Source organism: Oryza sativa, chromosome 4 (genome assembly GCF_034140825.1).
Source record: "Oryza sativa Japonica Group chromosome 4, ASM3414082v1".
Classification (NCBI taxonomy): domain Eukaryota; kingdom Viridiplantae; phylum Streptophyta; class Magnoliopsida; order Poales; family Poaceae; genus Oryza; species Oryza sativa.
In genome coordinates, this window is record NC_089038.1 from 18,345,137 (window position 1) to 18,488,383 (window position 143,247).

The 143,247-nt window shown below is 42.0% G+C and overlaps 11 protein-coding genes, 1 long non-coding RNA gene, 1 other non-coding gene and 4 pseudogenes across 16 annotated transcripts in view; 7 read left to right on the plus strand and 10 right to left on the minus strand.

Annotated features, from left to right (window-relative positions):
* Positions 1-5,590: 5,590 nt before the first annotated feature.
* Positions 5,591-9,981, minus strand: LOC9272252 (wall-associated receptor kinase 2). The gene is made up of 3 exons (XM_015779112.3): positions 8,940-9,981; positions 7,155-7,319; positions 5,591-7,045 (listed from the first exon to the last, which is right to left on the minus strand). The coding sequence occupies exons 1-3, from the start codon at positions 9,895-9,897 to the stop codon at positions 5,868-5,870; spliced, it is 2,301 nt and encodes a 766-aa protein (XP_015634598.1). The 5' UTR covers positions 9,898-9,981; the 3' UTR covers positions 5,591-5,867.
* A 6,760-nt stretch (positions 9,982-16,741) lies between these two features.
* LOC9268128 (F-box/LRR-repeat protein 14-like) lies at positions 16,742-19,688 on the plus strand (annotated as a pseudogene).
* A 1,903-nt stretch (positions 19,689-21,591) lies between these two features.
* On the minus strand, positions 21,592-27,631 carry LOC112938795 (uncharacterized). Its single transcript, XM_066310096.1, has 8 exons — positions 24,827-27,631; positions 24,293-24,435; positions 23,824-24,190; positions 23,331-23,744; positions 22,991-23,251; positions 22,588-22,830; positions 22,246-22,501; positions 21,592-22,154 (listed from the first exon to the last, which is right to left on the minus strand). The coding sequence occupies exons 1-8, from the start codon at positions 27,485-27,487 to the stop codon at positions 21,742-21,744; spliced, it is 4,758 nt and encodes a 1,585-aa protein (XP_066166193.1). The 5' UTR covers positions 27,488-27,631; the 3' UTR covers positions 21,592-21,741.
* Positions 27,632-28,155: 524 nt separating this feature from the next.
* On the plus strand, positions 28,156-30,868 carry LOC9270476 (F-box/LRR-repeat protein 14). Its single transcript, XM_015779019.3, has 2 exons — positions 28,156-28,375; positions 29,071-30,868. The coding sequence occupies exon 2, from the start codon at positions 29,127-29,129 to the stop codon at positions 30,573-30,575; it is 1,449 nt and encodes a 482-aa protein (XP_015634505.1). The 5' UTR covers positions 28,156-28,375; positions 29,071-29,126; the 3' UTR covers positions 30,576-30,868.
* Positions 30,869-32,284: 1,416 nt separating this feature from the next.
* On the plus strand, positions 32,285-35,058 carry LOC4335592 (F-box/LRR-repeat protein 14). Its single transcript, XM_015778550.3, has 2 exons — positions 32,285-32,523; positions 33,192-35,058. The coding sequence occupies exon 2, from the start codon at positions 33,248-33,250 to the stop codon at positions 34,685-34,687; it is 1,440 nt and encodes a 479-aa protein (XP_015634036.1). The 5' UTR covers positions 32,285-32,523; positions 33,192-33,247; the 3' UTR covers positions 34,688-35,058.
* An 8,129-nt stretch (positions 35,059-43,187) lies between these two features.
* LOC107280633 (F-box/LRR-repeat protein 14-like) lies at positions 43,188-44,154 on the plus strand (annotated as a pseudogene).
* A 2,603-nt stretch (positions 44,155-46,757) lies between these two features.
* Positions 46,758-54,042, minus strand: LOC4335593 (wall-associated receptor kinase 2). The gene is made up of 3 exons (XM_015781337.3): positions 53,034-54,042; positions 48,336-48,500; positions 46,758-48,180 (listed from the first exon to the last, which is right to left on the minus strand). Exons 1-3 carry the CDS (start codon positions 53,956-53,958, stop codon positions 46,997-46,999), a joined length of 2,274 nt encoding a protein of 757 aa, XP_015636823.1. The 5' UTR covers positions 53,959-54,042; the 3' UTR covers positions 46,758-46,996.
* A 3,353-nt stretch (positions 54,043-57,395) lies between these two features.
* Positions 57,396-62,246, minus strand: LOC4335594 (uncharacterized). Its single transcript, XR_010740799.1, has 4 exons — positions 61,835-62,246; positions 61,423-61,736; positions 58,224-58,390; positions 57,396-58,070 (listed from the first exon to the last, which is right to left on the minus strand). It is a non-coding gene; the product is annotated as an uncharacterized protein (transcript).
* A 3,693-nt stretch (positions 62,247-65,939) lies between these two features.
* On the minus strand, positions 65,940-69,403 carry LOC107277684 (putative wall-associated receptor kinase-like 16; annotated as a pseudogene).
* Positions 69,404-76,000: 6,597 nt separating this feature from the next.
* Positions 76,001-88,643, minus strand: LOC107277004 (wall-associated receptor kinase 4). Its single transcript, XM_015779326.3, has 3 exons — positions 87,758-88,643; positions 77,398-77,538; positions 76,001-77,220 (listed from the first exon to the last, which is right to left on the minus strand). Exons 1-3 carry the CDS (start codon positions 88,641-88,643, stop codon positions 76,001-76,003), a joined length of 2,247 nt encoding a protein of 748 aa, XP_015634812.1.
* Positions 88,644-92,423: 3,780 nt separating this feature from the next.
* LOC112938601 (uncharacterized) lies at positions 92,424-94,082 on the minus strand. 4 transcript variants are annotated; one of them, XM_066309615.1, is made up of 3 exons: positions 93,841-94,082; positions 93,530-93,672; positions 92,424-93,184 (listed from the first exon to the last, which is right to left on the minus strand). In XM_066309615.1, exons 1-3 carry the CDS (start codon positions 93,920-93,922, stop codon positions 92,471-92,473), a joined length of 939 nt encoding a protein of 312 aa, XP_066165712.1. In that variant the 5' UTR covers positions 93,923-94,082; the 3' UTR covers positions 92,424-92,470. The 4 variants fall into 4 exon arrangements, with proteins under 4 accessions (XP_066165712.1, XP_025880370.1, XP_066165714.1 ...); XM_026024585.2 differs by having other exon boundaries at positions 93,530-93,652; positions 93,841-94,021; XM_066309617.1 differs by having other exon boundaries at positions 92,430-93,184; positions 93,530-93,652; positions 93,887-94,027.
* LOC136356206 (uncharacterized) lies at positions 94,060-96,103 on the minus strand. The gene is made up of 4 exons (XM_066309798.1): positions 95,578-96,103; positions 95,203-95,415; positions 94,448-94,590; positions 94,060-94,149 (listed from the first exon to the last, which is right to left on the minus strand). Exons 1-4 carry the CDS (start codon positions 96,101-96,103, stop codon positions 94,060-94,062), a joined length of 972 nt encoding a protein of 323 aa, XP_066165895.1.
* A 222-nt stretch (positions 96,104-96,325) lies between these two features.
* Positions 96,326-98,727, minus strand: LOC107280526 (uncharacterized). Its single transcript, XM_015778494.3, has 2 exons — positions 96,536-98,727; positions 96,326-96,465 (listed from the first exon to the last, which is right to left on the minus strand). The coding sequence occupies exon 1, from the start codon at positions 98,635-98,637 to the stop codon at positions 96,631-96,633; it is 2,007 nt and encodes a 668-aa protein (XP_015633980.1). The 5' UTR covers positions 98,638-98,727; the 3' UTR covers positions 96,326-96,465; positions 96,536-96,630.
* Positions 98,728-100,696: 1,969 nt separating this feature from the next.
* On the plus strand, positions 100,697-103,287 carry LOC4335595 (F-box/LRR-repeat protein 14-like; annotated as a pseudogene).
* A 201-nt stretch (positions 103,288-103,488) lies between these two features.
* On the minus strand, positions 103,489-111,527 carry LOC4335596 (putative wall-associated receptor kinase-like 16). The gene is made up of 3 exons (XM_066309613.1): positions 110,385-111,527; positions 105,065-105,205; positions 103,489-104,882 (listed from the first exon to the last, which is right to left on the minus strand). Exons 1-3 carry the CDS (start codon positions 111,262-111,264, stop codon positions 103,699-103,701), a joined length of 2,205 nt encoding a protein of 734 aa, XP_066165710.1. The 5' UTR covers positions 111,265-111,527; the 3' UTR covers positions 103,489-103,698.
* A 9,437-nt stretch (positions 111,528-120,964) lies between these two features.
* LOC107278547 (wall-associated receptor kinase 2) lies at positions 120,965-130,698 on the plus strand. The gene is given in 3 exon segments (XM_066309799.1): positions 120,965-121,838; positions 121,955-122,119; positions 129,515-130,698. Coding segments are annotated over 3 exon segments (2,223 nt in total).
* A 9,151-nt stretch (positions 130,699-139,849) lies between these two features.
* LOC107280697 (uncharacterized) overlaps positions 139,850-143,247 on the plus strand; it is a 4,781-nt gene continuing 1,383 nt past the window's right edge. The window contains exon 1 of the long non-coding RNA XR_010740972.1: positions 139,850-143,247. This exon is cut by the window's right edge and continues 101 nt beyond it. This is a non-coding gene — a long non-coding RNA (uncharacterized lncRNA).

The window sequence follows — 143,247 nt, forward strand, 5'->3', positions numbered from 1 at the left end:
TATCACCTTTCTCCACAAACATATGAGTTAATATGGGTTTTGATTTCTTTTCTTTTATTACACATCTAGTTCATGGGTAATATACCAAGCAATAATATATATTGCAAAAATTATTTGTGCTAATTTTGTTAACACTATTTCATAATAATGTAAAAAGGATATAGTGTGGTTCCACGTGACATTTTTTTATGTTACATATATATGTTTTTCGGGTGAATAGTAGTCTCTCGTATGTACTTACTTTTTCATGTTTATTTGAGCTAATATTTTTTATCTCATAGGGGTAGGTATGTGAATTTATAGGGTAGGCATCCACATGTTTATATGAGCGCCTACTATTACCTTTTATATAGCTAGTAAAATATTTACTTTCAAAAAAATTGGAAGGATAGCGTACGTGAAGCAGCGCCACGGTGACATGGCTCCTTGGAAAACATTGCCATGAATGGTCACTACATATATGCACTATTTGAGAAAAACCTTAGTACTACAAAGAAAAAAAAAAGAATACCTGTGAGAATTGAATATGCACTCTTTCTTTTACATATGTCAAGTATGTACGTACATAGTAAGGGATTCATTGGTTTCTAGGAGAAGAGGATTACTTGAATAGATCTAATATATGGCTTAAAATAATGGATTTCCCGATTTAAGTGTAAATCAATGGCAAGATCTTTTGCTTTTTACTTATAATTTTGAGATATTAAAGATATATGAGAGCATCACGTGATATTTTAGAAGTGCTTGGAGTATAAAAACACATTTAGTTATACTCACAGTCTGCTAGTAGTCAATTATAGTTTGTTGTGGCTTGGTGGCACCCTCTACTTACCTAATGGTTGCTCACTTAGTATCTTTTTTTTTCTTTGTTGCTTGATGATACACATGCTCGTTGTACGTCACCTAATTAATAGGTGTAGTGTGCATAGATGCGCAGTATGACTTGGTGTTTGGTGGATAGTAGTTTGTATATAGAAATTATATACACAGGGAGTAGTGGGGATATACAATTGATATATTAGGCTATTTCTGATTGATAATGTACATTATATACTAAGTATTAAGAATTTTAGTACATAAGTAATGAATTTAACGCTAAGTTCTAAAGTGGTTTTCAAATCGACTACTCCTTTATTTATCATGAGCGTATTTCCCGAATTGCTAAATGGTTGGTGTGTATTTTTACAAATATTTCTATATAAATGTTTTAGAAAATCAATGAAATCCATTTTTAAAATTGTATAATTTAATAATTAATTAATCTCGCGCTAATGATCTATATAGTTTTGCGGACCCTTGATAAGCCCATCCAATGAGCTAGATTGAACGAAAGCCTAAGTAGCGAACGAAGCCTAAGTAGGAGATAAAGAACATCGACGTCGATGTCTGAAGAATATATTTTATCTTTCTTTTCTAATAATATATAAATAGAGAAGCACATAATACATGAAAAGTATGTTTGTGATAAATTTAGTAATGTCATTTTCACATATCTAATTTAACTACTCACAAACAGGGTTTTTTTTAGTATATTTTTCAGTAGGGAGTAAATAAGTTTGAGAATGCTACTCACAAATAGGTTTTTTTTATTTTTGAAACGTAAGTCTAATTTAACCACTTATTGGTAGTCCGATCATCTCAAATTAACATGCGAGTTTTTTTAAAAGAGATTTCTTATACAAATTCTCCTGTATTTGCAAAAGCGCACAAACTTAAAAACCGACTCAAATACGTATATTTATTTGCAGAAGCGAACAGAGTTAAAATACCGACACATATACGAATGACGTACTAAAGTACTGGTAAAAACATCTTCAATTTTTATAATAGCAGAGATATAATTTATATTTTTCGTGGATGTTTTGATGGCATGCGCCTAGTTACAAAATCAAAATAACATACTCCCTCCGTCCCAAATATAATAACTTTTAACCCTCAAGATTTGTCCTAAAATATAGCAGCTTCTCCATTAGCATTATCTTTCCAACCAATCACACTCCACTACTAATCCAATCACAACCCTCTACCACTCACTTCTGCCTACTTTCATAATAACCGTGTCCAACTCTAAAACTTCTTATATTCTGGGACGAAGGGAGTATTTTTTTTTTACAAATTAAAGCATAGTTTATATAGGTTTTTACAAATTATTACCTTGGTTTTTATCTAAGCGAGAACGGAAGAAAAAGAAATATAGAAAGGCGTGGGGCCCAGCATGTGCACGTACGTACGCACTTTTGTTTTAGATTTAGAAATTCCTACGTACTTAGGTACGCACGTACCAATGATTGGAAATACAGGTGGACTTTTTTAAGATCGATCTAATGGTTAAAAATATTGGGACCACCAGATTAAATGAAAATCGACGGCTAGATGTTTTTTCTTTTTCTTATAATTTCTATGATTTATTGCAGTGCCACGTGGCGGCATAGGAGCGTTTATAGGAACACGACGTGGCAGCCTAGGAGTGTTTGTAGGAAGTTTAATGGACTTTTAGTATATAATAATAGATAGAAGATAGATAGATAGATAGATAGATAGATAGATAGATAGATAGATTGCGTCATTATTTGATAATGTGGTGCTATAGTAAATATTTGTTAACGACAGATTAATTAGGCTTAATAAATTTGTCTCGCAGATTTTGGCAAAATCTATAATTTATTTTGTTATTAGACTATGTTTAATACTTCAAATGTGTATTCATATATCCGATGTGATATGCAGTGGCAAAATTTTTTGCCAACTAAACAGGCCTGAGTCGCAAAGAAATCGGTTGAAACAGAGATCCCGAAACCTGCCAGCACCTCCTCTCTTCCTGTCCTCTGACTAACAGAGTTTGGCGCATGATCAGAGGGTGGATCGGGACGCCATTCCCATTACCGTAGGAAAACGAAAAAGATTTCTCTGACTGGTGGGCTCATCCGCGCCTTGTTTTTCAGATGCGCTACAGGAAAGCGTTCTATTCGCTAGTGGTCATGGTTTGCTGGTTCATCTGGAAGGAACATAACGCGAGGATCTTCGAACAGAGTTCCAAGACATGAGAGCAAATTTATGGTATGATCAGAGAGGAGATCCTCACTTGGAGAGAAGCAGGAATCTTTGAGATAGTAGACTTGCTGGGCAGTTAGCTGCACGGCAATGAGCCAATGTGTTTTCTTTGTTTTATCTTCCCTCTCAACCCAAAGCCCTCGACAGTTTAATGTCGATTTGTAACATCTATCTGTAACTCTCTTTCCCTTAATACACATAGGGCGGTCAACGAATTTGGCCGTCCCGGCAAGAAACGATCCTTACTTGGACACTAGCCACAGAATTATAGAAGAAATGAAAAAGATTAAGGGCTTGTTCATTTTGCTACCATTTTTAACCTTATCAAGTTTTGTCATTGCCAAATTTTGGTAAGTTTGTCAAAATTTTGACAAGGTTGTCAAATTTTGGCAAGATTTCATATGTGCTTACTAAAATTTGGCAACAAACTAAATATAGTCATTTTTTTGGTAACTTTGCCAAAACTTGCTAAGGTTGAAAATGGTAACAAAGTGAACAAGCTCTGAACGTTAACGGCGACTTGACTAACTCAACAAAGTCATTATTTTTTATAACTCTCAACAAAGTCTTCGCATGCATTACTATTTTTCCTACAACTGGCATCTCTGCCAGATGAAAAAAAACGTTATTCATTCCCACCGTTCTAAAATATACTCTCTCTATTTTATATTATAAATCGCTTTGGATTATTTAAACTGCATGAATATTTATAGCACTAAATTAGTTTTATTGAATCTAACATTAAATATATTTTGATATTTTTTTTATTTTTATTGATCAAAGCACTTAGAAAGAAGTTAAATCGACTTATAATATAAAACGGATACATTAGTTATCTAGATGCATATAATTATATTTTTGAAGGAGAGAGTCGTAGTTAGTGGTTCAAGAAGCTTTCCATACGTAAATCATGTTGCTATGATCTGTCTATATAATTTATTAATAATAGTTGGGCACTTCCTAATAGCCTCAAATTAACTAGAAATATATATGACCATACATTAGATGAATCATATATATCATCGTATTAAGAGTACATGTTAAATAAAACATGACATATGGGCAACAAACGATGAATGATTGATTAAGTATTGACTGCTATTATAAACTTAGAAATATATTTATTTGTTTTTAAAGAAACTTGAAGATGAAAAACTTTTGTACGAAACGTTGATGTATCGATCATCCATTGCGTGCATGGACAGTGCTCTGTTTAGCACACCGGCCATTCCCAACAAGATGCTCCAATGACCTGACCAAGTCGCCGTTGCATCTCGACTTCGTCCGAATAAATCACGACTTGGAGCAACTGTTGAAATATTCCATTGTACGACATTTTTATTACATCTTATGTTCTTAAAATTTCTTGTTAAAAGCGCCTTCCATAATTTGGTATGTAAAACGACAATAAAAAAGTACAGAGCTTGTAAGCGTTAACGTAAAATTGCATTGACGATTTGACGTAATACTCAATCAAATGGTATGGTTTTCGTCGGCTGTGGCAACATCAAAGAAAAATCCGGACGAATGATGTAAAACGACGACCCAGTAAGTACAGTCAAATGGACAATTGGACAGACGGTGGTAACTGATGTGAACCGTTCCTTCAAATAACTGCTACCTTCCCCTTGTCCAATAGTTGGATGGATATGTTGAAGGAATCATGTTCCCCAGGATACAATTAATTCATCGCTCATTAATGTTTCTCAGGAAATTATATATCTTTGCAATGGCAGAACTTCAGTAAAAGAGCAATACAAACATAATAGAGTACACAATTGACTATTTGTTAGCTATCACTTATCTATGTAATATAGCCATACCGATGTGTCTTCCTCAGCCGATCCGCCATGCACTGCATAACTAATGGAGCATTACAATCCGGCAATTACTTTCTGGATGAACCTCCGTGCTGAAAAGAACACAGCAAGCTATTTCATTGGTAAATATGTCAGCTTTGCATCGAATGATGGATTGATCGGCGCAAGGATATGAACCCTCAATTCATTTCTGAGGCTGTATGAAATATATGCGTTCAGTTTTGCTTGTGATTGTGAATGAGATATCTGATATTCATGCAGGAATTGTCAATCAAAAACTATGACTAAAATTACGGGACTAAACAGCTTAACCTTATGAGTACAACAGACTTATTTAACAAAAATATGCATGATGCACTTTTATTTTCCTTCAGGGCAGCAGCAATCTTCCTTCGAAATCAAAATTTAATTCTCTACCACTACATTGTTCTATTTGTCTTTGTCTAGATGCAACCTTTTTTATGAACTTTATTTTTCTAGATGGCAATATTCTTCTATACTAATATAAGTTCTAAGCTCGTATATGGTGTTATTTTCCTGCTAGAATTGGGTAGTTACCAAGCATCATTTCTGAAAATATGCACATACAAAAAAGACTTCTTTAATGATGCTAATTGTAAGTTTTCCCAATTGTATTAAGACTAACAAATGAAAAGATATAAATCCCTAATTCTTCTAACGGAGATGTATTGCAGTTTTCTTTTTATGTGCAACAACAATAAAAGAAGTACTGTATAGTTTTGTTAGATTACAATTCTACTAATCATTAGTTATAGAATACACTTAATGCTATAATGTTTTACAGGTTCTTGTACTGTTACTCCACATCCACACAACAAATGTTTCACTATCACACACAACTAAACCAGATCCTCAAGTCAAAAATAAAAAAAAAAACTAAACCAGATCCTCCACCCCCAAAGTGAGGAAGAACACTAAATCCAACACGCACTAGAAAACGACACAAGGGAATCAATATAACAAGTAATACATCGATCATCTCGCAAACTCTATACTCAACACAGCTTTCTTCTCCAAGCTATAAGCCCCACTCGTCCTGCTCTCTCCATACAAAGTGTTCGTTGTACTGCCCATATCCATAAATCTCAGATCCTCGAGCACCAATGGTGGCTGTGGGCTTCGCTTCACTTCATCTGCTTCCGCTAATCGGCGGAGCTCCGCTGCCACTAGTGTCATTGATGGCCTTGTCGTACCCGGAACAACCAAGCATTGACTCACTAGATCTGCAGCCCGCTTGATCACTCTCATGCTCGTTTCATCAACAATGTCACTGTCAAGGAGCTCAATGAGTGTGCCATTGGACCTAGCCTCCTGAAACATCAGTGTTAAGCTTTTTCTTTCTTTTGACAGTGGCCTCCTACCGGTTAGAAGCTCAAGAAGAATGACTCCGAAGCTATACACATCATTTCTGGTTGTGAGTTGGTACTCAACTAGATAGTCCGGGTCAATATACCCTGGTGTGCCTTTGGGTACAGCCTGAGTTCTCTTATCAATCGTCGAACATCCAAAATCAGACACCTTTGCAACCAAGCCATTTGCGAGAAGGATGTTGGCTGTCTTCACATCACCATGGAGTATTGGGTGTGGCAAAGAGTGGAGATGTGAAAGTGCGTCTGCGGATTCAGCAGCAATCCTTAGGCGGGTTCCCAGTGTGACATGGAACCGCCTACTCCTCTGAAGATCTAGCAGCTCTTGCAGTGTTTTGTTCTGTACAAACTCATACACAAGCATCGGTGCCTCAAATTGGAGGCAACAGCCAAGCAACTTGACAATGTTGGGATGGCTAACACGACAAAGTATGACCAGCTCTTGCACAAACTCCATCTTCCTGCTCTCGTCAATCTCCTTGCACTTCTTTATTGCGACGGCAACTCCATCTATAACAGCCTTATAAACTGTTCCCTGCCCTCCTTCCCCAATGACATGTGCCTTGCTGAAATTATTTGTGGCAGTCTCTATCTCCCCTCTCTTGTAGAGGGTGAACCCATCATTTCCATCTGCTTTCATCATTTCTAGCAATATCTGGCCTCCATGTTGTTGAAAAAACTCATCAGTCTGTCTTAATAGAGCCTGTCGTTTAATTTTTTGTTTGTGTCGAATCACTTCCCATCCTAGGAATCCAAAGAGGACAGCCAATACACTGGCAACAACACCTATGGAAACAGAGATACATGATTAGCAAAGTGTTTTGAAACTGATATGTTTAAAACAGAGATCAAGCAGATCAAGATGAGGTAACATAGAGTTGGAATAAATGTGTACCAATTGCCAGTCGTGTTTTCGGTGATAAGAGGTCTTTTCGGCATCCTCCTTGAATTGCCGCATTTCCACTACTACCCGCATGACACACACAATCGAAACTTCCAGGTTTATTGTAGCAATCTCCATAGCAAGGGTAATTCTCTCCATGTTGACATTCATTAATATCTACAATCAAATGAAAAGTTTTTTAGAAAAATATAGCGTTACATGCATCTATAAAAATAGGCTCCTTTTAGTACAAAAGCTAATCAATAATGAGCTGATTAGCTTTTAGTCCTTGTTCATTTTTCTCACGGTCACTCACCATGATCCCCTTGCCCAAGTACCCATATGCAAAAAAAAAAAAAAGCAATTATCTAACAAACTTGAATTTGTATAGGTAATTTTTTTAAAAAAAGACAATAATAAAATTGAATGGATTAATAATGTTGTAAAACAAAAAATGAATCCGGCAATCTTGAGAGGAGGTAGGGGGGGACAGCGGTCCGCGGGAAAAAAAAAGAAATCTAAAATGGAAAAAAAGTGAGAATATGAAACAAAGACTAGAAATATTTTTAAAAAAAAATAGCCTTGCTTTTGATCAGTTAGCTGAAAATTCCGAAACCATCAGTCGACTAATAACAAAGTGTTGTCGACGTCGGACATCGAGTCGTCTAGCTTCTTCCTACTCTCGATCGCTATCATCACCACGCTTCTCTCCCACGCAAAATACAGCCAAATGGTGGCGGTGGTTTCAGACCAGCAATGGTGACAACAAATGTATATACGTCTTCTCCGGCAATGGACCTTAAAAGCGACGGCGACGTTTGGGGTATCTGTTAGTGTTAGGATCAGGGATTGAAATTTTGCTTCGAAATTTCGGAATAGGTATGCAACTATCTCGCCTGAAGTTTTTGAATTTTTAAAGTTTAATGAATTTGGTAAGAATTTATTCAAATTCAGTCAAATTTATTTAAAGTTTGACCGTTTTGTGCTCCACATAAAAAAATAAAACAAACATGGCCATGGTACATATGCCTTGCTAAATTCTCAACATAGAACATATAAAAATGAAATAAAAAGTGAGAAATAGAGTAGCAGAAAGTATAACTAACATTTGGCGCAATGGATCTATCAAACCATTCGACTTCAAAACCTTCTCCCCTATGTTTGTGTTTATAAGAGAGAAAATCGTGCTCAAATGGCATGGCAGCTCGGGCTCGACTTTATATAGGAGAAGCTATTTTCGCTGGCGGACCACTTAAGCCATCGCCATAGAAAATAATAGGAGTGGTGGTGGCTTAAGTGGGCCGCTAGCGAAAATAGGTTCATCTTCGCTGGCGGCCCACATCACCACACCGCCAGTGAAGACTTTCCATCTTTTTTCCATCTTCGCTGGTGGTCCCTTAGGTCCGCCGCCAGTGAAAATAGGAATATCTTCACGGGCGGCCCGCTTTACTCAGCCGCCAGCGAAGATATGTTTTCGCTGGCGGCCCGTACCCACGACCCCTCCTTACATATTTGTGCTGGTGGTCATAGCCCATGGCCGCCAGCGAAAATTATAGGGCAACGTTATAAAAAATCGGTTTTTAAGTAGTGAGAGGGAAACTGTTTAATTATATGCATAACCAAATTAAAGGTCTAATGCCCTCAAATACGAAAAGAAGTTGAACGAAACGTACTTAAGAAAGCTGCGTATGCACAGCTCACTGCATGATACAGGTATTTCATACTAGTTAGGAAATACTCGATCGAGTATAATCACAATTTCAAAATTCTGGCTATATGGAGTAGAGGGAAAATTACCTTGACAACCGTTGGGACCTTTAAGGTAAGGATTGCCTTGGTATCCTTCTTGGCACCTACAGATGTAGCCTGTTGTATCGGAGGAGTTGATACACTTTGCATTGTCGCTTTTGCAAGCATAGGATGTGAGATTTCCCATAGCTTCCTCACAAGTGTTGGCGGTGTTGATAGCCCAATCAAGCACCACCGGTGCCTCGCCGCCATAGGTATTGTTGAACTCGAACGGTGAAGTCAGGTAGGTGGTTGAAAAGGAGAAGTTGGACGCTTCCATGAGCACAGCGTAGCTGCAGGGGGTTCGATTATAGATCCCCGACGTGTTCATGCTTTGCTCAAACCACACCTGGTAGTAATCGAGGCCCTTTGGGATGGCAGTCTGACAACAGCCTTTCCCAGAACAGGTGCCATTGATCAGGCTCGTTAGTTCACCTCGCCGGCAGACGGAGACACAGCCGCTCATGTACTTGCCCACGTCATCCTGATCGGCGATGTATGCCAGTGTTCGGCACCCAATAATAGTGAACTTGTTGGCGGAGTCCGAGAACCTGTACGGCGTGTCCTTCAGGTCCACATACCACAGGTCATCGAAGTTCATCTCTCGGGTTGAGATGTTATAGCAGGAAGAAGATATACGAGTCCTCACGCGGGCCTGACTAAGCTGGACATCGATGCTGAGGAGCTCGACATATCCAAGGAATGGCTTCTGGACGCCATTCCCGGTGTTGTTGCAGTCGACTTCAAAGGAAGGCGACATAGCGCAGCCGCTTGAACTGAGGCCGAACGGGTAGACGATGTCTACACCACCGCACTTGGTGGCGTTCTGGCATTGCGACGACGCTGCCTGCGCACCGTCGAGTGTCTCTGCAGCCAGCGCCGTGCTCAGCAGTAGTACCAATAGCCAAATACTATCATAAAACGCAGCGCAAATAGAAGCCACAGCTGCTCCTCGGTGGGGAGACATGGATAAGCGAATATCTGTGTGCTTTTGGTGGATATATCGAGCACACTACTTTTGCAACCTCAGTTTTCACAAGGAACGGAGGAATCGTATATAAAGACGAGAGGGGTGTAGCACTATCATGTCCTACCTAGCTACTTGGGTGCTAATTAACCACGAAAATTAAAACAAATAAACAATGATATGTAAATTTATGTACACACCCGACGACTTTGACTTGGCAAGTTTTCGCTAAGGACTGTTCGTTCCAACGTCGTTTTACACTGTTCTCTTTAAGAGCTGAACTGTTCCGGAGTACACGTAGTGTTTTGAAATAGACATATATATTTAGAGGAATATATTTTAGAGGAATATATGCATAGCCAGGTCTAAAAATCTTAACTGATATATACTGATATAAATATTAAGACTTGATAGGTAAAAGTGGCATTACCATCATAAAAACATATTATTTTGAATAACCATTATAATTAAATATGTAATTTAGATGACATGCAAAGAGGCCCGGAGACGTAATTTTTTTTTTAAAATGGTCAGGCCATTGCCGACGTTTTATATTAAGAAGGTGTCCAATTTTAAGAAGAAAACGGGATCAAACCTTACGCTGCCTAGTTAATTAGGAAAAACTGAGCGAAAACCATAACTACAAGACCACACCATAGCTAACCTAACATATGCTACCACGACGGAGCCTAACATAAGGCATCGACCAAAATTGCCATAGAGGCGACACAGCAACCTACACATGTTATCGTTGCCGAGCTTGCCACCCAATCAACACAGCAGCTTCGACTTCACTGCGATGCTACCTCAAAGCTAAAATGAACAAACAAAATTGACACTGACGAAGCACATCAGCCCAAACTACCAAGGAGCCACTTCCTACACATAGCTAGCATCAACAACCCTATAAGGAGATTGCAGTGTATCATCGTTGCTGAGCTTCATCGCACCCGTACAGTGAAGCAGCTCCGACTCTACCCAACAGTAACCAAATAAGGATGATGAACACCCGCAGCAGAGCAAGAAACGAGACCAAGGCGGCGAAGGCCTCGTCAAACACCTTAGGCCTATAGAGCTTTGGAAGTGTTGCAGGAGTCCACCAATGGCTAGGTTGCACACGGAAGGTTCTTGCTGCTAGAAGGATCGACGCCAAAACGACGCCTCCAAGAAAGGGAATGACGCCTAAAGGCATAGTCGCCGTCATGCCGGCCCATGGCCTGGCAAGGTTTTCACCAGCGATTCCCAATCAAAGCCCATACAACCGTTGTGCTCAACGACCGTCGCTGGACCACCACGCCATCCCTTCAGCACCCAAGCCTAGTCACTGTGCTGCTGGCCCGAGTGACCAAGCGTGACCCACGCTAACACGCAGACCACCTCCAGCCACAGCCTCACGGCGCCGCCCATGGCCACGCGTCGCTACGGCCAGAACCTCATGACGCGGAGTGGACCACACGCCGCCGCCTCGCATGCTGTCAGGACGGGCCAACGACAATGCGTCCTAGCCCGCGGCCTCGCCCTCCTCCTTCGCGACCATCCAGCGAGCATGCCGCTCCAGCCGCCGCTGGGCCGTGGCACGAGGTGAAGCAAACACCGGCACCGTCGCGGGCACAAGTGGCGCGTGCGCGTTGGCGGCGAGCATTTCCGATAGTTTAGTTTAATTAACTAAGTGATTAGTAGATAATGACGGTAATTAAGATATGATTTTTTTCCGAAAGATTTTTTCTACTAACTGATTAAAAACTTTCAAGTTAGATTTGAAAACTTTTGAAGTCAAATTTTAAAAACTTTCAAAACTCAATTTGAAAATTTTCAACTCAAATTTGAAAACTTTCAACTCGAGATTTGAAAACTTTCAAGTACGGATTTGAAAAAATATGAAAACTTTCGACTCAGATTTAAAAACTTTCAACTTGAGATTTGAAAACTTTCGACTCCGATTCAAAAACTTTCGACTCAGATTCGAAAACTTTCGACTCCAATCCGAAAACTTTCGACTCAGATTTGAAAACTTTCAACTCAGATTCAAAAACTTTCAACTCAGATTCGAAAATTTTCAAATCGAGATTTGAATACTTTCAAATCAGATTTAAAATTTTCAAGTTAAGATTTAAACTTTCAACTCAAAACATTTTGAAAAAAATAAGTGTGCTAAAGATTAAAAAAGGTAATCAGAAAAAACCGAAAAAAATTGCAAAAGAAAAAGAAAAAAGCAAATCGTGAAAAAAAAAAGAAAAAATGGGCTGATGGGCCGGAGGCCCGAGAGCAGCTGGCGCGCGCGCCGGTCCCCTAAGTTTAAGGCTATTTATGACATGACAAGTATCAGTATGGTTTCCGATGAGAAATCAATTTGATCAAGGAAAAAAAAATAAAATAGCACCCAAAGCTGCTGAGCTCTCGGCGCCGTGCCCGTCCAGGGGTTCGCTGTTCATCACCATTCACCAACACGGACTAAGTCATAATCTCTCATGTTTGCATTGATGGAGTCCAGATCGCTGCATGCTTGCGTTCATGGTTGCCTTGGATTATTATTATTTTCTTTTTAAAAAAAAAAACTAGTCCAGATCGTAGTATTCGATCGAATGGAAGACGACTGTAGGATATCTGGTGAATAAACGCATGGTGCTGCGTTTATGTCACACTGACCATGTCCAATAATAAGATATTTGGGCACAAAGTGTGTATAAGGTCCGCGAATTGTACAGTGCTGCGTACGTTCATCACACTCATCATTTTCAACAAGATGGTACGTTGAGCACAGCTCAAAATGGCGCCAAGCATACAAATCGTTTGCTGGTCAAGTCTTGGTTGCATCTGGCCTTTCTTCGTAGCAATGTTCAACATATCGTACAGGAATCATCAATCAATATCCATGGAAATCCAGCTACTTATCTACGATCAGCGTGTGTGTTCCGTCCCTTTCCTTAGTTCCCAGTCCCAGTCAGTCGTGATAACGTGCAGCCTTTCCTCTGCTTTTTAGCCTCTAGGTATCCACATCAGGAATTTCGACGCCCCCTGTACTGTAGTCGTCGCAAATCAGGAGAGGCGAATCGACAGCCTAACCGATGCTGTAAATATAGTTGCTATATGGTGGTGATGATGCATGACTGTTGGCATTCGATATTACTTCCTTCGTTTCACAATGTGAATCGACAGCCTAACCGATGCTGTAAATATAGTTGCTATATGGTGGTGATGATGCATGACTGTTGGCATTCGATATTACTTCCTTCGTTTCACAATGTGAATCGACAGCCTAACCGATGCTGTAAATATAGTGCTATATGGTGGTGATGATGCATGACTGTTGGCATTCGATATTACTTCCTTCGTTTCACATTGTAACTCATTCTAGCATTTCCCACATTTATATCTAGATAGATATCTATCTCTATCTAGATTCATTAACATAAATATAAATGTGGGAAATGCTATAATGACTTATATTGTGAAACGGAGGAAGTATAAATCTTCCTGCTGCTGATTGCATTCTTAGTGAAAGTGTCAATTAGGCCTAGAGGGGGGCTGAATAGGCTAATTCAAAAATCAATTAAAAGCGGAAGCAGTAATTTTCAGATATTTCCGAAATTTTCGGATATATCCGAAAATTTTCGGAGTCAGCACAAATAGCAAAGTAAATCCTAGATCTAGTTGCCTACAACAATAATATGCTAGTACAAACAGCAACTAGACCTATAGCGGCTCAAACAAGCAAAGCTAGTGGAGAGGGAGGAAGTAAAGTCACCAAAGATGAAGCTCACGAGGTTGTTCCCGAAGTTCGAATCCTTGAGGGGATTCTACTCTCCGTTGAGGAGCTCACTAAGAGCCGGGTCTTAGCTAACCCTTTCCTCAAGAGGTTGCACTAAGCACTCCTCCTTCCACTAAGGGTATCTCTTCCGTTTCGGAGGTGAGATCCGACCTTCACAAACTTCTCCCGGCCAACCACAAGTAGATCGGTGGCTCGGGAGCGACACCTAGCCGCCTAGGAGTCCTCAACCTCCAAGAATAACAAATGAAGCAAAGAACTCCCGGAGATGATGCAAGTGCTCACAAATCTTCATGAAGTCAATGACAAGCACTCACACAAACTCGAATCCACAACTCTCACACACACACCAAATCCAAATCGAACACGGGTGAGAGGGAAAACAAGAAAGCAAGGCTCAAAAGTGCTAGAGAGAGAGCAAGCCAAGGGCACAAATGATTGGAATGGAACCAGCAGCCCTCACAAGTGAGGGGAGGGGGCTATTTATAGCCACAGCCCAGATTCTGCCCATTATACACAATAATTGAGATTTTCGGATATCCCGAAAGGTTTTCGGACATGTCCGAAAATTCCAGCTCAGCACCAATAGCAAAGTCAACGAAAGATTTTTCAGACATTCCGAAAAAAAATTTCGGATAAGTCCGAAAATTTTCAGCACCAAAACATCATTCTGGATGTTTTCGGAAAAGTCCAAAAATCACTTTCAAACAAGTCCGAAAATACACAAAAGCGACTTTTGCCTTTACTGAAGTTTTTTGGAAACTCCGAAAATCAATTTCGGAAAAGTCCGAAAATGAACAGAACCATATTTGCCTTCACAGTCATTTTCGGAAAGTCCGAAAATGTCTTTCGGATATATCCGAAAATTTCCAGAAGCGAAATCTGGTTCTGTGCATTTTCGGAAAGTCCGAAAATGGCTTTCGAATAACTCCGAAAATTTCCAGAACAACTCAATTTGAGGAGAAACACTTTTTAAAAATTGATTTTGAGCACTTTGATCACTCCTCATATATCAATGCATCATCCCTCTTAATAGTGCGGCATTCCTATTGACTCAAACAAAAAGAAAAGTTACAATATACCATTTGTCCTATGCCGCATCACATCTCATCAACGTATTTGGCGGGATATGCATTATTCTAATTTATTGAGGACATAATAACCTTCACATTTGCTTAAATAAAAATGTCAGTCCTCTTTAATCGTATTGTAATTAATCACCAAAATCATTAGGGGCCTAGATACAATTTTAGTTAGGTTGTTCCAAACCAAGATATAATTTTTTTAAGCCCCTGGGGATCGGGACAAGAGGTACTATCATACTCCCTTCGATGTGTCTAGATGAGGTGGCCGGCACTGGTCACCAATTAATACAGACTTTGCGTGGGCTAGCACTCCTGCCACAGTTAGTCCGCGCTCTTGTCACTTGTGCCACCACCACGTCAGACGTAAACTATGACAGTGTGCCACGTTATGCCACCTAGGACAAAACCGTCATATAAATCATCGATAGATTTCACTTACACTGGTTTTAACAGTTTCGGGATGCTCTATATCCGGTTTTGTGATTCAGGTACGGATGAAACTTGGCTCATAGTTAAGGTACCAAAAGTGAACTTTTCCATAAGTGCGTAAGAAGGTGTTTTGCATGCGGTTCAGTTTTTATGCGGCCCAAGGACTCCCACTCGAGCCTCGTCTAAAAGCATCATGGGCTGATAAGTGAATATAAAAGGAAAAAGTCCAATTTGACTCCCTCAAATATAGGTAGAAATCTAATTCGTATCCCTAAACTGTAAAACCGGGAACAACGTATCCTCCAATGGTTAAAACCGTGCAACATGACTCCCAGGCTGTATTGACGGTGGTATCTACTGATCTGGCATCCGCGTGGCAGCCTAGTCATCACAAAAAATAACAAAATAATGTGGGTCCCACATGTCATCCTCCCCTCCCTCACCTTCCTTCTCTTTTCCATTCTCTCTTCCCTACACAGCAGAGGGGCGGCAACAGGCGGTGCTATGGCTGGAGGTAGAGGAGAGGGCAGCGGCGAGAGGCAGCAGGGCACCGCTCGACAAAGGTGCCCGTCTCGCGCAGATGGAAGTGGGGATCTAGGTGGCAAGGCTGGGTCAAAGCGCGCCGGCGAGAGCATTCTAGCTAGGACATGTTGAGGATGGCCTGGCGCAAGAGCGTGCAGATGGCAGTGGAGAGCTCGCCGTGGAGGTTGATGGCGTGGGGCGTGACGACGGCCACCCTCCTGCAACGACATAGCAAGCAATGCGTGGCCACCCACATGGGTCACCGCGACTCACCGCCGACGCTCACCATGTCGTAGTTCGAGAGACGGTCTACAGTGAGGTGTGGTTCTCTTCGCTGGAGAAGAGCATCAAGTTGCGGAGCTCCACAAGGCCACCGCCACCGTCGTCGTCGCCTGGGGACTCAGCTATTGAGGTGGATGGCTCTAGTGAAGGTGTAGGCGCGGTAGGTCTGGCTCGGCGCGGATGGTGAGGGAGCGCAGAGAAGGTGGAGGCAGTCGAGGAGAGCATGTGGGGAGGAGGCGGGAGTGGCCGAGGAGAGCGCGTGGGAGGAGGCGGTGGTGATTCTTGACCACTCCACTCCCTACCAGCCCTGCCGGCCCCGTGAACAGTGACGATACTCTTGTCGGCGGGGCGGTGCCGCTCTTTTCGGACACAGATCTTGCTCACGCCGCTAGTGCTTGTCGCTCGTCCGGCACGCCCTGTCGCCGCTTCCCATTATCATCCGCACGGGCCATTGCTGTGGAGAAGAAGGGAAGGAAGGGCTGAAGGGGGAAGAGGAAGGGGAGAGAGAGGAGGAAGAAGAGGCGAGGATGACAAGTGGGGCCCACATGCTAAGTCAGCCTATTAGACTAGGTCAACGAGCCATGTCAGCATAGGATCAACATATTTGATATTATTTATTATATATATATTGAGGGATACGGATTCGATTGGACTTATATTTGACGGAGTCAGAGTGAACTTATTAAAAAAAAAAAAAGGGACCACCCGTGGATTGGACCCCAATCTCGCCTCTTACTCGGCCCAATCAAACAAGGTCCCTGGAGCTCGAGACCGGAGCATTTTATCCCCTCCGTACGAAGGAATTCGCCGGCGGCGAGCGCGAGCGCAGTGGTCAGTCGAGTGATCCACCCGACATCGGAATCCACCGGCGCTTCCCCACGCTTGCGCCGCAGCCACCTCGTCCACTCCACACTTGCCTCCGCGCCACCTCTGCCTCTTCTTGGTTCCGCCTCAAGAAACAACCCTAAGCCGCCGGCAAATCGCCGGCCGTTTCCTTTGAGGTATATACGTCGCCTCCACATCCTCTTCTTGGTTGAGATGACCGAGTAAGAAGGCCGCGTATTAGTTAGAGAGATCCTGTTGGGAATAGTCCCACATTGCTAATCTAGGGGGAGTTGAACCAACTTAAAAGTGGGGGGAGCCCCTCACCTCTTAGAGCTAGCTTTTGGGGTGTAACAAGGCTTTCTCCTGGTTTTGGGCCAACAGATCCAAGAAAAATCGCTCAACCATATGATGGGTTTACTAAGGTGCCTGTGCATCCAAATATGTCATTCCAACAGATCCTGTTAAAGTTAGTTCGCTTTGTTTGTACACTTGTTTGCACCGGCAATTTCAGATTTTAATTCATATATAATTGCAGACATTTGTGGAACATTGGTTTATTTAACCAGCATTAGAATTGAGATATGTAGATTGTTACATTACTTCAAATTTTCTGCCTACAGAGTACAGATTCAAAAGTTTGTCTATGCTAACTGATTTGGAGGCAAGTAATTAAATAAGTTACTATGTTCATTAATGTTTTGTAGATGAATAAATAAATAAATAGGTTATTTTCTTGCTTGTTCTTATTTGTTTATCTCATTATCTGCGAAGATAAGTAGGCAAACTGGAAACACATTCAGCAAAAGGTTTAGCATTTCATTACTGTCTGTATGCTTCGCAGACATTTTGCCATGATGTGGTTCATTATAATTTCCTTAATTTTGACCAGGGATCTGGATACCTGCTGAACCTTGAGATTACCTAACTAGCACTGCTGCGTTTCTCAATGGAGCATCTCTCGGAGGAACTAATCATCGAGATTCTCAAGAAGATTACAAGGACAAGCGACCTTAATTCTCTTTCCCTGGTGTCGAAGCAGCTCTACACTATCGATGCAGAGCAAAGGGCTGCTATACGCCTTGGTTGTGGACTTGCAACAGAAGATTTCTTAGCACTTTGTTCCCGGTTTCCTAATTTGCTCAAAGTAGAGATCGATTACTCTGGTTCAACACCTGGTAATGGGAACCATATCGACAACCAAGGTCTCTTTGTTCTTTCATCTTGTTGTACTTTGCTTAATGATATTACCTTAACCTTCTGCTCAAAAATCAATGATGCTGGTATTGTTTGCCTATCTTACTGCAAGAAGTTGATATCTCTAAAGCTTAACTCCCTACCAGAAGTAACTTCAAGTGGGCTTCTCATGCTATTTTTTGGTTGCAAGGCCCTATCTTCTCTCTTCATTAATGATTGCAAGGGAATTGCTGGCAGCACTGAGTGGCTGGAGTACCTTGGCACTGATGGATCATTGGAAGAACTCGTCGTCAACAATTGCCAGGAAATAAGCCAGTATGACTTTTTATAGTTTGGTCGAGGATGGATGAAGCTTAAGAAATTTGAGTTTGAAAATAAGGAAAGCTTGTGGAAACACTTTGGCCCCAGCCATGACTCCTCGCACAATGCTAACTGTGTGTATAGATATGATTTGTGCTGTCAGAATTTGGAGGACTTAAGGCTGGCTCGAGTTATAACAGAGCCAGAAGGCCCAGAAACTGGACTACGTTTTCTGCTGAGGAAGTGCAAGGCGTTAGAGAGACTATGCCTGGAGTATGTTAACGGTGTTATTGACAAGGACATGATTGTGCTATCCCAGAGCTGCAAGAACCTTAAAAGCATCTCACTTTGGATGATACCTGGACTCTACCATGAACCTGATGGCATAGTTTTCAGAACGGATCTTACAGATGAAAGCCTTGAGGCTCTAACCAACAACTGTCCTTTGCTTCAGGATGTTGAGCTCGCGTTTACAGGTGTTGATCACTGGGAGCCTCCAGAAATAGGCTTCATACAGGAGGGACTTGTGAAGCTCATGCATTATTGTCCAATCCGTACTCTCACACTAAACGGTGCCCTCTTCTTCAATGACAAGGGGATGAAGGGACTCTCATCTGCACCATTCATGGAGACACTCAGCCTCGTCGATTGCAAGGAGATTACTGATTCTGGAATGTGCTTCCTTGTGCAGTACCCATGCCTGACTGATCTCAAGCTCCAGCATTGTCCTGGTTTGACAGATGTTGGAATAGCTGAGCTTGTACATGCGCAGAAATTACAGTCTCTGGTTGTTGATGGCTGCTGTAATATATCTGAAAATGCTGTGCAGTGTGCAGCTAGATCAGTCCAGTACTTTGTCAACTCTGCCGGATCATGTGCTGCCCATTTTAAAAGACTGCATTGATTGAAGCTGTTAATTCGTTGCTGACCGCACACCATCGGTGGATATCTCAGATGGAGCTGTTGCTTTTGCTGTTAAACCATATCGTCTCTGTGATCTGATTTTTCAGTTTTCACTGTCATTTTTGAACTTGATTTTACTTTGCCCCTTTTGTTCCTGTTATTCTCTCTAAGCATAAGAGCAACTGAGCAAACCATATGATGATGTACTCTGCAGGCATCTCATCACTCTGTGTCCACAGCTAATGTTCAGAAGAGTAGTCTCCAGCGATCGGAATTTTTCACTTTGGCGTCAAACTTGTTGGTATCCTTTGCATTTATCGTGGTTTTCAACTTGTTATAGTTTTAGTTGCAAATATATCTTTCATCAAATTTGGGAATGCCTGATCAGTTCTTACACATAAACAACATTTGGCTGGTACTACGTGTAATGTGTAATCTTATCCTGAGTTGACCCACACTCCTAAGTGAGCAAACACTTTTTTACAGCGTAACATGTGAGCAAACGTGCTGCTGTAACAGTTGTGCTTCAGGTTCCTTCTTTTTTCGACTTCTTTTTTCTATTAAGGCCCTGTTTAGTTCTTAAAACAAAAATTTTCACGCTGTCACATCATATGTTTGGACACATACATGGAATACTAAATGTAGGAAAAAAAATCAATTACACAATTGCGTGTAAATTGCGAGACAAATCTTTTAAGCTTAATTGCGCCATGATTTGATAATGTGGTGCTACAGTAAACATTTGCTAATGATGGATTAATTAGGCTTAATAAATTCGTCTCGCAGTTTAATGACAGAATCTGTAATTTGTTTTGTTATTAGACTATGCTTAATACTTCAAATGTGTGTCCGTATATCTAATATGACAACCAAACCTAAAATTTTTCCCCAACCAAACAAGGCCTAAATGGTAGATGCGTACACCCCTACACACACATTATCGCTAATATGCCACCTAACACATGCTAAAAAAACAAAAACCAGCAGCGCATTCCTGATTTGACTAAATTCATGTGAAAAGTCCACTTACATGTGTGTAATATTCATGAATTCAAGGACTTTAAACTCTAATGCGTCGAGTCATGAAGCTACGACTTCACCACATCTCTGTGCTTTACCAGGTTCCCGTATTGCAGGTATTTTGTTCTTTTCTTTCAATCTTATATGTTAGGGGGACCTATAACCCCACGGGTAGTTATAGGTCATGCCCATGTACTCTCTGCATTCCAGAATAAGTTGATCTAATACGGAATATGTCGGATCAAGATCTGGTGCAGTTGTTACTATGACTGCAACTTTAGCAGTTGCAGTGCAGCCGATGGATCAAAAATCAACGGCTCAGATGGAAGGAAAATACTGTTCAGAAAACACTGTAGCAAATCTGTACTATAGCGATTACTGTAGCATCGATGGTGCAACAGGATGACAGAGCGAATCCGGGCGTTGGCTCATCGATCCAACGGCTATAACATGCTCCGACTGCTAAAGTTGCAGTCGTTACTGCTACAACACCATATCTCAATTCGAATATGTCATATTATACTCTAATCTATAGTACTTGGATTATGACCTATGGGACAATTTTTTATGGGAAAAAAGTCCGTGTTACACCTAGAAATATTTTATTAGATCACTTAACCCTAAACTATTTTGGCTGATTTTACCTCTTAAATTGCTAAACATGATTTATTTTACAGCTTAGTGGCATGCCCCCATATAGAAGTCATATTTTAAGATGAATTTTTAAGTCATAGGTGACAACACTACCAAAGTTCCAAAATTCTAAAAATATTGAGATGTAAACTATAATGCATCTATCAATCCTATCAAATTTCAATGCAAAAATACGATTTACATAGAATAAAAAGGAGAAATTTCTTTACAGGGTACCATGAACTATTTTCAATAGTCCAAGGGTGTAAAATGAGGCAGCAAATAGTCTGTGGGTTAAGTGATCAGTTAAAATAATTTGAGAATGTTAAATGGACTTTTTTTTTTACAAATTTAACTTATGTGAATAACAGGCTTTCACAGATTCTAACCAAAAAAAGAAGTTTTCTTGTTCTTTCGAAAAAAAATTGGCATAAGTAAATTTTCTACATTTCATTAAATTTCAATTTTCTTTCCAAAAAAAAAAACGACCCAAAGGTCCAGGAGGCCGAGGCCCAATTACGCGACACAAACAACGCGAGTTTTTTTTGTTTTTAGATTTTTTTTTTTTTAATATTTACAGAAATATTATAGCGCCGAAAAAATTTGCAAAACTAGACCCTGCCGCCCTTCGCAAGGGCGGCAAGCCGACGTGGCACACGGCGCCGTGTGCGTCTTGACGGCGCGCACGGGCCGCGGGGAGCCGAGGGCTTGCCGCCCTCTGCAAGGGCGGCAGCTTCCTCTCTGCACAACGGCTGGAAAGGACTCCTGTTTTTGGAAAACGTAACAGCGAAGTGTAGGAATGCGAGTCCCGAATATAAACAACAACATATTCAGTTTACAACCATATAGTACAAGAATGTAAAGAAAAATAAAGAGATGTCTGCTCTACTGGCCGTGACTCGCGCCGCGACCCCGCTTGGTCCTCCGGGCCTGTGCTCGCACGTGGTCCTGGGAGTACGTGAAGCGATCCGGTGGGACAGCACGGGTAGCGCGAGGGTCTGGGAGTGGGGTGGAGGGCGACTGCTCCTGCGTGTGCACCGGCGGTGCGCCTCCAAGCTGTGAGGGACCGATAATGTCCGGGAAGTCGAAGTCACTAATGTCGAAGTGCGTGGCGGAAGCCCACCCGTGCTCGGACGAAGTCCCGGTAGGACCCTGCCAAGACGTGCCGGGCGGCTGTGACGAAGTCCCGGCGTCCTGCCAGAACTGCGCAGACAGCGAGGCCGACACACCTGCCTGTGACGATGACCCCGCAGCCTGCCAGGAGTGGGCGCCCGGCGTCGTCCCAGGCTGAGCGAAGCCTACACATCGACGACGCGACACTTGTAAGCTTACACATAAATTGAGTATCAATTGATTGATGATGTACAAATAGACCTTGAATATACGTACCTCCGAAGGGAGGGGGTGTCGGCGTAGGAACGTGCGCAGCTGGACGAGGAGCAGTCGGTCGGGGACGCACCTGTGGTGCTGCGTCTGCCTGAGCAACGTCGGCAGCACGACAGGTCAGCGCACGGAGAACCGAGCGCATCGAGTCCCGTATCCGCGTGTACGTCGACAGGTGCTCGTCTGCCCCCACCTCAATCCCCGCGCCTAACCGTTGGATCGCCGTTGTAGCATCAACGACGACCCTGTTGCACTCAACGGCCTGCACGGTTAATTACAACGTAAATATTCGTAGCCTTTGTCCAACAGAAAGGATGATGAGACGATGGTGCGATGCAAGGTACTCACCGCACGAGCGAAGTCCTGGTCGCGGTGCCTGGCGTAGAGGTCTCTGGCGCTCGCGGCGTGGGCCTGTTGCTCCGTCGGAGCGTAGGTGACTCTAGTACGGGTGCGTGGCTGATACCAACGTAGGTACGCCTCATACCCCTCCTCCGTGTGTGGCTCTCCCGCGTGGTCCACGACCTCCTCGGTAGCAAGCAACCAGTCGTCGAGAAAAGGCCCCAACTTGGCAGGCCAGTGACCAGCTGAGTGCTGACCCTTGCGCGAGTACCTGCAAATTAATGTATTGTATTAGGGCAAACGACAAACAAAGCAAATTATTATGGACAGCCCGATGTTAATGCAACATATTAAATCGTAGTAAAACGGCTTACCGGTGAACGGCAGCCGTGACGCCCGCCGGAAACGGGACTGGAAAGGACTGACGGAAGCCGAACTGCCGCATCACGCGGTAAGGTGCGTGCGGCTCGACACAGATGTCGAACACCATCGGAACCGTAGTCATCCAGTACGCCTGGTCCCTCGTGCAGAGTGTGGACAGGCCTAGCGGCGCCCGACTGTGGGTAAGCAAGGCACTGTAGGGCTCCCACACTACGTCCGTCGGCAGAAGGCGGTCGAACTCCATCACAAACTCCGCGTACGACCGCCTAACCTGCACGTGAGCCCATCGGCGCTGCAATACAATAAGGTCAGTGTGACGTAGGATGAAGTTAACAATAGTAGGACAACATTACCAAATACTAGCGACGTACCTGACGCCGGCACCACAGAGTACCCATCGTTGGGTAGTCGACCGCCGGTCTGTTCTCGTACAGCGACGCGTCGTAAGGGTGGTGCTCCACAAGGGGGCGGCCGATCGCAATCCTCTCAGCCGCCCAAAGAGAAATGAAGAGAGGGCACCCACCGAAGATCGCGCCAGGGTCCGTCCTGGTACAAGCCTCGCAGAGGCCACGGTACTGAGCCGCCAGCAACGCGGAGCCCCAACTCCACTGAGGCACCTCACCGACCGCGGCGTCGGCGATGCTCCTGGCGTAGTGCACGAGACCCCGGTCGACCGAGTGTCCGTGACTACCACAGAACATCACCCACCCAAAAAGCCACAACAAGTACGCCTCCAAACAACGGCTGAAGGAGTACTCGTCGGCCTCCTCCGGTAGCTGGTCAACCTGCAAGCGTTGGATGAAATGTTAGGCACTTTACAAGTTACGTACATAATACACGTCAGTTTAGGTAGAAAGAACTTACAGTGAACTGAAGCAGCCACCTCTTCGTAGGCCCGGTGTTGCGGTGCTGCTGCAACGGCTCGAGCGGTAGACCTGGTAGGCGCTGCACGGGTGCGAAACGTGCCGTCAGCTCGTCCTTCCAGTCGACACCCATGTCAACTGGCCCGACAGCGTCTCCCGCGAGCGGTAGCCCCAACAAGTAAGAGACATCCTGCAGGGTAGGGGCTACCTCACCGCACGGCAGGTGAAAAGTGTGCGTCTCCGGCCTCCACCGGTCGACCAACGCTGCTAGGAGGGACCTGTCCGGGTCCCAACGTCTCGTCACGTCGTCGTCGCCGGTCGCGGCCTCAACTAGCCGAGCCAACGGTAAGAGACCGGCCTCACGCAACCTGCGAAAGCGAAATAATACCAGACGTTAAAATGAACACATTGCTAAGCCCCCTCCACCGTAGTAAGGTAAGCCCGGTGTCGTGAACACAGTAAAACCATACCTCTCGACGAAGGAGTCGTGAACCAAAAGTCGCTCACGTGACGACCGTGGACGGAACGTCCCAAGCTGAGCCCCCTCCACCGCAGTAAGGTACGACCGGTGGCGCTGATCTATCGCCGGATCCAACAACTCAGGATGTGCCATCTCTGCAAGTAACGTGTTACATGTTAGGGTAAATAAGAAGGTAATAATATAATTGTAAAAACAAGTTATCTGAAACGGAAGAATACTTATAGAGACATGCAAGAGTGCAGATTATTGAGAACATAACTTTCGTTACACAAAGGCACGTAACGAGAATGAAATAACATAAAACAAAATTACAAGCCGTAAAACATAAAGACATTACATGCGGAAGTCTAACAAGTGGTTCGCAACACAACACAATGCGAACATATCGATAAGTTCGAACGAAATTACAAGCAAAGCCTTTTGCCAACATACAACACACGAACTACACCACGTAACCGGTCGTTCCACGTGAACGTCTAGGACGGGGTCGCCTTGAAGTAGTGCCTTCACCCGTAGGGCGAGCTCCATCTGCTGCTGATCCTGATAGACCTGCCTCCGCCGCACTTGGTTTTTCCTTGTCTTTAGGACAATACTTGTAGGTGTGGCCACGTTCATCGCATTTGCTGCACCGCTTCACCCTGCCTGCCTCCGACTCATCCATATCGTTGCGGATGCGCCGAGTCTTCCTCCGTCCCGCCTTGTCTCGGAGTTTCGTTGGGTCAGGAATATAGATTATCAGATCGTTAATCTTTGTGAACTCCCCAGCTACACCGAAGCCAAAAATCTCGCCACTCCATGTGTGATATATTGCTTGCTTGGAGAAGTATTGTGACACATATACTGCATCTTGGATGCCACACTCAGATGCCGCGGAAATGACATGGGTGCATGGCCTGTGGAGCAGCGTCGGCTTTCTACAGGAGCAGTGACATGTGCCGTCGTCTTTGAGAACGCACTCCTGCTTTACTCTCTTGCGGTAGATACCCCTGCCTGCCTTGTCTTGGCAGAGTACCTCAAACCTGTGTTGTTGGGTACCTTGCACTAGAGCTCGATGTTTCATGGCCTTTGCACGCCACTCCGCTAGTTTTTTCTCCATGAAAGTTCCAAATAAAATGTTGTTGTTCGGCATAGAGGGAAAAACTGCTTGGAACCGCTCCCTGAAATACTTGCATGTCCCATGTAAAATGAACTCCACTATACCAACTAGTGGGAGTCCACGGACACCGCGCATCACCCAGTTGTAAACTTCCGCCAAATTTGTTGTCATTATACCATATCTAGCACCACCTGTGTCATAAGTCTTAGCCCATTTCTCTTTTGGCTCATTCTCAATCCACTGAGAAAATTTTCGAATTTGCTCCCCAGTTCTTCTAACCAATGTTACACTGTCTGTTGGGAGAGCTCCGAGTGCTTGAGGAGGGTCAGGTACAGCGGCCGCTGGTCTTGTTGCACGCTGGTCACTACATTTGCCTGTCAACTCATCTAATCTCTTCCAAAGCTCATTGAATTTTTTCTCCTGGTTCTGATTGCATAGCCTCTTGAACATGTTCATCAACTCCTTGTTCTTAAATTGCTTGAAGAAATTAGCTCCCATATGACGCATGCACCACCTGCTTTGTACATCTTCCCACTGGCCAGGGTATCCTCTTTCCATAGTCCCAAACTTTAACTCTTCTATCGCTCGAAGCATACCGGCGTGCCTGTCATGTATTAGACACACATTGGGCCTCATACCAACAACTTCTGTCTTAACCAGATGGAGGAACCAGTACCAGCTGTCGGTGTTCTCGCTCTCGACAAAAGCAAATGCCAACGGCAATACCTGATTGTTCCCATCTACCCCAATTGCCGTTAGTATCTGGCCCCGATACTTCCCGGTCAAAAATGTGCCATCAATACAAAGAACTGGACGACAGTGCACGAATGCCATCTTGCATGCATGTAGAGCTAAGAACGCTCTTTGCAGCACAGTCTTGCCAGGATGTTCAATTGAGGGGAATGTCTTGAGTGCACAAGAGGTCCCAGGGTTTCTTTGTTGGATAACAGATAGCAGACGTGGCAAATTGTCATATGAGGCTTCATAAGTTCCAAATCTCATCTCTATTATTTTCTGTTTGGCCCTCCACGCCTTGGCATAGCTAATTGTATACTTGAAAGTCTGTTCGATATGTCGGATTATTGACTTCGGTTCATATGCCAGATTGTCCACGACATGCGCATACATCTCAGATGCAACAAATGCACATGTAATGTTCCTGTGGTATTTTTGAACACCAGGTAGATAACAAGTATGTTTCGTAACGACCGACACTGTCCAGTAGTCCTTCCATTTCCCCTTATAGGCGTGCACTCTCCACGGACACCCATCTTTTTCATTAACACACCTAACTTCATATTGTGTCCGGTTAGACTTGGCAACCCAAAACTCCCTATGAAGTGACACTGCATAATGCTTCACCGCCTCCTTCATGTCTTCTCCATTACCATACCTCGCTCCCTCGATAATCTCGTTTTCCTTGTACTCCCATCTCACATTTTCCCCTTCAGAGATGACCAAACCAGAAAAATCATCACTAGCCCATTCAGCTGGATTAATATTGTTCTCGTCATCATCTGACGAATCATCTTCCTCGACACGCTCGTTGTCACTATCCTCTTTTTCCATTTCGTCCACAATGGCACCCACAGTCTCCCCCTCGTCAGCCACTCCACCAGGTTGCATGCCTACTGGAGCTACTACTGGAGCTACTCCATCTTCCTCTGGTGCGTTGACCTGATCCACTTCAATCTCATTCACTTCTGCACTTGGCCCCTCGCCATCATCCATGTTCATCTGTACACTTGGATCCTTCGGATGAACATACGGAACCATAGCTAGAGGCCACCCACGTTGCAATGCATTCTCCACATACCATCTCCACATCCCAGAGTTTTGAACCGGCATTAGTTCCCAATAAAAACCCTCTGTTGCCCGACTTACTACAACATAGATTGTAATGTCACTAGTCTGTGGATCAACTCCCAAGCCCCGCATCAACCATTTTTTTATAGAAGGTACACTCCTCTCGGCTGGCCTATCAATTCCCCTTGCTGTTACAATAAATTCTGACAGATCTACCCCAGTTGGCCCATAACGGACGTTTCCTTGACCATGGTATAGTTGAAATATAAGTTTACTGGACATATCTGCAAAGTTAATTACTAGGCCGTTATTTTACATAATAAACGACTACAGTGTAATATCTTCTTTGCAACGTACCTAAATTTTTATATATTCTATTGCAATGTTACTCAACAACATTTAAAACTACAAACCTAATAACTACAAATACTACAGATCTACTAAGTTACCTACATGGCTACATCTAACAATATATATTTATATAGTACCACAGGTAAAACTCTATTTCATACAATGCATTTATCATATATTTAGTCACGTATATAATCTACGAATATTACCTGAAATCGAAGTTTGAAACTGGCAGGGCTTCGCCTCTTCTTTTCTTCTCCTCCCCTTCTCCTTTTTTTTTTTTTTTTGATGTGGAGAGGTTAGGAGGGAATGGGCTCCTCAAAGGAGCCGGCTGGGCTTTATAGGCGGCCAGGCCTGCCGCCTTCTGTAAGGGCGGCAAGGGGGTCCTGCCGCCCTTTGCCAGGGCGGCAAGAGGGCAGGAGGGGGCAGGAGGACGGCCGTCCCGCGCCGTCCAGCGCGCCGTGTGCCACGTCGGCTTGCCGCCCTTGCGAAGGGCGGCAGGGTCTAGTTTTGCAAATTTTTTCGGCGCTATAATATTTCTGTAAATATTAAAAAAAAAAATCTAAAAATACAAAAAATTCCAAACAACGCGAGGGTTTATACCCTCTCCGCCGCCGGGGGAAGGGGAAGAGCTCTCCGCCGCCCGCCGGTGCCCGACATTGCGGCATCGGCGAGCGCGAGCGATTCATCCAAGAATCGATCGAGCTCGAGCGGGGGCTTTCCTCCACCGCGATCCGCCGCGGCCACACCTACTCCTCCACGGTCACCTCCTCCCCCGCCTCTTCTTGGTTCTTCTTCAAGGAACAATCCCTCGTCGAGGTATATATATTCATCTCTATGTCTCGCCGTTGCTCCTCTACCTTGCTCTTTCAGTTCTTGGCTGAGAACTCGGGATTACCGAGGAAGAAACCAGTGCGTTCTGTGATACAAAAAAAAAAAAAAGAAATTTTGATCTTTGGCTCAGTTGCATGATGTCTCTACCTGGGCGCTTCGAAACATGTTAATCCAGCAGATTCGTGTTGCAGTTTGTCTTGTGATTTTGTTAAACTTAGGCTGCTTGTTTCATCAATTGCCTCGTAAATTCCAGGTTTTAGTTTGTATAAATGCTGATGTTTTTTTTATTAATTGATTTGTGGAATATTCGTTTGTTCTTTTGGACAAGCAATTCTAAGATTGTAATTCGTTTAGTAGTAGATCACTTGTTTATCAATTGTTCCTGTAAACCAAGATACTACATAGTTTGTTACATTAATTCCCTTCTAGGTTTGCAAAGCTGCTCTGTGTTAACTGATTTCGAGATAAATTAATATGTTTCTGCATTTATTAATAATTTTATAGATGAATAAATAGGTTACATACTTGATCTATTTGTGAAGATAAGCAAACGAACCGTGAAGCCCAAACATGTACATGAAAAAGCGAAAAGTTTTTTGTTTCGTCAGTATAAATATGCGACATGAATTTTCCATCATATATTCATGCGGTTCATTATGATTTCATTAATTTTAATCTAGGGCTCTGGACAACTGCTACACCTTGAAAGACCTAACTAGCTCTGCTGTATTTCTCAATGGAGCGTCTCTCCGAGGAACTGATCATAGAGATTCTCAAGAGGATTACAAGGACAAGCGATCTGAATTCTCTTTCTCTTGTGTCGAAGCAGCTCTACGCCATTGATGCGGAGCAAAGGGCTACTATTTGCATTGATTGTGGACTTTCAACAGAAGATTTCTCAGCACTCTGTTCTCGGTTTCCCAATTTGCTAAAAGTAGAGATCGGTAACTCTGGTTCGACACCTGGCAATGGGAACCATATTGACAACCAAGGTCTCTTTGTTCTTTCATCTTCTTGTAATTCGCTTAATGATCTCACCTTAAGCTTCTGCTCAAAGATCAATGATGCTGGTATTGCTAGCCTAACTTACTGCAAGAAGTTGATGTCTCTGAAGCTGAACTCCATACCAGATGTAACTTCAAGTGGGCTTCTCTTGGTAGCTTTCGGTTGCAAGGCTCTATCTTCTCTCTACCTTAATGATTGCAAGGGAATTGCAGCCAGCACTGAGTGGCTGGAGTACCTTGGCAGTGATGGATCATTGGAAGAACTCGTCGTCAATAATTGCCCGGGAATAAGCCAGTATGACTTTTTAAAGTTTGGTCGAGGATGGATGAAGCTTAAGAAATTTGTGTTTGTAAACAAGGAAACCATGGTGAACCACTTCATCACTCGCCATGACCCCTCATACAATGCTAACTGTGTGTATAAATATGATCTGTGCTGTGAGAATTTGGAGGATTTAAGGCTGGCTCGACTTCGAACAGAGCCAGAAGGTCCAGAAATAGGACTACGTTTTCTGCTAAGGAAGTGCAAGGCGTTAGAGAAACTATGCCTCGAGTATGTTGGCGGTCTTATTGACAAGGACATGATTGTGCTATCCCAGAGCTGCAAGAACCTTAAAAGCATCTCACTTTGGATGATGCCTCGACGCTTCCATGAACATGAGGTTCTTAGGATGGGTTTCACCGATGAAAGCCTTGAGATGCTAGCCCACAACTGTCCATTACTTCAGGATCTCGAGCTCACATTTGCAGGTGTTGAGGACTTGGAATATCCGGAAATAGGCTTCACACAGGAGGGACTTGTGAAGCTCATGCATTCTTGTCCAATCCGTTCTCTCACACTAAACGGCACCCTCTTCTTCAATGACAAGGGGATGAAGGGACTCTCATCTGCACCGTTCCTGAAGACACTCCGCCTCGTCGATTGCAAGAAGATAACTGATTACGGAATGTGCTTCCTTGTGCACTACCCATGCCTGGCTGATCTCAAGCTTCAGTATTGTTCTGGTTTGACAGATGTTGGAATAGCTGAGCTTGTACATGCACAGAAATTACAGTCTCTGGTTGTTGAAGGCTGCTCTAATATATCTGAACATGCTGTGCAGGGCTCAGCTAGATCAGTCCAGTACTTTCCCAACTCGGCCAGATCAGGTGCTACCCATCTTAAAAGACTCGTTGATTGAGGCTGTTAATTGGTTGCTTTTGCTGTTAACCCTATTGTCTCTGTGATCGGACTTTTCAGTTTTCACCGCCATTTTTGAACTTGATTTTACTTTTCCCTTTTGTTCCTGTTATTCGCTCTAAACATAAGACCAACTGAGCAAAGTATATGTACTAGTAGTACTCTGCAAGTCTGCAGGCATCTCATCATTGTGTCCCCAGCTAGTGTACTGAATTTTCGTGTCAAACTTGGTGTTGGTGGTTTTCAGCTTGTCATAATTTTAGTTGCAAATATATATTTCATTAAACTTGGGAATGCTTGATCAGTTCTTACACATAAACAACATTTGGCTGGTCCTAAGTGTAAATGTGTAATTTTGTCTTGAGTTGACCCACACTCCTGAGTGAGCAAACATTTTTTTACAGCGTAATGTGTACAAACTTGCTGCACTTGTGCTACAGGCTCCTTTTTTTTTCTTCGATTACACGGCTGATGCATATGGATTTACACCACTACACACGCACATCCACGAATTCGCTCCTTAAAACACGCTTAAAGAGACGAAAACCTGTAGTACATCCTAATCTCGCTAAATTTCTATTGAAAGCTCACTTGCATGTGTAATATTTGTGGACACTAGAGCTTTGACATGATGGGTTGGTGATCTTGTTCCAAGGGGTTAGCCATGTCCATGTACAATACAATGTAGTGGTATGTATATCCACTCTGATGTGTTTTTAGACCTAAGCTCTATAAATACCAGTTGTTAGAGTGTGTAACTTGGTCCACCACCTATGGGCCACAAAGAGTCATGCATGTTGGGTTTGCTATCCCATAGGTTCAATCAACTCGACCTACAATTTCACATCATAAGCTTACATAACCTAAAAGATTAGTTTGACGGAGAAAGACTCTACACCTTTTAAGATGTGCTACTTCATCATTAATTAGAAAATTTGGTCCGAATTCAGTTTACTCTTAAATCAAGAAACATTTAGAACTGAAGTATTACGATGAGCGGTGACAGCAAAGATCTGATTAGTAGCATTATGAACCTATGGGCGACGTTACTCTTAAAAATAATGAGTTCGGAGATGAGGGGAAATAAAATGCTAAATTTGACTACGACAGTATTTGGATGTATTTGAAAAGATTAAAAATGAAATAAGGGACGTTTTTTTTTAAAAAAAGAAAGTCTATGTTACTCTCCCAAAATATTTTGTTGGATGACTTAACCCCTAAACTATTTTTTTCTCATTTTACCATTAAACTATTAAAAATTATTTATTTTACTGCCGAGTAGCATTTCTCTTTGTGCAACTTATATAGATAGAAAAAAAACAGAAATTTTGTTACGAGTAACATGAGTCATTTTAAATAGTTTGAGGGTGTAGGTTATGTGATCGGCTAAATAATTCAAGGAGTAAGATAAACAATTTTTCAACAATGTTTAGTTTACATGAAAAATAGGGTTTCACACAATATAAGAGGAAAAAAAAGAGTTCTCCATTTTTTTTAAAAAAAAAGTTGCGATAAGGTGAATTTTCTACATATACTATTAAAGTTTAATTTCCTTTCGAAAAAAAAACATATGCTGGTATTTTTATTCTAACAAATAAAGAAAATGAAAAAAAGGGAGAAAAAAAAACAAACGACCCAATGGGCCAGGAGGCCCAGGAACGCGACACGAGCGACGCGAGGGTTTTATCGCTCTCCGCCGCCGACCGGAGTAAGGGGAAGAGCTCGCCGCCGGTGCCCCGACACTGCGGCGGAGCGGGACTGCGGGAGCGAGGTGGCCGCGCGCGAGCGAGGCTTTCCTCTACCTCCGCCGCATCCACCCCTCCTCCTCTTCCTCCTCCACGATCACCTCCTCCCCACCCTGCCCAGTTCGGCTGGTCCTCTCCCGCCCGCCTTCTTCTTGGTTCCTCTTCAAGAAACAATCCCGGCCATCGATCGCCGATTCCTTCGAGGTATGTATCTACCTTGCGCTTTCAGTTCTTGGCTGAGGACTCGAGATTACCGAAGAGGAGACAAGTGCGTTCTGAGATTGAATATAAAAAGGAAATTTAATCTTCGGCTCAGTTGCATGATGGCTCTTCTACCTGGACGCTTCTAAATATGTCGATCCAGCAGATTCGTGTTGCAATTTCTTGTGATTTTTTTTTAAACCTAGCCCTGCTTGTTTCATCAATTGCCTCGTAAGTTCCAGTTTTTAGTTTGTATAAATGCTGATGTTTTTTATTAAATTGATTTGTGGAATATAATTCGCTCGTTCCTTTGAACAAGCAATTCTAAGATTTTACTTCGTTTAGTTGTAGATCCCTTATTTATCAATTGTTCCTGTAAACCAATATATACATAGTTGCTACATTTATTCCCTTCTAGGTTTGCAAAGCTACTCTGTGTTAACTGATTTCGAGATAAATTAATAGGATTCTGCCTTTATTAATCGTTTTGTAGATGAATAAATAGGTCACATACTTGATTTATATTTGTGAAGATCAGCAAACGAACCATGAATCGCAAACATGTACAGGAAAAAGCGAAAAGTTTTATGTTTCATCAGTATGAATATGCTACTTGAATTTTCCATCATATATTCATGTGGTTCATTATGATTTCATTAATTTTAATCCAGGGCTCTGGACACCTGCTACACCTTGAAATACCTAAGTTGCTCTGCTGTATTTCTCAATGGAGCATCTTTCCGAGGAACTGATCATAGAGATTCTCAAGAGGATTACAAGGACAAGTGATCTGAATTCTGTCTCTCTTGTGTCGAAGCAGCTCTACGCCATCGATGCGGAGCAAAGGGCTACTATTTGCATTGGTTGTGGACTTTCAACAGAAGATTTCTCAGCACTTTGTTCCCGGTTTCCTAATTTGCTCAAAGTAGAGATCGATTACTCTGGTTCGACACCTGGCAATGGGAACCATATTGACAACCAAGGTCTCTTTGTTCTTACATCTTGTTGTACTTTGCTTAATGATATTACCTTAAGCTTCTGCTCAAAAATCAATGATGCTGGTATTGCTTGCCTAACTTACTGCAAGAAGTTGATGTCTCTGAAGCTGAACTCCATACCAGAAGTAACTTCAAGTGGGCTTCTCATGGTAGCTTTTGGTTGCAAGGCTCTATCTTCTCTCTACCTTAATGATTGCAAGGGAATTGCTGGCAGCACTGAGTGGCTGGAGTACCTTGGTAGTGACGGATCATTGGAAGAACTCATCGTCAGCAATTGCAAGGGAGTAAGCCAGTATAACTTTTTAAAGTTTGGTCCTGGATGGATGAAGCTTAAGACATTTGAGTATGAAAACAAGGAAAACTTTTTTAGTATTCACCCACGTTATGGCTCATCAGTCAAGGCTAACACACATAGATATGAACTGTGCTGTGAGAATTTGAAGGATTTGAAGTTGGTGCGTCTTGTAACAGAGCCAGACGGCCCAGAAATAGGACTTCGTTTTTTGTTGGGGAAGTGCAAGGCGTTAGAGAAACTGTGCCTGGAGTATGTTACTGGTGTTATTGACAATGACATGATTGTGCTATCCCAGGCCTGCAAAAACCTTAAAAGCATCTCACTTTGGCTAAAACCAGAACATTACGTTGTTGGTGGTCATATAGAGTTCAGGACAGGTTTTACTGATGAAAGTCTCAAGGCTCTAGCCCTCAACTGTCCTTTGCTTCAGGATGTTGAACTCACATTTACAGGTTGTGCGCACTGGGATCCCCCTGAAATAGGCTTCACACAGGAAGGACTTGTGAGTTTCGTCGAATCTTGTCCAATTCGTGTTCTTGTGCTAAATGGTGCCCTCTTCTTCAATAACAAGGGGATGAAGGCCCTATCCTCTGCACAATTCCTGGAGACACTCAGCCTTATCGATTGCAACGAAGTAACTGATCATGGGATGCGATTTATTGTGCATTTTCCAAGCTTGATTAACCTCACACTCCGGTTTTGTCATAATGTGACTAATGCTGGTCTGAGCGAGCTGGCTCATGCACAAAAATTACAGTCTCTGGACGTTGGTGGCTGTGGTTACATTTCCCAGAAAGGTGTGCTGGGAGCTGCCAAATCAGTCTACTATGAAGTGAATTGCAAAAGTCTTGGCCATTATAAGAGGATGTGTTGAAGCTGTTAAGTCATTGCTTAGAGTGCATCATTAGCATTAACCAGTTATCTTTTTCTCGTCTTACTATTCACCATCATTTTGTACTTGCCAGTACTTAATTGCTGTGGAAAGCTCTAGCATAAGAACGTGTTATGGTGTAGATTGTGGAATGAACGAAAATCCTCAGTGACTTCCAGCACTAGTGTTCTCAAGATGGTTCTGCTTATTTTGTCTTGAATGAAGTTCAGAATTCATCTTTCACCATCATTTTGTACTTGCTAGTACTATCAGTTAGTCTTTTTATTGCTGTGGTCCGCTGTAGCATAAGAACGGCTTCTTGTGTATTTTGGAAGATGGCTCAATGAATGAAAATCCTCAATGATTTCCAGCAATGATGTTGTGAAGATTATTCTGTTTATTTTACCTTGAAATTCATATAATTCAGCCTCAGGATTTTCGTTTTCTGCAACCTTTGGAGTCAAAACTCGCTATTCCTCATTGCCTTCTGACCTAATTTAATGCGGTTTTCAGTAGGATATATCAATAATCAATAGTTGAAAATGTTGGATATGTATGTACGTTCAATCACTAGGGATGAATTGACTGTGTGGGAATAATGTATTTGTACAAATTTACCATATTTCTTCCGAGCAACACTCTGAGAGTTAACTAATAGAGACTCTTTCAACGGAAAGTTTCATTTCAAAATTTAAAATTCCGACATTAACTAAAATTTTCAAACTTCGAATTCAAACTTCCAAACTCAAAATTTAAGACATTGTACATTTTTTAAAAAAACAAACTCCTGCTAAAATATACTCCATCCATCTACCTTTGATAGTCATATTTCATCTTAACACATGACCAAGGATAAGTAATTTTACTTATCATACATTTGAATATGCTACTAATCATTCCTCGTAAACAAGCGATTCATTAATATTTACATTTTTCGATGCCCATGTAGCCAATCTTGTGTGGAAGAATAAAGAGTCACGTATTAAATCCGAGAAAGTCATTAAGAGGATAGGTTGTTGGATTGAAATATGCCTATCAAAAATAAATTTTTCAGATTTGGAAATATGACTATAAAAAATAGATGGATGGAGTACTAAAGTTATTAACGTGATTAATTTAGAGAAAAAAAGTCGCTAAGCGTGTCATTATGGCGGATGTGAGATAGCGGATGTACTAGCCGCCCTCTTTAAAGTGAGTGGTGATTATTTTGAAAAATGGGCTCGGAGATAAAGGGTGATAAGAAATTAAATTTTAGTAGCATGATATTTTTGATCTATTTGAAAAGCTAAGAAAATGATTTAAGGGACAATTTTTACTTCACGTGAACAATAGGCTTTCACACAGTGTAAGAACTAAAAAAAATAGAAGTTCCTTTTAAAAAAATAATGTTGCAAAATGTACATTTGCAATATATTATCAAAATTTTCATTTGCTTTGGAAAAAAACATATGCTAGTATATATAAAGGAGGGGAAAAACATTGAAAAAGAATAAAGAGACCATAGGGCCAGGAGCCCAGGGCCCAACAAGAGGCCCAGGACGCGAGGGTTTTCTCACTGGAATAAGATCACTTTGACTCCCTCAACTGACCACCGAATCTAAATCGTATCCCTCAATCGCAATACCAGAAATCTTGAACCCCCAACTTACAGAACCGGTACAATTTGACTCCCTTGGTGGTTTTGGAGAGTGGTTTTGCTGATGTGGCGCACACCTGGCAGTGTTGACTTGGTCTTCGTCCCACGTGGAATTGACATGGCGCTTACGTGGCATTAAAATTTAAAAATATAAGCAGGGCCCATTTGTCATTCACACAAAAATAATTGTAGGCCCCACTGACATGTGGGTCCCACATGTCATCCTCTCTTTATCCCTTCTTCCTCCTCCCTCTCCTCCCTTCTCTATCTATCCCTCTTTCTCACATGTGGGCCGCCGGACCAATCAAACCGGAAAGCCATGGCGACCACGCCGACCACCACCACCACCACCCCCTCCGCCGCCTGCCTCCTCATCCCCATCGCCGCCGCATCGCGCGCTTCCTTCTCCACCCTCGCCCTCCCGCGATCTCCCTATCCCTCTCCCGCTCCGCCGCCGCCGGTTGCCGCGGCCACCTCGCCAAGCCATGGCGACCACGCCGACCACCACCACCACCACCCCCTCCGCCGCCGCATCGCGCGCTTCCTTCTCCACCCTCGCCCTCTTGTGATCTCCCTATCCCTGTCCCGCTCCGCCGCCGCCGGCTGCCGCGGCCACCTCGCCGGCGCGGCCTCAAAGTGCAAGGGCGCAGGAGCGGAGGAGAACAAGAAAGGGCAGGAGCAGGAGGAGCAGGAGTAGTAGGAGGCGTCCGCGACGGTGGTGGACGGCGCGGAGGAGGCCGGGAAGGAAGAGGGGGGAGGAGGAGGAGGGGAGAAGAGCCCCGAGGCGGTGGCAGCGGTGCTGAAGGAGGCGAAGGCCGCGGCCGCCGGTGGCGGGTGGTGGGCCGGCGTCGCGTTGGAGATGTTGAAGATCGACTGGTGTCACGCCCTGAAGTTTCCCCCTTTTCTTGCTTTAAAAATTGGTTAAATAAATTGCTCGAAGAAATTGTTTAAATTAACCTAGAGCTAAAACCCTAATTAATAAATGTATTTAATAATCGATTTCGGCGTGGTGGGATTTTTCTTGAGTACCCCATGTCACAATATATTAACAAGATTTTTAGTGGAATTTTCAGAGCCTTGGAAATAATTTTAACCAACTAAAAATGAGCAAGCGCAATATTATAATCCAAGGAAAATCCTTTTTCTCTTTTTTTCTTTTCTTTTCCCTCCTTTTCCTTTGTTGGGCCGTCGGCCCATCCCTCTCCCGCTCGGCCTTCCTCTTGTTGGGCCGGCCCATGCGCCCCTCCCTCCTCTCTCTGGGACGTCGACAGGTGGGCCCCACCTGTCGGTCGTCTCCCACCTCCAGCCGTTGGAGCCGGAGCTCCAACTGCTGCCGCCGAAACCGCGCGCCGCCGCCTCCTCCGCGTCTCCCGCGCCCACGCCGCGCCGCTCCCGCGTCCTCCTCACGTCGCCGCCTCTTCCCCCGCATCTCCCGGCCCGCGCGCGCGCTCGAGAGGGTGGGATTCTCTCTCTCTCTCCTCCCCACGTCGCCGGCCAAATCGGGAGGGTTCCCGGCCACGTCCTCCCCTCCCTCGCCCATAAAAGCACTCTCCCGAGCCCCCTCTTTCATTTTCCCTCATTTGCCACGCTCTCCCGTGCCTCCTATCGCGCTCGCGCCGCTCGCTGCTAGCGCCGCCTCTTGCCGTCGCCTTCGGCCGCGCGCCACCGCCGCTAGAGTCGCCGCCGCGCCAACCCGCCACCGCCGTTAGCTTCGCCGCCGCAAGAGCTTTCCCGGCCACCGCCTCGCGTTGCCGGAATCCCACCGGAGCGCCTCTCCCCTCGCGAGCCGGTGAGTTTTTCCCTCCCCTCCATCTCCGGCCGGCAATTCAAGCCGCCGTGGTCGTCGTCTCCTCTCCTAACGCCTCTCCATCTTCTCCTAGGGTGTCGCCGCCGCCCGTCCGTGCCTCCGCATCGCCGGTCATCGCCGCCATCTTCATCCTTCGCGCCGGCCGCCGTGCTCACGGTGAGGAGCTCCTCTCCTCTCTCCTTCCCTCTGTCCCGCACGCGCTGCCGCTCCCTGCGCTCGCCATCGCCTTCGGCCGCCGCCGCCGCCTCCCGCGCCGTCGCTTGCCGTTGCCGGCGCTCGCGCGCCGCCGCCGCTCGCCATGGCCGACCGGCCGGTTTTGAAGCCGAGCCGAGCCGTGCCTAGCCGCCGCCGTGCCGTCCGATCGGCCTCCCGGCCGATCTGGACCGTCGGTCCCGTGGACCGGCGGTGGACCACCCGCGTGGTCCCGGTCCACGGTGGACCGACCCCCTTTGAGCCACTGACCCGTGGGCCCCGCCTGTCGGCGCCGCCCCCTCCCCTCGCTGACGTCAGCCCTGGGTATTATTGCGCAATAATTGATTAAGGACTTTTTTCTTTATTAGTAAAAACACAGTTTATCTTCTAAAATTTATAACTAATTCATCCGAGCTCAGTTTAAGTCCATTCAAGTCTCAGTAAATCAAGAAAAATGCAAAGAATCCATTAAAAATGGTTTTGTTTCCTGTTTCAGTAGTCTTATAGCATGTTTTGCTTGTGTGCTTTGTTTGTCGCGTAGATTTCGGCCGTTTCGTCGATCCGCGGTTTCGTTGCTGAGGTCTCATCAGTGCGAGAGCAAGGCAAGTCATGCATTATAATTGATCATATTGTACCCAATTTACAAATATCCCGCATTTCTATTAAATGTTGCATTCTTTTACAATGTCATGTGGGATGGGTCCTATTACCCAGCCATATATTGTTTACCTTATGCCATTGATAACTTGGGTATCAAAATGACTAGATGTTGGTTTAGGAAATGCTTAACCATGCTTAGTTCAACTAGCACACACATGGGGATCACATTATTACATTGACTTTGACCATGAGCATAGCTTTGGATTGGTGCCACCGCAATGGTGTTAGTTAATTAAAATACACTGAATGGTGGGCTGTGGGTGCATGGTTTTGCTGGTCGCACCCATGGCAATTAAGGACCGGTTCACGGGAAACCCTGGGAGACTTACCGTGCTTACCACAAGCGGGAGTGGGTAACTGCTTGATCTGAGGTATAGCTCAACCCTTTCCTAGGCACCGGTGGCGAGGGTGGGCGTGATGGAGTTGGGTCGGCCGGGGTATCCGGTTGTCCAGCTGCCGGATTCACCGCGGCGCAAGAAGGGACCGCCCACTGCCTTTTGAGGGGTGGGGGTGAAACCTTAGCGTGGTGTGGATGGTTAGGGGAGGGTTATGCGGAGGGTCTTGTCACGATTTCCCCCTTTGCAGTATCATGGTGATACTTCGGGGCATGGCGACATGTGTGGAATCGTGTCTTGTGGGTACAGTTGTACACCTCTGGCCAGAGTAAAACTATTCGAATAGCCGTGCCCGCGGTTATGGGCGACCAACCAGATTCACCGTGATTAGTCTCACCCCAAGTTTAGTTTAATAAACTGGTGTAGTTCAGGTGGTTGGTTGGGCCTGTTGCAACGTGGTGTAGCGTTGGACTGTTTAATTACTACTACTGTTTTATTGCTTTCAACTACTGTTTTTAAATGCTAGCCTTATGCAAAAGAACCCCTAGCCTCCTTTGGTTATATCCTGCATCATACCTCCTCTTCCGGTATGACTTGCTGAGTACAGTGGGTAGTACTCAGTCTTGCTCTCTTTTCCCACACACCAGAGCTGAAGATCTTACTAGTTGGAGCTGTTTTGTCAAAGTTGGTTTCGTCGCTGCCGTCAAGGATTGCCTGTGGAGTGGAGTCGCCCGCTGCTGAAGTCAAGCTTCCCGGTTTAGCTCGCTTTTATCTTTTCCGCTGCATTTGTAATCTTTTCTATTTTTGTAAGACGTGGATCTGTATGTCAACAATTGTCGTTTGTGTACCCTGACTGGTTCTGGACAGGGATTTAATGCACATTCAGCTTAGAAATTCTGGTTCGAGAATTTCTAGGCGTGACAACTGGCCGGCGCCTGCGAAGGTGGTGGGCACCACAGGCGTCGTGCTCGGCGTCATCGCGGGCTCCACCGCCGCGCTGCTCTCCGTCAACGCGCTCCTCGCCGAGCTCTCCGACCGCACCGCCGCTCGAGCCCTCGCCTGCCGCCGGCTCATGTCAAGGGGAGAGAGAGAGAAATAAGGGAGAGAGGAGGAAGAAGGGTGGTGAGAGAGAGGATGATATGTGGGACCCACATGTCAGTGGGGCCCACAATTATTTTTGTGTGAATGACAAATGGGCCCCGCATATATATTTTAATTTTAATGCCACGTAAGCGTCACGTCAATGCCACGTGGGACGAAGACCAAGTACGTTAACACTGCCACGTGTGCGCCACGTCAACAAAACCACTAAGGGAGTCAAATTGTACCGGTTTTGTAAGTTGAGGGTTTAAGATTTCTGGTATTGTGGTTGAGGGATACGATTTAGATTCGGTGGTCAGTTGAGAGAGTCAAAGTGATCTTATTCCTTTCTCACTCTCCGCCGCCGGAGTCTGGCGAGAGAAGGAAAAGAACTCGCCGTCGCCCACCGCGGGCGAGGTGGCCGGCGACGGCGTCCCCTCGAGCGGCGCTCTCCTCCACCTCCGCGGCACATCCAATCTTTGTCCACGACCGCCTTCGCCGCGCCCTCCTCTCCTCCCCGGCGACGGCGCCCGCCTCTTCTTGGCTCTTCCGCCACCCTCAGCCCCGGCCACTGGTTCCTTGGAGGTATATATACGCATATATGTCTCGTCTCTTCTCCTATACCCTGAACTTTCAGTTCTTGTTTGGGAACTCGAGAATCGAGATGACCGAGGAAGAAGCCAGTGCATTCTGAAATAGACAAAAAAAAAAAAGGGATAAGTCCATTTTAGACCCTCTAATTCTTTAGCTTGTCTAAAACACACCCCACAACTTTAAAACCGGGCATTTGACCCCCTCAAACTTTCAATACCGTGCAAAAGGCCCCCTTGAGTGGTTTTCTACACTGTTTTTGTACACTAGGATGCCACCTATATAGATTAGTTAGTCCCAAATGTCAGTCCGGTCCTTCTTCCTCCTCCCCCACTGTCTCTCTCTCTCTCTCTTTCTCTCTCCTTCGACATGGGCGCATGGCTCATCCATCTGCCCAGCGAGGACCGCCGCACACCCATCGACAAGCTCATTGCTACATCTCGTCCCTGACGGAGCTGCAGATTCGCCGCCTGCAACCAAATCGAGCTCCAGCACCTACGGCGGCAGTGGGGGCGGCGTTCTTCGGCGAAGGGAGCGGTGCAGGGACGAAGCAGCTCCGAGTGGAGAGGCAGAGCTCGCCGAAGATACACGCGTGGGGAGGAGCTCGAGCGCCATGACCACCGCGAGTTTGGCGCACCCATCCGCCTAGCTTGGTGGAAGCAAGCTCGAGATTTACTCAATGAGGAGCGGGCTCGCCTCCATCAGACTGTGGTCGGCGCGACCGGCGTCTACGAGCTAGCTCTGTCATCGCTGGCCGCCTAGCTCCTCCTCTGCAATCGAGCTCCATCTCCGTTGCCGCAGACCAGCGCATTCTCCGGCTCAGTCGAGTACTACTCCTGCTCCTGCTCCTGCTCGTGCTAGTCCGTCGTCTCCTGCAGTCCTGCTTGGAGGCATGGAAGCCGAACAGCTTTAGCCTTGGGATTGACATGCTCATGACTGCAAAGATGAGTAGCTAGCAGCACAACGTACTAGCTTGCCGAGATTAGTAATAGTATATATGAGTAGTTGTGATAAACAGGAGAAGCATCACACACAGGTCACAAGCGACAGGTCGAGGTGACGAGGTCTATATCGCGCTTGTGTCGGAGCTGCTTCTTCCTTGCTCCCTGCTTAGCCATCTCTGCGGTCGTGCGCGGCTTCCGCCGACGACCGTGCGCAGCGGCTTGGAGCTGCTACTTTCCCGCGACAACTCCTCCGCCGACGACCGCAGCTGCTTGTTGGAGATGCGCGCCACTGACCGCTCAACCCTGCCTTCGCAGTGCCGCTACCGCCGCCGCTCGTGAAAAAGCAACGTCAAAACAACCCAGCAATATGGGCTTAGCCCGCATAATCATAAGTGCTGACGTGGCGAAGGGTTGATGTGGCATCCTACATTTCATCCACGTGTGTAAAATCCATGGTAAAACAGCCCAAGGGGGTCAAGTATCCGGTATTAACAGTTAGAGGGTGCATTATACCTGGTTTTGTAGTTCGGGGGTGTATTTTAGACAAGCATAAAAGTTCGAGGGTGTATAATGGACTTTTCCAAAAAAAAAACCCTACTAATCTTTGGTTCAGTTGCATATGGTGGCTTTACTTGGGCGCTTCCAAATATAACGTCCAGTGGATTCTTGTTGCAATTTTTTTCTAGGCTTCTGTTAGTTGCAATTTTTTTCTAGGCTTCTGTTAAACCTAGTCTGCTTTGTTTCTAAAACCTTGGATTCCTCAATTGACTCATCAATTACAGTTTATTTTCCCAAATATATCAGTTCCAGGTTTTAGCTTGTATAAATGTAGATGCATTTTATTAGTTGATTGATGGAATGCTTATTTGTTACTCTGAACAAGAAATTCCAAGGTTTCAATTCGTTTAGCAGTAAATCCTTTCGTTTCAAATTGGTGCTGTAAATCATACATAGTTTGTTAGACTAATTCGGTTCTAGGTTTGAAAAGTTGCTCTATGTTAACTGATTTTGAGAGTTTCTATCTTAATTAATCATTTCGTGGATGAATAAATAGGTTACTTCTTTAAATCGAATCGTGAAGCACAAACATGTACAGCAAAAGGAAAATAAGTTTTAAATTTCGTTAGTATAAATACGTTATGTGAATTTTCCATCATGTATTCATGTGGTTCATTATGATTTCAATAATTTTAATCCAGGGATCTGGACACCTGCTACACCTTGAAATACCTACTAGCTAGCAGTGCTGTATTTCTCAATGGAACATCTCTCCGAGGAACTGATCATAGAGATTCTCGAGGATAACACGGACAAGCGATCTGAATTCTCTTTCCCTGGTGTCGAAGCAGCTCTACACCATCGATGCAGAGCAAAGGGCTACTATTCGCCTTGATTGTGGACTTGCAACAGAGGCTTTCCCAACACTTTGTTCCCGGTTTCCCAATTTGCTCAAAGTAGAGATTGATTACTCTGGTTGGACATCTGGTAACGGGAGTCAGATCGACAACCAATGTCTCCTTTTTCTTTCATCTCGCTGTACCTTGCTCAATGATCTCACCTTAAGCTTCTGCTCAAACATCAGTGATCCTGGTATCGCTTGCTTAACTTACTGCAAGAAGTTGATGTCTCTAAGGCTGAACTCCATACCAGAATTAACTTCAAGTGGGCTTCTCTTGTTAGCTGTTGGTTGCAAGGCTCTATCTTCTGTCTACCTTAACGATTGCAAGGGAATTGCTGGCAGCACTGAGTGGTTGGAGCATCTTGGCGCTAACGGATCATTGGAAGAACTTGCAGTGAAGAATTGCAAAGGAATAGGGCAGTATCACTTTTTAAAGTTCGGCTCAGGATGGATGAAGCTTCGGAAATTTGAGTTTGAAAACGAGCAAGGCTTTTGGAGTTTTTTCCACCGAGATTGGGATCCATCATACAAGGCTGATACTTATAGGTATGATCTGTTGTGCGAGAGTTTGAAGGATTTGAGGTTGGCGCATCTTGTAACAGAGCCAGAAGGCCCAGAAATCGGACTTCGTTTTCTGTTGGGCAAGTGCAAGGCGTTAGAGAGGCTGTGCCTGGAGTATGTCAGTGGTCTTATTGACAGTGACATGATTGCACTATCCCAGACCTGCAAGAATCTTAAAAGCATCTCACTTTGGCTGAATCCCGAACACTACAATGTTGGTGATGATATAGTTTTCAGACATCAATATGAATGTGAGAAATGCTAGAATGACTTACATTGTGAAACGGAGGAAGTAGCACTTAATTCCTGTGGTCAGCTCTAGAGTAAGAGCATCTTATGGTGTACTCCCTCCGTTTCATAATATAAGTCATTCTAACATTTCCCATATTCATATGGATGTTAATAAATCTAGATATATGTATATATGCGTAGATTCACTAACATCCATATGAATGTGGGAAATGCTAAAATGACTTACATTATGAAACAGTGGGAGTATTTTGGAAAGGATCCTTCCCATGAATGAATATCCTAAATTCTGCTAATTTTCATATTTTGCATTGAAGTTCATATCATTCAGCCTCAGGATTTTCATTTTGCACTACTTTTGGAGTCAAAACTCAGCTACTCCCCATCGTCTTCTGATCTAATTTATTGCCGTTTTTAATAGGAATATGATATATCAATAATCAGTCGTTGAAATTGTTCGGTATGTATGCACGTTCAATCACTTGGGATGAAGACTTTGCGCATAATGTATTTGCAGAAATTTACCTGATTCCTGCCGTGCAATAATTTTTGAGATTTAAGCAATAGATACATTTTGAACGGAAATTTTCATCTCAAATTTTAAAATCCGAGTATAAATTCTACTAATAACCTGGAACTTTGAACCCAAAATTTGAAACTATGAATTCGAATTTTAAACTTACAACTCAAAAAGTATCAACTTTGTACTAAATATTCTTTAAAGAAACTCGAGGCAAAATTTATTTTTTTTATAGAAAGTTATTAACATGGTTAATTTAGAGAAAAATGTCGCTTGGTGTATCTGCATCGTGGAAGTGACATAGCGCGTATACTACCGCCTCTTTAAAAGTGAATGGAGATTAGTAACATTATGAACCTCTCTATGGGAGGTGTTTTATTTTTCCAAAAGAAAATGAGTTTGGAGATGCAGGTAATTAAGAGGCTACATTTTATTAGGAACAGTTTGGACCTACTTAAAAGGTTAAAATTGAAACAAAGGGCAGTTTTTAGTTCATGTGAAAATAGGCTTTTCACGGTGTAAGGATTAAAAAAATAGAATATTTATTTTTGAAGAAACTTTACGTGTGGTTCCTTTGCAATATATTATCAAAATTCTCATTTTATTTGGAGAAAAACCTATGCCAGTATTTTATACTTGAAGAAGCAAAGGAGAGGGGAAAAAATGGAAAATGAATAAAGAGACCAGAGAGGGCCACGACCCAACAGAGGGCCCAGGAGGCCCAGTACCCAACAGAAGGCCCAGGAGGCCCAGGACGCGAGGCGATGGTTTTATTAGCACTCTCCTCCGCCGCCGGAGTTGGCCGGAGGATGGTGGCCGGCCTCCGCTCGAGCGATTCATCCAATAATCGAGCAGCACTCTTCACACCCAGAAATTCGCTATCCAAATTTCAAGCAGAATGTGTATTAAAATCTCTTTCCAGAACTAGCTAGAGTACAGAAACGACAAATTGATAAATAGATCCACGTCTTATACAAAAAATATTAAATAATTCTTACAAACACGGTGGAAAATAAGCAAAAACTCTAAACTCTGATCTTCAGGATAAAGCATAGCTTCCTCCGTAAACCACAGGCATCCTTAACGTCCGAAACAACCTTAATCCTCATAGAACTCACCATCTAAATAATTCTCTGCTTCTGGGGAAAAATAAAGCAAGACTGAGTACCAACCACCGTACTCAACAAGTCATACCAATGAGAAGGTATGATGCAAGATATTCACAAAGGATAGGCTATAGGATATTTGCATAAAAGCAACATTTATAAATCATAATTTGAATATAGTTTAAATAATAGATATAATTAAGCAATATTAAAATATCACTACCCAACACTAAACCACGTTGCAATAGGCCCAATGTTGGTATTTCTTAACGACATTACTAGAAATATTCATTCCCAGCAATGACGTAGAAAGTCATGATATATTTATGGTTACAGAAGTAATCTACAAGCTCATGGATATACCATGGTAGCATTTCACCCGGATGTATTCTAAGGTATCATATTTATCTTATCTCAAGGGAAGATTTGAAAGAGAGAACCATGCTAATAGTCATATACAAATATAATATTTGCCTTCATCAAAGTCTAAGTAGAATGACACAAAGCAAAGCTTTTAGATTCATTCTAATAAATAATTCTAACTAAATAGAAGAAGAGATGGAAAGTAATCAATTCTTATACTTCTAATACACGCTCAATCTCTAATTTACATTTGCTAGTATATAATCATGTGGCCAATACCCCCTAACAGTGCGTTCCTGGTGTTTCAAGAGACCATCCCGGGTTGCCGTGTTTATGACGACAGCCTGTCATGGCCGTCCAATCGGGGCTAAATACGGAGGAGTACCCTCCCCAAGAATTTGTCTTAGAAATATATACTAACGTGGAGGAATATCCGTACTGAGCTGTCACCATCAACGGCCCACCTCTACAGTCCCGTAGCATATATGCCCAGATAGTGATATTTAGTAATCTAAGCACCATGCTTACATTAATAAATACTACTCTACATGTTTGCAGATGATATAGAGCAATCGATAAATCAGACACTAAACCCACACCAACATATTCAAGAATCTTTTACAACACATCTAATAAACACTACTTTCACATATATAGATAGCTGTCATTATTAGTTTTATTACAACACTTCTAATAATGTTTGAAGTACCTACTTATAGCATTACATTATTGTCTTGCAGGATCTTTGTCCTTATGACTAATGTTGGAGCTAGATCTTCCACCTCCATAAGTATTGAAGAACACTCAAACCTAACACAAGCGTACAAGCATACAAAGTAAAGCAATCAATATAGCACACACACAATCGATCATCTGGCAAATTCTGTGCTCATCACGGTTTTCTTCTCAAGATCATAAACTCCGGTGCTATTGCCCTCGGTGTACAACAAGGAAGTTGTACACATGCTACCCATCACTGCAAAGTTGAGACCCTCGAGAACCAGAGGCGGCTGTGGGCATTGCTGCACTTCATCTGATAGTGCTAATCGACGAAGCTCCTTTGCGACTTGCTCCATCACCGGCCTTGACATTCCAGGAAGAGCCAAGCATTGAATCGCCAGAACCGCAATCTGATGTAGGACTCCCATGCTTGCTTCATCTATTATTTCGCTATCAAGAAGCTCATGGAATGTTCCATCCATCATAGCCTCCTGAAACATTGACGCCAATGTCTTACTTTCTTTTGACAATGGCCTCTTACTTGTTAGAAGCTCAAGAAGAATGACACCAAAACTGTAGACATCATTCTTGGCTGTGAGCTGATACTCAAGCAGGTACTCTGGGTCAATATACCCAGGTGTGCCTTTAAGCATAGATTGTGTTTTCTCATCAATAGTTGAACACCCAAAGTCAGACACCTTTGCTACCAATCCTTCAGCAAGAAGGATGTTGGCTGGCTTTACATCACCATGGAGTATTGGGTGTGGTAGTGAGTGGAGATGCCCAAGTGCATCAGCTGATTCGGCAGCTATCCTTAGGCGGGTTCCCAGCGTGACATGGAACCTCTTGCTTCTCTGGAGGTCAAGCAGCTCCTGTAATGTTTTATTTTCCACGAATTCATAGACAAGCATAGGCGCCTCAAACTGTAGGCAGCAGCCGAGCAACTTGACAATGTTAGGATGGTTGACACGACAAAGTATGACCAACTCTTGCATGAAGTCCATCTTCCTACTCTCGTCAATCTCCTTGCACTTTTTTATCGCGACAACAGTTCCATCTAAGACTGCCTTGTAGACTGTTCCTTGCCCTCCTTCACCGATGATTTGTGCCTTGTTGAAGTTTTTTGTTGCGGTCTCTATCTCCACTCTCTTGTAGAGTGTGAACCCGATATTGCCTTCTGCTTTCATCATTTCTAGCAATAGTTGGCCTCCATGTTGTTGAAAAAACTCATCAGTCTGTCTTAACAAAGCTTGTTTTCTAATGCTCCTTTTGTGCCGAATCACTTCCCATCCAAGGAAAGCAAACAGGCCAGCCAACACACATGCAGCAATTCCTAGAGAGCGAAGATTTATCATTAGTAAAAAAAGATTTAAGCAAGCATTTTAGCACCAGTACAGTTTTTATATTGATGTTATTGAGAAGTCCAGGACCAGATCAAGCAGATCTTAAGATGCAACAGCAACTAAGTTGGAATAATATGTGCCCTACCAATTGCCAGCTGTGCTTTTAGAGGTAAGAAGTCCTTCCGACATCCTCCAGGAATAGTTGCATTTCCACGGCTACCCGCACGGCAGAAACAATCAAAATCGCCAGGTTTGTTATGGCATTCTCCGTGACAAGGGTAATTATTAGAATCTTGGCATTCATTAATATCTACAATATAATCAAATTCAAAGGCATTTAGAAAGAAAATATATAGTTATACGGTATACTTATAATAAGTAAAGAATGTATGTACAAACTATACAGAACTGTAAAATATTCCCCCCGTCCCAAAAAAACGAGTCTAGAACAGGATGTGACACATTCTAGTACAATGAATTTAATAAAGGTACGTGCATATTCGTAATACTAAAATATATCCCAACCAGTACTACAGTACTAGGTTAGTTTTTTATTGGATGGAGGGAGCAGAGAATAGCAGGAAACAAGGTGGCCCACTCTGCTAACTGTTCTGCCCTCTCTCCTTTCACGTCTTTAGAAAATATATAGAAAAATAAGATAATTTCAAGAAAAAAGTTGAATGCCTAGACAACTAATTGAATCAACTATACGTTTCTGAAAATTATGAAAATTATTTATAGGCTCCTTGCGTGACATAGAAGTTTATGTATATATATTTTATATTTTTTGCGAGATTAATTATTTTGGAAATATAATTTGCCTCTTATATGCTACACAAAAATATTTTCATTGTTTTCGTGTACGTGAATCATCTTTCATAAGCTGCCCAAAAACATTTTGTGCTATTATCATTGGTGCAAACGATTGCTCTTCATATGCTGAACAAAAAATCTAATTAAAAAAACAAACTTAATTAACAAATATACAAGACTTCTATACTGCACAAATTGGCTACATATAATATTTTCTTATTTGTTGGAAATATGTATACTGAGGCATTTTAGTTGTCAATATGTAGTGGAAATCATATATTTGGTGCAAACTCGTAAACTTTTGTCTAGACTTCAAAAAAAAAATCAAAATATTCACACATATAGATAAGATGATATTAGACAACCATATGCATACAAAAATGTACTACCAAATTCAACTTTGTCTGTGAGATATAAATTAAAATTATCAAGCCGCTATGAAATAACATTATTCCTAATGTTTCTCTTTTTCTTCACTATTTACTATTTTTATGTCACAACAGTCAAGTTTGGTCTTGTAGTTTTGTATGATTTTCTAATATCATATTATCTTTATGTGTGAACTTTTTGAGATTTTTTTAGAACTTTTTAGATGTTGTTTGCATGGTTACCACCAGGCTTCAAAGATGTGGTCTCCGCCTTATATTTGCCCCATTTCTATTTACAAAGATATTTGAACATCTGCAAGGACAAATTTTATGGTTCTTCAAAGGTACTGGGGAAGTACCCAGTTTTAAGTTACCAAAATTTATACTACCTCCTCAACAACCATTAAATTTTGTTTTCTAAAAGATCATTCACTTTATTGGCATAGATTAGAAAAATTGACAAACTATCACTACTACATAAACTTTCTGTACGAGGACCTCTTTAGACGGCAGACGGACCGTAATTGGCGGCATAATTCGACCTCCATTTTCGCATACGGTTCCTTAAGAGACCCGCATGCAAAAATCTATTTTCATAGGCGGACCTCTTAAGGGGTCGCATGTAAAAATGAGTCTATTTTCGCATGCAGGCCTTTTAACGATCCGCATGCGAAAATCTATTTTCGGATCTCTTTAGGGTCCGCATGCAAAAATTTTTCCCTCCTCACCACTTCAAAATTTTTCACCTCTTATCCTCTTCTCTCTCAACACTCTTGATATTTTCCCCTCTCTTACTTCCCCTCTATCTCTCTCATTTTCTCCTCTCCCTCTCATTTTCTTCCTCTCCTCCCTCTCTTTCTCTCACCGAGCGGGAGGCGCCGGGAGCGGGCACCGCCTCGCGACGCGGACTCCGGCGCGGCAGTGGGCGAGGGCCACAGCAGGGGCGGGCGTGGGCGGCGGCGGCGGCCCTCCCCCACCCGGATCCGCTGGCGGCGGCCCTCCTGGTGCCTCCTCGCCGTGACGGGAAGAGGACAATGTCGACGGTGGTGGCGGCGGCTTGAGGATGACGGCGACGATTGGAGGATAAGGATGATGGCGACGGTGACTGGAGGACAATGGAGGAATGGCGGCGGGTGTATTAATTTTTCTATGTTTGGAATTTTTATTTTATTTCGCGATTTTTCCTTTTCGAGTGCGGCCGGTGAAAATCGGATTTTTGCATGCGGTTGCGCGGGCCACATGTGAAAATCGTGATTTTTGCAGACCTTTTCTTCCATGCAGCCCGCCCAACTGCATGCGAAAATACGTTTTGTCCGTTTGCAAAAACGATATTTGTAGTAGTGTATGTGACGTGTATTACATATATAGAGATAAATTGGAGTATTTAATATGTCCCAAAATTTTGACAAATTAACCGTTTTACCCAACATATTTGAAAAATATATCGTGCCAAAAACTAAATCCTAAAATAAACCACGAGCTCTGCGCCAAACTCGATGGTGCGGACATATAACGTATTGGTGCCATAGATATTGGCACTGAGCTATGGTATGAGGTAGCGTGGTTTTGTCATGCTTGTTAGCAGGGCTGATCACCTCTTTACAGTATAAAAAGCTCTACAGCCAGTATTTACCAGATTTACTGACCTAGCCAGGTGACTTGTGATTTTTGCTTTCATCCACGCCTAGCCCCCTTTTTCAATGTTTTGTTGTAGCAAGCATATACTTATACTTTACACCGTGACTCTAACCAATTATCTCTCTAAAATAACAAATTCTGTTTATAAATTTACTTTATTTCGAACTTGAGAAACTATGAAAAGGTCATATATTACATGTTCTAGAACTTTATTGAGATATTTTTCATTCATTATAACTTGATAACTACATTATTTTTTGTCAAAATAAATATATTATATTATGATATAAATATGAAAGAGATCACAACTTTCAGCGTAGCGGTAGAAAAAATATGCATGTAAAGAAAAAAATGATACAGTTCGAACTTTTTTAACAACATCAATCTCGTTTGGTGAATGTAGCTGAATTTTTTAACAACCGCAGTGGACCAGAGGTCAGTGCCAATGCTTCTACCACTAACCCCATATGACATGGCAAAACAACCTTTCACCTCATACTATCAGCGTCAACATTTTTGGTGCTAATACGTTATAGATCCACTCCATCGAGTTTGATGCTGAACACGTGGTTTTTTCTTGAAATTAGTTTTTGGCATGGTTTATTCTTGAAATGAGTTGGTTATTTTGTCAAAATTCCGGTATATTTCACCTGTATGTTATTTTTGAAATATTCTGCTCTGTAAAATCCTTTAAATTTATTATACTGCATGAAACATGCATGAATAATGTTATGCTTTTACTCACTGGCTCCTTGCCAACAGGGAAAATGAGAACGGGGAGGTCAGTAGGCTTGGCAAAGGACATGATGTCCTTCCTTGAGCTCGAGCTCCAACTCCTCTGATCCACCACCCCAAGGGCTGAGCTCAACCTTCGTGGCTTCGTCCCTTTCGCACGAAGCCATGAATGTTGAGCTCGGCCCTCTGGGACACACAGGCTCATCCGCCTTAGCTTCACCTGTTTCTCCCGAGATCGAGCGCTCAAGCTCATTATTTGGCAGTGAAGGAACGAACCTCGCCAATGTTGTGAGAAGAGGGGCTCACCGGCATGCACCGAATCGGGCAGAGGGTCCTCTATTTGTGGCTCCAGTAGTCCAAAGCTTAAAGTTTTTTTAAAAAAACTGGTCTAAAGTGTAATCAACTCTTTAAACATCGACCATCAATTTCCTTTATATATTTGATTCAACTTTTGAAAGGTGACATGGTTTATATTTTTTTTTATAATTTATTTTACAACAATTAATCTTAACTCTTACCCTCTCTGTCCCAAATTATAGCGCACTCTCTGTTTAAGAAAAAAATCAAACTTGATAACTTTTAACTAATAATCATATTAACCATGCTAAATATTATGCTATATCACTAGATTCATATTTTTAAGTTACTTTCATGTGATGCAAATTTTATATTTGTTGGGAACATAACATAAAATAAATTAATTGTCAAAGTATATCAATAAAGACCGTGTAAAAAATATAAGCCTATAATTTGAGATGGATGGAGTACTATGAAAATCTAATTTATAGTTTATTTATTTATAATTAATAAAATATTGTGTTGGTACATAAAAAAATAATACACTGGGGCAAAATCTTTTCATCCATCTACTAACGTTATGGACGACTAACAAAATTGCAAATAAATAAAAGACAAAAGTTGACTACAAGAAAGGGGTACACGAGCCAATTATAGGATTGAAAATAATTAACCGAACCAGTCAACTTGGGCAAAGAGAAAAAAAATTCTCAGAGGAAAGAACTGTGCAATTACAATTTATATTAATCTTTCACTAACATGTACTCCCTCCATATTTTAATATATGACGCCGTTGACTTTTTGACAAACGTTTGACCTTTCGTCTTTTATGTAATTATAATTTATTTTATTGTGACTTGATTTATCATCAAATATTCTTCAAGCATGACTAAGACGAGTCATACATTAAAATAAAGAAACGTTGGTTATAAAGTCAACGGCGTCATACATTAAAATACGGAGGGAGTATTTGTTATAGGCATAATATTTACCTTGACAGCCGTTGGAATCTTGAAGGTAGGGATTGCCTTGGTATCCCTTTTTGCAGTTACATATGTATCCTGGTCCGTTGGTGGAGTTGAGGCAGACGCTATAGTCACCTTTGCACGCGTACGACGCAGGATTTTTTTGTGCTTCCACGCAGTTGTTAGCAGTCCGGATAGCCCAATCAAGCACCAGCGGAGCCTGGCCACCATAGGAGGTGTTGAACGCCCGTGAAGTTAGGTAGGTGGTTGAGAAGGTGAAGCTAGACGATTCCATGAGCACCGCGTAGCTACAGGGGGTGCGGTTGTAGATCCCGGATGTGTTCAGGGTGTAGTCGAACATGACCTCGTAATAGCTTAGGCCCGTTGAGATGTTTGTCTGGCAGCAGCCTATCCCGACGCAGCTGCCGTTGATGGCGCTGCTCAAGTCACCTCGCCGGCAGACGGACACGCACCCGCTCATGTACTTGCCCACGTTGTAATCGTCGAAGGTGTAGGCCAGCGTCCGGCACCCGATGACCGTGAACTTGTTGGCCGAGTCGGAGAGCCTGTAGGGCGTGCCCGTGAGGTTCAGATACCACACGTCCGCAGGGTTCATCTGTCGGGACGTGCGGTTGTAGCAGGAAGAAGATACGTGATTCATTACCCGGGCCTGACCATTGCTGAGGGATATGACTTCGACATTTCCAACGAACGGCTTAAAACCGTTCGCCGTATTGTTGCAGTCGACTTCGAAGCTAGGCGCCATAGCGCAGCCGCTTGAGCTGATGCCGAACGGGTATGGGATGCGTACGCCGCCGCAGACGGAGTCCTGGCATGATCGGGCGATTGGCCCGCCCGCCGCGAGCTTTATGCTGATGAGAAATAGCACTATTAGTAGGCAAATATGTCCATCGACTGCGCCGCGGATAGCTGCATTTCTGTGGGGAGGCATGGGTGCATGGATGAACTACTACTTTTTATTTGGCTACCTCTCTCGTCAGTTCAAATGAGTGGTATAAGAAGATGAGAGCAAGGTACAGCACTGATAATTTCTACTTGGATGCTAATTAACCATAATTAACAAAAGGGAAAATACATCCGAAGACTTGGACTAAATCAAGTCTTCGCTTATCTTCCTAATGATCTGTACCCATCGTCTTCCACTCCCTCCCTGGAAAACTTGATGGCGTTGTGATTAATGTCCATGCAGAAATTTTCCACCTCACGACACTTGTACAGATTCAGCCATCCTTGACGAGACATCTGTATATGTCGAGCTAATGTAGCTCGACCCGTTCCCGATAACTCATTTCTAACGGTTCAAAAGGTATCATGTTTAAGATATAATTATCGGGGATAATCCGTCACCGATATAAGTCACATTTGTCATGTCATAATTCTAACACATCACGGATGACCTATAACGGGTCACAACCATGCCCCATCACGGACAATATCTCATCCGTGACGGGTGTAATGAGATGACCCATCAAAGATGAGAGCACTCATCCGTGACGGGTTTTAATTAACACCCTTCACGGATAACGTAATCTATGAAGGGTGACAGTTACGAACTGTCACGGATGAGAAAAAACTTTAAATTTTTGAAATTTTCAAACAACCTTAGACAGAGGCATACCCTATATGAAAGTTGTAGATCTCGAGATCTATAACTTTAAAACTGATAACATTTAAATTTGAGATAGTTTACATGCCCGAATTTTTCCAGTTACGTATATGAAAGTTGCGCACAACATTCCCAGCTCAGGTTGGCCACCTACAATACATTTAGATTCTTGGTTTCTTCTTTGGTGTTAGCTTCCTTGGAGACGTCCTCCTATGGGTTGAGAATTTGGTGTTAGCTCGGGGCCAGCTGGATCCGGCCGTCGCGACAATAGGGGAGGCTGGATCAGCCGACGACACCGACGGGGGAGGCCGGATCCGCCACCGCGACGATGGGGGTGGCTGGATCTGCTGCGCGATGACCTGGGAGGCCGGATCTGCCGCGCCACGACAACGACTTCAAATTTTTGTGATGCTCGAATGTTTGGGTGAATGTAAATTTTTGTGGATTTTTTTAATGCTTGGGTAAATTTTTGTGAAATTTTTGAATGGTGGAGCATTGACAGAGGCGGATGGAGCCGTGTCGCTCCGTCCATCATTTTTTTAAAACTTGGCCAGCATTAACATTAGTGGCTGACACATTGGCTTAAGACGACCGCCAACGAAAATGAATTATCGCTGGCGGTCAATAACCGCTAGCAAAGATCTTGATTTTTCACTTGCCTTTGCTTTGTGGCGGCTTCAAATTCCGCTAGTAAAAACCCAAAATAGCCGCCACGAAAGATGGTTTTCATAGCAGTGATTCTCGGTCTGCTAGGTCTTCTGCACATGTTTCGGGTGGATCCAGCCATCTTGGTAACTCCTTCCTTTCTTTATCTTCAGTCAGTTTACAATTTCAATTGATTTGGCTTTGTGTTTTTTTAAGAACATAGGAGCTTGAATTTAACAGTATGATTCATTAGTTCTCAATTGCATTATATGCACTAAGTCCTGTCAGTTCATTTTTTTAAAACATGTTAGAAATCGATTTTTTTTTCCATTGCATGGAAAATTATTGAGTAAGATCTCTCTCTTTCGTATGTCTATTTTGTCCAGGGAAGTTCACAACCACTTCTGAAATGGTTTGGTGTTTAATGTTTAATTTACTGAATTTTTAAAAAGAATTCAATCTTCTTTAAGAGCAAGCCATCCTTTTACGAGGAGGGTTTTTACTATTTGTTTTGACTGGGTTATCTGATTGATATATCCATCTAATAGGGACACTATCATCCCTATTGCACTACTTGGCCATTTTATCTTATGCTCTTGAGGTAAGCGCTTGCCAGCTGCAATATGTTCCAAAATGAAATTCTGAAATCACGTGTGTATACCAATAGTAAAATTTCTAAATGCACTACCATAGCATTTCCTCATGTCGAAGCAAAGCCTCGGTTTGCTTTACCACTGTAGGCACGATTGCCACTGTTTCCAATGTAGAAACCCAGGTGTGCCATTTTCAATCATTAGGCCGTGAATGTTACACCATTCTTATGATTTTTCATTAGCCTGCGTTTCCTTTGATCAACAGCTATTGATATAAGCGTTTTAACTCAATTTTGTTTGAACGTATTGTTTCATGGAAAACTTAAGTTAATGTTTTCATGACATTTATGGTTACTAGCTAGCATATTAATTGGCTCGATAAAAAAGGATGCCATCACAACGATTGCAATTTTTCATGAGCTGTCAAGTGTCAATACTTTCTTCTTATACTACAGCATGATGTCTTTGTTTTATCACTAAGATTGACAGGATCCATGGATGTGATCTATTGTAATTGTATCTTTATTAGTTTTGAACTAACTGTCCTATCATACAATGTTAGTGTTGATCTCTTAGAAATTCCCCTAGGAATACGTGGAGGTATCAACTAGTTAAGAATGATGTGTATAGTTTTGGAGTAACTTTGGTTGAACATCTGACCGGTAAAAGGCCACTGTCTAAAGAAACGAAGACCTTGACCTCAATTTTTAATATAACTAGATGAATACCCCATCGAGTTGCTGCCGGAAATTAAGTTGTATAGTATGTACAAATAAGCTATATTATATTTTGTAAACCAAAATAAAATGACTTCCTATGTTTTATATAATTAACACATGATTGCAAATATATTGCAAGGTGAACATATTTTATGTAATTGATACTTATGAATTTTGAATAAAAACAATTGAGGTTTGTATGGTTTGAGGAGAGAAGAAAGAAGAGACTATTTTTACCATAGATCTATTATCCAAAGACTAAAAATACTTGGGATGATGTGGCTTCATGAGATAAGAGAGAAATAATATTAACTACATTTAGTAGGGATAAACTATATAAGTATATATATATATATATATAGGATGAGGCTGTAACGGATGGCAACGAGCTCCTTGATAGTTACATAATTAATGAAGACAACGTGAGAGTGATCCATCGTGCTGCAGCGCTAGCGGTCGAGTCAATTCTTGACTATTCTAGGTACGACAAGGCCAGAGATGAGGCATGTGGCAGAGGAGCTTGACCAACTAGCATTAGCTGATGAAGTGCAGCAATGTCCACAGCCACTGCTGGTGCTTCCGGGTCTTAATTAGGTTTATGACAGAGATGGCAAATACACGTTCAACGTCCTCATGGCAAACTGATCGACAGCAAGACTAGCGGGGTTTACAGCCTTGAGAAGAAAGCCGTGATGAGCACAGAACTGGCCTAGAGAGAGATGATAGATATCTAACTCATCTGCTTGATCCATATCGATGTAAGTGAGTGTTTGGCACGCGGCCATGGTTGTGAACTTGATGCTAGTGTTGGAAAATCTGTGTGGCGTTTTATTGGTTAAATCTAGCTAATGACCATCTCCTGTGGTTATTGTGGCAATAATTACCGTACCCTGTGGTGTTGCAGCTGAGATTGAAGCCGGACAAAGCACAGGCAGTGTTCAGGCCACCAGACGGATAATTAAGGAATCTCTATGCCGCTCCAACTTCTCTCGCAGTTGGCTGTAGGCCTCTACTCTCCCTATCCCAATAATAGACAAATCGTAGTTATGTATCTCATGTTCAAATACATAACCAGGATTTATCTTTTTTTTTTTTTACAGACGGTACGTTCTAGTTCATCTTCCATTCTACTGATCCTATCATGGCTTGGACTTGTTCTAAGTCTATATATGCATGTCTTCTAGTAGTAGCACTACTACAATACCCATTATTCCGGGCGGTAGGATAGATTATCCTGTGCGGTCACCCGGCCTGCCTGCAGCTCCTCGTCTGGGAAAATCTCTATCTCCACTCTCTTGTAGAGTGTGAACCCGATATTGCCTTCTGCTTTCATCATTTCTAGCAATAGTTGGCCTCCATGTTGTTGAAAAAAACTCATCAGTCTGTCTTAACAAAGCTTGTTTTCTAATGCTCCTTTTGTGCCGAATCACTTCCCATCCAAGGAAAGCAAACAGGCCAGCCAACACACATGCAGCAATTCCTAGAGAGCGAAGATTTATCATTAGTAAAAAAAAGATTTAAGCAAGCATTTTAGCACCAGTGTTTTTATATTGATGTTATTGAGAAGTCCATGACCAGATCAAGCAGATCATAAGATGCAACAGCAACTGAGTTGGAATAATACGTGCCCTACCAATTGCCAGCTGTGCTTTTAGAGGTAAGAAGTCCTTCCGACATCCTCCAGGAATAGTTGCATTTCCTCGGCTACCCGCACGGCAGAAACAATCAAAATCGCCGGGTTTGTTATGGCATATTCTCCGTGACAAGGGTAATTATTAGAATCTTGGCATTCATTAATATCTACAGTATAATCAAATACAAAGGCATTTAGAAAGAAAAATATTATATTTTTTGCAAGATAATTATTTTGGAAATATAATTTGCCTCTTATATGCTACACAAAATATTTTCATTGTTTTCGTGTACATGAATCATCTTTCATAAGCTGCCCAAAAACATTTTGTGCTATTATCATTTCTGCAAACGATTGCTCTTCATATGCTGAACAAAAAATCTAATGAAAAAAAAACAAACTTAATTAACAAATATACAAGACTTATATACTGCACAAGTTGGCTATATATAATATTTTCTTATTTGTTGGAAATATGTATACTGAGGCATTTTAGTTGTCAATATGTAGTGGAAATCATATATTTGGTGCAAACTCGTAAACTTTTGTATAGAGTTGAAAAAAAAATCAAAATATTCACACATATAGATAAGATGATATTAGACAACCATATGCATACAAAAATGTACTACCAAATTCAACTTTGTCTGTGAGATATAAATTAAAATTACCAAGCCACTATGAAATAACATTAATGTTTTATATCATTCCTACTGTTTCTCTTTTTCTTCACTATTTACTATTTTTATATCACAACAGTCAAGTTTGGTCTTGTAGTTTTGTATGATTTTCTAATATCATATTATCTATATGTGTGAACTTTTTGAGATTTTTTTAGAACTTTCTAGATGTTGTTTGCATGGTTACCACCAGGCTTCAAAGATGTGCTCTCCGCCTTATATTTGCCCCATTTCTATTTACAAATATATTTGAACATCTGCAAGGACAAATTTTATGGTTCTTCAAAGGTACTGGGGAAGTACCCAGTTTTAAGTTACCAAAATTTATACTACCTCCTCAACAACCATTAAATTTTGTTTTCTAAAAGATCATTCACTTTATTGGCATAGATTAGAAAAATTGACAAACTATCACTACTACATAAACTTTCTGTACGAGGACGCCTTTAGATGGCAGACGGACCGTAATTGGTAGCATCTGTAAAATTCGACCTCCATTTTCGCATACGGTTCCTTAAGAGACCCGCATGCAAAAATCTATTTTCGCAGGCGGGCCTCTTAAGGGGCCGCAAGTAAAAATGAGTCTATTTTCGCATGCAGGCCTTTTAACGATCCGCATGCGAAAATCTATTTTCGGATCTCTTTAGGGTCCGCATGCAAAAATTTATCCCTCCTCACCACTTCAAAATTTTTCACCTCATATCCTCTCCTCTCTCAACACTCTGATATTTTCCCCTCTCTTACTTCACCTCTATCTCTCTCATTTTCTCCTCTCCCTCTCTTTTTCTTCCTCTCCTCCCTCTCTTTCTCTCACAGAGCGGGAGGCGCCGGGAGCGGGCACCGCCTCGCGATGCGGACTCCGGCGGCGGCAGTGGGCGAGGGCCACGTCTGGGGCGGGCGTGGGCGACGGCGGCGGCCCTCCCCCTCCCGGATCCGCCGGCTGCTGCTCTCCCCGTCCTGATCTGCCGGCGGTGGCCCTCCCCGCACCAATCCGCCAGCGGCGGCCCTCCTGGTGCCTCCTCGCCGTGACGGGAGGAGGACAATGTCAACGGTGGTGATGGCGGCTTGAGGACGACGGCGATGACTGGAGGATGAGGATGACGGCGACGGCAACGACGACTGGAGGACAATGGCGGAGCGGCGGCGGGTGTATTAATTTTTCTATGTTTGGAATTTTTATTTTATTTCGCGATTTTTCCTTTTCGCGTGCGGCCGGTGAAAATCGGATTTTCACATGCGGTTGTGCGGGCCACATGTGAAAATCGTGATTTTTGCAGACCTTTTCTACCATGCAGCCCGCCCAACTGCATGCGAAAATACCTTCGTGGCTTGGTCCCCTTCGCACGAAGCCATGAATGTTGAGCACGGCCCTTTGGTACACACAGGCTCATCCGCCTTCACCTGTTTCTCCCGAGATCGAGCGCTCAAGCTCATTATTTGGCAGTGAAGGAACGAACCTCGCCAATGTCATGAAAAGAGGGCTCACCGGCATGCACCGAATCGGGCTGAGGGAGGACCCTCTAGGCCACCTATTTGTGGCTCCAGTAGTCCAAAGCGTAATGTTTTTTTTTTCAAAAAAAAAACTGGTCTAAAGTGTAATCAACTCTTTAAACATTGACCATCAATTTCCTTTATATATTTGATTAACCTTTTGAAAAGTGACATGGTTTATATATTTTTTTTATAATTTATTTTACAACAATTAATCTTAATTCTTACTCTCTCTGTCCCAAATTATAGGGCACTCTCTCTTTAAGAAAAAATCAAACTCGATAACTTTTAACTAATAATCGTACTAACCATGCTAAGTATTATGTATGTTGTATCACTAGATTCATATTTTTAATTACTTTTATGTGATGCAAATTTTATATTCATTGGGAACATAACATAAAATAAATTAATTGTCAAAGTATATCAACAAACACCGTGTAAAAAAATAGAAGCCTATAATTTGAGACGGGTGAGTACTATGAAAATCTAATTTATAGTTTATTTATTTATAATTAATAAATAAATTGTGTTGGTACATAAAAAATAATACACTGGGGCAGAATCGTCTTTTCATCCATCTACTAACGTTATGGACGACTAACAAAATGGCAAATAAAAGACAAAAGTTGACAATAAAGGGGTACACGAGCCAATTATAGGATTGAAAATAATTAACCGAACCAGTCAACTTGGGTAAAGAGAAAAAAAATTATCAGAGGAAAGAACTGTGCAATTACAATTTATATTAATCTTTCACTATCATGTATTGTTATAGGCGTAATACTCCCTCCGTTTCGAAATATTTGACACCGTTGACTTTTTAGCACATGTTTGATCGTTCTTCTTATTCAAAAACTTTTGTAAAATATGTAAAATTATATGCCTACATAAAAATATATTTAACAATGAATCAAATGATAGGAAAAAAATTAATAATTACTTAAATTTTTTGAATAAGACGAACGGTCAAACATATTTAAAAAAGTCAACGGCGTCAAACATTTCGAAACGGAGGGAGTATTTACCTTGACAGCCGTTGGAATCTTGAAGGTGAAGCTAGACGATTCCATGAGCACCGCGTAGCTACAGGGGGTGTGGTTGTAGACCCCGGATGTGTAAGGTGTAGTCGAACATGACCTGATAATAGCTTAGACCCGTCGTGATGTTTGTCTGGCAGCAGCCTATCCCGACGCAGCTGCCGTTGATGGCGCTGCTCAAGTCACCTCGCCGGCAGACGGACACGCACCCGCTCATGTACTTGCCCACGTTGTAATCGTCGAAGGTGTAGGCCAGCGTCCGGCACCCGATGACCGTGAACTTGTTGGCCGAGTCGGAGAGCCTGTAGGGCGTGCCCGTGAGGTTCAGATACCACACGTCCGCAGGGTTCATCTGTCGGGACGTGCGGTTGTAGCAGGAAGAAGATACGTGATTCATTACCCGGGCCTGACCATTGCCGAGGGAGACGACCTCGATGTTTCCAACGAACGGCTTGGAGACGCCGTTCCCCGTGTCGTTGCAGTCGACTTCGAAGCTAGGCGCCATGGCGCAGCCGCTTGAGCTGACGCCGAACGGGTATGGGATCTGTACACCGCCGCAGTCGTGGCATGATCGGGCGATTGGCTCAGCCGCCGCGAGGGGCTGATCAGCAGCAAGCTTTGTACTGATGAGAAATAGCATTATTAGTACTAGGCAAATATGTCCATCGACTGCGCTGCGGATAGCTGCACTTCTGTGGAGAGGCATGGGGCATGGATGAACTACTACGACTTTGTTTGTGTGTATGGTCGGTCACTCGAGCTACCTCTCTCGTTAGTTCAAATGAGTGGTATAAGAAGATGAGAGCAAGGTGTACAGCACTGATAAATTCTACTCCCTCCGTATTTTAATGTATGACGCCGTTGACTTTTTAACTAACGTTTGACCACTCGTCTTATTCAAAATTTTTGTGCAAATGTAAAAATACTTATGTCATGCTTAAAGAAAACTTGATGATAAATCAAGTCATAATAAAATATATTATAATTACATAAATTTTTTGAATAAGACGAAAGGTCAAACGTTTGTCAAAAAGTCAACGACGTCATATATTAAAATACGGAGGGAGTACTTGGATGCTAATTAGCCATAATTAACAAAGGGGAAAAATACATCCGAAGACTTGGACTATCAAGTCTTCGCTTATCTTCTTAACGATCTGTATCCATCGCCCTCCCTGCCAAACTTGATGGCGGTGTGGTTAATGTCTGATGCAGAAAAATTTTCCACCTCACGATAAAATCCATTTCAACAGACCACACTGGTAGAGAAACCATCTTTGGTCGGTCGACTCAAATCCACAATAGTCCCGGTTCCATTAATAAGAGGAAGATCTGTAGTCCCGGTTGTTGTTATCAACTGGGACCAAAAATCATCTTTAGTCCCGGTTGGTAACTCCAACCGGGACTAAAGTTCATTTTTAGTCCCGGTTGATTCCATGTCAGGCTGTGTCAATGCCCTATGATCTTTAGTTCCGGCTAGCACCAATCGGGACTAAAAACCTATTTTTAGTCCCGGTTGGTGTTACAAACCAGGAATAAAAATCAAAACACACTATATAATCCTTACTACCGATCCTCTTTTCCCGTCCACAAAACAAACTCCTCCCTCTATCTCTTTTTTCCTCTCTAACTTCTTATCTCTTTCCTTATCTCTAACTCCCCTCCTCTCCTTCCTTTTTTTCCTTCATCCACAGTGCAGAAGCGTGCGGCGGCGGCGGCGGCGGGTGGCCGGCGCGGAGGCGGCGACACGGGGGACGGCGCGGAGGCGGCGGCGGGAGGCCGGCGCGGCGTCGCGGGGGGCCGCGTGGCGGCTGCGGTGGGCGGCCGGCGCGGCGGTGCCGGGGGCGCCGCGGCGGCGCAGGGGGCCGCGGAGGCGGCAGCGCGGGGGGCCGCTCGGCGGCGACCGGCGCTACGGCGCGGGGGGCCACGCGGCGGTGCGGCGCCGGCCGGCCGGCCGGCGCGGAGGGGAGGCGGCAGTGGCCGCCGGCCGGATTTTTTTTTTTGAGATGTGAATCTGTGATGTATTTTTGTGTGAGATGTGAATCTGTGATGAATTTTTTAGAACCTTGTGATGTAATTTTTTTAAGACTTTGTGATGTATTTGGAGATGATTTGTTTGAGGATTTGAGGATTTGGAGATGTTCTGTGATACGTGATGATTTGGATATGGGAGGGGATGGTGTGAAATCAATATTCAATATTAAAAGCAGAAAAAAAGAAAAAATATCAACCGGGACTAAAGATGGAGCACCAACCGGGACTAAAGATTGATATTTAGTCCCGGTTATTTGAACCGGGACTAAAGATAGCGATATTTAGTCCCGGATTCGTAGTCCCGGTTGGAAAACCGGGACTACAGGGGGGTTACGAACCGGGACTTAAAAAGCATTTCTCCACCAGTGCCACCGGCATCATTCTATACTGCTTTACTAGCGACACAAAGTTCCCATCTTGTGCCGCACGACGGCGAGCCTGCTGCTCACCAATCTTGACATCACTATTACATAAACCTAGATAGATGCCGGTTGGAAACCTGACATCCCATCCGGCACCTAGAAGACGGCACTGATGAGAGAAATCAAAGGCACATTTGAGGTCCTAAGAATAAAAAAAAACTGGCTCGATGCATTGGCTCGGTTCGAGATGCATAGAGCTCTCCAATCACCCATGCATGAGATCCCAGTCACCCAAGAATACAATAACACAATCACGAATAAAACAAACATCCACACAAATCATGAGCAAAATCAACGAGGAAGCCGCTGTCGCCGCCTGATGGTGGAGTCGCTGCTGCTGCCGGGGAGAGTGGAGCCGACGCCACCGGGGCTTCTCCTCAGTGTCTACCCTCGCCGGATCAACATTAGCCAACTTCTCCTAGTTTGTGCAGACGTGCAAGTTACCTAAGTGGCACGCATATGCAAGAAAGTATACGGAAACTCTTTTTCACCATCCATTTTTAGGCACGTTTTTTTTACGCGCATCGATTGTCATTCTCAATCTCCATCATGTTTTTTTCTCCTAGGGTTTGGTCGGCTCATTGTTAGTGTTTTAAATGAATTGAAAATTTAAAAATTCAATTCAAGACCCATAAAAAACTGAAACCTTCAAGTAAATTTTTTTAACTTTCAACTCAAATTTGAACTTTGAACTCAAAATTTGAACTTTTAAGTCAAGATTTGAAAATATTCAACTCAGGTTTTAAAATTTTTGAACTCAAACATTGAAAATTTTCAAGCCAAAATATGTCAGTTTTTGAACTCAAAATTTGAAAACTTTCATGTCAAAACATGAAACTTCCAACCAAAATTTGAAAACTTTCAACTCAAGATATAAAAACTTTCAAATCAAATTTAAAACATTGAATTCAAAATTTAAAAATCTTAACTCAATTTTTGAAACTTCCTATTCGAAATTTAAAACTTTGAACTCAAAATTCGAAAACTTTCAACTCATATATTAAAACTTTCAACTCAACATTTTTATTATTATTATTATACATTATAGAAAACTACAAAGCATGTGATTGTCACTGGGCGTGTCGTACTCGGGGCGGTTGTACGGCTTCCCACCATGGCGTATACGTGTGCGTGGTAGAAATCCCCTCGGACCACACGCCATATCAGGAATTTCGCGCTCCGCACAAGCAAATATGTAATTAATGGCTAGGAAATGAGCTGCAATTCAGCAATTTCTGGGCCAAGCAAGACATGCATAGGAGTGGGAACACATTGAGAATTGACTGGTGTGCAATACCGTGTGGTTACGCTTTGGTTATCGCAAAAAGCTTGCACGATACCATGTCAGTTTTTGAAACTTCCTAATTTTTGGGTGTAACTTCTCTTTTTTTTCACATGTGGTTGCCACGGTAACCGTTACACGAAGTAGCAGTAACCCCACTCCAAATGTTTAGGGAAACCCTCAATTGAGACCACACTAAAGGAAACTTCAGACAGATGTAACACTGCGTGAACAGAATGGACAAAGAACAAGAAACAAGCAACAAGTCAAAACAATAAAATATCATACAAACTCCTCAAATATGAAAGACATGGAATTACATAATAAATTGTAGGAACCAAATTGGCGCAACCAGATGTTGTCCGTTATGAAAGCATGAATGATGGAAATATGTGAAGAGAAAACAAAATGAGGTCTCAATGAGAAATTTTATAGGTAAATCTCTGGTGTAGCTGTTCAAAGTAAAAAAAAAATGTCATCTTTTGATAACTTGTTAAGGACCAAAACAAAGCTCATCATTCCAGTTTTTTGTGCAGTTCTCCAAGACGGTGCATCTTTAGTAATGCCGCAGATTGATGGGAAGAGAGATTATTCAGATAAATGAGGAGATAATTAACCTCCCAATCTTAAAATTAAGCACAAGAAGATATCATTAGCCTGAATTAATGATAACTAGCCACAACACCTGATCCATGAAACACAACATTTTCTTTAGCGGGACGTACTACCAACAACATTATTTTCATCTATATATCCAGAACATAGCTACAAATGACAAATACAAAATTGGAATATAACATAAGCGCTCATTCAAACGACAACCATGTAGTACTTGTGAAATCATCTAGCAAATTCTATGCTCATTGCAGCCACGCTCCTAAGGCTGTTGTAGCCATTGGTTTCACCTGTGAAATGCAATGATGTGTCTGCAGATGAACTTGCTAACAATGACATTGAACTAATAGTTGTAAGTACCCCACGGTGTTGTCGTACTCGTTTTTCTATTCGTCGCAATTCCTCTGCAATCCTGCACATTGTTGGTCTGCTCTCACTAGTCATTGCTAAACACTGGCATGCCAGCCTTGCTAGATCACCAATCAATCCCATGTTATCCTCATGTAATATTTCTGTGTCTATGAGCTCAAGAAACAGGCCTTCCTTCATGGCCTCTTGAAATACTGATGCGAGGCTGACCTTCTGCTTAGATAATGGTGTACGGCGTGTTAAAAGCTCAAGAAGAACGACACCAAAGCTGTACACGTCACTCTTGTCAGTGAGCTCGAACTTCAGCAGGTACTCTGGATCTAGATAGCCAATCGTACCTTTCACCACGTCATCGTGTCCATCAGCTGCCCTAATTTTGGAGCACCCAAAATCAGAAATCTTTGCAATAAAATTGTTACTAAGCAGTATGTTCATCGACTTGACATCCCCATGTAAGATAGGGTGGTCCAGTGAGTGTAGATATGAAAATGCTTCAGCAGATTCGGCAGCAACTTTTAGGCGGATCTCCAGTGTTCTGATGGATGGATCATTTTGGCTGTGGATTAGATAGTGCAAAGTCTTATTGGGGACAAATTCGTACACAAGAACTGGAACTTCAAATTGCAGACAACAACCAAGAAGCTTGACGATGTTTTCATGGTTGACTCGAGAAAGTATGAGCAGCTCCTGTGTAAATTCTGTCCTACTATTCTCATCAAATCCCTTGCACTTTTTGATCGCAACAGGGTTGTTCACTTGATCAAGATTATACCCTTTAAAAACAGTACCCTGACCTCCTTCACCAATGATTGATGTCTTGTCAAAGCCTTTGGTGGCCAACTCAATGTCATCTCGGTCATACAGCTTAAATGAAATGTTGTTCTCTATGTTCATCATATCTGTTAACAATTGGCCTCCGTGTAGATGAAAATACTCGCCCCTCTTCCTCATGATGTCTTGCCTTTTGATTCGTTGTTTGTACTTGATCCATTCTATCCCAAGTAAAGTCGTTAGAGCAACCACAAGAGAGGCACAAATTCCTAGCGAGGAGAAGGTAAAAATGCTTAAGCCAAATATATATGTACAGGGAATTGTTCAAATGAATCAATGCAAAACATGAAATTCATAATTTATTCGAATATAGCAATCAGGCAAGGTTGAAAATTTTGTGTATACCGATAGCTAGCCCTTTGTCGCATGGTCCATTGTAGGCATTGCCTCGTGTACCAAACGGACAAGTACAATCATAACCTCCAACTTTATTTCTGCATTTTCCATGGCAGGGGTACTTATATGGTTCCTTGCACTCATCAATATCTGCAACAGAATACCAGCGGTATTAAGAAACGGAATTTAGCGTTGCTTTGTTAGAAAACAGAGCAATTCAAATCATGAGTATATAGTGTGTACATGTGAATGTGTATCCAAATGGACTTCCTAAAAAATGTTTTTTTAAAGATTACAAAATCTATGATTTAGAAATCAAAATATTTTCTAGGAAAATATTCTTATACTGCACCTTATAAGTTAAAGGCACATGGCAGATGCAATGGAAATAATTTAAGGTATGACTCTAAGCAATACAAAAGCAAGACTTTCGCAACATCTAAAAATTATCTCTAAACTTTAGCGCTATACATTATTATTCATCATTCAACTTTCTAATAAACAATTTAATTTACACCACTCGACATGAACGGCAAGGAGGCTCAAGGGACCCTAGCGATGCTTACGCTAGGAGGCAGAGGTGCAGGCACCTACGTTAACAGATGGGCGTGTTAGGACACGGGGGATCTGAGTAAAATCCGGGGAATTAACGCAAAAATTGTAAGTTGCCAGCAGGAGCCCTGGATTGTACTTGCATTAATTGGAAACACTGGTTGGCAGCAATTGCTTAGGGCTTGAGAAGGGTTTAGCAGTTACAGCTGAGAGGAGGGGGAAGGGCAAGAGAGGAAGGAAAAGGAATGAACAATCCAAAATTTTCTTTGCTGATTGTAATACCATATATAAGTGGCACCTAAGTTAAAATCGTCCGAGTTTTGGTTGAGGGATTTACAGGCTCAATCTAAAAGTTGATGGATGATTTTTACACATTCACGAAAGTTGATGTAAAATGAATTTTAATTTACGAACGTCCATCCTAAATTAACTCTAAAATTAGCTAGGTTAGAAAATATTTATAGTTAGCTAGAACTTACAAGCAGGTCCATCCTATGCGTACTACTTTAAGAACGTACGTATTGAATTCACATTAACTAGCCATAACCTTACGTGTTTTTTTATTCCATTTTAACTTGCTCAATAATAATGCCTTAATTAAAGGATGGGATTGTATTTAACTTCACCTTGGCAGCTGTCGGGATCTTCTGGTTTCAGGTAAGGATTTCCATGAAATCCTTGGGAGCAGTTGCATCTATAGCCTGGTCCATTGAGCGAGTCCACACACCCACTATTTTTGCTGATGCACGTGTAATACACGTGCTACATCACAGGTCTCATTTCCGATGGCCCAATCCACAAGCAGCGGCGCTCGCCCACGGTAATGATCATTGAACGATGAAGAAGTAGGGTAGTTCTTAGAGAAGTTGAAGCTGGATGCCTCCATGAGTGCCGCATAGCTGCAACGGCTCATGTTGTTGATCTCCGTCGTGTTGAAGCCCGAGTCAAACATGACCCCATAGTACTGTAGCCCCTTGGGGATGGCTGTCTGGCAGCAACCTATCCCGGAGCAGACACCGTCTGGGAGCCTCAAGAGGTCGTCTGCCTTGCATGTGGCCACACACCCGGTTGTTAACACATCGTCTGCTAAGAGGTAAGCGAGCGTTCGACACCCGATGGCCGTGAACTTGTTGCCGAAGTCGGATAATCTAAATGGTGTGCCCGTTAAGTTTAGCGACCAGCCCGTACCGTTCATCCCGCCAGAAGTACTATTGTAGCAATAGTTAGCTATGTGCATCCTCATTCGTACCTGACCTTCTGTCAGCGAGATGTTAAGCAGCTCCACGTCTTTGTAATACGGCTTGCCATCTCCTTTGATGTTGCAGGTGAGGTTGAAGCCGGGCAGGGCGCAGGCAGGATCCAGGCCGAACGGGTAAGGGATCTCTACCCCGCCGCAGCTTCTCACGCAGGTGGCTGCAGAGGCGGCCGAGCAATATGCCGCGATCCCTCCGCAGAGCCATAGTAGTGAAGCTAGCATGTGGAATGGCATGGATGATTTGTGAATCTTCTATTCTTCCACGCTGTTGTTCTGGGTAAGTTTCTTCGGAACCTATAGCTAGCTAAATATATATGAGTCGGCGATTCTAAATAATTCATAAGTCCAATTAGCTAGAGCTTAGCTCGATCTTTCATAAAGACGCGCGTAGGAAACGAGAGATCAAGCTACGTACAACCGTGTGATGCTTTGACTTGGACCTGTTCTACTTCTAGGCTTCTAGGTAGGTCTATGCATGCCCTCGCGTAATTCTACAGGTCTATGCAGAGAAGTATTTCTTACTAGATAACTGATTACTAATTCAAAGTTTCTAACTTGGCAATTTCCTATTAATTAGCTAGTGGAGTACTCAACAAATAATTTTTCAAAGGCACGTGTCAATAATTTTTATGATAAATATGCATAGTCTATCATTTTGCAAGGATTTCTGATTTCTTCCATAAATAAATACTATGAAATAACATGTCTCACATCAAACAATTATTCATTGTGCATTTTACAAATGTGCTAAAGCAATGTAAAAAAGAGGGGGGGGGGGATTTTATGTTTCTCTATAATTATGACATCGATGGAATAAAGAAAGAGATATCTGTATTGTTCGATCTCGATGGCTCCAGACAAAGAACGGTTGAGATTTATTTGTTGTGGAGAAACTATAAAAATATTCATAAGAAAATTCAAATAAGTCCAAACAATCTAATTTCAAACTTTGATAGAGTGTCCAATCTATCAACAAGACAAATCTAAAACCTCAGAATATTCCCTCTTATGGATGTTAATCGGATCGAGAAAATAAGTAAGGTATACACCGTTTGATATATTGCGATTGGTTCAAAGCTCCATTTGCATATTTAATTAGATTCAAAGTATAATGTCTTGTGGAATCAATCAAACTCCATGTGGAACCGGTAAATCAAAAGGGCCCTCATAAAAAAGGTAAACAAAGAATGCTACATTTTTATTTATTTTTAATTTAAACATGGGAGGAGCCGCTTCCTGTTGGCTGATCTCTGTTAATTAGGCGCCCGGCCGCTGCTCACCGTGGCAAAGTAATATACGTGATCAGGTCTACTCGTTTTCTAAATTCCTCTGTCTCTCTACATACTTGCCTCCGTCCTAAAATAAGTGCAGTCGTCGAAATCCGTGTCCAACGTTTGACCGTCCGTCTTATTTGAAAAATTTATAAATTTTTTTTAAAAAATTAGTCACACATAAAGTACTATTCATGTTTTATCATCTAATAACAATAAAAATAATAATCATAAAAAATTTTCAAATAAGACGAACGGTCAAACGTTGAAAATGAATAGTGTAAAACTGCACTTATTTTCGGACGGAGATAGTATTATATATGATTCTCAGTGACAAGAGACACGATACTATTTCGTTTCTCTGCCAACCAAATATACATCGTCGCCGTAACTCGAAAATGTTAAAGAAGACCCGCGGAGCTTGCTTTGGAGTTTGGATACACCACCCTTAATTTTCATCGATCTGTGCATGCGCATGGTTAATTCCCTGCGAGCTGAGCCTGTATTCATCTAGAGTTTGTTGCTGTTGCTTCAGAATAATTACAAAAATGGCCTTTTGAACTTGTCTCATCATTGCTGCTTCTAAAAGAACTGTCCGTGTTTTTTTGGTTGCTACCGGATCATGAGAAAAACCGGAAGTACAGCCGGCCGAAGCATGTACCAGACCACCCAAGTTAACGCGAAATTAATGGCTGTGTCCCTGTGTCCTCAAACTCGCACTATCTCTCACGTTCCCTCGTCTCGTTCTCACCTGTCAAACGCCGACTCTCTCTCAGCGATTGATGAACCAGAACAAAAATTACTCAAAATCCTCTAATTTTTAATTAATAAGAACTAAAACAACTTAAAAATAGATAAGTTACCAGGTATCCGTAGACACCGGGAAGGTACACATAGGAATGCCACTCCGACAGCTGTTCCGAATGTCCGCCGTGTGACGCTGGTGATGCCCCCTATCGAGCGACGCCATGTCGTCCTGGTATCAAATACCGGCTCCGTTTCATATTATAAATAATCGTTTAACTTTTTTTAGGTAAAATTTCTTAAAGTTTGATCAAATTTATAGAAAAATATAATAGCATTTTTAATACAAAACAAACATATCTCTACTAGTATAAAAATTGAAGCTGTTTCTGCAGTCCGTCATCTGTGTTTGAGTCGGTTAGAAAAATTGAAGATGTTTCTGCGGTTCGTCATTCGTCTTTGAGTTGGTTTTAATTTTATATTTTGGTTTTAATCTATATCTCTTCTTTATTTCTACTATTATAAAAATTGAAGTTATTTTTGCCGGTGTTTTGGTACACCACTGTGTATGAGGCGGTTTTTAAATTCGTTCACTTTTGGAAATATATATCCGTATTTGAGTTGTTTATTAAGTTCGTTTGCTTCTCGAAATACATATCTGGATTTGAGTCGTTTATTAAGTTCGTTTGCTTTTGGAAATATAGAAGAGTCGTACAGGAAATCTCTTTAAAAAAAACTCACATGCTAACTTGACGATCGGACACTAATTACAGCTCATGATTTTAAGCGAACTCCCCGAATAAAATTCACCTTAATTAAACTATATAACAATAATAATACTAAAATAGCCTTCACCCGTCGCAACGCACGGACATTTTTTCTAGTCTCTAATGTTGTAAAAATTGAAGATGTTTTTACCGGTATTTCAGTACATCATCCGTGTATGAGTCAGTTATTACGTCCATTTGCTTTTGGAAATACATATTAGTATTTGAGTCATTTTTTGAATATTTGAGTCATTTTTAAGATCGTTCACTTTTGGTAACACAGAAGAAATCATATAAAAAATCTGTTTAAAAAAACTCACATGCTAACTTGAGACGATCGAACTCCTAACTGCAGCTCATGATTTTTTAAAAATATATATCCAAGCGAACTCTTACAGTAAATTTCATCTTAACTAAACCATATAACAATAATAAGATTAAAATTAACTTCACCCGTTGCAACGCACGTGCATTTTTTCTAGTATTATAAAAACTAAAGATGTTTTTGCCGGTATTTTGGTACGTCATCCGTGTATGAGTTGGTTTTTAAGTTCGATTTCTTTTAGAAATACATATTCATATTTGAGTCGGTTTTTAAGACCATTCACTTTTGGTAATATAGAAGGAATCATATAGGAAATCTGTTTAAAAACACTCGCATGCTAACTTCAGACGATCGGACTCCTAACTGCAGCTCATAATTTTCTAAATTTATATATATCCAAGCGAACTCCCACAGTGAATTTCATTTTAACTTAACCATATAACAATAATAAGATTAAAATAGACTTCACCCATTGCAACGCACGGGCATTTTTTCTAGTTATGAAAATATACTAGGTTAGATTCAGTGGTGGATCTAGGAATACTTTTGAGCCTGGGCAAGTCTAACAACGAAAAACAAGTATACATAAATCAATACAAATATGTATACCTTTTATCATATACGTATGTAAAATTGACGGTCATCGAGTTCTAATTTAGGATAGGAAATCTAGTGTACGAGAATATATCAAAGAGACGATGGATATATAGGTTAGACTATGGAGTTTGTACTATCTTATTGAAAGAAAAAAGACTGATACCAGAAAGTTATATAATTTTGCCTTTAGATCTCAGTTGTGATGGTGTGAAATTGAATTAATTATCTTGAAAGTAATAGGCATTTAGTTAAGCATGGTAATCAACCACTTTATACCTACTATTGTATGCAGATTAGCTGGTGACTAAACAGCGTAACTAAGTGCGGATAAACTGCTGCATAGTGGTAGAGCCCGGGCACTTGCCCGCGCTGGCCGGGCCCTAGCTCCGCCACTGACTTAGATTTAATGACACTAATTTCATATTTTAGATGTTGTTCAATTTTACTATAAACTTGATCAAATTTAACAAGATTCGACTATGAAAAAATTCAAACGTAAGCGTACACACTACCAGAGGTTCCTGCAACCTGATCGAGGTGGTGCATTTTTTTCACCGGCTCTGGCTCGGTTTGGGCTTGCAAATTCCCTTCTTGGAGCTAATCGCTATCCGATGCATCGTCAGGCCCAACAAGGCCATTCAACGTTGAGTGCAAAGTGGGCCTCAATCACGCCTGTTCACCGTCCTAATAAGTCTCAATCTAAGTGGGTAGTGGGGTAACTGACACTTTCAATATGAGAAAAGGCATTGTGAGTGTAAGATGTTAGACAAAACTAACCGTGTAAACAGATGTGTGACATTGCGTGATTAACACTAAGACTACTACAGAACATCACATAGGTGCCGGTTCATAGTTATCGATTCATTTAAAACCGACACTTGTTAAACGTTTCCCACTTTCACGGGACAAATAAAAAGAAACCGGTACCTTTGAGGAAATATAGGTGCTAGAGTATTATATGTGTCAATTCTTTAAAAACTGGCACCTATAAAACAAACTGAGCCGATCGAGCTAAGCCCATCCTTTTGACACACCTTCACCGAGTCACAGTCCACATCCGGCCTTATCCTATCTCGTTGCACTCGCTCACATCGCCATCTCCCACGCCTTCTTCTTCCACATCAACTCCGCCCTCAACTCGGCCGCCCCGAGCACCTGTGCCACCCCAAGCACATCCTCGCCCTTCTCCTCTTCTCCATCCTCTCTATCATCGCCATTGTCGTCTTTGTTGCTGCCCCCATCCCCTCCTGCTTGCCCCAACTACTCCCAGATGGTGGCACGGATGAAACCATAGTGTTTTCACTCCAACTAACTACTCCTAGCTAGCGGTGTTCCACAGTTGCGGCGGTGGCGTCCCCACCCCGGTAGCTATGACGTTCCCACCCGAGCGGCGGTAGCGCGGTGTGGATCAAGGTGCTCGATGGCATCCCCACCCAGGCTGTGGTGGCATGGCACGGATCGAGGCACTTAGCAGCAGCACGGTGCGGATTGAGGCACACGGTGATGGCGCCTGGCAGATGCTTGGTGCGGAGGGACTTCTCTATGACAGTGGGTGCATATTTTACTCTATGGCGTGCAAATGGACTCCATTTTGTTTCTGATATATTTATCTTGTTCTTTCCCTTTGATGCATGCAAATAATATGTGTAATGGATTTTAATTGCAGTGATGCAAAATTCTTCATTTGTACCAAAATTTGCGATATTGAATTTTAATTGGAGTGATGGATGGATGGTGATATGTGGATATGGGATGGGAAGTTACTCGATGCATTCGAAACTCCTAAATGGCGATCGCTCGCTAGGGGCGATCGGGTCGCCCTCCTCTCCTCCACCTAGTTTTCTTTTTAGCACCGCAGTACTTTCCTATTTTAGTAAATTTATACACCTAAAGTTTGTACACCTCAAGTTTACACATCTAAAGTTTAGAGACCCAAAGTTTATAAATCAAAAGTTTATATATCCGATTCAAATTTGAATTTGAATTCAAATATTTTTTATATATAGTATTTCTATACATTTAAAGTTTATACACCTAATGTTTATAGACCCAAAGTTTATAAGTCAAAAGTTTAGATACCCGATTCAAATTTGAATTTGAATTATATTCGATTCAAATTTGAATTTGAATTCAAATATATTTTATATATAGTATTTCTATACACCTATATAAGTCAAAAGTTTACATACCTGATTCAAATTTGAATTTGAATTCAAATATTTATATATATATATATGTAGTATTTCTATACATTTAAAGTTTATACACCTAAAGTTTATAGACCCGAAGTTTATAAGTCAAAAGATTACATACCCGATTCAAATTTGCATTTGAATTCAAATATTAATTTATAGACCCAAAGTTTATAAGTCAAAAGTTTACATAACCATTTCAAATTTAAATTTGAATTTAAATATTTTTTTATATATAGTATTTCTATACATTAATTTTTCTAACTTTATTTTTTATTTTTTTTAAAATTTATGGTGTAGTAGGAAGAGAAGAAAGGGAGGATCGGAGAGAAGTGTATAGGGGGGCATGGGGATCAATCACTCCAAGCGATCGATCGCCCATTAGCCACGCCCCGATGCATTGGCTTGATTTGAGCCAATGGATGCATCGAGCCTAAATCGGTACCTTTGATTCCTCCTCATCAGTATCGCCTGTAGGGTGCTGGCTGGGAAATCCAACACACATGAAGATTTTCCAACCGGCAGCCATCTCTGTTTATGTATAGTAGGAACAAAATGTAAGTTCTACAAAAACGACACCTGTAGGTCGACACACGACACTCAATGGCACAACCGCTCCAAACATGGAAGTTGTCGACTTATTTAGAGGGGGAAAATGGTAACATATTGTCGATGAGAAGTTCCTCTCATGTCTGATGCAATTCTCCAAGGCAGCAGATGGATGCGAATAGAGATTATTTGGATAAACGAGAGGATCAATGCGCCAGTCTTAAAGAAAACAAGATATATTTACGATTACTTCATATTAACTAGGCACACCTTGTGATACAACAAAGTTTTCAGAGGGACATACTACTACGTAACAAACATAATCTATAGCTACTATATAAATGGAGATACAGTAAGACAAATGTTATTGGCATATAAATAGAAGCACTCGCAATGGAACAACAAAACATGTAGTAATTGTGCGGTCATCTAGCAAATTCTATGTTCATTGAGGCCACCCTCTCAAGGTCGTAATAATCTGTGGATCGTTCACCTGTGAAATACTCCGATGTGTTTGCACCGGAACTTGCTATCAGGGCCAATGAAGAACTAATACCTGTAAGTACCCCTTGGTCTTGTTGTACTTGTCCCGCCATTCGCCGGCGCAATTCATCTGCAACCGTGCTCATTGTTGGTCTGCTCTCGCTAGTCATTATTAAGCACTGGCTTGCTAGAGTTGCCAGATCACTTATCAATCCCATGTTATCTTCGTGCAATATTTCTGCGTCTATGAGCTCAAGGAAGTGGCCTTCTCTCATGGCCTCTTGAAATATTAACGCGAGGCTGACCTTATCCACGGATAATGGCATTCGCCGGGTTAAGAGCTCAAGAAGAACTATACCAAAGCTGTAAACATCACTCTTATCGGTGAGCTGGAAGTTCCGAAGATACTCAGGATCTAGATATCCCATTGTCCCCTTCACCACATCATAGTTCTCATCCGCGGTCCTAATTTTAGAGCACCCAAAATCGGAAACCTTTGCGATAAAATTTTTGTTGAGTAGTATGTTGGTGGACTTGACATCCCCATGTAAGATGATAGGGTGGTCGACTGATGAGTGTAGATATGCAAGTGCTTCAGCAGACTCAGCAGCAACTTTTAGGCGGATCTCCAGTGTTCTGATGGATGGATCATTTTGGATGTGGATTAGATTGTACAAAGTCTTATTTTGGACAAATTCGTAGACAAGAATTGGAACATCAAACTGAAGACAGCAACCAAGAAGCTTGACGATGTTTTCATGGTTGACTCGAGAAAGTATGAGCAGCTCATCTGTAAATTCTGCCCAACTATCCTCATCAAATCCCTTGCACTTCTTGATTGCAACAGGGTTGTCTGGATGAAGATTAATACATCCCCTATAAACAGTCCCCTGACCTCCTTGACCGATTACTAACATGTTGTCGAACCCATTTGTCGCCGACTCAATTTGATCTCGGTCATACAACATAAATGGAATGTTGTTATCTCTGCTCATCATATTTCTTAACAATTGGCCTCCACGTAGATGAAAATACTCTTCCCTCTGTCTCATGAGTTCTTCCCTCTGTCTCATGAGGTCTTTTCTTATGATTCGTTGTTTATATCTGAACCATTCTATCCCAAGTAAAATAGTTAGAGTAACCAAAAGGGACGCACAAATTCCTGTCAAGATAGGTAAACATTTTAAACGCAAATAAATCGACGAGGAATTAGGCGATAAGTAGTGACAACAAAAGATAAACATATGGATCCATGTTAGTATAAATGCAAGAACTTCATAATTTATTCAAACATATATATCTAAACAATGCGAGATTAATTGAAAAAGTTTTTGTGTACCGATAGCTAGCCCTCCGTCGCATGGTCCGGTGTGTGCATTGCCTCGTGTACCGAAGGGGCAAGTACAGTCGGAGCCTCCATCTTTATTTCTGCATTTTCCATAGCAAATATACTTATTTGGTTCCTTGCACTCATCAATATCTGCAAAACAAAATACGCGTGATGTTGTGGAATGGAATTCAGTGGTGCTAATTTCTGTCGAAACCCTTGCAATTTATCGTACTACACAGACTAATTTCACACCATGCGTTTAATATTAGTATTCCCTTTGTTATTGACATGGATGTAACCGTCAGATTATAATAGTAGACAAAATTGACTACATGTATCCCACACGCATGCCATATATATACTTTGTGTAAACTTTATGTAGAAATTCCATCTGTAGTTAGAAAGTTTAGTGCGTAAATTTTACTAGAAATAATAAAATGTTGACAGATTTTTTTTAAATGAACAATTTACTAGGAAAATTTCTATGTATACACTTTCTATATAGAGAGAAACTTTATATATGTAAATTTTGTATATCTAAATTTACAAAGAATTATATCTATAATTTGAAAATTTAGTGCATAAATTTTACTAAAGATTAAAAAAAATACTCCAAGATGGATTTGCCGGCTCTGTCTTCGAAGTTGCTCATAGGGGTAGGGTTTGCATGAGTACGTTTATAGGGGTGAGTGTGCATGTGTTGTGTGTCTGTATTATACTGTGTAATTCTTAAAAAAAATACTGATATCACTGAAACTTTTTCAAAAAAATAATAATACAATTAGAACAAATATCTGATCAGAAAAAACAATAAAAATGAAACGTCGATCTTTTCCCATGGCGTGGAAGGAAAAGAAGAAAACAGAAAATGCGTTTTTTTTCTGTGGCGCGCCTTTTCGTCGTTTTCTGTTCGCTTTTCTGTTCGCTGTCCGCGGCCAGCCCATCTTACCACCACCGTGAGTGTTTCCACCTAATATTGACAAATCCAAAACTCTTTTTCTTTAAATTAATGACCAATCTTACATCCTACTCCCTCTACCTCAAATTATAATACCTATAATTTTTTTACACAGTATTCAATAATATACTTTGACTAGTATTTTATTTCTTTCTATGATCCCAATAAATATGAAATTAGCATCGCATAAAAGTATTTTAAATATGAATTTAGAGATATAACATGCATAATATGCATACTTATTATAGATATAGTTAGTACGATTATTAGTTAAAACTATCGAGTTTGATTTTTTTTTAAAAAGGGGTGACTATAATTTGAGACGAATGGAGTATTAATAACAGAACACAGATGGAAATGATCCTAATAACTTCTTTATACGGTAGAGAACAGATGCGGACGCAAAGCTGATAGGAAACGCGGCGCATGAGATCGACTAATTCGCCAGCAACGCACTGGCCGCTCCAGTCAGTACATCCTGATTTATTGGCGACGAATCGGCCCACTCCAATCGACCAGGCTCCGATCGCTCTTCATCTTTAATCAGCGCGGCGATTGAAACCCATCGACGTTACTTTCATTAGCCATCATCGATATCAACTACAGGTCTACAGTTTATTTACCAAGTAGGAAGGTAGCCCGCGTATATGCGCAGACACTTTTACTTAGTGGTGTTTGAAATTTTGTTATGATGTTTATGTATAGGTTCTTTTTGAAAAATACATCTTTTTTTACTTTTAAATATCTGCATTTATCAATAATTTGTTAGGGATTGTTTTGAAAGTTGGTTTCGTTCATTGGACATACGGACGTGCGCTAAGAGGCCAAGAGGGGGGCATGGTTTTAGACATTTGTCTACATGCATGCGTACCTATGCAGGTAAGTTGGACCGACGAGGACGTTGGGACATTTGACGGTTGTCTGTGACATCCTACTTCTCTTAGAATGTGGCCTTTGTTTTTTTTTTAAAAAAATGTGACCTATGTTGCTCATAAACATTGTGTGTGCTTGAGTACAACCAACTTGTAAGTCATTGTCCCTTCAACTATATCATTTTCGGGCTAACTATTTTACACAAAGTGAGAACAAAAGTGTAAGTGGGGTGATATTTGAAAGTGGGCGTACTAGTTGGATGAGCTGGGCTGTGTTGTTATAGAGGATAGGTTGTTACAAATTGTAAACTAAAATTACTTGAATCATGTCGTAATATGTCGCAAGAATGGAGCTGGTTCATATGAAACTATAATTTATATTACATGTGTTTAGATTTTTTTAAAAAAATATCATATTAATTAAAACCATAATATATTTTTTATACTAAAGATGTTTTTTAGATATTAGGATATATTAGTTTAAGAAATTTTTTATTAAAAATGTGGTAATATGATATCTTTATCTAATTTATTAAATTAAGACATACCCACTTACTCTTGTTTGCTTCTCCTACCTCCATCCATAAATCGAAGGATTTAAATTTTATGGTAGATTATCAGGGATTATAAATACTACTCGTACCATCCAACCATCTCTCATTTAATTTTTACCCAATATTACTTTAACCACCTTATAATTCTCCAACTACCCCTATTTAATGAAACTTATTTAATGAGGGCAAAATACCCCCTGTTGGGCTTCTTAGTATTTTTTTCATTCCTCCTTATTTCCTATAAAATTATATGATCCATTTTAGGTAGAAGATAGTAATTAAAAAGAGCTTAATTCGTAGACGGATTTATTTGTACCTTTGTGGATTGATTTAGCTTTACCTATTTGACCTCATATACACGATGAGAGAAATAATTAAGTTGGTAGAAAGTCGTCACATGTTTAGTGGTACATAGTAATGTGTCCACCAATTGTATTTTTTAAAAAAGGTGGTTATTTTGTCAGCGGTAATTTTTAGGATTTTCTTTTATTCAGTGGTTAACTTAATTGCCGTATGGAGAAAAAGAGGCGACAACCTATGGGCTCGTCTCGTCCGTGAGGAGGAAAGTGGATACATGCTCGTCCATGAGGAGGGAAGTGGATACGTGCATTGTACATATGAAATCTGACGGTCTTATCAATCAATAATCTTTTTAAGATATAGATCTAATAGTTTAAAATAAGGTACACAGGTTTGGGTAATACGATTTTTTTTCTCAGAATCTCTTATATTTACTTTAGTTTATTAGAGCATCATGTGGTGGCTTAGGAACATTCATAGAAAGCCATGTGGTATCTTGAGAGAGTTTATAGGACATTTAATGAAATTTTAGTATATAATAATAGATAATTTATGTCATATTAATTAATATATTAATCAATAATTAAATAATTTGTATGTGTAGTGCCAACATAATTTTTTATGGGTTCGCCACTGAACAATTAAGTTGGTACAAATTAATGAGTCCACCAATTTTATTTTTAAAAATAAGGTGGTTATTTTTTCAGCGGTATTTTTTAAGATTTTCTTTTTTCCTATGATTTACTTAATTGCCGTACGGGGCAAAAAAAAAAGAGGCGACAGCTTCTGAGGAGGGAAGTAAATACGTGCGTTGTATATAGAGACTTTGGCAGTCTTATTGATCGATAGGTTTTTTTTATTAAGATATAGATATAATAGTTTAAAATATGGTACATCGGTTTGGGTAAGACAATATTTTTCTCAAAATCTCTTATATTTACTTTATTTTATAAGAGCATCACGTGGTGGCTTAGGAAAGTTTATAGAAAGCCACGTGGCAGCTTGGGAGCATTAGTAGGACGTTTAATGGACTTTCAGTAATAATAATAAATAATTCATGTCATGTTAATTAATATATCAATATATAATTAAATAATTTGTAGGTGTAGTGCCCAAATATATTTTTTATGGGCTCGCCACTCAAAAGGAAGGGTATATATATCCAATTGATGTCCCAATAATTTTTTTCTGAGTTCCCACTGAAGATTAAGGATATATAGATCTAAGTGACGTATTATAATTTTTTATATAGAAGCATATATACTAAGAGAATATTTAGCTATCTAATTAAAATTTTATAGTATGTATTGGTTGTTAGCTAGAAAATAGGAAATAGGAGAGATGGAAAGGGACGGAGGGAGTACGTACATACATGTGCAAACATATTTTTTTTCTTTTTGAAACGTATTAGGTGAACGTGTGAACGGAGAGGAAACATACATATTTTTTTCTTCAATATAAGATTTAGTGGTGAAAATTAATAATTTAATAGGTTAAAATATTGGGTCCACCGGTTTAAATGAAAGTGCCACGTGGCGGTATATGAGCGTTTGTAGGAGTGCTACATGTCAACGTAGGAGCGTTTGTAGGGAGTTTAATGGACTTTTAGTATATAAAGATAGATAGATAGATAGATAGATAGATAGATAGATAGATAGATAGATAGATAGATAGATAGATAGATAGATAGATAGATATGTATATATACGTAACTGAAAAACACCTGCTGCCTCGATCGATTTGTTTGGTCTTTGGCTTCGGCTTCCTGATATAGCTTTTCAAATCCTCTAGCAGGACTATGGAGATGAGGCCCGCTAATTGATTGAAAAAATGAACTTATTTTGCCTATAACTTTGTTAGCACCAGCGATCACCAGTGGGCATTCATGCATACTTTAATTTTCCTCTGATGGAGAAATTATTGGTCCACTTTTTCATTGGATGTATAATATGTTAGTTAGAGATAAGAGTCAAATATAAATTATAGAGATAAGATATATCCTAGAGATAGAATCCTAGAGATAAGATAGAGTCCTAGAGATAGAATCCTAGAGATAAATCTACTCTTACTTGTATTGTACTCTAAGTCTCTATCCCCTATGTACTCCTATATATACCCCATGAGATGGTCGATGTAATAGATCAGAAAACATCAGAATATAACAGTTTAGATTTTTCCACATGGTATCAGAGCTGTAGACAAACGTCGATCGATCCTCGGTTCCAGCTAGGTTCCATCCACGCTGCCCCAGGGAGATGAGATCAATTTCTCACTGGGGCACCGCACCGCATTTGCTAGCTAGCATCTCCAATCATTTACAGATTAGTTTACTGCATATCATTAGATGCGTTTTCCAATAATTAGTTTTAGATCTATTAGCTAGCCACAGAAAACCATATGATCGTCAGGAGCAATGCGGCAGGTGTTACAGGAGCAGACAACGTCAACAAGCATCATACCATCCGGCCTCGTCCATGGATCGATCTGCATCGGCTACTTCACAAGAAGCAAGGGCCTGATGCTGTTCGTCGCCAACATGTGCACACGCCTGTGCTGCACACCTGCATCAAGACACCGGCCGATCATCTGTGACGTCTTCGCGGAGTCCAAGTCAAGCCGCCGAGCTCTCCAGGACGATCGTCTTCGCCGATTCTACATCATCAGTGGTCTTCATCAACTTGCCGCTGCCGACTCGTCCACATAGATGGACACCTCGCGTCCTCTGATAGATTAATCTGCAAGACGCTTCATCGACGACATCGACCGCATCCTCTACGACGGCAACGACCGCGTCACCAACGACGGCATCGATCACGTCATCTACGACGACAACAACTGCATCAACTCGGCATCACTATTATGGTGACCACTACACGGCACAAAAGGAACAACCAAAATGGTGGCCTCATCGCCAACGACGTCCTCTGACATATGCAAGACGTCTCTAATGGCATCATCTGACATCTACAAGGTGCAAGATGCTAACAATTGCAGTTTCGTCTTCACACCATGGTGTAATTTTTTTTTTCGCCTTCGGCTATATGCGGCTACACCGACAACCACGGCTACTACATGATCGGCTATATCGACGAATGTCTACAACAAGAATCATCTACAGAAACTCCAGTCCAAGCGTCCGTGTCATCGCTATCGTCCATGACACTCCCGCTATGACTGCGGGAGGGAATAGAGGAGAGTCAAGGGACGACACAGAAGGGGACGCAGGCACCAGGTGGAGGACCGTCCATCAGAGATGCAATCGATGATAGTGAGTCGAAAAAGATGGAGAAAAAGATGAAGAAATAGAAGATTTTAAATCCAGTCGCAATCGTTCGCTTCGCTCCCGTTACGACTGAGGGGGAATGTTAGAAGTATAATATGTTAGTTAGAGATAAGAGTCAAATACAAATTATAGAGATAAGATATATCCTAGAGATAGAATCCAAGAGATAAGATAGAGTCCTAGAGATAGAATCCTAGAGATAAATCTACTCTTACTTGTATTGTACTCCAAGTCTCTATCCCCTATGTACTCCTATATATACCCCATGAGAGGGTCGATGTAATAGATCAGAAAACATCAGAATACAACAGTTTAGATTTTTCCACAGTACTATGTTAGGTTTATTTAGTTTTGACCTTGATTGTTTCTCCGCATATGTTTTTATGTGAATCATCATCAAAGTCAGATGGTGAGTCGAAAAAATGTTGTGGCGCCGCCTGTCCACATGCATGGAAAAAGAAAAGGAAAACCAGCACAACAAATGAATGAATTTTTGTGTACTGTAATGCAATTCGTGACTGTTTATTTTTCATGATTATACTGTAACGCAACAAATGTGCCCCATAATACATGCTTAAATGGACCAAGAATACCTGTAAATGTCTAACCGCACCGAAATTCTATTATATTAAAGTGCACCGCGAGTGCACAAGCGCTACTACAGAAACGATTTTTCTAGACGAGACACTCGTTGTATTGCAGACGGGACCATAAATGCCCGCGTCTGAAAAAATCGACCTCCATTTCCACATACGACACCTTAAAAGGCCCTCTTGCGAAAATCGACTTTTGCATGCGGACCCTGTTTTTACCCTGTTCCGTCTTCCATCTAACCCTGTTTTTACCCTGTTAGACCCTCTTCCGTCTAACCCTGTTTCCACTACACCATTAAGATTTGGTTTAAAAGAATGAAATAATTATAATTAAATTTCATAATGCCAAAATATCCTTCAGGAAACCATATCCATCCCAAACCCTATCCACATATGTATCTCTCTCTCTCCTGCTGGCGAGTTGCGGCACCGGCGCTTGGTGTCTTAAGGGAGGAAGGGGATGGTGCCGGCAGGAAGCGCGCGGAGGGGATCCGCACCGGTGCCCGCTTGTGGACGCAGGGGTGGCGGCGGCGGGAAGCGTGTGGAGGCGATCCAGGCCGGCGCACGCTAGTGAAGGGAAGGAACGGCGGCGGTGAGAAACGGACGGAGGGTTCCGTGCCTGCGTCAGATCACGAAGGAAGGGAGCAGCAGCGCCGAGCCTCTTCGACGGCGGTGGCAGCGCCGGCGCGTGGTGAAGCTGCGCGCACAGTCGGGTGAGGCGGCGTCGGCGTCGGAGAAGGTAGGGAAGGGAGCCGTGCTGGAGGGAAGAAGCGGCGCCGCCGGCGCACGGAGGACGGAAGGAGGCAGCATCGGCGCCGGCGCAGGCATGTGGAAAGAGGGAAAAGACGGCGGTGGCGATAGGCATGCGGAAGGAGGGAGGAGGCCGCGGCGCCAGCAGGAAGAGGAGGCACCGCCGGCATGCACGAAGGAAGGAAGGCGGCAAGCCCGCCGATGGAGCTGTGACGGCTAGATCCGGGGAGGGAGGGGCGACGACAGGGCGGTTTTCCACAGCTGCTGGCCGGTGCCGGCTCACCCTCTAGACGCTCGCCGCCTTCTCCCTGCGAGTGGAGCTGTGGAGGAGAGGAGAAGAGAGAAAAGAGAAAAGAGGAGAAGACGAGAAGAGAGAATTGATGGGTGGGTCCCACATATAATAGGGTCAAATGATTAAGGGAAGAAGGAACATTTTGTGCTTCAGTTAACGTCATTAGATGCCCTTAACAGAATAGGGCATACCATATCTTCGGATTTGATAAGAAGGGCCAAATAAGCAAAGTTGATAAAAAAGGGTCAAATTGATAGTTAGCTTTCAAAAGAGGGTCAAATGCGCAATTGCCCCTTAAAAAAAGTCCCATGGTAAATTGCTGGTGTTATATTGAAGATAAGGACTGAAGAGTATAGCGAAACCATACAATTCGCGGTTAATTAGGGGGCAAATCAGAATGAGACCACAAAATTTAGAAACTAACACCGTAGTCAGCTTAACACTACTAAACAATAGTTTTTTTTTTCTGATGACCAAAATCAATCTTGGATGACGGCTAGACTAAACCACCTACGACCAAAGGCCAGAGAAAATACACTATCTGCATATGCGGGCTTCATCTGCGATAAAAAATCTATTTTTACTGGCAGCAAGGTTAAGTGGACCGTCAAAAAAAATTGACTTTTGCAGGCGGCAACATTAAGCCAACCACCAACGAAAATGATTTTCTAGGAAAAATAAATAAATTCCCAAAAATAACTCCACCGAATCCACCGCTCGCAACCCGCACTCGACCTCCTGCCACCAGTGGCCTGTTTGACCCCGGCACCCACAACCCACGCTCGAGTTCCCATCGATGGTGGCCCACACAACCCCACCTCCCACAATGTGCACTGGAGATCTGCCGCCGGTGCCCCGCGCAACCCCGCGCATCTGTGGCCCCATGCTCGAGATCCGCTGTCAGTAACCCACTATCGAGATCCGCCACCAGAGGCCTGCGCAACCTGGCCATTTGTGGTTCGTGCTTGAAATCCGCCGCCGGTGGCCCGTGCGACCCCACCACCCGTAGTCGCTGTCCGTTCGCGTGACGCCGTGAGAGAAAAGATATGGTTAAGGTCACTTAGTCCTGCCAGGATCTGCCCGCCCGGCGCTGCCCTGAGTTAGGAAAGGAGGAAAGGAGGGAGGAGGGATCGAGAGGGAGTGAGAGAGGAGAGGGATGAGAGGCTGAGGATAAGACATATACAATTGGGAGGAGGACCATGTCTTTTATGTAGGCTGAAATTTATTTTTTATGTCGGCTCATTGAGAACTGCTTACGAAAATCTATTTTTACTAAGGCAAATTTTACTATAGGACGCCGTGACTTCATGGATTTAGCTGTAGGACACTATCAGGGTTACGAATAAGATATACCCTCTATCCTTGGATGTACGTTGTATACTGATACGGTATACCCGCGCGTGTACGGATAGTTTCCGTATATATTAAGGAAATCTATCACGTGATAGGGATGGTATCTACAGATGAAAGGAGTTCTACTCGGACAAGACTGGGTCACCATATCGTGAGGGGTCCGATATCTTCGAGTCCTACTTGGAGATCAACTGACCCGCGGTATATAAGGGACCCCTGGGCAGGACCGAAGGCATCGAATATTACCGCCAACACACCCACCACAGCCTACGGAGTCGGAGCGTGCAGGAGCCAAGTCGCCGGGAGATCTAGTCGGACCAACTTGACTATGATCTCGTCGATATCATCGAGTTCTGCTATTCTCTTTGTAATCTGTGGTTTCCATCATATAATTCCATACCAATTGGATTATGGCTATTACCTACCAAGGGGCCTGAACCAGTATAATCCTTATCTTCTATTTGCTTGATGTCGTACTACGTCGATCCTCGTACCAACGGATCCCAATACCTTTTTATCCGGTCTACGGGTATCCCCCGTCGACAGACACCCTTATCTTCTGTTTGCTTGATGTCATACTACATCGATCCTCGTACCAACGGATCCCAATACCCTCTTTATCCGGTCTACGGGTATCCCCCGTCGACAGACACCCTTATCTTCTGTTTGCTTGATGTCATACTACGTCGATCCTCGTACCAACGGATCCCAATACCCTCTTTATCCGGTGCACATGTCAGATCCTCGGCCCACATGTCAGATCTCCCCTTCCCAATTTCGAGCTCACGCGACAAGTCCGACCACCGCGGCGATGGATTTCTCCGGCGGCGACGGCGCAACATTGTCGGACTTGTACCAGAGCACGCGGCGGCTGCTACTCCGCCCGCGATGATGTGGCCCGCGTCAAGCGCCTCGCATCGGTGCCCACCTCGTCCTCCTACTTGGCGCTGATGAGGACGTGCAGCGGGTGGTGCCCACCTCGTCAAACTATTCTAAGTTTAACTAAGTTTATAAATAACTACACACCAAATTATTTCATTAAATCAATAATTAAATATATTTTTATAATATATTTGTCTTGTGTTGGGAATGTTATTAATTACTTTTTGTACAAACTAGGTTAAACTTGGAGAAGTTTATCTTTGACCAAAGTCAAAGCGACTTATAATATGAAACGGATGGTGTAGTATATATACATTACTAGCAAGACTAGTGCAGTGGCATTATGGAAAAAGGTTATTGCATATTTATAAAGTACAAGATGGAGAAAGTACTTTAAAGCCCAAACAAATTAATGTATTGTCGATCAATCATCACTTGCATTATAAATCTACTCACTAGTAGCTTTCAAGAAAGACTTAGGGTAATCGTAATTTTAAAATTCTAGCTATGATGAGATTAGAAGGAATTTTACCTTGGCAACCATCCTGTCGATAAGGATTTCCTTGGTACCCGTTTGTGCAATTGCATATATAGCCTGGTCCATTGGAGGAATTGAAGCACTCGCTCTTGTCACTTTTACACGCGTATAACGTGAGATTTTTTTGTGCTTCGTCACAGTTGTTCACAGTTCGGATAGCCCAATCCAGTAGCATTGGCGCCCGGCCGCCGTAGGAGGTGTTAAACTCCGGCGAAGTCAAGTAGCTTGTTGAGAACTTGAAGTCGGACGAATCCATGAGCACAGCGTAACTGCATAGGGTGGCGTTGTAGATCGAGTCCGACGTGTTGAAGGCTTGGTCGAAGAAGACCTGGTAATAAGGGAGGCCCTTGGGGATGGTTGTCTGGCAGCAGCCTACCCCAGAGCAGGTACCGTTGGTGGCGCTCGTCACGTCACCTCGCCGGCAGGCGGACACGCACCCGCTCATGAGCTTGCCCACGTTGTCCTTATCGGCAATATATGCCAGTGTTCGGCACCCGATGACGGTGAACTTGTTGCCGGTGTCGGACAACATGAACGGAGTGTCCAAGTCACTCTGAAATGTATTTGGTTCCATCAACTTAGATGCAGGATTGTAGCAGAAAGAAGATATCTTATTCAGCACCCGGAGCTGACTGAGCTGAAGGGAGATGTTGACGACCTCGAAATCTCCGAGGAACGGCCTGGAGTTCTTGCAGGCTAGCTCAAATCCAGGCATGGCGCAGCGGCCTGGGCCGATGCTGAATGGGTAAGGGATGTCCACGCTGCCGCACTTGGTGTCCGGGCATTCCGCCACTGCACCGCCGGTGATGAGGCCGAGCTCCAAAGAAGCGAACGCTATGGCGAGCCATAGCATTGTTCGCCCTCTATGGCAAGCAGGCATGGTTAATTTCTTTCTGGTGGTGTACTTTTCTTTTTTGCGAGGTGATTGCCTAGTTGTGTGCACCTCATACAGTTCGACGACTGCTCGTATATATATGAAGGCAAGCGTAGCCGCTAGCATCCATGAATCATCTTGGATGTGTCGTTCACCACAAAAGTACAATAAAACAAAAAGATCCAACGATTCGTACCAAGTCTTCGCATGTACTATATATTTCCGCAAAGGTCGCTATAATGGGTTGACCCGAAATCTTTATGAATGCCCCCTTGCTCTCTTTGCCCATGGAAATATTCCAATAATGTTCAGAAATTGGTTAATTATCGGGTTAGACATGGACATATAGAACGACATTTCTGAACAATATGGCCATGTCTAAATGACATGACGTTTTAACAAAGAATCCCACGTTTAGACCAAAGCATCTTATTAGAGAGCAAGAAAAACTACGGGAGGCAACTCAACAAGCATATGGATTAAAATTTAACAAGAGGTTGAGTGTGACGTGAATTTTTTATTTATTTCAACAACTGGCACTACTACATAAACAATTTTCCTAAAAGAGGCCCACGTTAGGTTGCAAATGGATCATAATTGACCGCGTCTGCAGAAATCGACCTCCATTTTCGCATACGGACATGTATTGAAAAAAAAATCAATTTTCGTATATGGGCGTCTTAACAGGCCCGCACGCGAAAGTAATATATTTTCGCAGGCAGGCCACTTAAGAGACCCATGCCTCTTAAAGACCCGCCTGCAAGTCTAATCTTCCTCCTCTTTCCCTCTCAATCTATTCAACAAAAAGAGAAAAATCTCTTCTCCCATCTCTCTCCATTATCTTCTCCTCACTTCCTCCCCTCCACTCATTCTAACCTGCTCTCATCCTCACTTCCCAACGACATTCCCGGTGACAGCGGGGGCAGCGACGGCGTTGGCAACGGTCACGTGCTCGGGGAGCAACGTCCGGGAGCAGCGACTGCGGGCTTTGGAGAGGCCGGGCCTGGCCGGGAAATGTGCGGTGGGCTCAGGAATGGCAGCGCGTGACAGTAATAGGCTCGGGAAGAAGCGGCTGCGAGCGGCCAGATCTGCCGCCTCCAGCCCCGCGACGGCCGTAATCGGCCGCTGCCGGGCCCTCATTGGCCAGATCCACGGGCACTAGCCCCTGCGACGGCCGGCAGGCGGATCCGCCGCCACTGGGCACGTGATGGCCGGATCCGCGGGCGCTGGCCCCGCAATGGCTCGATCCGCCAGGATTCTAAGGTTTTCTTACTTTTAATTTTTTTAGAATTTTATTTTAGTGCGGACGACATAAGCACCCACACGTAGAAATAGGATTTTTACGTGCGGGTGCGCAGCCCGCATGGGAAAATGACATTTTTTCAGACCTTATGTTACAAGCGGATCTCCGTTCACGCAAAAATGTGTTTTCGACCATATGGAAAAACGACTTCTGTAGTAGTATGTTGGAGCGCATTTTATATGATTCCGTTTGATGTAAAAAGAATGAAGAAAATCTTATACAAGTGAATTAATTAGGGCAACGTAAATCTTCGTTAGAACGAGATATTGTTATTTTCATTGCCTTTCTCGAGCGCACTCCTGACTGCAAAATTAAGTTATCCATCGATTTAGCACACAGATAATTTAGACGCCGCTTTTTACTTGCACTCAAAATCAATACGTCATCCACGAATAGATGCACAATTACTTTGATATTAAAGTCACCGGTGACCATTTCCAGGAAGATGATCCAACAAAATTCTTCGACGGTCTAAGTCATCTTTGCATCAATCCCACGATTTTTCACCATGTTTATTTACCACGCAAAAACTTTCCACTCTATCACATCAAATGTTTGTACATATGCATGAAGTATTAAATATAGAAAAATACTAATTACACAGATTTCGTGTAAATTGCGAGACAAATCTTTTAAGCTAAATTGCTCCATGCTTTGACAATGTGGTGCTACAATAAATATTTGCAAATGATGAATTAATTAAGATTAATAAATTCGTCTCGCAGTTTACAGACGGAATCTGTAATTTGTTTTGTTATTAGCCTACGTTTAATGCTTTAAATGTGTGTCTATATATCTGATGTGACATGCTAAAACTTTTCACCCCTAGATCTAAACACAGCTTTAGTGCAAATCATCTCTTTCTGTAAATTTACAATCACTAAATCCTAAAACTTAACATACAAAGATATCACATTGTAATCCACTAACAATATGCCACATCATCATCCACTAATAATTATTAAATTTAAATATCATGTAATCCGGCTATATTATTTATAGGTTTATAATTTATAAAATTTTAGAGCTTCTAAATTGCAACCACGTTAAATCATCATCGCACATAATTCACACAAAGAAAAGTACAAATTATCCCCTAAACTATTATGGTCGATCGAATTATCCCCCAACTATTGAAACCGGACAAATATCCCCCTGCCATAATCCGGAGTGGTTTTGGTTCTACATGGCAATCCAGTCAGTTAATTTTTTATTAAAAAAAATCAATGGGTCCATGTGTCATAGTCTCTCTCCCCTCTAACTTACTTATTCCCCTTACACCTCTCTGTATCTCTCTCGGGTCGGAGGCTGTGAAGGAGCCCCGCGCACTAGCAGAGGCCGAGAATGAGCCGCGCGCCGGCGGCTGCAAGCCTGCGCAGCGGGGGCCGGCCTGTCAAGCTCACTGGTCGTGCCTCGTCCTCCCGTGCTCGTGGAAGCGGCAGCTGGCGCTGGACTGGCGTGAGGAAGATGGAAAGCGGCAGCCCCAATCGGACTTCCACGGGTAGATGGGCGATGGTCGGGGGAGAGAGGCGGGCGGCGCTGGCTTGATCTTCTTCATCTTGAGCAGCTTCTTGCCGATTAGCGTCGACGCGAAGCTAGTGCAGCAGCTGCTCGGATAGTGGCAGGACGAGGGGACACAGCGTGGTGATGTTCATCTTCAGCGCGTTGCCGGCGACTGCTATGAGGTCCTTGGACAGCGAGACTCCCGACGTGCCATCGCCATCCTCCTGCTGTCGTCGCCGCCCTTGTGAGTTCTCACCGTGTGCACCAGCTCGTACTTGGATCTCTTCTTCTTCGATCGCTTGTTGGACAGCAGGATCGCCACGCTGCCCATCCGGAAGAGACAGTTGGCGACTTCGATGGAGAGCAGGCCGGCGCTGCAGCCTGCAGCCCATCCTGTCCTGGTTGTAGCTGGTGATGTTGCCCTGGATCGAACTTGTAGTGGTTCACAGCTATGGCGAACAGGGACGACGTCGGGTTGAACACAGGCTGCAGTTGACGACGAGTACGCCAATGTCCTTGGCGCTCACGCCTGTCTGGTGCAGAAGACGGCGCCGAACATGATGGCCTCGGCCTCGATCGAGCCACACCTCTGCCATGCAAGGGTTCGATGGCTCGATGAGCACGGCGATGAAGCTATGCTGAGGAGGGCGCGTCTCAACACTGCAACAACAAGTGAAGGTGGACCACGGGCGGCAGCACTGCAGTCCGAGGTGGCAACGAAATGGCAACCCGAAGCTTGATGGTGTAGCGCATGCTCGATGACGATCGGTTACAGAAGTCATTGTAGCCGAGAACTTGAACGGATGATCAAGCCAAAGTTGCGTGGGGCTAGACGACAAAGAGGAAACCGGAGTCGATGCTGAAGTCGGAGACACACAGATGTCAACGAGGCGGTGGGAGACGCAAACCCAATCTTTGATCGGGAAAAAAAAAAGGTGATACATGCAGAAGCAGCCGCAAACAGTATGGCAGTGCCTAACTTTTTTTTTTTTTTGAGAACTCATGCACTTTATTAAAAGAAAGCGTTTTAGAAACACAAAGCATGAGTTACATTAACTGCTCCATTAGGAGTGAAGGAAAGAGCTCTTTTAGTAGGACAAACATCTCTGGAACAAATGTGAGAAATATTAGAGCAATCAAAAGCTAAGCAGCTGTTAGTCTGAGCTTGTCTTGCTGACTTTGCAAGGCCATCTGCAACTTTGTTGAGCTCTCTAGAGATCCAAATGATTCGAACTTGTTGATCCTGCAGAAAATTTTTAATTCTTGAAAGAATTGGTCTCAGAGACCAATGTCCGGGGTTTTGTATGTAGTCCTCGTTCTGCACAGCATTCACTATCTCACTGTTATCTGAGAGAAAAATAGGGTCTTGCAGCTGAAGATGACGAGCAATTTGCATAGCTAAAAATAATCCTTCAGCTTCTGCTAGCAAAGGAGTTCCTGCATTGAGACTTTGAGCTTTGATGACAATAGCATTGTGATTGCTAGGGTTGTGGATGAAGATCCCTACTCCTGTTTTCTCTTCCGTCCAAGAGGCATCCACATAAACTCTTGTCCCTGCAGGAATTTTAACAACAGAATTTCTTATATTATTCTCTTCAGCCCGATTGAAGTCTTGGCAACTGTCTTCTTCCATTTGATGAACACTTTCATATGTCTTTGCCATTGCCTGCGCAGCATTGCACACTTGTTGTGGCTCCCAAATCTTTGTTTTGAAGTTGATATCATTCCTTGCTTTCCAAATCTGCCAAAGCATAATTAAAAGATTGTATATATTGATGCCATTAGCTGAAAGATAGGCAATAATATCTTGAACAGAGCCTAGAGAAGAAAGATTATCAGCTTTGAGATTAAAGTCAGAGATGAACCAACATAAACGACTGAAATTACAGAGAAAGAAGAGATGCAAGTCATCCTCCCTTTGACCACAGGTCCGACAATTGGGACTAACGGTTTTGATCCTGTGGTGCATTCTTTGAGCAGTTGGGAGAGCATTACTCAGCAGCCTCCATCCAAAAGTTTTGACTCTGGGAGGCATGTACCTGTGTTTTCAGATTAATTTCAAAAGATTTTTTGTTAAATTACTGACCTGATTTTGATTGGGGTACATTTCATTGTAAATTGTCTTGTAAGCACTCTTAGCTGAACAAACTCCTGAGGGTGTGTACTTCCAGCAAAGCCTATCTTCCTCCTCTCCCTGCATAATCTGAACCTGCATAATTGAATGTTGAGCTGCACTATAAAAAATTTGAGTTATTTTCTGAGCATCCCAATTCTTATTCTCATCCCAAAGATCAGAAACCTTATCAGGCATGTGAAAAGGAAGATTATCAAGATTAAGATGATCATGAATGTTTTTTCAAATAGAGCACCAGGGTTGGCTCCAAATAGAAATATCACCTTTAGAAAGTTGCCACACTGAAGCTTCCTCCAAGACATCCCTTACCTGAAGAATAGAAGACCAGAAAGCAGATTTTGGCATATCTGTTCTAGCCTTCCAAAAGGAAGTGTTTGGAAAATATTTTGATTTTAGGACAGAGGATAGAAGATCATTTGGATTAGTAAGAATTCTCTAGGCAGATTGGACAAGGATACTTTTATTTACAGCCATCAAATCTCTTATGCCCAAGCCTCCCTCAGAAACAGGTTTGCAAATGTCTTTCCAAGACCTAAGAGCCATTCCTTTTTTGCCACCATCTGCTTGAATTCCTGTCCACCAAAATTTCCTTATAATAGCAGTTAGTTTAGCAATCAATTTTTTTGAGAAAAGCATGATGGACATGTAATAAATAGGAATGGAAGCAAAGACAGATTTAATGAGGGCAAGCCTACCTGCATGAGAAAGAGAATTAGCTTTGTAAGTAGTAAGCTTGCTTTTAAACTTGTCGACAATGAAACTGTAGGCAGCATTTCTGTCTTTTGCCCTCACCAGAAGAGGATGCCCTAGATGCTTTGTGCTGGAGTTCATAAGAGAAACAGGAAAAATTGTAAGAATATTTTGTCTTACCTCTTCAGGAGTACTTTTGCTGAACAGGATGGAAGATTTGCCCCAATTTGGAGTCTGGCCTGATCTGAGACAAAAGGAATTGATTATTTCAGAGGTTTTCCTGACTTCCTCTTGTTGGGCCTGCCCCACAATGATTAGATCATCTGCAAACATCAGAGAATGAATGGAAGGATCATTTTGTCCTAACTTTATTCCTGAAATGTGGTTCCTTTGAATTGCATCTGCAAGCTGGTCAGAAAGTTCATTAATCGCAAGGACAAAAAGATAAGGCGATAAAGGACAACCTTGACGAATACCTCGATGAGCTGAAAAGTACCCGTACGATTGACCATTTATAACAACAGAAAAATTAGCGGAGTTGATGCAGGAAAGAACAAGACGAACGAAATTAGCATGAAACCCTTTACGACAAAGAGCGTCCGCTATGAATCTCCATTCAATCCTGTCAAAAGCTTTAGACAAGTCTATTTTTAAAAGAAAAGCTTTTTGATTAAAAGAGGTGAGATTAAAAGAGTGAGCAATTTGCTGAGCAAGCACAATATTATTAGAGATGCGTCTCCCCTTGACAAAAGCCTGCTGAGTGTCACAAATAAGGTTAGGAAGTTTATTCTGAATGTAATTAGCCAAGGACTTAGCAATGATTTTATAAGAAACATTACAAAGGCTAATGGGTCTAAAATCAGCAGGGGACTTAGGATTAGAATTTTTAGGAACAAGAACAATATTAGTAGCATTCATACCTGATTGAAGCTTACCTGTTTCATAGAAGGAGCCTACCATGGCAGTAACATCGTCTTTTATCCAATTCCAGGCAGCTCTATAAAATGCAACATTGAGACCATCTGGCCCTGGGGAGGCATCTCTTCGCATTTGCTTTAGAATTTCCAGGATGTCATTTTCAGAAGGGATTTCAGGGGGAGGAAAAATTACATCATTGTCATTTTGATCCATAGAAGGAGTGGCATCATCTGTATTGGAGCTTTGAAAGAGATTTTCAAAGTAAGAAGTGAAGACAGTTGCTATCTCCTCAGGATCATTAATTATTGAATTATTATGGATAACACTAGAGATTCTGTTCTCTCTCCTTCTCTTCTGGGTTGCTTTTTGAAAGAAAGAAGTGTTTCTGTTACCTTTCTGGACCCAATGCTTCTTACTTCTCTGTTTGTGATAATCGGCCAGCTTCTGCATGGTAATATCATGTTGTTGCACAATCCTTTTCTCCTCAAAGTACAAATGTTCTCTGTCGGGGGAACTCTGAATTTTCAACAGATCTTCTTCCAACTGATCCAATTGCTGCTGAAGAGGTTTCTTCTTTTTGCTCCAAGAGGTTAAGGATCTTGCTAACAAGGTTGTTCTTCTCTGAAAATGACAGTTTACAGACTGCAGCCAGGCTGAATGAGCATGCTGATTAAAATCTGGTTCAAGCAGCCACCAATTTTCAAACATGAAAGATCTTTTAGGCCTCCTGTTCTTCGGATTGAGAATGGCAATGATGGGAGCATGATCACTATACAACATGGGCAAGTGATAAACAGTGGTATTTGGATAATCAAAACACCATTCCACATTTGCAAGACATCTGTCCAACCTTTCCAAAACCAGATCCTTACCCTGTTGCTTATTGGACCAAGTGTAAGCTGGACCATTATAACCCATATCCATAAGCCCCAGATTATTGACATGATGCTTAAAAATATTAATACGATTCTGATTAGGAGGGGCCAAACCATACTTTTCATTAGCATGCATGATCTCATTAAGGTCTCCCATACAAAAGGTAGGTATGTGACTACTATGTACAACAAAAGAGGAGATTTCACTCCACATGGCACTAGTGGCCCTGTGACTAGGATCACCATAAATACAAAGAAGATTGAAAATAGGACCAGAGTTCTTATAGACTCCATAAGCTAAGATATAATTAACACTAGACTGAACTATAGTAAGATCCATGTCTTCATCCCACATCAGCCACAGACCACCAGAAGCTTGATCAGCAGGAACCACATGACTATTAGCTACATGAAAATGATGGATCAGATCAGAAGCAGTGACTTTAGAGCTTTTTGTTTCTGAAATAAAGATTACCTTAGCATTAGTAGAGTATATTAGGCGTTGGAGGTGTTGCATTTTCCTACTGCCGAGGTGACCCCCCATACCTCGGCAGTTCCAGCTTAAAAGACTCATGGCGCCCTTGACGCCTTATGGGCTGGCGCCATTGCCCATCCATCATTCTTTCCACTTCCATCTCCACCGTTTCCAGCACTGGGATCAACAAGCTGAATCTCTGAAACATTGCATTCCCTAGGATCTGTAGCCAGTATCAGCCTGGAGCTAGCTCCAGCATCACTTGCACCACCCCCTTGAGTATCTCCGGCAGCTTGATCAACAAAGATATCATGATGCACCTCCAAAGCACTCCAAGTATGCTTCCTGCTATGAAAATTGTTAATGCTTTGAGGGGATCTTGGAGCATCTCTTTGAATGACATCAGAATGAGCAGCAGCAAGAGGTCTCCAAGAAGTGGAGGTCACCATTCCACCACCATAACCTCCTCTCTGATCCCATCTTGTAGCTCTCTGCCCACCTCTTCTACTTGGAACCCTGATTGGTGCTGAATGATGGTTAGTTGGAGAAGCACTTCTTGATTCAATCCCTCCATGTTCTTCACCTCCCACAATCGAGAAGGAAGAGGCAGCTGAAGTAGTTGGGGAGCAATGGCGTTTGGTAGATTCATGGGCTGCTTCATGAAACCCTCTCTTCTTACTTAAATGTTGTGAGGCTGTCTCATAAATCTTGGTAGCTCTTGTGCTTCTTCTGTGTTGCACTTCGTTGGTGCCAATAGCAGGGTTAACTAAACTGTTCTGATGGGCACTTGCACTGGGTGAAACTCGGTGAACCAATGGAACAGACTGGACTGGTTCCATCTGATGCACCTTACCAGCAGTATTGACATTCTTTGAGTTGCAGCTGACATGATCCTCTATAGTACTTGAAACCAGCTTCTTTTTCTCTGTACTTCCATGTACCAACATCTCTTCGGTACCAACTTCTGGTATACTTTGTATATCAGGTTCTTTGTCTTTTTTCTCACATTGTTTGCCTGCTGTGGTAGTGTGAACAGCTTGACTTGGGGGCCCTTGAACAGTGCTGCAGCCAGCTAAAGTCAAAGCTTTCTCACTCGCTTTTTTCCAATCTAGCTTGGGCATTAATGACTGGCTGGTCCCACTTCCTCTCTCTTGCTGCTTCTGCTGTTCTTGAATGTTCTTGAATTGAGGAGAAGAAAAATGTTGCCTGAATTTTTCCACAATTGAATTTTTGTTGGATTCCTCCATATCCAAAAATGCCTCTGATGGCATATAATCGATCTGAGTGATCCACTTTCCCAGTTTATCCTTAAGATCTTCCTCGAATGCATCTGGAAATTGAATGATAATTCTTTGTCTTTGAGGACAGACCTGAACATTATGGAAGAGGAGACCACAAAAAGTACATATTCTGGGAGTTCTTTCATAATGCAGAAAAGCTTTAAGTTCAGATTTATCAGGAAGCTCCAAGATAACATGATCAGGAACTGGTTTTTCCACATCAATCCTGATTCTAACACAAACAAATTTCTGATTCCTCAGCAAACTATCTGGATCTATTGGTTCAGCTTTTGAGATTTGACCTATGTTTTCAGCAGCCAACTTGACATTCTTAACATTTCTAAGACTTGGGGGAATGCCATAGATACGCACATTAACCATAAGATGCTTGAAAGTGTAAGCTGACATAGGTTTAATTTTCTCATCCAAAGAAACCCATTCAAGCAGAAAAACATCACTGCCAAAAGACCACGGTTGCTTTTGCCAAACCCAGGACAGATCTTCATAATTACGAAAATGAGCCATAAAGAGATTGCTTTCTACCTGAGAGATGTCAAGATAAACTCTTTGCCAAGCTTTTGCCATTGATTTCTTCAAAGCCTCCAAAGGGATCTGCCTCTGCTGGCCTCCAGAATGTCCAACCTTCATGAGGAGGTTGTGAGTGGTTTGAACTGTTGCCGTTTCAGGAGACTGTTGCAACCTCACTCTGATCTCCTTTGTTGGTGTGATTGTCATCGCTTCCAGAGAGGTGGCAATCTCTGGAAGTTGAGAGTGGACTACTTCATGCTCATCCTCCAGGGGTGGATCCCCATCCAGATCCATGACCCCCTACGAACGCCAAAGCAGAACAAAACAGGAAGGGGAAGAAGAAGGTAAGGAAGAGGGATTGAACGAGGGAATGTGGAATAGAATGTGGATGAGGAGGACTAGGTTAGCATTGAAGAGGAAAGAGGGAAATTGAAGAAGATGGGAATAGGGCAGCAAAGGGCTGACTACAGTATACACTGACTTAGGTGGTGTTTAGATCCAGGGACTTAACTTTAGTCCTTGTCTTTAGACACTAATTTAGAGTATTAAATATAGACTACTTACAAAACTAATTACATAAATAAAAGCTAATTCACGAGACAAATTTTTTAAGCCTAATTAATCTATAATTAGAGAATGTTTACTGTAGCATCACATAGGCTAATCATGGATTAATTAGGCTCATTAGATTCGTCTCGTAAATTAGTCCAAGATTATGGATGGGTTTTATTAATAGTCTACGTTTAATATTTATAATTAATTTTCAAATATCCGATGTGATAGGGACTTAAAAGTTTTAGTCCCATCTAAACAGGGCCTTACGGCATAGAGCCGACCCTCGTTAGCGCAGTGCCTAACTTCAATGGTGCAAAGACCAAGTAGCCGAGCAGGTTTTCAATTTCGAAATTGGTTTTTTTCTGGGGTGGACCAAAATTTCAGAAATTTTTTGGCTGAAATTATTTAAATGTTTTACTGATTTTGAATGAATTTAAATAAAATTTGACCAAATTCATAAAAATTTAAAAAACCCGAAATTTTCGGATGAGATATGAGCTTGCCGGTCATGGACGAAATTACCGAAATTTCGGAAATCTCGAAACAAAATTTCAAAACCCTGGAGCCGAGGCGGTTGGTCCATGGTGGCCATCCCCACGCTGCGGCGGAGTCCAGATGGCGCCTGCCGCTTCCCGAGAGGGGGAATGGAGGAGGTGGTGGCTAGGGCGAAACGACTAGCACGCCCCCACCTATGTCTCGCTGTTCCGGGCCGTCGCGCTCCACGCCCGGAACGGCCATTGCTATTCCCTATCGCTTCCGCGTCTATTGATTGCGTCGCCGACGCGCGGCGGGTCATCCTGTTCGACGAGTTCAGCTTCAGGCCTGGCGGCGTCTCGGCCGTGTCCGTCCACGGGTGTCATGGCGGATGGCCGAGGCCCGAGAGGCCGAAGCTCCAGGCCGCCGACCCTGGCCTAATGGGGTTCATCCTCATCTCAAACTCCCTCTTCTTTCAGATCAACAAACGAGTCCGACTACGCTGAGGCCACCGGCGGCGCCTTCTGCCCGCTCACCATCGACGATCGGCATGGCGCTGCCGGAGGCCAACATTGCGCAGTTCAGCTCATGCTTCGCCGGTGGACTGAAGCAGCTGTGACGAACAGCTTGTTGCATTTCCTGCTTCTTACTGCTACGAATTGTTGCAGAGTTCAGAATTTGTTCAGTTTAGGTGCTTCTGTAATGCTAGCGGTTGGATTGCAATCGTTGATCAATCACATAAGCGATTGCAAATTTGCAATTGTCAATCAATGAAAAAGTCAGATAAGCTGTAAACTTTTCTACATTTTTTTCAGAGATGGGGCAGAATAAGGCCTGCTTCGATCAGCTTCTGTTATAAAAAGAAAACACTGAATATTCGGTTGTATACTGCATTTCTTCTTAGTAAATGCACTTTTCTAAAGAATCTTGCTCGCGCCTCTTGCAGAAGACGGAAGGGGAGAGGAAGAGAAAGAAAGAGAGAAAGGATAGAGGGGGAGAAAAAGAAAGACAGAGAGGATGATATGTAGGCCCCATATTTTTTTTTTGCGAATGATAAATGGGTCCTATATATATGTTTTTAATTCTACTACCACCTAAACGTCACAGACAAGTCAATACTGTCATGTAGATGTCACGTCAGCGAAACCGTCCTCTGGAGGGTTGAGATATCCAGTATTGCGGTTTAAGGATTCGAAATAGATTTGGTCACAAGTTAAGGGAGTCATTGTAAACATATTTCAAAGAATAAAGACACCATAGGTCCCGGGCCCAACAGAGGCCCAGGACGCGAGGGTTTTATCACTCTCCGTTGCCGGAGTCCGGTGAGAAAAGGAAAGAACTCGCCGTCGCCGACCGCGGGCGAGGTGGCCGGCGTCCCCTCGAGCGGCGCTCTCCTCCACCTCCGCGGCACATCCATCTTTTTCCACGACCGCCTCCGCCGCGCCCTCCTATTCTCCCCGGCGATGGCGCCGCCTCTTCTTGGTTCTTCAGCCACCCTCAACCCCGGCCACTGGTTCCTCGGAGGTATATACGCATATATGTCTCGTCTCTGCTCCTCTACCCTGATCTTTCAGTTCTTGTTTAGGAACTCGAGAATCGAGATGACCGAGGAAGAAGCCAGTGCATTCTGAAACAAAAAAAAACCCCTCTAATCTTTGGTTCAGTTGCATATGGTGGCTTTACTTGGGCGCTTCGGTTCCAAATATGTTAGTCCAGTAGATTCTTGTTGCAATTTATTGTATGCTTCTGTTATATCTAGTTTACTTGTTTCTAAAACCTTGGATTACTCAATTCCCTAATCAATTAGTACAGTTTATTTTCCCAAATATACCAGTTTCAGGTTTTAGTTTGTATAAAATGTAGGTGCATTTTATTAATTGATTTGTGGAATACTTACCTGTTCTTTTGAACAAGCAAATCCAAGATTTTAATTCGTTTATAGCTGCAAATCCTTTCGTTTTCAATTGGTACTGTAAATCATACATAGTTTGTTCGACTAATTCGGTTCTAGGTTTGAAAAGTTGCTCTATGTTAACTGATTTTCAGAGTTTCTACCTTAATTAATCATTTCGTGGATGAATAGATAGGTTACTTCTTTAAATCGAATCGTGAAGCACAAACACGTACAGCAAAATGCAAAAAGTTTTAAATTTCATCAGTATAAATATGGCACATTAATTTTCCATCCTGTATTCATGTGATTCATTACGATTTCATCAATTTTAATCCAGGGCTCTGGACACCTGCTACCCTTTGAAATTACATAACTAGCATTGCTGCATTTCTCAATGGATCATCTCTCGGAGGAACTGATCATAAATATTCTCAAGAGGATTGCAAGGACAAACAATCTGAATTCTCTTTCCCTTGTGTCGAAGCAGCTCTACAACATTGATGCGGAGCAAAGGGCCACTAATTTGTGTTGGTAGTGGACTTGCAATTGAAGCTTTACCAGCACTTTTTTCCCAATTCCCCAATTTACACAAAGTAGAGATCAATTACTCTGGTTGGGCACCTGGCAATGGGAGTCAGATCGACAACCAAGGTCTCCGTGTGCTTTCATTCTCACTGCCCTTGCTCAATGATCTCACCTTAAGCTTCTGCTCTGAAATCAATGACTCTGGTCTTGCTTGCCTGACTAATTGCAAGATGTTGATGTCCCTAAAACTGAACTCCACACCAGAAATAACTTCAAGGGGGCTTCTCTCTTTAGCTGTTGGTTGCAAGACTCTATCTTCTCTCCACCTTAACAATTGTAAGGGAATTACTAGCAGCACTGAGTGGTTGGAGCATCTTGGCACTAACGGATCATTGGAAGAACTAGTAGTGAAGAATTGCAAAGGAATAGGGCAGTATCATTTTTTAATGTTTGGCCCAGGATGGATGAAGCTTCAGAAATTTGAGTTTGAAAACGAACAAAGTTTTTGGAGTATTTTCAGAAGAGATCGTGACCCATCATACAAGGCTCACACTTATAGATATGATCTTTTGTGCGAGGGTTTGAAGGACTTGAGGTTGGTGCATATTGTAACAGAGCCGAAAGGCCCAGAAATAGGACTTCGTTTTCTGTTGGGAAAGTGCAGGTCGTTAGAGAAGCTAAGCCTAGAGTATGTTAGTGGTCTTATTGACAATGACATGATTGCACTATCCCAGACCTGCAAGAATCTTAAAAGCATCTCACTTTGGCTGAAACCCGAACACTACAATGTTGGTGATGATATAATTTTCAGGACGGGTTTTACTGATGAAAGTCTCAAGGCACTAGCTCTCAACTGTCCTTTCCTTCAGAAATGTTGAACTGACATTTACAGGTTGTGAGCATTGGCTTCCACCTGAAATAGGCTTCACACAGGGGACTTGTGATGTTCGTTCAATCTTGTCCGATTCGTGTTCTCATCCTGAACGGCGCCCTCTTCTTCGATGGTGACGGGATGGAGGGCCTCTCATCTGCACCGTTCCTGGAAACACTCACCCTTATGGATTGCAAGGACGTAACTGATCATGGGATGCGCTGCATTGCACATTTTCCATGCTTGATTAATCTCACTCTCCGGTATTGTAAGCGTGTGAGTGATGTTGGAATGACCAAGCTGGCTCATGCACAGAAATTACAGTCTCTGGTCGTTGGTGGCTGTCCTAAGATCTCTGAGAAAGGCGTGCAGGGTGCTGCCAAATCAGTCTGCTATGAAGTCAATTGTGAAAACCTTGCCCATTATTTGCGAATCTGGCAAAGCTGTCATGCCGTTGCTTAGAGCACATTGTCATCGTTAACCTGCTAGCCTTTTCTCACCTTACTTTTCACCATCATTTTGTACTTGATAGTACTTAAATTGCTGTGGTTAGCTGTAGCATAAGAGTGTCTTTTGGAAGGCATCCTTCCCATGAATGAAAATTCTCAATGACAACCTTCTTCAATGGCTTCCAGCATTAGTGTTCTTGAAGTTCATATTTCATCCTCAGGATTTTTATTTTGCCCTTTTTGAGTCAAACATGTTATTCCTCTTCGCCATCTGATTTAACCTGATGCGGTTTTCAATAATTGTAGACATCTAGCAAATCAAGGGAAGAGAGATTATTCGGATGAATGAGGAGATAATTAACCTCCCAATCTTAAAATTAAACACAAGAAGATATCTTTAGCCTGAATTATTCATAACTAGTGACAACACCTGATCCAAGATACACAATGTTTTCTTTAGAGGGACATGCTAACAACAACATCATTATCGTCTATATATCTAGAACAGAGTTACAAATGACAAATATAATATTAGCATATAACAGAAGCGCTCACATTCAAACGACAACCATATAGTACTTGTGCAATCATCTAGCAAATTCTATGCTCATTGCAGCCACCCTCCTAAGGCTGTCGTAACCATTGGTTTCACCTGTGAAATGCTCTGATGTGTCTGCAGATGAACTTGCTGACAATGACAATGAACTAATACTTGTAAGTACCCCACGGTGTTGTCGTACTTGTTTTTCTATTCGTCGCAATTCCTCTGCAATCCTGCTCATTGTTGGTCTGCTCTCACTAGTCATTGCTAAGCACTGGCATGCCAGCCTTGCTAGATCACCTATCAATCCCATGTTATCCTCATGTAATATTTCCGTGTCTATGAGCTCAAGAAATAGGCCTTCCTTCATGGCCTCTTGAAATACTGATGCGAGGCTGACCTTCTGCTTAGATAATGGTGTTCGACGAGTTAAAAGCTCAAGAAGGATGACACCAAAGCTATACACATCACTCTTATCAGTGAGCTCAAACTTCAGCAGGTACTCTGGATCTAGATAGCCAATGGTACCTTTCACCACGTCATCGTGTCCATCAGCTGCCCTAATTTTGGAGCACCCAAAATCAGAAATCTTTGCAATAAAATTGTTACTAAGTAGTATGTTCATCGACTTCACATCCCCATGTAAGATAGGGTGGTCCAGTGAGTGTAGATATGAAAATGCTTCCGCAGATTCGGCAGCGACTTTTAGGCGGATCTCTAGTGTTCTGATGGATGGATCATTTTGGCTGTGAATTAGATAGTGCAAAGTCTTATTCGGGACAAATTCATACACAAGCACTGGAACTTCAAACTGCAGACAACAGCCAATTAGCTTCACGATGTTTTCATGGTTGACTCGAGAAAGTATGAGCAACTCTTGCGTGAATTCTGTCCTACTATTCTCATCAAATCCCTTGCACATCTTAATTGCAACAGGGTTGTTCACTTGATCGAGATTATACCCTTTAAAAACAGTACCCTGACCTCCTTCACCGATGATTGACATCTTGTCAAAGCCTTTTGTGGCCAACTCAATTTCATCTCGGTCATACAACTTAAATGAAATGTTGTTCTCTATGTTCATCATATCTGTCAACAATTGGCCTCCGTGTAGATTAAAATACTCACCCCTCTTTCTCATGAGGTCATGCCTTTTAATTCGTTGTTTGTATTTGATCCATTCTATCCCAAGCAAACTCGTTAAAGCAACCAAAAGAGTGGCACAAATTCCTGGCAAGAAGATGTTAAAAACGTTCAGCCCAACTATGTATCATGAGGAATTAGCCCATGACATGTTCAAAAGAATCAATAAGTAACACAAAAAAATGTATTGATCTATGCTGGTACGAACAAGAGATTCAAATTTGTTCGAATGTATCTAAATATTGCAAGATTGAAAGTTTTCTGTGTACCAATTGCTAGCCCTCCGTCGCATGGTCCATTGTAGGCATTGCCTCTTGTACCAAACGGGCAAGTACAATTATAGCCTCCAAGTTTATTCCTGCATTTTCCGTAGCAAGGATACTTATTTGGTTCCTTGCACTCATCGATATCTGCAGCAAAATACCAGTGACATTAAGAAATGGAATTTTGTGGTGCTTAGTTAGAAAACTGTACAATTTAATGGATTGCAAAAATCAATTTCATGTCTCCCGTCTCTGTAATACAGACAGTATTACAGGAAGGCATGGAAGAAAAAAAAATAGAATTATTTGGACGATTTTCTTTGTTTTATTCCATCAGATCCCTTCTTTCCATATAGTTAAAACCCAAAGCTAATTTATGGTTAAGCCACGTCACCTGTTAAATCTTAGCCGTTCCATCTAATCTGGACGCTCGCACACGCGTGAAGCCCAGCGCACTTCGTCAAGCCATTGGTTACACACGAAAAGGCCAAAAAAAGCCCAATACACACCCTAGTAAATACCATCCGGCATTCCTCCTAACCTCTCCTCGTCCGTCCCCACGACAAAGAAGTGGTGCCGCCAGGGAAGCGCAACCGCACGCCGCCTCTCCTCCCCCACCTGTGGTGCTTCCTCTCTGATGCTTGACGCCGGCAAGTAGCACGGCCACCGTGACGATGGCCCAGTGGCGCCTCCCCTGCCCCACCTCACCCCGCGATGGTTCGTCTCCCTTTGCTTCCCCTACCCCCTCCCCAAACCCATAGCAAAGCCAGAAACCGCCTATGCCCTTCATGGTTGTCATCAAGACATTAATTTCATGCGACTGTAATGTCATGGCAAAATCATCGCCGTTTTTCACTTATTGCCGGGGAGACGCAACTTCAATACAAACAAATTCAGGTCCTCGGTCATCCTCTACCTAGTTCATTCCATTCAAGCTTCTACCTGTATGAGGTTCTACATTTGCATTCGTGCTGCATAGGTACCACTTCAAATAATCCCTTGTATCTTTTGATTGATTCTGTACTGTTGCAGTTTTCTGAAAGCTCTTACTCGCCAGCTCTTTCACATGTAAAGAAGGGTGATTGATGATGCAGTATCTACAGCTTTCTTTGCTGAATGTGTTGTTCCGCTCCAATCTTATTTTCAATCTGCAGAAATAAGGCTGGTATGTAACATTTTCCTTGTACATTGAGCCGAATTTTGTTGATATTCTCTATGCCATATGTTCAATTTGATTTATCCTACACTGATTGTTTAGAATACCTAATCACCGATGAATACCTTATAATCCAAACTACACTATAGGACTTTTCTAAGGCATGGAAGCTTCTCTAAATTCTCTGCTTATTTGAATTACATTTTAGACTTTACTGTTTTCTGCGGCTGATTTTGCAGATTTATTGACGTTCATATTGGATTTTCACCTGCCAGACTCCAGTGACCTTTTTACTAGCTTCTTGCTGCAGCGCCAAGTGACCCTCATTTTTGCATAGGTCATGCAGTTGTCCAGGTAAGCCTTCTTCATTTCTCTATCGCCATGACCCCATCAATTGATTTAATTTTGTGGTTTCCTAAAGAATACAGGAACTTGAATTGAAAATTGATTTATTAGTTTTTTATTTATTGTGTGCTCCTATGTCTACCATCCTATTTTTGTTCCATGTAGAGTTGACATTATCTTTGGCGGAAGATGTACATCTATACAAAATTGTGGACATAATCAGGTAAGATAACTCCCTTATACCTGTAAAATGGTCAGCTTAATGTTCAATTTACTTTTTTAAAAAAAATAAAAAAGACCTCAATCTTCTTTAACCCTAAATCATGTTACTCATCCTTTTACGAGCAATTTTTTTACTATCTGACTTTGTTTTACCACATTTACAAATCCTAGCCATCCACGTATGCAACAAAGCCTCCCTATTAAAACACGTAGAATACTGCCTTCATTGCCGGACAAGCACATTGTCTCTTTCAAGAAAGCACATTATTTATTTTCGCCATTCTACTGAGCAATCATTATATTTATCACTTATAATTCCCGCAGTAATACGCATGCATGTTATATTTTGAGCAGTACATGTTTGAATTAAATTCCAGAAGGTATAGGCACAAGCTTGTGCACAAATTGTGCGCGCGCGCATGAACTGACTAGAACTTTTTTTTTCAGGTTTAACAATCTATAGATGAGAATTCAGAAAAATTTGCTTGGGACACATTCCTATACATCTTTTTTTTAAGAGAACACAGCAGGGGAGGCCACCGCTGTTAAGACATATTTATTAAAGGAAAAGGGTGCAAATTACAATAAGTTTATCCAGCTTACGATTACATCGTGATATCTCGCATTGATTCTAAACAATATAAGAAAGAGGTCACTCTTCACGAGTTGCCTCCAAGAAGACAGAGAAGAAATTTTTTGGTCAAAAATGGAACTATTCTTTTGCTTCCAAATATTCCAGGCAGCATATAGAAACTTCTCCATAAAACAGCTCCCTGATAATTCAGCTTAGCCCTTATAAACATACCCTCTAAAGAAAGGGTAGTATCCCAAGTAAATACCCAAACGATTCCAACAGTTTTGGGCAAAAGGGCATGTGAAGAACAGGTGCATTAAATCCTCTATGGTAGCCGATTGACAAAGAACACAAGAAAATTCCTATACATCTTATAAGCTGAAGGCACATGACTGATGTAATATAAATAATTTAAGGTATAATTAACTCTTAGCAATCCAAAGCCGGCTGAGTAACGAAAATGAAATAAAACAACATTTTACACCATAAAATTTTTAAAAAATAATGTAAAAGTCGTCCTAACTTTAGCGATATACATTATTCATCCTTTAACTTTCCAAATAATTTAATTTGCACTCCTCGGCATAAAACCAAACTAGTTTTGACTTACTTACTTCCTCCGTCTCAAAATATAAACATTTTTAGCATAGTGCCAAGTCAACCATTTTTAACTTCGACTATTAATAGCAATAAAATAAAAAAGATCAACCATGTAAAATTGATGTTACTAGATTTATCATTAATCAAACTATTATAATATACAACTCTTTTTACTTAAAACATTTTATTTTTATATATATTGTTTGTTATAGTAGCATCCCGAAGACTTTGACGAGGTCCAAAAGTGCTTATATCTTGGTACGGACAGAGTAGTACTTAAAGCAGGAACAATAGCAGGCTATAAGCCTACTATAAACATATTTTTTAAAGAGATAATAGAGGAGAGGGAAGAGCAGCGGGCTACAAATTTATAATCAGCTATAGCACGAACTCCAAGACGCAGTATGTGTATGATAAGTGGGGCTAAGTATTAATAGTGTAGTATTTAACTATTATATGAATTAGCTATTAAGTTGACTATAGGTGATTTGAAGCTAGTAGTTAGCTATACCATTAAACTCGCTCTTATATGGAACTCCAACTAGGAATGGTGCCATTGAGTAATAAGCAGGACATGGCTATGTCAATGGATGGCAATTAGTCGAGTCAGGTATGGATGGAGTAGAAACACACCTGACCAATGCCCGCAAATATCGACCGGCAGAAACCAGAATTTTTTATTTTCTGAACTTTTTTTTTAATTTTAAAAATAGACCAGCGTGTCTAGCGTGGCAATACAAAACTGCCACGCTGTATTTTGTCTTGCCACGACAATGAGGGTGGCATGGCCAAATAATGTTGTCATGCTGTGACACTGTTATTTTGTCATGCCAGTTACTACTACAGAAATGATTTTCTGGACGAAGCTCTCTTTGGATTGCAGACAGATCACTCGTCGCGTCTGAAAAAAGTACTCAATTTTCGCAAACAACTCCTTAGGAGTAACGCACACAAAAATTAATTTTCATAAACAGGTCTCTTAAAGGTCCGCATGCAAAAATAATTCTATTTTTGCTAGCGTACCTTTTAATGGGCTGCACGCGGAAATATATTTTCGCAGGCGGACCTCTTACAGTTCCACCTAAAGTCCGAGTTACCTCCTCATTTTCCTTACAATCCTTCAAAATTTTTCATCCTTATCCACTCATCTCTCTCACCTTCTCTCATTATTTCCTCTCCACTCTCTCACCTCTTCTCCTCTCCTGGAGATGGATTCTAATCTCTCGGGTGTACGTTCACCCGTTTCTTACATGCCACCTAAATAATTATGAAAAAAATTCAAAAAAAATTATAAGATAGGTTAATATGTAATATATCATTCCACAAACATGCAAGTTCAAATTCGACTTCTAAAAGTTGTAACAAAAATAACAAATTAAACTCTAACTAGTATACGTATATTCACAGTCAAATTTGTTATTTTTGTTATAACTTGTAGAAGTCAAATTTGAACTTGCATATTTGTGAGATGATATATATTACATATTAACCTATCATGTCTTTTTTTTTGAAAATTTTTCGTAATCATTTAGATGACATGCAAGAAACGGGTGGACGTCCACCCGAGTGTTTAAAACAGTTTCCCCTCCTCTCCTCTCTCACTTTTCTCTCACGAGACGGGCAGCGAGCGGCGGGCGGCAGCAGGTGGCTCGGCCCTTGGGTGCTTGGTGGCGGTCAGATCCGCCTCCACCGGGTGGCGCGGCCAACGGTGGGTGGCGGGCGACACAGCCGACAGCAAGCTCCCCCGCTCGTTGAAGAAGGGTGACAACGGGTCCCCTGTACGGAACCGGCAGGCGGCGGCCGTGCCCCGCCAAGATTCGCGTGGATCCGGCGACAACGGCAGGTGACAGGGACAGAGCACGGTGGCAACGGACAGCAACGATGGAGCATGGCGGTGGGGGGTGGACGAGCCCCGCATGGATCCAGAAACCAAATACCCATCCCATATCCCAAGGGCATGAGTAACACAATTAACAAGGTAGCAAAATTATCAGTTCAACTTTCAAGTTTCCAACAATCAACAAAAGATTTAACAACTTTATCAAAGTTCAACTTTTCATCATCTAGCTTCACGCTGCAGTTTTCACAATCAAGCAACACTGATCCAAAAATATTCAGTATATCTTCACATACTACAGTCATCCAAAAGTAATTGTTATATCCTAAATAGTGTGCATCAATTTTGCAGTTTTTCACACAAACATCAAGCAAGCTAGGTTGTGCCCACTAGATTCGCAGGTCGGGTATTGGTTGCTCATGGGCAAAATAAAAAACCTTGCTGCACCCGCTAGGTTTTCGGGTCTTGGGTCAGATGTGTCCATAGGTGAAAAAATTAGTTGCTCAAAAAATAACTTGCCAACCATATTATTTTCACGTCAAATTAACTTGCTCAAAAGTGCATGAAAGGATGGGATTGTATGCAACATCACCTTGGCAGCTGTCGGGATCATCTGACTTCAGGTAAGGATTTCCGTAGAATCCTTTGGAGCAGTTGCATATGTAGCCTGGTCCGTTGAGCGAGTTGAAGCAATCGCTGTATGTGCTGATGCAGCTGTAATTGGCCTGATGCCGTGCTTCCTCACATGTCTTGTTCCCAATGGCCCAATCCACGCGTAGCGGAGCCTGCCCGCCATAATAATCATTGAACGCTGAAGATGTAGAGTAGTTCTTGGAGAATTTGAATCTAGATGACTCCACGAGTGCTGCATAGCTACAAGGACTAAAGTTGTAGATCTCCGTTGTGTTGAAGCGTGGGTCAAACGAAATCTGGTAGTACTGGAGCCCCTTGGGGATATTCATTTGGCAACAACCTATCCCGAAGCAGTCACCGTCGTTGAGGCTTGAATAGTTACCTTGCCAGCATGTGGCCACGCACCCGGTTGTTGTTAAATTGCCAGCTGTATCCAAATTGTCGATGTACGCAAGTGTTCGGCACCCAATGACCGTGAACATGTTGCCAACGTTGGATAATCTGTATGGTGTATCTCTTAAATCTAACCCCCAACCTATATAGTTTTCATCCATGCTGTGTAAAGTGTCGTTGTAGCAGTAATTGGATATGGGCATCCTCATGCGAACCCAACCTTCTAGCAGCGAGATGTTGAGCAGCTCCACGTTGCCGGCATACAGCTTGCCCTCTGTGGTGTTGCATGTGAGGTTGAAGCCGGGCAAGGCGCAGGCAAGCTCAAGGCCAAACGGGTAAGGGATCTCTATGCCGCTGCAATTTCTCTCGCAGCTGGGCGGCGGATCACTTGCCAATACCGCTATGCAGAGCCATGGTAGAACAAAAAGTATGTGAAACGGAGACATGGACGATTTGAGGTTAATGATCAGTGTTGTGTTCTAGGCCTTGGTTTGGTTGTTGCTTACTTGTGAGCAAGTAACTCTGAGGTAAGATATATAGCAGTGGCCACTTCTTCCAATAGATGTAGGAGAAACGATCTTTAACTCCAGCTAAAATGATTTTAATTTTTACAAATCCTGCCTTGACCTGGACTTGTTCAAGTCTTCATCTTCACATAGGGATAGCTTAGCGCCCGGAGTCGATCGATATTCCTATTTGTGATCTAGACAAATCCTGCCTTGACCTAGACTAGCTTGTTATATATAACTGTACACCCAGCATGTTGTTGTCATGTGGTGGTACAATGATTCATGCACATATGGTTGTAATATGTGGACAAAAACTATAAATATTGATAAGAACTGCCTAATCCAACAGCCAAAAAAGTAATTAATGTGATATTTGGAAAGATTAGCTCGATCGTAATTTGATGTATCAAGTAACCTCCAACAAAATGAAATTAAAGTTATTGGTGTGGTTCCGACAATATACATACTACCTCTGTTCAGTTTTAACTGGCGTCCGAGAATTAATCTATGCCGTTCATACATTTGAAATTATAAAAAAAATCATATACGTAAATTGTACCAATAGATTTGTTTTTAGAAATACTTTCATGATATTACAACTTCATTAGCATATCTTGATATAAAATCATGCACACTCAAAGTCAACCTCACGTCTTAAACGCTCTAATAATTTAAAAATGTCTAGAACAAATTAAAAGAACAGAGGTATTAGTACATGAAAAATCATTAAAGTAGAGTAAAGATATCCTGAGGACTTATGGGAGCGTCGCGACGACCTCTTCCACCAATCGACATCTTGACTGAGCCCTGAGTAATTAATCCTGGCGTCAGTCCCCTTTCAAAAGTTTAGTAAAATATAGAACACATTATGGAGAAATGCAAGTTGCATTATAGATTATTTCGACATATAAATACTGGATAGTCAAATTGGCTTCTTAGGCATTCAATTCTATTTGTCACACACCAATTATATATCTCAGATAATTTGATCAAACTATTACAAAATTACAAATATGTAGTATGATAAAACTATATATTTAGCATCAAATTTATCACAAAACTATATATATTTAAGATGAAGAACCATAAAACTATAGATTAGGTATCAAATTTATCATAAAACTATCGATTTATAGCTCCAACATAATAATAGTTCTAGGTATGTAAACTCCAAAATCTATAGTTTTGTGATAACTTAAATATTAATTTGTATGTTGTGATACATAGCCCTAAATTTATAGTTTTATAAAAAAACCTGGCGCTAAATTTGTAGTTTTATGATACCACGCCTTATATCTATAGTTTTGTGATGGTTTGATTAAAGTATATGTGGTTTTATGAAATTTACTCTATATCTTTTTTTTCCCTTGCCAAATTTTCCAAAGGTTAATCATTTTTTTAGAGTTTTAATAGAAATCAAAGGTTGAGGTCACAAATGATTGTGATTAGGTGAGAGATAGTTGTTATGGGTTTTGATAAGAAAGTATGCAGAGAAATATTAAGATTATTGTACAAATTTTGAATCCTAAAAATGTTTATATTTTTGAAATGGAAAGAGTAGGTCATAAAAAATCCACAAAGCAACAGAGAATTTTGTACGATCTTTTTTAAATCATTTACTAGTTTTAAAATTTGAGAGTAGTTTTCTCTGCCTCATGCCACACACCAGTGTTATGTAACTTTTTAAATCTATTTTCTAAACATTTGTAATAAATTTATAATGATACATAATTAAATAAAAACATCTATGTATCTATCTATCTATGTATCTATCTATCTATCTATCTATATTTATATCTATACTAATCGGACACTTTCTACGAGCTCTCACGTTAACTAGAAAAATCTAACCGTTGATTAAATAAACCCCATCATCACAACCGTAGATCTTAAAATCTAACTGATTATGTTTAATGTACGGTGGGCCACCTTTAAATTCCGTGCAATCTACGTTACGTAACTAACGACGTAGCCAATCGTATATCTCATAATATGGTGACTACAAACACACGTGACCTAGCCATGCTCCAGTTGCCCTTTGTCCTGATCAGCGCTGATTTTAAACTCCAATAGATTCCACACCTGAAAGACCTGCCATCGGTAATTTTTTTCTTTCCCGAATTTTTTTTCCCAAAATCGACAGTACACATGGCATGGAGACGTATTTTCTTTTTCTTTTTCTCATAATTCTGATATTTTCTTTTTCTTTCGTAATTTTTCGTCAAATCAATCTGATAATTTTCTGCACGTCAATTAGATATCGCATATTAGCGATGAGAGTAAAATTGAAAAATTACTGCACAGATAGTTTTGTAGATCGAAATTAATTCAAGTACCTGCAGAATTAAACGTGGAACTCAACAATAATCCCGGCTACGAGGCGGGATGGCGGGACTATCTCATGTACACATGCATACGACGTTGGAGACTTCCCCAGCGTTAGGCATGGTGATGCAAAATATGGATCACAGAAGTTTGCATGCAGAGCTGCAGGCAGATGCATCTAAGTACTTGATCCTGGTCACGATATGTTCGTGGCCGCAGGAGCAGGGTGGATGGGTTGATTCTGCAGTGGTGTCGGTAAGATTACTAACAATCAGTGCCGCCGCTTGCCGCCGGTCTGACCGCCGGTATATCACCGGTTAGACTGCCGAAACCCGATGAAACACAAATCGAAGAACTCTTAAAGTAGATGACGACTTTATTAATTCTCTATGTGTTTACAAAGTGCACCAACAGCACTTCTTACAAAATTTCGACTAAACTCGAAACCCTATCTCAAAACTCAACTCAATTGCTCTAAAAAATGATACCAGGAAGCCTCACACTCCCCCTTTATTTATACCCGAGGTAGGCAGCCTAAAGCCACGAACCAAACTCATACTAAGAGTCCTAAACACCTTAGGAAACCCTCTAGTACAGGAAACAAACTTTGCATAACCAATCATGTCAAATTTGGACTCCTTCCAAATTCTATTCCGCATCCCATACGCACACAATACCTCCATCGTATGCCATATGGAATCTCCATCAACTACGTGCATCAACTCTAGCCTAAGTATTTCGCATGATCTCTGACCACCACGGACGTCGTCTTATCCCCAAGCCGACTCCCGGTCCATCACCGCAAATACTCTCCCGAGGCATCGAGTCACCTACACATGAAATAAACAAAGAAACAATATTCCGAGACCAAGCTATCTCCAACTTGACTCATTAGTAGCAAACAACAGTATTACATACGTATAGTATCCATCTAGAAGCCATAATCATGAAATAATCACGGATATCCAAACAAATAACCCAAAAACGAAACCGACACAGAGTCGGCCAGTCAGACCGCGGGCTGGCCGGTCTGACCGCGCGCATACCGCCGGTCTGACCGGCGCACACTGCCCGGTCTGACCGGACCCAAATCCAGCAGTATCCTGTAGATCACCTGTGAAATCCAATCATCTCCAAAACCACTTCGTGAATAAATTCTAAATATCAAAACCAATAATCTCCAATGCCAATTGTTCATCACAGAATAATAATCAAAAACAACTTTGATTTTACAATATCCCCCTTGATGAACACATTGGCAAACCCATCAAAAATGTTTTGGTGTTTGGAAAAATAAAAACAAAAGTGGTAAAAAGCACACTTCGTACAAACGTACACATCGTACTCGAAAATTCAAAAATCCAAAAGAAAACTTCTCCCCCTTTGTGAAAGAAAGAAATTCCCAATTGAAAAAAACATACTCTTCTTAACAACTCCGAAAATTTCACTTTGCTTCTCCCAAAACTCATCTCTTCTCCCCCTTTTGACAATGATTTCATCAAGCATAGGAATTACGTTCATTAGTGTATAAGAGCTTAGCATATATATAGCACATCATGTCATGTGTTGCAATAAAAAGAAGATGAACCCGTCTATAATATAACAAGCATGCATTAAAGTATAACCATGAACCAAAGATTTTACAATTAAGCTTGAATCAATAATCAAAATTCATAATTTCATACGATTTATAATGCAACATCTTAACAAGCACATAGGTTGAAGAATAAACACTAAACACATATACCTATTGCATTTATCACTCTTTCTCAAATAACCTTTAGCACAAAACAACCAAGAGAATTTTTTAACCTTTTCTTTTTCTTGAGACTTTTTGCTCATATTTGTTTTCTTTTATTCCGGGTACGTCCCTATCGTCAAGACTATTTCCAGAGATTCGGCACCCATTATTTTGCTCACATCGAATACGTCCTTGTCGTCAAGACTGTTTCCAAGGATTCGGTATTCATTTTTTTTTATATTTTTTATTCTCTTTTCACAATGAGCAATTAAAGCTATTTAAGGAATAACAAATCAATAAAGCATATATATAGAGCATTTAAAAATCAAACCATATGCTAGGATCAACATTGCATATTTGCTTAATTTAAGTAGAATTTAAGTGTCATGCATCATCTCCCTTAAAAGCAAAATCTAAATCTCATGAAAAGGCTAGAATACATACAAGCTATGCTATAGACAAATAAACCTTCAAAGTATTGCTAGCATGCAGAAGAGAATACCATATGTATAAACAAAGCTCTCTTTTATCATTTTTTCTCATTGTCATATTTTTACTTGATAAAACCATGAGGTACAAACTCCCCCTCAAACCATGCCAAAAGGATGAATTATTCCCAACTCACCACGAAGAAAAGCAAAACGATTAGAATCCAAAGGGTTTAGTGAAAATATCAGCAAGTTGCAACTTTGTGTCCAAAAACTGCAATTCAACATCTCCCTTCTCAACATGATCCGTCAAAAAGTGAAAACGAATATCAATGTGCTTTGTGCGTGAGTGTTGAACAAGATTCTTAGCAATATTGATAGCACTAGTATTATCACAAAAGAGAGGTACTTTCTCAAAAGTAAGACCATAATCTTCCAAAGTAGATAAAAGCCAAAAAATCTGTGAACAACAACTAGCAGCATCAACATATTCAGATTCAGCAGTTGATTGAGCAACACTAGATTGTTTCCTAGATGACCATGCAATCAATGATGTACCAAGAAAATGACATGTTCCACTAGTACTTTTCCTATCAATTCTGCAACCACCAAAATCAACATTGGAATATCCACTTAAGCATATAGAAGATGAAGTAGAATACCAAATTCCAAACTCAAGTGTATGATTCAAATACCTCATTATTCGCTTGACCGCTTGACGATGTGAAGCACGAGGAGAAGCTTGAAAGCGTACACACAAACACACAGCAAATTGTATGTCTGGCCTAGAAGCAGTTAGATACAGCAATGATCCAATCATACTTCTATATTCCTTTTGATCAACAGCTTCACATGGGTAAAACCTTGAGCAACAAGTCTAGCTTTATTTCTCACAATCAAATCATCCTCATTTTGTTTATTTTTGAAAACCCACTTGGTTCCAATAATATTATGCCCAGAAGGTGGTTCAACTAAAGTCCCGCCCGTCGCCGCTGCCCACCCCGCGCCGCTCTCGGTTAGTGAGAGAGAGAGAGAGAGAAAGTGACTGAGAGAGGAGAGGACTGAGGGAATAATATTAATAAGTGAGAGAGTACTGAGAGGTTGGGGTGAAAAATTCGGTGGAGAGGGAAGGCCGATCCTTAAGAGATCCGCATGCAAAAATTGATTTTCGCATGTTGGTCTCTTAATAGGACCGCATGTAAAAATGAGAGAACATTTTTACATACGGACCACTTAAGCATCCGCATGAAAAAATCGAATTTTTTTCGTGCGGCTATTTAAACTTCAAATCGATTTTTAAGGTACTAAATTAACTCGTCTGAAAAAGTTGTCAAAAGCAATGTTGCAAAACTCATTAAGATGTACTTCCTCCGTTTCACAATGTAAGTCATTCTAGCATTTCCCACATTCATATTTATGTTAATGAATCTAGATAGATATATATGTCTAGATTCATTAACATTAATATGAATATGGGAAATACTAGAATGACTTACATTGTGAAACGGAGGGAGTACAATTTTTCTTTTGGTCATTTCTCCATCCGAGTTTCATTGAACTATATAAAATTTGAATTTCAAAATATAATAAATTTAAATAATTTTTCAGGTAGTAAATGATTTCAAATGGAAAAGTCATCAATAAAAAGTTGTATAACTCATCAAGATATACAACTTTTGGTTTGGTCATTCTTATATATGACTTTGTTTGAACAGTTTGAATTTGAATTTTAAAATATGACAACTTCAAACAATATTTTCAAATACTAAATAATTTCAACTGAAAAAGTTATCAACAACAAAGTTGTATAACTCATCAAGATCTATAACTTCTATTTTGGTCATTTCTTCATCCGAAAAAGTGTTTTGTAACATTGTTCACAAAATATACATATCTCTTATTGTTTTATAAACTTTGTCGGATGAAGAAATGACCAAAATAGAAGAAATGAAGAATATGTACATATCTCTTATGTAAATTTTGAGAATATGTTACAATAACTTTGTCGGATGAAGAAATGACCAAAATAAAAGTTATAGATCTTGATGAGTTATATAACTTTGTTGATGTGACTTTTTCAGCTGAAATCAGTTACTACTTCAAAATATTATTCGAAGTTTTGAAATTCAAATTTTTAATTGATAAAAAGAAAGTCACAAGAAAAAATGGCCAAAATAATAGCAGTAAGAATACAATAACATGAAAGAGCATAATTTTAGAAACATTTAGGAAAAAAATCATCTAATTTGAAGTTTATATGAGTAAGATAAACTAATTTCAAATTTTTGAAATTTTATTTTCGCATACGGCTTCTTAAGTGGCCCGTATGAAAAAAATTGATTTTTCCATGCGGCGCTTAAGTGAGCCTTGCATGCGGCCCTCTTAAGAGGCCTGTATGGGAAAATCGATTTTTCCATACGGGCCACTTAAGCAGCCGTATTGGAAAATGACCCTCGATTTTTCAGACGCTATATATGGTCCATTTGCAAAAATTATGGGGTCTCGTACAGAAAAATCACTTTTGAAGTAGTGCTAGTTTGTGTTTCCATGCCACCCTAACAATTGGTTTTCTTAAAGCAAAATTACTCTTATAACTTATGGACAAGATTCAGAAGTGTACGGTTTGCCAAGTTTTGTGATCGTGCAGTGCACAACCGTTTCGATGTTTATATATGTTGATATTTTAGGCAGTATAAGGCTGAGTTCGGCAATGGCTTAAAGAGAGAGGAATCTGTTATTTTTCACACAAACGATCTCAAACTGTTAAGTTCTTTATAAAACTTGTTTTAAAACAATCATATTAGTCTATTTTTTAAGTTGAAAATATTTAACACTTAATTAACCATGTTATAATAGTTCAGCTCATTTTAGACGTACATGCTCTCCAAATTGCTAAATAGTGTGTTTTTTGCAAAAATATTCTATAAAAAACTTTCTTTCAAAAACATACTACTTTCGTCCCATATTACTTGTCGCTTTGAGTTTTTGTTTGTAATATCTTATCATTCGTCTTATTAAAAAAAATAGAATTATTATTTATTTTGTTTGTGACTTGTTTTATTATCAAAAGTACGTACTTTAAATACTAATTTTTTAAATAAAACGAATGGTCAAACATTGCAAATAAAAAGTCAAAGCGACGAGTAATAGGGACGGAGGTAGTATTAAATACTTATCAATCATGCGCTAATAGATCACGTAATTTTTCGTTCTTCTCCTTCTCTTTTCCTCTTATCACAAAGTCAAATATTGTAAAATGGACTTCTTTCTAGTAACAACTCAGTTGATTACAATATTGTCAACGGTACGTGCAAATTCATATAGTATTTCTTAGTAATAACTGAAACAGAAATTTTAAATTAATGCCAGCGTGGTACAATCACTACTTGCGCATCAAATTGAGCCTTATTAATTGTATGTGCGATCGGGTCTTAGCATGTACTTTTTCATTACGTTGGAAAAGAAAATGGCTGCGTAAGAGCATGGATGATATATATCCGTCGCACTGTTGTTTCGTTTTACACAGGTCGTCGTAAGCACAAATTTACATGCCATATGACACCAGCACTGCTATGCTAGGGTTCCTATTCGCGCGCCTCGTAATGTTTGTTTGACGTAACTTGAATGGCTGAATGGCATGTAATTAAAGTGGAAGAGGAGAGGGGATTGGGGGGATGAATGCAGGTCGTCTACAGGGTGGTGGCGCTGATGCAACGCGTTGGAAAAGTACTCCTATGAAGAAAAGATTGCGACGCGCTGGATAAACTCCTGGAGAAACTGATGAAACTGATGGAGCAAAACAGAGTGAAAAAATGTTTCCACTCTCTAATGCATTGACTTGGAACTGTTGCAGTCCAATTACCAAAGGATGATATGATTGCACGATACGACTAGGTCCTCTCGGAAAACTTTATATATAATCCACGGTACTTGTACAGTTTAAGAGAGCTAATTATTAAATCCCACCTCTCCAATTCAAAGGGAGAAAAAAAAGGTGCATCCAGCAGTTGGTTAGGAGGAACACAATCGAAAGCCATGCATAATTTCCAGAGATTGTTGCCATCCTTACTTTGGATTTGTGCTGTAGATCAGTTGGCGGTGCTGCTCGCTGTTGGAGCTTCGTCGCACTGGTGGAGAAAGGGGCTTTACTCCCGGTTCGTAACCCCCTATAGTCCTGGATTTCAAACCGGGACTAAAGATATTGTTCTTTAGTCCCGGGTGAAAAAACCGGGAGTAAAAATCCATCTTTAGTCCCGATTCAAAGATAGAGCTAGCCTAGCTAGATCCGGTTGCTCTATTATTATTTTCTTTTCTTCATTGTGTTTTTAATATATTGATTTCACTCCATCCCCATTCCAAAATCCTAAATAAATTATCTCCAAATCCTCAAATCCCCAAATCGGCCATATTCAAATAGATCACAAAATCTTAAAACAAAATTACATCACAACTTCTACAAAATTCATCACAAATACATCACATATTCACGGACATCACACACAAATCAAATACACAGATCCGAATCACAAATTCTTAAAAAGAAATAACACAGGCTGCCGGCCGCCGCGCCGCCCGCCGGTGCGCCGCCCGCCGCGAGGCCGCCGCCCGAGCCTCCGCCCCGCCGTGCAAGGCCGCCCGGGCCCGCCCGAGCCTCCGCCCGCCGGCCGCCCGATCTAGGATGATGGGGAGGGAAGGAGAGGACTTAGAGGAGAGAAGTTAGAGAGGAGGAAGAGGAAGGGAGGATGGGGGAGGGAAGGAGAGGAGTTAGAGGAGAGGAGGAGGAAGAGGAAGAGTGGGATGAAGAGATAAGGTGAAGAGGTGAAGAGATAAGGCTGCCATCTCCTCCTCCTCCTCGATCTCGCAGATGGCAGATGCCTCGTACTCTCCGCCACGATCTTTTGTTCCGGTTGGTATTACCAACCGGGACTAAAAATAGATCTTACCAACCGGGACTAAAGATAGTAGGCATCTTTTTTCCCGGTTGGTAACATTAGAAATAGATCTTTAGTCGCGGTTGGCAACACCAATCGGGACTAAAGATTAAAAAGCAGCTCTAAACTTTTGAACCGGGACTAAAGATAATCTTTAATCCCGGTTTTTATTGCAACCGGGACTATTGTGGATTTTGACCGACCGAGCAAAGATGATTTCTCCACTAGTGCCGCCACCTCCTCGTAGCAGCTGCTCTACGGCATGTGGCGACGTGAAGATCTCGTATCCTTTCGGGTTCGAGGCCGGCTGCTCGTGGCCTGGCTTCGAGCTCATCTGCCGTGACACCATCAAGGGCAAGAAGCCCTTCCTGCCACCGGTCACGGAGAGCGTTGGATACTTGGAGCTGGAGAGCATCTCTCTGCTCGATGGTAAGGCACGGGTGTGGAACAACATCAGCTCCTATACTGCTACAACAGCGCCACTAAAGGGATGACAAATGAGTCCAGCGACACGGTCTACCTCCCCGGCCGAGGCATACAGGCTCTCCGACACCGAGAATAAGTTCATAATCGTTGGGTGCTACACGGTGGCGTACATCACAGTTGGAGACAGGGAGGACATGCGGTACGCCAGCGCGTGCTCGGCGTTTTGCGGGCCGAAAGGCAATAACTTGACGAGCCTAATGGATGGCGCCTGCTCCGGCACAGGCTGCTGCGAGGCCACCATCACCGAGGGACACACCTCCTACAATACGATGTTTGATCCGGACTACAACACGACGCAGATCTACAATGTTAGCAGCTGCAGCTATGCGGTGCTGATGGAGTCATCAAGATTTAGCTTTCGGAGGAGCTACGTGATGAATTCATCGCAGTTCATCGATACCAACGGCGGGCGGGTGCCAATGGTCGTTGACTGGGCTGTGCAGAACGCGAGCAATTGCGTGGAAGCGCAGAAAGATCATGACTCCTACGCGTGCATCAGCAGCAACAGCGTGTGCGTCAACTCGTCCAGCGGACCCGGCTACATCTGCAACTGTACTCATGGATACCAAGGAAACCCTTACCTATTACACGGCTGCCAAGGTGAATATGTTAAATTTCTATAGTTTTCATCCTTAATTACTTATTATAGTCATGGAATATTTCTCGATATTTAATTATTCTTTTATTTTCTAAATAAATTTAATATTCCACTGTAGATATTGATGAATGTGAAGAACATGAGAATTACCATTGCTACGGAACCTGCAAAAATATACTAGGAAGTTTCGAATGTTCATGTCCTGCGGGTACCCGAGGAAATGCCTCCATTGAAGGAGCATGCCAAAAGAACTTCTTAACACCCGGAGTACGAGTGGCATTTGGTACGCAATATAAATTCCAACTCTATGTTTCAGTAACTTGTACGATTATATAAACTTTCCTCGTATAATCTTGTAGCAACTCCATCTTTATTTTTAACTAGGAAGGTAACCCGCGCATTCGCACGGGCATATGTCATATGCTAAGTTCGAGTATTAAACGGAGAACATCTGCTACGATTTCTCCATAAATTGTTTTCATCGGCATTAATTGCTTTTATAAATTTCTAACCTATTAATTTTATATTGTATCATATTTAAGTAATATATATAAGCAATTATTTATAATCTTCTTTATCATTTGAAATTAAGGAAGACTTATTTTTTTTAGAAAACATGTCAACGAAAGTAAAAGTAAGGTGTATTTTTAATTGCATATCTATTGTCATAGTTCATTAAAGAAATAATTAGGCGGAACATGAAGCTCCAATAAATATATGGGTTTGTATAGCCTAATATGATTGATGTAGTTTGAGTGGTGATCCATAAAGGAACATTTCATGTAGGGTGGGTGACAGGCTCCTTGCAGCCTAATATGAATATGATAACAACGAAATATAATTGCATAGTAAAAATTTGGAAATATCATGTACCATGAATACATGCTTTTTATATATATATAAGATAGATCTAACGATTATAACTAATAGATTACCGATTTAAAAGGCATATGAGTATTGCAAAGTTATTGCAAAGTGAGTGCACCTCAATCGTTACGTTTCCTGTGTGGTACTTGCCCACTCGGGTTCAAGTCCTAGATTTGATACGGGTGTTGGCATTTACGGCTAATTATTTTTTTAATGGTAAGTGATGTACCCATCGATGGCGAGGTGACATACCCATCGATAGCGAGACGTCGTGGTAACTTCGTCAATCAAAAAATGTACTGGCTCAGTCTTTTGGAGGTACTAAAGGGGTAGGGTGCATGCGCGCTGTGTTTCTAAACAAAATTCAATATTATTGATTGTTTCTGTTTTAGTTTTATAGCTAAAAAATAAGGAGGGGACGGCAAAATCTATTTGATTTTTTCTTAAAAATGTATGGATTAGTGAACAACAGCTAGTCGATAGAATATTTGTAATGATTTTTTTAATAATATTGTTAACTTGTTCTTTAATTTTAAATTTTATAGTAAATAACCTAATTTATCTCCTACTTAGGCTACATTCGATCTCATTAGTTGAGATTATGTAGGGCACTCAAAACGATGTAGGCCATTAATGAACGATTAATTGATTATTAAATATTATAGACATGAAAAGAGTTTTTTTTTTAAAAAAAAAGTTTATTAGTTTGGAGAACATGCTCAAGACAAATAAGGGATAGCCAATTTTATAAGCACTTTACAACTCAACCTTAAATTTGTTATTTATGTACTCAGAAAAAGTACAAATCAAAAGCGTAGATTGAGTCATTAACGGCTAAAATCCTAACCGTGTTTAGCGAGAAAAACATTCGACATATTTTTATACAATACATTTTTTGTTTTGTGTTTCTGACAATATGTCTTAAGTAATATTTAATTACTCATTATTTCATCCTAAACTATCAATTTAGGCCCATTGATACAAATAAATTCTATCTATACTCAACAATAATATTCTGAAATGATACGTTTATTTGATATTTTATATTATATTATACATCTATTTTTGGCTGTGTATGTTTTGTCAAGTAATATATTTTTCTTATACTATCATCTTCACTAAATATATAACGTTGGTCATCAATATATAAAAAACAATAAAAAAATACATATGAACTATAATAGAAAATCCAGTTTAAAGAGTATTGTTTTCTTTCGGTAGTTTCACTAAATATTTAACGTTGGTCGTCGTAAAAAAATACAGAGGTAGTGAAAATCCAAGTTTAAAAAGCGATGTTTTTTTTTCAATTTCCAGTAGTATGTATGTCACGCCCAGAAATTTAGTCCAAATTTCCAGACTATTTTGTGTAGTAAATCCCTGTCCAGGACCAGCCAGGGTACACAAAACGACAAGTAATAAACAATACCAAATGTAAATAAAGCGTAAAATACTTACAGGAGAGGCACTTAGTCCTCACACCGAGACAAAAGCAGCGGCAGCGGAAAAGACGATCCTAGCGGGGCTTCAGCTCCACTCCACAGGCAAAACTCAACTGGGGTCTGAGCCTTGGTCCTCTAACTTCGTCTTCAGCTCAGAAGCACTACACTTCTGAAAAGGGGGAATAATAGCAAGACTGAGTACAACCACCGTACTCAGCAAGCCACACCAACGATGCAGATGTGCAAGGGGATACAAGGACGGTTTGTGGCTATTTGCATAAAGACAGTTGTAAAACATTTTATTGAGCAAAACAGTAAAACTGTTGAGTAATTAAAGTAACATTAAATCTCCACTGATCAACGCTACACCACGTTGAACAGGCCCAACCAACCCACCTGAACCACAGTGCATTGAGTCGATTTATTAAAGTGGGACTAATCACGGTGAATCTGGTCGACCGCCCATAACCGCGGGCACGGCTATTCGAATAGTTTTACTCTGATCAGAGGTGTACAACTGTACCCACAAGACACAGCCCCACGACACGTTTCCGTGCGCCGACATGCCACCACGACATATCGGAAAGAGGCCGTGACAGGACCCTTCGCATAACCCCCTCTAATCAAGCACACCACACCTCAGGTTTCACCCCCAATCCTCGCAAGGCAGCGGGCAGTCCCCTCTCGTGCCTAGGTGAATCCGGAAGCGACAGAGGCCGTCGCAGGGCCCGCCCCGCTCCATCACGCCCACCCTTGCCTGGATGCGTCGACTAGAGGAAAGCTACACTACAAGCCCAGCCGTTGCCCACGCTGGCTTGTGGTAAGTACGATAAGTTCTTCCAGGGCATCCCGCGAACCGGTCCTTAACTGCCATGGGTGCGACCAGCAAAACCATGCACCCACAGCCCACCATTTAGTCACACTTTAGTTGGATAATTACGACCATGAAGCATGGCCAGATGTCTCGAGCACGCAGCTCATTCTGTTACTAAAAGGTCTAATACTATAATTATCCCATCAACTGAGCTAGTGGTAATTAAGCATGGCTAAGCATATAGTTCTAGCTAGGTCACATAAGTAACATGAGCTAGTCGATTTATTACCCAAGGTTGACAAAGGACAGATATCAAGTAAACATGGCACAAGCGAGCAGATAGGTAATACCCGGATCCCATGTAATTAGCAAAACATGCATATTTATTTGTAAACGGTAAAACATTTGTAAAGTAGGCTCAATATGCTCAAGGGGAATGTGTGACTTGCCTTGCTTCTTCACTTGGATCTTCTGAACTCTTATCCTTGCGAACGCGATCTTCCGAAACGACGGGAACTACACGCTGGCACGCAAAACGAGGAAAAACTCTAATAAAAACCAAGAAAACAGTACATAAAAAGTAAACAAACATGTAGAGCTCAATTTTAGATGAATTTTGCAAGTTGAATGGCCCAATTTGGAGTTCGAATGAATTAGATATGAATTTTAGAAGTTTTGAGCCATTTAAATTAATTTCTAGAATTAAACTCGATTTATTGCGCAATTATTATTTAATTTTTCAAAGGAAAAAGGCTGCCGCTGACGTCATCAAGTGAGGCCGGCGCCGACAGGCGGGCCCCACACGTCAGCGGGTCAAGGGAATCGGTCCACCGTGGACCGGGACCACGGGGTGGTCCACCGCCGGTCCACGGGAACCGACGGCCCAGATCAGCCCGAGCTGATCGGGCGGCCACGAGGCAGGGCGCCCAGAGCACGGGCACGGCTCAGTGCCGGCCCGGCCGAGCGATGGCGCGCGGCAGCGCGGCCATCGGCGACGACGGCCGGCGACGGCGCGGGGAGGAGAGGAGGGATGCTCACCAAGGGCGGCGACGGCGAGACTGCAACGGGGAAGCCGGCGGCGGGCTCCTCGGGGAGGCAACGGTGGTCCGGTGGCGTACCACGGCGCGAGGCGGCGGACGGTGACCGGGACGACCGGGGCGCGGAGAGGGCGATTTCAGTGGTTCCCGGAGGCGAGGAAGCGGTGGCCGGGGTGTGGCTCGGAGTTGCCGATCCGAGGGAGGAAACGGCGCAGTCCGGCGTCGACCGGGGAGGCGGGGCGACACAGATGGAGACGGCAAACACGGCGGCGATCTCGGGTTGGTGGTGAAGTTGGTGCTCGGGCAGCGAGGCGCGACAACCGAGCGGCGGCCGAGCTTGACTTTGAGGCGGCGAAGGTACTGGCAGTGGTGGCGCATTGGGGCGACGGCTAGGGCGGCGGTGGCGCGCGGCTGGAGGCGGTGAAAGGGGCGGCGGCCTCGGGTGTACAGTGGGAGTGGTGTTCGAGGGGTGGAGAGGGGGAAATAAGAGGCGGCCGGACTTCCCCTTGCGGTGGCGAAGCTGGCGGTGGCGGCGGCTCGGCGCGGCGACGGCTGTGGCGGCGGGAAACGGCGACCGGAGTTCGCCGGAGAGCGGCGGTGCGTGGGCTCGGCGCGGGGAGAGCGAGGGAGGGCGCGGCGGCTTGGGAAAAATGGGGGAAAAGGATGAGGGAAGGCCGGGGATTGTTTTTATAGGGGAGGGGAGGCCGGATCGAGCCCGGGAGAGGCGGAGTCGGGGCGGCAACCGCCGGTGGCGTGGGCGGCATCGTGGGGTGTGGGTGGCGGTTTTGGAGGGGAGAGGTGGGGGAAAACGGCGCGGACGTGGGCGGCGAGGTCCCACGGACGAGCGCGCGCGCGCGGGGTGGAGGAGGTGGGCGGAAACGGCGGCGTCGTGGGGTGGCTCGGGCGGCCATGGCGGCAGTTGTGGCCGGCGTGAGGAAGGGGGATGGGCCTGACAAGTGGGTCCCGCGGTCCCACTTGTCGGCCTAAGGGAGAGAGATGGGAGAGGGAGGCAAAATAGACTTGCGAAAGGGAGCGAGCTGGGCCGAGGAGGGGAAAGGAGGGATTGGGCCGAAAGGGGCCCAAAGAGAGGAAGGATTTTAATTTGTTTTCTTTTTTTTTTATTTAATTGATTCAATGAACTTTGTGCCATTAAAATTATTTCTTGAGCTCCGAAAATTCACGGGAAATTTCAGAGAGTATTTTAGGGCACAAAGAATATTGCAAAATATTCCCGGCCAATGATTTTTAAGGGAAAATTTTAATTCTTCCATTATTTCACTTGATTAAATTGCTTTAAATTTTATTTAATTTCTAGAAAATGTATTATTAAATGATTTTTAATCCCGAACGAAAATCGGGGCGTTACAATGTACGTATAACGTCTGTTTTTTGCTGTATATCATTTCTTCTTTTCTCGGTCGTGGTTGTTAATTCGTACATACATATGCCTTCTCAGCTTTTTCTGGTCAATATTTTTTATGAAAAGTTTTACTGGTAAATTAGGAGGGATAGATTACTATTTATATATAATATATTTATAACAAATCTAATCTAATGGTTTAAACTAATGGGTCCACTAACTTAAATGAAAATCGGGGGCTAGATTTTTTTCTTTTTTCCTCAGAATTTCTAAGTTTTTTCTATTTTATTAGAGCTCCATATGACAACTTAAGAGCGTTTTTAGAGCACCATGTGGTAGTATGAGAGCGTTTGTAGGAAGTTTAATAGACTTTAAATTAGTATATATATAATAGACAGGTTAGTCATAAATAATTTCAAGATATATATAAGCATATTTGCACGATTTAGATATATAGTTGCTAAATTTTTTAACATGAAATTTTGCTTTTCTAATCAATAAAGCATGAAAATAGATAAAGAATATAACGAAGGATGATGGTACTGTAGATAATGGCACGTACGTACCTACATTACATATAGGCCTGAGCGGGGCCGGTTTAGGAGATTGATTTTTTAAAGATAAATCTAATGGTTGTAATAATGGGTCCACCAAATTTAATTAAAATCAATAGCTGGATGTTTAGGAATTTCTCTAATTTATTATAGTGCCACATGGCTGCTTCAGAGCGTTTGTAGGATGCCACGTGGCGGTTTAGGAGCATTTGTAGAAAGTTTAATGGACTTTTAGTATATAATAATAATAATAATAATAATAATAATAATAATAGTCCATCTATTATACTTATAATACTTATTTATTATACTTGATTGATTTATACTTGATTGATTTCTATATCTCGAACTATTGTTGACGAAATAAAGAACATGTTAGGAGTGTATATATGGAGCCATGCATAATGGCACGGAAGAGGTGTGCAACTTGATGGCGTATTTGCTTTTTTAGATTGTTCTAATTTAATGGTTTAAAATTATGGGTCTAACGGATTAAGGGAAAATCGATGGTTAGGTGTTTTGTTTTTATATAAAATGGCTTTTATATGTAAATAATTTATTATAGCGTCAATTGGTGGAATGTATATATGTACGTAAAGATAATAACCTGTTGTTCACTGAGGTACATATACACGTATGTTTCACATTATATATAGCTAATCTTGCCAGAGGGTCGTAACTAATCTTGGCTGCCATTTAAAATTTGTTTTGACGGAACTAATTTTGAGATAAATATGGCAAGGCCCAAGATCGTTTTGTCAGACCCATGTCCGACGTCCCCACTTGCGTATTCTAAATAAGGTAACATCGCGTGGGTCCTTGTCTTCTCATGTTGCACCACGCCGCAGCTTAGGAGCGTTTGTAGGATATCCACGTGGCGCGTTGAGAGTGTTTATAGGAAGTTTAAATGAACTTTTAGTATATAATAGATAATAGATAGATAGATTTCTCCATAAGTAATTACATTGTAGGTAGGGAACGACCCGAACTTATGACTCATTTATGGTTTGTTTCTCTTACAAATGATACCATAAATTAAATAACACATCGATGTCTGCAAATATCTATCTACAGAACATCTTAGGGCTTGTTTTGATGGCATTTAATCTTTGGTGCACTATTTAAATTCTTAATTCTGGATACAAATTATCCCCACCATAATCCCCATGACCCAAACATACAAGTTAATAGGTTAGGTTGAGGGGTATTGAAGGGGGTTGGGGATGATGAGAGAAGGGGATTCACCCAATCCACCCCCATGTTGCCAAACAATGTTTTAAGCCTTTTTCAGTTAATCTCTCTGTCAAGTAGATTGAAGTGGATTTAGAGAAAATTAAGGTGTGGACTTGTTCAATTAATCTCCTTGAAAAAAGGATTGGATGAAATTGAGGGGCCCTCAAAATCCCATCCAATTCTCTTTGTGGGGGTGGGAGGTTGCTTAACTGAAAAAGACCGAAGGGAATGATTGTTTGAACACACTAAAACTTACGGTTTGCTTAATTGTGTGTCCTAGACTGTTAAGTACAACATGTACATTGATGCCAAAATATTGAAGTTCAAACATATGATTAAGCCTTTTCAGTAAAGAAAAAACTCCGTCCTTTCAGGGCTTGTTACCTGTGTATTTGTTGGTCTATTTGGTTTCCTTGGATGGGAGGTGATCCGGCACAGACAGAACACAAAAAAACAAGCTCTATTAAGACAGACAGATGAATTTTTTCAACAACATGGAGGTCAGCTACTGCTAGAAATGATGAAGGTAGAGGGCAATGTTGGGTTTACCCTCTATGAGAGAGGGCAGATCGAAACTGCAACAAATAACTTCAACAAGGCACACATTGTCGGGGAGGGAGGACAGGGAACAGTTTACAGGGCAGAGATAGATGGCACTATTGTTGCGATAAAAAGGTGCAAGGAGATTGATGAGAGCAGGAAGATGGACTTTGTACAGGAGCTGGTCATACTTTGTCGTGTCAACCACCCTAACATTGTCAAGCTACTTGGTTGTTGCCTACAATTTGAGGCACCCATGCTTGTCTATGAGTTTGTGCAAAATAGAACACTTCATGAGCTATTGGACTTCCAAAGGAACAGGAGTTGCCATGTCACTTTGGGAACCCGCCTGAGGATTGCCGCCGAGTCTGCCGATGCGCTTGCGCATCTCCATTCGTTACCACACCCGATACTCCATGGTGATGTGAAACCAGCGAACATACTACTCACCGAAGAATTGGTTGCAAAGGTGTCTGACTTTGGCTGCTCAACAATTGATGAGAAAACTCAGGTTGCGCCCAAGGGCACACCTGGATATCTTGACCCAGACTACCTGCTTGAGTATCAGCTCACAGCTAAGAATGATCTGTATAGCTTTGGAGTAATTCTGGTTGAACTTCTAACTGGTAAGAGGCCACTATCAAAAGAAAGGAAGACCTTGACCTCAATGTTTAAGGAGGCTATGACGGATGGCACACTCATTAAACTCCTTGATAGTGACATTGTTAATGAAGACAACCTGAGAGTGATCCATCAGGCTGCAGTGCTAGCGAGTCAGTGCTTGATTATTCCAGGTACGGCAAGGCCAGAGATGAGGTATGTGGCAGAGCAGCTTCAGCAACTTGCATTTGCAGATGAAGTGCAGCAAGATCCACAGCCACCGCTTGTGCTTGCGGGTCTTAGGTTTACGGCAGAGATGGCAAATACACGTACAACATCCTCATGGCAAACTGATAGCAAGACTACCGGGGTTTACAGCCTCGAGAAGAATGTTAGACTTTGCTCTAGGATCACCTAGGTTAGATCTAGTCGGGTGGTTCTATTTGGGATTGATGTTTGAACTATAGAGATTGAAAACGGGAGAGGGTTTAGATAGACCGACCGGTTGAGGAGTTCGTGGAGGAAGAGGCGCCGGACATCGTCGTTGTCGTCGCGGCTTGACGTGGATGCGATGCCGGTGAGGTCGACGGCGATGACGGCTGCGGCAGTACGTCGTAGACGTCCCGGCGATGAGGCGTGGCGCGGCGGTGGCGTTTCCCGTCACTGGCTGCGCCCCCTCTCGATCGGATTAGGGTTTTGTGGGGTGGAGTTGGCGGCGGCGGTGAACTTCGTACCTTGTGCCGTGCCGGCCTCCACCCCTCTTTTATATGGCGCAGTGTGACGGGGGCCCACCAGCCATTGGGCTGGGCGCCCCCGATCAGGGTGCGGTCAAGGCCCCCTTGAGCCGTTGGGCTCAAGGGGAGGGAGATCTATCTAACATTCTCCCCCTTGATCTCACTTTTTCTTTTAGCTTTTTCTATTCCATCACAGATTTGTAAATATAGCATGTTTCATCGTCACGGTCAATCGCCGATGGATTCGACAGCCACTATACACATCTCTATTCAGAAACAGATACTTTACTTTTGGGCCCTGTAGTCCAGGATTCATAAGGCTTCCCTTAAACCCATGCCGGCTACATGTTCCTTGAACACGTTGGGTGGTAGGCCTTTCGTGAGCGGATCCGCGAGCATCCTTTCTGTTTTAATGTGCTCGAGACTGATTGTTTGATCCCGGACTTTGTCCTTCACAACATAGTACTTTATGTCAATGTGTTTGGCAGCACCACTTGACTGATTGTTGTGAGCGTACATTACTGCGGGTTCGTTGTCGCAGTATAACTTTAGTGGTTTCTCAATACTGTCAACCACCTTTAAACCGGGTATGAACTTCTTTAGCCAGTTCACCTGCCCCGTTGCCTCATAGCATGCTATAAACTCGGCATACATAGTAGACCCTGCAGTGATAGTCTGTTTTGAGCTTTTCCATGAAATAGCTCCTCCTGCCAGGGTAAACACGTATCCCGATGTTGACTTTGTATTATCTTTTGCAAAGTCAGAATCTGAGTACCCCACTATCTGGAGTGATTCTGATCTTTTGTAAGACAGCATGAGGCCTTTTGTTCCTTGCAAATAACGCAAGACTTTCTTTACCAATTTCCAGTGCTCTAGGCCTGGATTACTCTGAAATCTGCCAAGTAACCCGGTAACAAATGCCAAGTCAGGTCGTGTGCACACTTGCGCATACTGTAGGCTTCCTACAGCTGACGCATATGGCTTTGTTTTCATTTCATTGAGCTCATACTGATTTCTGGGACATTGCGATGCCCCATACTTTTCGCCTTTCATTATAGGAGCAGGTGTAGCACTGCATCTGTACATGTTGAATTTCTTCAACACCTTTTCTATATATGTCTTTTGAGAAAGTCCCAATGCATACTTTGTTCTATCTCGGTGAATCTCTATGCCCAAAACATATGAAGCCTCACCGAGGTCTTTCATGTCAAAGTTTGAGGACAAGAATTTTTTTGTTTCCTGCAGTAGACTGACATCACTACTAGCCAGTAGAATGTCATCCACATACAGAATTAGGAAAATAAATCTCCCATTCTTAAACTTTGAATAAATACAGTTGTCCTCGACATTCTCTTGAAACCCAAATTTTTTTATTGTCCCATCAAACTTCAAGTACCACTGTCTCGAAGCTTGCTTTAATCCATAAATGGATCTCTTTAGACGACATCCCATATTTTCGTTTCCTTTCATGACAAAACCTTTCGGTTGCGCCATGTATACTTTTTCCTCCAAATCTCCATTTAGAAATGCCGTTTTTACATCCAACTGATGTAATTCCAAATCATAATGTGCCACTAGTGCCATTATAATCCTGAAGGAATCTTTACAAGAGACTGGAGAAAATGTCTCATTGTAATCAATCCCTTCTCGTTGTGTGAAGCCTTTTGCCACAAGTCGCGCTTTAAACTTTTCTATATTCCCTCTGGAGTCATATTTGGTTTTGTAGACCCATTTACAGCCTACTGTTTTGGCTCCTTTAGGAATTTCTTCTAAATCCCAAACATCGTTTAGTTTCATTGATTTCATTTCATCTTTCATGGCTTCCAACCATTCAGATGAGCGAGCGCTTCTCATGGCCTCTTCATATGAGGTGGGATCATCCTCCATATGCGACTCTTCTATATTTTAAACTTTATAGTCATCACGGATAGCCGATCTTCTGACTCTTTCAGACCTTCTAGGGGCCTGCACATTTGGCACATCCTGTACCTGAGGCTCTTGATGAGTCTCCTGTACTGGCACATTATCTATTTGAGGCTGTTGTAGCTCCTCCTCTGGTGTGGCAACCATTTCTGTTGAATCCTGTATAACAGGTTCCTCACTCTCATTCATTGTTGCCACAGGAGGGGTAACAACAGGTGTTGGTACCTCAATGACAGGCATTGCAGGCACAACATCAGCAGGTAGAGAGAAGAAAGGTTCCTGAGTCGACGGAGCGGGTACAGACACCCGCCTCTCCTCAAGATCAATTTCTCGAACTACCGAGCTCCCCCTAATCATTTCGTCTTCCAAGAAGACGGCGTGTCTCGTTTCTACAAACTTTGTATAACTGTTTGGACAGTAGAAACGATAGCCTTTTGATCTTTCAGGATAGCCAATAAAATGGCAGCTGACTGTTTTGGGGTCCAACTTCCCAATATTTGGGTTAAATACTTTGGCCTCTGTAGGACTCCCCCACACACGGAGGTGAGTTAGCGAGGGTACTCTTCCTATCCATAGCTCATACGGTGTTTTGGGCACCGATTTGCTTGGAACTCTGTTGAGAATATGAATGGCGGTTTTTAACGCCTCCATCCATAAACCGAGTGGTAGTGTGGAGTAGCTCATTATGCTGCGCACCATATCCATAAGGGTACGGTTGCGCCTTTCAGCTACCCCATTCTGTTGAGGTTCGCCCGGTGTTGAATACTGGGCTACTATTCCATTCTCTAGCAAGAACCTTGCAAAAGGTCCAGGGACTTGCCCATAAGGCGTATGTCGACCATAGTACTCCCCCCCACGGTTAGATCTTACTACTTTAATCTTTATATCATGCTGATTTTCAACTTCAGCTTTGAATATCTTAAATTTATCCAGTGCTTCTGATCGCTCTTTAATTGGATAAATATAACCATAGCGGGAGTAATCATCTGTGAATGTTATGAACGAGTCATAGCCATCCACACTTTTCACAGGAAATGGACCACAAATATCTGTATGAATGATCTCTAAAATTCCTGCGCTTCGTTTTGCACCCTTTTTGATGCTCTTTACAAATTTTCCTTTAATGCATTCTATGCATTGTTCTGAGAACCCCAATGGAGGAAGAATTTCATTCTTAACTAGTCTCTCAATTCTCCCCCTCGAAATATGGCCCAAACGACAGTGCCATAATTTCGATGAGACATCGGGAGTTCACTTTCTTTTCTTGTTTTCTTTTGTCAACGAGGACACAACATTCACATTCTCAGAAAGAGATAACAAATAAAGCTCGTCTCGCAACACAGCAAGACCAATACATGCATTATTATGCCATAGTTCACATTTGCCACTTCCAAAGCGGCAATCATATCCATCAAAATCCAACTTTGATACACTTATTAAGTTTCTTTGCAAAGAAGGAACATAAAAGACATCTCGAAGTAAAAGTATGAAGCCATTCGCGAGCTCTAGAGGAAGATCTCCAACAGCTTCAACTTTTTCTTCAACTCCATTGGCAACTCTAATGGTGCTTTCTCTTCTTTGCGTAGTCCTCGTCGAACGGAATGCCTTTAAACAATTACAAGCATGAATAGTTGCTCCAGAATCAATCCACCATGTGGATCTAGAGTAACCAACATAATGAGATTCATTTACAAATGTAATAATGTTCTCACCTTTCTTTGCCATGATCATTTTCAAAAAGTCAGGACAATCTCTCTTGTAGTGTCCTGTCTTCTTGCAGTGGAGACATTGATCTTTCTCAACAGCGAACTGTTGTTGCTGAGGCAGATGCTGAGACTGTTTACCTTTTGAGGTGGGAGACTTGTGGTTTTTTTTCTTATCTTTAACATAGTTTATTGAACCACCATTTGATTCGTTGATTCTCTCCTCCTCTTGCACACAATTAGCAATGAGCTTCTCAAAGTTCCATTTCTCTGGACTTATGTTGTAGTTGACAATAAAATTGTCAAACTGCTTTGGCAATGAGGCCATAACCAGATGGACCAGAAAGTCATCTGTTATGCCCAAATCCATTGGCTTCAACTTGGAAGCCATGTTGCTTATTCTAAGTATGTGGTCTCTAACACCACCTCCATGGTACCTTTCTGTCACAAGCTGCTTGATCAGCTGTGTAGCATAAGTCTTTGAAGAGCCAGTAAACTGACTCTTTATTCTTTCAAGGTACTCTGAGACAGCGTCACACTCTGGGATCGAGCCCAATATGGTAGGCTCAATCGTATTCTTTACCACAGCCAAACATTTCTTGTTGGCTAAGGACCATTTCTTTTGTTCAATGTCATACGACATGACGAGAGGAGCATTGTCCCTCTGTCTCTTTTGCCAGTCAGCATCTGACTCATTTTCACCTCTGATAAGTTCAGCAAGTTCTATAGGACATGGGGTAGTCAACACCCAGTCCACCTCTCCCAAGATAAAAGCAAGGTCGAGTTTTCTTTTCCATTCTGCGTAGTTATCTCCTTTTAGGGTCGGAATATCTTTAATGCAACCCATCAAGGAGTAGCCACCTGAAATAATCATGTGCGGTGAGAACAAAATTAACATTAAAATAGTATGCATTAAGCCTACATCACCGTTGGGCAGAATTAGACATAACACATAGCCATAACTATAACATTGCAATTATCAACGTTGGTCAGAAAATTACAACATCATAGCACATAATTAATGTTCCTAAAATTAAATTCTCCCGTTGGTTCGAAATTTAATTTTAGAAACACTAATTTTCATCAATTTCATCTATTTGCAGCGGAAAAACTATATAAAATTTATATGAACAGTAGCAAAACACTGTAATTTACTCTCTGCAAAATTCTCCCGTTGGTTCAAATTTAAACAGAGGTAAAACATGCAAAAATCTATTCAAAATTCTATTGAAATTTGCATGAAAAATCGACAAAATAAATTGGAAAAAATGCTACTGTTCTCTTTTCTTTGTTTTCGGCCCCGAGGGACCTCAAACAGACTTTTCCCGGTCGGCCCGCGGCCTTTTGGCACGGGCGGGCGCCCCCCTTCCCCAGGCCGCAACCTGGGCCTGGGCCAGGAAAGCAGCCCCCCGCGCGCGCCCTCTTGGGCCGATTTCGGCCCGGCCGGCGTCGACCGTCCGATCAGCTAGGGTTTCGATCGGACGGCCGGGCGCCGAGATCGGAGGATCAAAACCCCCCTCTCCCGGCCGGCCGCCGAAAACCCTAGCTTCTCTTCTCTTCTCTCTCTCACGCGACCGCGTGGACGGCGTCGCCATCGCCGGCGACCTTCGCGCCCGCCGCGCCATGGCCAGCGCCTTTTCTCTTCTCTTCTCCCCCCACCGTCTCTCGCCCTCCACCCGCGAAAAGTGAGAGAGAGAACGGCGACGACGGAGATGGCGGCGCCGCCGCGGGCCCCCTCGCCGGCGCGCGCGTGCAGGTGTGCGCGCGGCCGTCGAGTGGCTCCTAGGCGGCGCCTCTTTGCCCCTCCCTCCCTCCGTTGCCGGCGTCGACGGCGGCCGGCGACGAGGTAAGATTAGGGTTAGGGTTTTCGGTTCTTTTGATCCGTGCGGATCTTGTGCTTTTCTTTCTTTGGATTTCTTTCCCCGAAACGATCTAAACACTAGGGTTGCTCTGATACCATTGTTAGACTTTGCTCTAGGATCACCTAGGTTAGATCTAGTCGGGTGGTTCTATTTGGGATTGATGTTTGAACTATAGAGATTGAAAACGGGGGAGGGTTTAGATAGACCGACCGGTTGAGGAGTTCGTGGAGGAAGAGGCGCTGGACATCGTCGTTGTCGTCGCGGCTTGACGTGGATGCGACGCCGGTGAGGTCGACGGCGATGACGGCTGCGGCAGTGGTGGTCGTAGACGTCCCGGCGATGAGGCGTGGCGCGGCGGTGGCGTTTCCCGTCACTGGCTGCGCCCCCTCTCGATCGGATTAGGGTTTTGTGGGGTGGAGTTGGCGGCGGCGGTGAACTTCGTACCTTGTGCCGTGCCGGCCTCCACCCCTCTTTTATATGGCGCAGTGTGACGGGGGCCCACCAGCCATTGGGCTGGGCGCCCCCGATCAGGGCGCGGTCAAGGCCCCCTTGAGCCGTTGGGCTCAAGGGGAGGGAGATCTATCTAACAAAGAAAGCCATGCTAAGCACAGAACTGGCAAGATGATAGATATCTTGCTTATATATCTGCTTGATCCATCGACGTCATCTATGTAAGTGAGTGTTTGGCACCCAGTCCATGTGTTTTCTCTATTCGTATAATATTTAAATATCAAAGATTGTATATATTCTTTTCACACCGTACTGATCTACTTTATCTTCTACTTATGCTTCATTTGATCTAGCTGGATGGCTGTAACTGGATGGCTGAGCTTATTCAGGATACATGAAACGACACATATCATTAGTGCAAGATTAATTAAATATTGAATATAATAAAGCCAAAATAGATTTATTTAATTTTTAAACTTTTATATAAAATATATTTTAATTATACACAAGTTGCTTTTAAATATATACGATGTAGGTTATGGTTGTCAATTTAATTATAGTGCATAAAATGGTTCAGATGGATTTAGATATTATTATCAAAAGATATGTCTTTTGTAATAATTCCTATATCAATGGGTAGATAACTGGGAAAACAAGGAGTAACCAATCTGATAAGTACTCTAGAACTTATTGCTTATTTACTAAAATGTTTAATGTGTAGTATATAATATACTTTATGAATAAAAAAATATCCTAATATATAATCATATGCCACCACTTATCCATAAGTATATAAATACTATCCACTAATCGTCAAGTCATATTGCTTACGAGGTATTCATGCATAGTGCACCTAATAATTAGCTACCATCCAACGAGCACTTATGTCATGAAGCACCATATATAACGGACTATGCTAAGTGGAGAACTATCAACAAATGATAGGTAAAGTAAAGCATGCCACCAAGCCACAGCAAATAATAATCGACTACAAGTATATTGTCAGTATAAGCAATAGAATTTCTACACTTCTACAAGAACTCTTAATATATCACGTAATAGATCTCATAAACTAGAAAAAAAGTATAAGAAAAAATATAAAAAAGAAAATATCTGGTCATCAATTTACACTTCAACTGGTAGATCCATTATTTTCAACCATTATATTGGATATATTCCAGCTAAAAACCAACTAATCTCTCCCTACGTACGTACCTATACAAGAGATGTCGAAAAGGAAAAAAAAAGAAGAATGTATATATGATCTGCTCCGTCTGGTTGTTTTTTTGTTTCTTTCTTTGCAGCACTAAAGTTTTCCTCAAATTATGCATATATATAGTGAAACTCTTTACGATGTTATCGAAAAAGTCATGCCACTGTGGCATCGCTTCATGCCATCCCACAAAACTTTTTTAAAATATTTTTTTAACTAATGATCTAAAACGAAATCATAGACACTCATATAAATATGTGCACAACCATCCTACGAATATGCGCAGTACTATTCACAAAAAAAATACATACGTACAATAAAAAATGTCGCATGGAAACCTATTATATCCTTATATAAGTATGTCATTCTCATCTAAATAGTGTTGACAAAATTAGCACAAATAATTTTGACAATATGAATTATTCCTTCGAATATTACCCATGAATATACGTAGGTGACTTAGATGTATAGTAAAAGAAAAAAATCTAAACCCATATTAACCTGTATGTTTACGAAAGATGGTGATATGCGACTTTATGTATAGCCATGACAAAGTGAAATTTGTTTGAATATAATAGATATTATCAATTAGTATATCAAAGTTTATAATTTATTTCACATAATAAATATTTCTTATTTTATATTATAAGGTAATCTATGGTTCTTAAAATAAATACGGTAACATATGGTTTATTTTAGTATTCTTTCTATAAACAAAAAAATAAATTGCCCGCGCATCTGCGCGGGCTTCCTTTCTAGTTGATCAAATGGACAAATCAGAATCCAGTATGCATGAAGGCCAGAAAAATTTGTAGGAAAACACAAAAATGCATGAAGGCGGACAATATAAGACCAAACCATTGTACTCGATAAACCGGATTTCCTTTCGTATTCTGGGTAGCAAACGGCACAAGCTCTCGCCGTAGCAGATGACACAACTGGAAGAAATCGCATGCATGAGCTTTGTTGGATGGCCAATTTCCAAAGCTTCAGGACAAGATACAGCAGATCTTTCTTCCTCAAGAGTCCTCAGCAGGAGAGGCAACAATGTTATATCATTCTCACATGCTTCCTCAAGAACATAAGAGGAAATTATCTCTATTATGGGCATTGTTTTTTTCCCCCAAAGGAAGTAATTAGACAAGCTTCACTCTTCACACAAGTTTTGTGATGATTCACTACTCAATATTATCCACGATAATCTGAGTAGTGACAAGTTATTGTTGTCCGGGGATGACAGTTTGTGGATTGCTACAGAGCTTGCATGAGCTTTGTATTATCTCCATTTTGCAACAACAATATCAGTTTTTCTTTTAAATTTTGCTTGCATAGGGATCTCAATTTCAGGACAACATCTAGATGATATTTCGATCATTTACCTGAGATAATATTGCAACCTCATTTGATGAATTGATTAAACTATTTTTACCGTGATCTTAAGATTTTTCATAGCCTTGGTCAGATAAGATTCCTTCTTACAATGTAAGATGCTCTGCTACCTAGAACACATGTTGGATCAGAGTTATTTGTTGCGTTCTTTAGTTTTTCCAAAGAAAAAATCTTTGTGCTATCACTGGCATTTTCATCTTAAGATATTGGTGATTCTAGAAGAAGGCCCTTGGTATTTCTTAAAATATTTCTTCTTTGCTTTTGGATATACCTTCTATACTTGCAGAAAAGGAATACCCCCACACAAACGTAGAAGAAAAATTCCAAAGGCAACACCCAGACCAATTAATAGCATTACCTACAAATAGTGTTTCCCATATGTCTTCCCTTTTATTTTATTTTCTTAATTAGGTCTCTTCTAAACCGTTATTACAACACTACTTGAATGGCTGGTGCAAGATTAAACTTTTGAACGTTACCTTTTCCTTTCTTAAAGAGTGCACAAAAATTACCAATAGGATGAAAGCCAGAGTTCCAAAAGGGGAAAAAAATAAGAATCTATACAAAAGAATTTCCTGATAAATGATAATTAATCTTTTTCTGTAAAGTGGTGAGAATGGAAAATGAAGTCCAATTTGTATGTAGTTTTGAAAAAAGATCCAAATGTATTTAGTTTTAGCCTGACTTGTGAATCATTCATATTGCAAAATACTCAAATTACAAAATTAAATTCATTGGAAGAGAAAATCAAGTACAACACGCATTGTATGGTCTTGGACGCCACATATGTGCTAATGTGCATTATGTTGTTTTTGTATTTCATAGCTAATAGTATTCATAGAATATGTTAAACTAGAGGTGCAAACAACCTTGATCAGCTAAAAACATGGCTCATTCTAATCTGTTTAACCTTAGTAGTACGTGAAATTTAAGAGACGGTGGCTAACTGAATTGTTGTTGCATGTGCAATACTTTTCAATGGACTCATTTCTACTCTTTTTATAACCTTACTAGTACATGTGGCATCATGCAGGCAAAAGTGGGTGCTTACCGAGCACAAAGAGCCCATTTGCCACATGCTTTATTAGAATAGAATTGCAAGGCTAGAATGTATTTAGAACTCCATGAAAAAATAGGGATGTATCCCTGAAAGAAAGTACAGCGATATATAGAGTCAGGGGCGTAATAGCTCTTTCTGCCTCAGGCAATAGAGGCATTTGTCATCATCGTCGTTGCTCCCTCCCAATGTTGTTACATCAAAGAACAAGGCAACCAGATCTGGCCACCCCTGAACTCGTGGCGGCCATATTTGACTACCCCTGGGCTCATCGCAGCTAGATCTGACGACCTAACATCGACACTGGACCACACTAGGACAAAGATTTCTGCTAGGGCTGCAGTGGAGGAGGTGAGGGCGAAGCGATTTCCACAGCGGCCACAAAGAGGTGGGGGAGGAGGTCTCCACCGGCGCACACGGGACCCAAATGATGGTGGGGACATGGAGGCCGGCGAGTAAAGAATGAGTTGGGGAGAAGGGGTTGGAGACAACAGGAGACAGATACCACCACACTTAAAGAATATCACCCTTTGCCTGGCGCAGCTTGGCTCAGCTAGTGCTCTGCCTAGATTGATTTTCTGCATCGATTCCTCTAAAAAATTGCCACTAGTAGTTGTTTTGGTATGCCAGTTCAACTAAAAAGCCAGCACTAATGTGGGATCATCAGTGCTAGTTTTTCTCTTCTCATTGCACGTATGAGTCCTAGAAGTTAGGAAACCGCTATCAATGTTGGTTCTTGCTTAATCAGCATTAACAGGGCATCAAGAACAAGGAGTTCTATGGTAGTGGCATTGTGTTCTGCTCCAAAATCACACTCGGCAACCTTACTCGCAGATAATTACTTTATGAACTCTGCTAGTGTTACTTTGGATGCCATTACATATGTTTCCTCCATCTTGATTGTGCAGAGTCATTACCAAACCCCTATCCCCCCTCCTCTCCTCCATCCCCACAAGAAAATATATTGCACCCAAATTCAAATCCATAGCAGATTATTTTTATTTTGTATGTCAATATTTCGGTTTAAATGAGGGCCTATATAGAATATACAACTCGCATTGGAGTTTAAGTAGTAACCTCAAACAAGAATAAATGATGGATAGGTGGACATCAACATAGAATTTGCAAGCTGGCAAAAATATTTCCACACTTTACGTTTCACGGAATAAATTAAGAGATTACATTTTCATTGTTGTATTTGGAGGGACAAATGAGGCATTAGAAAATTGAGATGCTAAGAAACATGCCTGGATCAATTTTACCTCCTGTAGAATATTTAGTACGAGCCAAGTTTGGAGGTAATGCAAACACGCATCCCCCTGCACCCCTAAAAAAAATACTAATTAGTGTCAAATGTACCAAAGTAGAAATGATGATAGGTCAGAGCAGAGTGGTAGTGTAGTACATAGTACAATTGTACTACCCTATTTAATGATGGCAATAATACTAGTAAGCTATTCCCAAATCAAAGATCCTACGAAATCGCCCACTTGTGCAATTCCCAAATCAATCCCCTTCCCCAATATCCAATCTAGTCTAGCTTAGGGGTAGAGCCGCCGCAACCATCACTATGGCCTCCGATGGTGACACCGTAGCCAAGCTCGCGCAACTCTCCGGTGCCAACCTTGTGTGCCACCTCCAAACCACAAATCGCATGGCTGATTACAAGGTGGCCGCACATGTGCTTGGCGAGCGTGAGCGTCGGGCTGCCGAGACTGAGGCATGTCTACAAGCCAAGATTGATGTGCTTCAGATGAAGTGTGATCTTCTAGCCAAGGAGGGCGCATATAGTGAAGGTGGCAAGAAGACTAACATTGACTCCAACAAAAATGAGGTAAGTGGCACCAATCATTCAAGTTCTTCAAGCAAGAGGAAGAGGGTCGACATGGACAACATGACTATCCCACCAGTTTTGCGCAAGAATTCTCATTGCATCGACAACATCAAGAGCACCAAAAAAAAGAGGGAGGCCATGCCAGAGTTCAATTAAGCCAGCACCAACCATGTCAAATAATTTCAAGTGCATTCTACAATTGCAACTACCACTATCATCCACAGTTCCCGCATCCACAGATGTATCATTGTCAGATATACCGATTATAGCCACAGTACCCCCTCCAACAGCGATCTTGGTAGGTCCACCCTTACTTTTGGAATCAGATAATCAAGAGAGAAATTGGAACAAGAGATCAGTATTCTCTGAGTTGGGAAGTGTTGATCAAGAGTATGTAATTGAAGAGGAAACTGCTCCCTTGTTACCATCATCTATGCAGCAACCTCCTTCCATGGGGCTGATATCCACGGGTGGTTCTCCAATAGCTCCAGCACTAGTAGCAACTAGTTGTGCCTCTGTACCCGATATGAGCCCACACTTGGTTGAAGAATCAAATAAGGGAAATATAGAAATGCAGAACCAATTATCTCATTTGCACTTGAATAATTTGATGAACCAACTTTCTTTTGATGCTTGGATGGAAGAAAGTGGAGGCCCCTTTATGAGTGAGCAAGTACCCTTCTCTTTGGTGCTCCCATCCAGCAGTAAAAGTGCATCTCTGCTGTCAAAAATCGAAACCAGCTTGTGGGAGTCTGAGGAAAATATGGTTATCAGATTCATGGAAAATGTGGAGCTTTGCATG

Bases quoted from the DNA above. Each gene is read 5' to 3' on its own strand.
- LOC136356206 (XM_066309798.1), bottom strand. From the start codon at position 96,103: ATGGGTTATAATGGTCCAGCTTACACTTGGTCCAATAAGCAACAGGGT. The intron at 95,416-95,577 runs GTAACAGAAACA...GCTCCAATACAG, and splicing joins GAAGCATTGGGTCCAGAAAG to ATGATGCCACTCCTTCTATG. The intron at 94,150-94,447 runs GTAAGACAAAAT...TTTGGTGGACAG, and splicing joins GCAAAAGTACTCCTGAAGAG to GAATTCAAGCAGATGGTGGC.
- LOC9272252 (XM_015779112.3), bottom strand. From the start codon at position 9,897: ATGTCTCCCCACCGAGGAGCAGCTGTGGCTTCTATTTGCGCTGCGTTT. The intron at 7,320-8,939 runs GTAATTTTCCCT...ATTTGATTGTAG, and splicing joins AGGTCCCAACGGTTGTCAAG to ATATTAATGAATGTCAACAT. The intron at 7,046-7,154 runs GTACACATTTAT...CTGTTTCCATAG, and splicing joins GAAAACACGACTGGCAATTG to GTGTTGTTGCCAGTGTATTG.
- LOC112938601 (XM_066309614.1), bottom strand. From the start codon at position 93,478: ATGCCTCCCAGAGTCAAAACTTTTGGATGGAGGCTGCTGAGTAATGCT.
- LOC112938795 (XM_066310096.1), bottom strand. From the start codon at position 27,487: ATGTCCAGTAAACTTATATTTCAACTATACCATGGTCAAGGAAACGTC. The intron at 23,745-23,823 runs GTAAGTTCTTTC...CAACGCTTGCAG, and splicing joins GGTGGCTGCTTCAGTTCACT to GTTGACCAGCTACCGGAGGA. The intron at 23,252-23,330 runs GTACGTCGCTAG...ATTGTATTGCAG, and splicing joins CTCTGTGGTGCCGGCGTCAG to CGCCGATGGGCTCACGTGCA.
- LOC4335593 (XM_015781337.3), bottom strand. From the start codon at position 53,958: ATGCCTCCCCACAGAAATGCAGCTATCCGCGGCGCAGTCGATGGACAT. The intron at 48,501-53,033 runs GTAAATATTATG...ATTATATTGTAG, and splicing joins AGATTCCAACGGCTGTCAAG to ATATTAATGAATGCCAAGAT. The intron at 48,181-48,335 runs GTAGGGCACATA...TTCGCTCTCTAG, and splicing joins AAAAGCACAGCTGGCAATTG to GAATTGCTGCATGTGTGTTG.
- LOC4335592 (XM_015778550.3), top strand. From the start codon at position 33,248: ATGGAGCATCTTTCCGAGGAACTGATCATAGAGATTCTCAAGAGGATT.
- LOC9270476 (XM_015779019.3), top strand. From the start codon at position 29,127: ATGGAGCGTCTCTCCGAGGAACTGATCATAGAGATTCTCAAGAGGATT.
- LOC107277004 (XM_015779326.3), bottom strand. From the start codon at position 88,643: ATGCCTGCTTGCCATAGAGGGCGAACAATGCTATGGCTCGCCATAGCG. The intron at 77,539-87,757 runs GTAAAATTCCTT...TTTGTTTTGCAG, and splicing joins TCGACAGGATGGTTGCCAAG to ATATTGATGAGTGCAAGGAA. The intron at 77,221-77,397 runs GTACACAAAAAC...CTATCTTGACAG, and splicing joins CGACGGAGGGCTAGCTATCG to GAATTTGTGCGTCCCTTTTG.
- LOC107280526 (XM_015778494.3), bottom strand. From the start codon at position 98,637: ATGGATCTGGATGGGGATCCACCCCTGGAGGATGAGCATGAAGTAGTC.
- LOC4335596 (XM_066309613.1), bottom strand. From the start codon at position 111,264: ATGTCTCCGTTTCACATACTTTTTGTTCTACCATGGCTCTGCATAGCG. The intron at 105,206-110,384 runs GTGATGTTGCAT...ATTTTGCTGCAG, and splicing joins TGATCCCGACAGCTGCCAAG to ATATCGATGAGTGCAAGGAA. The intron at 104,883-105,064 runs GTACACAGAAAA...TCTTCTTGCCAG, and splicing joins CGACGGAGGGCTAGCAATTG to GAATTTGTGCCACTCTTTTG.